The sequence below is a fragment of the Juglans microcarpa x Juglans regia genome, chromosome 6S, assembly GCF_004785595.1.
Source record: "Juglans microcarpa x Juglans regia isolate MS1-56 chromosome 6S, Jm3101_v1.0, whole genome shotgun sequence".
Lineage (NCBI taxonomy): Eukaryota > Viridiplantae > Streptophyta > Magnoliopsida > Fagales > Juglandaceae > Juglans > Juglans microcarpa x Juglans regia.
In genome coordinates, this window is record NC_054605.1 from 986574 (window position 1) to 1130752 (window position 144179).

The following is a 144179-nucleotide window of genomic DNA, read 5'->3' on the forward strand; positions in this document are numbered from 1 at the left end:
ATGGCATGTGATGGGCACATGGTTCATTAAATGTTGTAGGTTATGTGTTTAGTCTTACATACTCAGTGTAGATTACAAGAATGACATCATCTTTGTAACGAGAATAACGACTCTCACTTTAGTATAAATATTGAAGTTTCTTTTGTAAAATTCATTCAGAAAAGTTAATAAAGAATGTTTCTTGGAGGATCTGATCCCTAGAAGATCAGAAATTGTGCAATTTACTTGTTTCTTGTTACAAAATCTTTCTAGGAAGCTGAGGGATATTAGACAACTGATCAAGGTTTCGAGAAAAAGGTGAGAGATTTTACCAACGAGTTTGAGATGAGAGAGAGAGCGACTGAGGGGGAGAAAGGGAGAGCTTTGGGGAGTCAAGCTTGAGGGAAGAGAGAGAGAGAAGAGAAGAGAGAATTTTGTATGAGAGGTTTATTTCCTCAAATCAGTTATACGGTAAATAAATAGACAGTTTACACGTCTGATAACTATTGGAGGGTATAAATTCTCAGGGAATCCTATTTGAAGGTTTCCCCAAAACTCCATGAAACCAACCTCTATTGATTTCATCCCAAAGTTTAGATAATAAAAATAAACTAACGTTTAAACGTAGCTTTAGGGCTCATTAGGATACTAAGGCCTGGTTTGAATAGTTAGATGAGATGAGAGATGATTTATGAATATTAGTGAAATGGTTTGTGAAGTGAAATGAGTTGAGTTTAGATGTTTTATGGGGCTTTGAAAAAAAGAGAGAAAAAGTTGAATAAAAATATTATAAAATTAAAATATTATTAGAATATGATTTTTTAATATTTTCTTTTTTGGATTTGAAAAAGTTAAATTATTTTTTGTGTTATGTTTGGAAGTTTGGGAAAGTTATAATGATTAGGTAATGATTAGATAAAAAAATTAAAAATTTGAAATTGAAAAGTGTTTATACTTATAGTGTTTGGATATTGAGATAAGATTAAATGAGATGAGAGACTCTTGTTATCCAAACCAGGCCAAAAAATATCTCATAATATTTGTGAAATAGTTTGTATATAGTAGTAAAATAGTTTAAGTTAAGATATTTTATTGGGTTTTTGGAAAGAATAGAGAAAATGTTGAAAAATTTATTATAAAGTTAAAAAATTGTTTGAATATAATTTTTTAATATTTTTTTTATTTTTTATTTATTTATTTTATTTTAGTTTTTTGTATTTTGTTTGGAAGTTTAGAAAAATTGTAATGACTAGATAATAATTAGATGAAAAAAATTGAAAATTTGAAATTGAAAAGAATTTTATGTTTGAGTAATATTTGGAAATGAAATATTTAAGAATATCTAAAAATATTTGAGAATACATGAGAGAGAAAATATTTACATCAGCCTATTGTTGGCTACAGCCGCATCACACTTAACGTTTTGGGTTAAAAAAAAGAGAGAGAGAGAGATGCCACGTAAGGTGTGTAGAGAGTGCAAGCTGATGTATAGTCGGTCTCATAAAATAGTTGTGTTTCCAAACGAGCCCACTAGATCGTACACCAACACCCACACAGACACACATACAATATGTGTGTGTGTGTGTGTGTATATATATATATATAGGAAAATGCTTATCAAACTGATGTGGAATTGTGTTTTTTTTAATATTAAAAACTGAAGGAAAAAAAGAATGCACATTAGGGCTAGCATCGGTCGAGTAGCAGCGTATATTATAGAACTCTCTGGTCCCGATGGTCCAAAGAGTTAGCTCTTATCACTGAATATCCTTTCCAATAGCACCATTCTAAAATCCAAAAGACTCCATAAAATATTAATTTATTTACTCAACCCAAATATCCAAGTTCCTTCATAAGGACAACAAAGAAATTCTTAATAACATAAATTGAAAACTCACCAAAAACTCGAAAATATTGTTAACTCATCAAATCAAAATAACAAAAAATAAATCAATTTACTAACTACGACTCTCAAATAAGCACTTGTACATTCGGGCACTTATTCCACTATGATCATTACTCCTTGTTAAAACTTCATACTATTGTTTTCCAGCTGAACCATCAAAATTATCTAAAAAATACTTGGAGATAAGGAGTGAGTTATCAACAACTCAATAAGCAGAGAATATATACTACTGTGTAAACTTGAGCATTTACAGAGTTCAGAATGCAGAACAAAATACTTTCTTTCAGAATGCAGAATCAGAATATTTGTTTTCATAATGCAGAGTCAGAACATGTTATAAAAAATATCAGAGCGAAAGTTCAAAAATATTCTTAATCAAAATCCCTTTGGCATAGCATAAACTGAAATATCACATCTTATCTTATCATATCATAATAGATACCATGTTTAACCCCCGTGGTAGGGTTTGCAAATTCCAGCGGCCAATCGAGCAGAAATAGAATGTGAATCTTCTTCTTATTATTCTCTAAGTCTCGAGTGTGCACATAGGAAAAATTACGCAAAAAAAAGCACTTTGCTTCCAAAGTAGGTGCACCGAAAACAAAAAAGTTGATACCAACCCAAACAGAAGCCACAATTTTACACCCGTGATAAGGTCAGAATGGAACAAAAACAGAAACAGAATGTTATGCCAGACGTTTTTAAAAATCACATCATATCATATCAGAGTACAGAACATTTTCAAAACAAAATAGAATCAGATCACAAAACATAATTTATGCACAAAATTTCATATTCGTTCTCTTTTGCACAATTTAGAAATAAAATGCCAAAATAGCTCATGTCTACACCAATCATGCCAGAAAAATATTTTATTCTTCTACAGAGTTTCATGAGTAATGCAGAACAAATAACTGAGGTCGTTTCAAATTTCTTTTCATAACAAAACATGCATACTTTTCAAAAATCAACATTAGCCCATTTTATTTTTATGTAAAGTCTAGTATAGGAACTGCACTTACTTGGACTTCTTAACCTTTCAAAATTTCTCCACAGCAGTACTGAATGAAAATCAATCGTCCCCTATAAAATTTCATGTAACTCTCATAAATTTCAATTCGATTCTTAAACTTAAAATACTGAAATAACCTATTTTTCCTAAATGTCTAAAATTCTCTTAATCCCAAAAAATACCATCATTTCCAAATTTTATCAATAATCACTTAATAAATATTTCGCTAAATTCATCAGTTTCCTAAAATACTAAAACAATATAACCCACAAGCATCTAAGTCCAATGAAAAACCTGCAGCCCATGTGAAACCAGTTTCTTTAAAAAATGTGTTTTGGGAAATAAACAAAATACGACAATTTGATAGACTGAAATCAAAACTTAATGCATGTTTTAAAACAAAACACATATTGATTTAGAACTAAAGATACGTGCGGTGTGGCTTACCCAATGAGCACAAAGGACCCGTGATAGAGAGCACGGCGTGGCAGAACTGGGTGGTAAGCGAAGACACCGTTGAGTTGAGCGGCTGAACACGAGAGAGAGAGAGAGAGAGAGAGAGAGAGAGAGAGAGAGAGTGTGCGCGCGCGCGCGCGTGTGTGATGAGAGAGAATGGAGAGTGAGAAAGCGAGGGAGAGAGAGAGATGGAAAGAAACTCGAGCCTACCGAGAGAGAATCAAGCGGTGGATCTGAGTTGGTGGGAGGCTTCTGGCGTCACTTCCTGTTGTTGATTTCGGCAGGGTGGTGCAACTGGGTGGCTCATGGTTGAGGCAAGGAGGAGAAAGGGTGGCTTGGTGGCTCACGATGGGCAAAATAATCACTTTGTTTCGGTGTATGAAAACAAAGCCCTTCACGTCCCAAAGCTTATCGGTGTCTGGTCATGGGGGTGCAGGGAGGTGATGGGGTGGCGCAGCAGTGCACGGTGGGGGGCTTCGTGCATGCATGGGTTGCGTCGATTTTGTATGGAGGAGGCGGCATGAGTTTTGGACGGTGCAACTGGCTGGAAAAACAGAGGGGCACGGGAGGTTTGAAACACTGGGCACTGTCTTACGATGGTGCATGGTGGCAGAGGGAGTTGACGGTAGCAATGGGGTGGCTGAATAGGGCAACAGCGGCAGTGAACGTCACAAATGCAGTTTCTCAATGCATGGGCTAATATATGTGATATGAAAACCCTAGATAAGAGAAGGAAAAAACTGAAACCTTGCATGAATATGCTGGTATATATAGATGCCTTATCGTGAACCCTAGTATATATAGATGCCTTATCGTGAACCCTAGTGGGATAGAAGAGTGTGTGGCATGGAAAACATGCGTGGTGAGGAAGTTTCTAAAAAGTTTTGGATCATGGGTCTCTCAGTTTTAGAGAAAACGGGTCTCTTACTTAATAAATAATAATTAAAAAAAAGCCTCAACTCGACTGTAAAAGATATATATATATATAATCCAATCCGTCCAGTAAATTTTTGGGACAAAAAAAAAATTCACTTGATCTATTAAAAGATTTTAATCAGAGTTTAAAGTTCAATAAAAATTCATATACAATCAAAATTAAATTTTTGGGCTTGTAGCCTCCTAAAAATACTCATTAAAAAAATAAAAAGTAAAAATCTCCAATGGACTCTCTGTACATCTTAACCTTTGATGACGATGATAATAAAAAAATAAAAAATAAATAGAACGCGTCTTGGCTTAGACTTGATGCTGGTTCGGGTGTTACATTTGATACCATTCTGGTTGCATTGATTGTTACTGTAAATTATACTCTCCATTTTGCCGTCCGAACTCACATTCTTCTGCATTCAGATTAAGTTATTATGCTCATACGTACATACATTCCTCATCAATTAATTTAACTTTTTAATCCAATAATCGTACTCTTACCTTTATTTGTTTTGTTAAAGTCTGTTTGGATAGAGATGCTTCCATCTTATTTCATCGTATTGCATCTCATTTCGTCTCAACATCTAAATACTATAAATATAAATATTTTTTAATTTCAAATATTTAACTTATTCATCTAATCATTACATAATTATTAGAATTTTCTCAGATATTTAAACAAAATATAAAAAATAATTCAATTTTTTAAAATTTTAAAATAAAAATAATATTAAAAAATTATACTTTAACAATATTTTAATTTTATAATATTTTTAAAATCCCATAAAACATTTTAACTTAAACTATTTCTAACTCATTTCATCTCATTTCAATACAAATATCTCATTAATATTCATAAATCATCTCAACTAATTATTCAAACCAACTCTTATTCTATATCTAGCATTTAATAAATGTGTCATTTGGATAGTGAAATGAGATGAGATGAGATTGTTTTAAATGAAAATAGAATAAAATATTATTATAATATTATTTTTTTAATATTATTAATATTTTGAGATTTTAAAATGTTGAATTATTTCTTATATTTTGTTTGAAAATTTGAAAAATTGATAATGATGAGATGAAATGAAACATTTTTAGTATCCAAATAATAGAATTAAAAAAAAAAAAATGGATGATCGAAATGTTATTGCCTAGCTTATATGATATTGTGAAAGATCAGAAAGTCAATTGATGGAACCCTCGCGTGCATATGTAGCAAGATGTGGATTTTCCTAAAAAAAAATAAAATAAAATAAAATAGTGACAAATAATTGCGACCATATAATGACTAATTGTGAAATCCATTGACCTTCAAAAAATAAAAATAAAAAAAATTAGAGGAAATATTCAACTCCACCCCCACCTATCTTTCATACCTAATTAACGCTCGGATTCTTGTGCTTTAACCACTTGATACTTACGTGCATGCCAACTGCTACACATCGTGTGCTTTACGTACGTCCTTTGAAGGTACCTATTGCCTCAAATTCCAAAAAACTAACAAAAATAAATAAACTGATAGATAAAGACAAACATAGTTTTTCCTCTCAATAACTCATATATATTATTATATTAAAGGCAAAGCCGCAAAATGATGATAAACTAGACAGAACACATGGCCTGCGCAGAATATGGTTTGGCGTAATGTTAACTCATGTAATAAGTCCAACCACTACATTTTTAATTTTTAATTCATGCTATTTGGTCACATACAAAGAAATCAGGCTGAATTAAGCAAACGTTCATGATGCTCTTTGGTTGTGCAAAAAAAAAAAAGCTTAAAGCAAATGGAAATGAGATTATATTTGAATGTAAAATTCATCTCAATCTATCTCAGACTTACTATTAATGAAATTTACTATCTTTTTAACTTCTCATAATAAATTAAAAAGTTAAAGCCCTATGCACTCCTTTGAAAAAATAGGATTTATTGTTAAAAATAATTTTTTTCGTGTAGATTCTATATTTACTCATTTTTTTCAAAAAGAAAATGTCGCACTTATACATTTTATGACTGCAAATTTTATGATATTTGCAGTACTAGGATGTGCAAATCTTGCGCACTCATTTAAAAAAAATAATTAAATCTAGAATCTACATAAAAAAATCATTTTTAACAATGGATTCCATTTTTTCAAAGGAATGCACAAAGCTTGCATACTTGAGGACTATATCTATCATTACTTTTTTTAAAAACATTATTTCTAAGAAAAATTATATTTACAGTTTTAGAATATACAAACGCCCCGCGTACTTATTTTGAAAAAAATAAGTAAATATAGGACTCATAAAAAAATCATTTTTTTAAAGGTGGATACCACTTTTTTTTTAAAAAAAAAAAATGAGTACGTAGAGCTTGTGCATTCTAAGACTGTATCTAGCATTACTTTTCTAATAAAACACATGTCATGTTAAGAGAGCCATTTGAACGATAAGTTTCATATGCTCAAATAACATTATTCTTTAATTTTGATCTTATTTGCATTTGTGGGGCACGCCCTATCCTAAAAATAAAAACGTTAGATATAGTTTGGAGATATACAAGTCACTTCCTAAAATAAGTAATGAAAATCTAGAGCCCACAAGAAAAAATCAATTTTTCATAATAGATTCCACTTTTGTAAAGACAATATGAGAAACTTGCACAATATAAGACAATGCATAAGATTTGCATATCCTAAAATTATTCTAATATTACTTTTTTCCTTTACAGGGAATTTGTGGGACTTGAAATTTTAAGATTATACAAGTCAGGTTTTTTTTTTTTTTTTTTTTAACTTTGACGAGAACATTTAGGATTCGTTTGGATACTAAAATTTTAATTCAATAAATATTAGTAAAATTTTTTGAGTTAAAATGTTTATTGAATTTTAGAAAATGAGAAAGAAAAAATTAAATAAAAATATTATAAAGTTAAAAAATTATTTAAATATAATTTTTGTTTTGAAGTTTAAAAAAGTTGTATTGATTTTTGTGTTTTAATTTGAAATTTGTAAAAGTTGTAATTTAAAATTAAAAAATGTTTTATGATCAAGTGATACTTGGAAATGGATTTATGAGAAGTTTTAATAATTTTTCATTACCCAAACGTACCATTAAATTCTACTTAAATAGTAGTATTTTCTTATGTTTTTCTCTTTTTAAAGAATAATAGTATATTACATAAAAAAAAAAAAAGAATAATACTATATAAAATCATAAATTAAGTGGCGTATACTTTTTTTTAAAAAAATGACATCCAGTTAAAAAACTTATATATTTTTTTTATGTGCTCTCATTAGTTTTTTTTAAGAGAAACTAACATCATCCATTCATAAAAAAAGCTTACATACATGACCGGATACATTATGGGATATTCTCATATCAAACATAACATCATAAATCAAAATAATACATTTGGAACTCTAATAGTACACTATTTTCTTTTGTGACTAGTCTAGCCTTTACTATTATTAATACTCTCGATAGACAAACATTCAAGAGACAACAATCTCTACCTAAACAGAGACTCAACTTCACCCATCATAAAAAGAGAAGACCCAACCTCTACAGACAAACGTCCAAGAGACAATTTCTTTTTTTATTTTAATTAACAATAAAGAAATAAAAAAGGAAAGAATTAAAATAGATGCAGAAAATAACGGATTACAATTTGGACTAACTCCGATAGGCTCTGGAACCTGTGACAGTCATGAAGGCAATACACTTGTCTTTCTTCAACCACAAAAGTCGTATATGAAATGTCTGATGTTGGCGACTCCGGTGATCTATGGCGTGTGTTGAGAAAAATTGCTAGAAAAGGTGGCGTATGAAAACCACGCGTAGATGTGAGCAGCATGTGAAAACCACATGCAATGATTTTCTCAAAATCATCACTTTCTCCTAAACGATTTTTGACTTATAAATCTGTTTGTGCCGCGCGTTTTTCTCAAGATTTGTCAGAAAGTTATAGATCTGTCTTTTCTGCCTTAAAGTAAGTAAAATAAAAAGTTAACAAAAGAAATTTTGATAGACAAAATAGATGAATGGAGGAAGGAGGGAAAGAGAGGGGGAAGAGGAGGAGGAGGAAGTTGAGGCCTACTTCCCTTCCAGCAAAAATCAAACATAGAGACATGAACCTTTAATTTTTTACAAGAGAAAATGAGGCACCTAGGAGGTTTTTTTTCATAGAGTAATATTCCCTACCGTAAATGGGAAAACTCTAGAGGGGACTTCTACTCTCTTCCTATGATAAAGTTTTAAGTCGACACCCTTGTAAAACAGGTATATTTGGCAAGTGAGAGTATCTCAAGTACTCTCACTACTATTCTTTACTTTATAATTATTACTTTTTATTTACTTTTCTATTATTAATTACTTTTCATCTACTTTTTACTACTCTTCAATATTTTATTATTATTTTTTTTATTATTTTTTTACTACTATTCACAAACATTCTTAACACTTTTTAGGTATTCTCACTACCCAAACCGATAGTGATTTATGTATTTTCATATTCATCTTCATATTTGTATAATATTTCTTCAAATTGGTCTGCATTAGATTATAAATTTTTATAATTTTGCATAGCTATGAACATTGTTTCTTTAAATTAGTATTTTTCAAATTTGAAAAAATATTATTCACTCTTCAAATATTATTTTATTATTTTTTTCTCTCGTACCATTTCTCTCTCTCAAATAGCAACACAAACAATGAAATCAAAAAGGATAGAACGGGATCAATAATTTCTTATTTGAAGCATATTAAGAAAAAATAATTTTTGAAAGAAAATAAAGAAATATTTGGTTCAAAGATATAAAAATCTAATGTAAATTTTTTTTTTAATATGCAAAATCAATCTTTAAAAGATATAATTTTACATATATATATAGAAAAAAGAAAAATATGATTGTAAGCGAATTTGTGTACCAATATATGCACCAATGCCAAGATGGAAATATAAACTTTAATAAAATGGTATAGATTTTTAAATGAATATTTGACAAAACAGTTCAGGTAAATATTGATCACGGAAAACACTACTTTATCTCTTACTTTGACCGTTCAAAGTGACTGTTTGACTTTTTTTTTTATTTAGTGATTAAGGAATTGATTTTAAATATACTGGTATATTTTTTTATTTTTTAAAAATATTAAAATATATTAAAAAATGAATAAAAAAAACTAAACAAAAATAAAAAAAATACTATCGGTCACTTTGAGCGCACTAGAGTAACCCGACTTATCGATCATATATTAGTCCGCAAATCTGCTTGCACCTTTAAAAAAAAAAACTTAAAAATAATACTAATTCTCCAAAAGATACCGGTTTTACGCAAGCGACGTCCACTATCTTTAAAAAATTAAAGACCCCACAATCAAACATTTATTTAAAAAATAAATAAAAAATCATTCGTATGAAAAAATAACGGTTAAAATTGTTTTTTGTGTGTGGGGCACTGGGGGCATTGAATTTGTGATTTATGAAGAGGGCAAAAGTAATTATCTCCCGCCTGCAGTTTTGTTTATTTATCTAATTGAGTACTCCCGCCAAGTCATTATCAAATATCAAATCAGAGATACGAAACAACCGTCACGGCCCAATGGTGTCTAATGATCATGATAACAAAAGAGATGCTGTGAGGAACCGCAGCGTGACTTTAGGATGCAGCTCGAAAATAGAGGGCGGACCGACCGGGAAGCTTTCGCTGTCCAAGTTGTCAAAAACTCGTAAAGGTGACCCTATTTATTGAAAAGGGCAGAGTGGGTCCCACACTGAAAGCAGTTAGCAGTGCACTCAGATATTTGACTTTTCGGCTCAATTTCCGATTTGCTAATAAAACAGTACTCTCCATCCGCCCAGTTCTAACTTCTCACTCCTTTGATTTTGATTTCTCGTGTTAGTTTGTTATTCATACAACTCAAATTATCTTTGACCCGATCTCTCTCTCTCTCCTTTTTTTCAGTCTATTATTTTAACAGTCGTGCTATTCATAAATTTTACATAATTGTACACTTATAAATATCTCATTTTATCTTTTTATTTTATTTTACTTATAAATATATCTAGAATCATTATTATTACATAGATAAAAAAATAAAATGATATATTTTTAAATAGGTATGCTGGGTGTGAGGACAATGTCTATAATTTTTTTTATTTTAAAAAGTTGTCAAAATGCTTCCTCACATTATAATTGAAACGATTTAATGCGACGTTATTTTTATAATAAAAATGATTTGATGATATAATATATTATATTAAAATATAATTCTATTTTAAGTTTCTTATAAGAATAATTATATTTAAATATTTTACATTATACATCATCTAAGTGTCATAATTTAATATAAAAAATAAATTTTACAATAAATTTTAAAGCCTTAAAGGATAATTAACGGATGATGATAAAGGAAAATAGTTTTCTTACTTTTTTAACAAATCGGTTAGAGACTTTAAAGCATTGGGATGACTGATACGAACAGTTAAGAATTTGCAACCCAATCTCGTATCAATTTTTTTTTGACAAGGGGTGGGAATTAAGTTCAATCTCGGATTTTTCATTTGAAGAAGCGAACTTATATGCTATTAGACCTTCACACTTTAGAGAGTAACTTGCACGGAAAATAACAATTTTTATTGAAGTTCGAGTTATAAATTATATTGGTCATTAACTTATTCAAATGACTCGCACATAAGTAATATTTATTGAGTCGTTTTGTTCACAAGTTGGTGCGAAGAATAATCAATATAATTGATATGAGATTATTTAATTTATAATATTTAAATTTATAAATTCTTCTTACAAATTAAAACTTGTCAAATTAGTAGTAGTCAGTTTGTACTCTGCAGTTTACATTATGGGTAACAATATGTGATACGACTCGTGAATTTAACATGAACACAATACGAAATTAGCAGGTTTAGATTTGATATAAATGTGTTTGAATTAAAACGGGTTGAACCGTAAAGACACGATTAAAAAGCAGCTCAATAACGAGTAATTTGCTTAACCCGCAATAACTTGTTTAAAATTTATTTCAAAACTAAAGTTTTATTACTGTTTGATTATAATATTCGTATTTCTCAATATCCTTATATTTTTATTTTTAAGATTGCAATTATGGACTTATACTCATATTTTTTATTGTTGAATTTATAATATTTGTTTTATTATAGGTTAAAATCTAATAAATATTGATATTTCTTTTTAGTAAGTAGTTTTTATTTTTTATTTTTTTAGATATTATGTCTATTAATAAATATAAATTTTAACTTTTATTTAAAATTATGTTAATCATGTCAAATTGGTTAAGCAGGTTAGTTCAATATAAAACAGGTTAAAATAAGTCGTTTTGTGTTGATCAATTTTTAATTAATTATTAAACATGTGACATGACATGATTCGTTATTTAAGTAGATTGTGTTAAAATTTGAATACCCAACCCATCTAGTTTAAAGGATCGGGTTCAGATTGAACTATATAGTTAAATATTTATGACTTAACACAATATGCGAATACGAATTGCAACCCCTAATCTACGTTGGTTTGTGAATGGAATTTTTCATATTTTTATAATTTGAATTTTCTAATAATAATAATTCCATAACAGCTTATTTTTGTCAATCTAGTTATAAATTACACAATCGATCATATTCCTTTTTTATTTTGGAAACACAATCGATCATATTCTTCTCTACTTTTTATTATCTTGGATTATTTTTATTTCTTAATAAAAATTAAATATCAATAATCAACACCAACTCATTTTAATAAGATAAAACTTCGAATTTTATTAAAAGATGATGTTGTTAGATTATTTATATAAATAATAGTGCAGACTACATAATTACTTAATAATTACTTAGATAGTCTGACCGTCCCCACGCTCCAAAGTCGCGTCTCCATTGTCTGTCGCTGCTGAAGTGCCACTCTTTCTTCCTCCATCTCGTTTCCTGCTCCTCTCCCTCGCCCCTTTCCCTACACTCCATCCATCCCCCTCACCTTTTATCTCTCCCCTGTCTCTCAAAACCCTAACAAAACTCTCTCTCTCTCTCTCTCTCTCTCTCTCTGTTCGCTGAAAAAGCAAGCAAGCTCGCAACCTCGCTCGCGACGTTAGCCATGAAAGCACCAGAAAACGACCCAATAACCCTCTCCAACCACCTCATCTGTTCCCTCCTAGACTGTATCCCACACGCTGAGACCTTCAGAGGAAAATGGTCTCTAGTCAGAGCCAAGCTTACTGACCTCCAAATTCACCTCTCCGATTTTACCGACTTCCCCAACTCTTCCTCATCCATCCCTCTCTCTCTCGACCTCCTCCACTCCATTTCCCACACATTGACCGACGCCGTCTCCCTCTGCCACAAGTGTCAGACCCCTAATTTCTCAGATGGTAAGCTCAAGACCCAGAGCGACATCGATTCCGTCCTAGCCAAGCTCGATCGCCACGTCAAGGACGCCGATATTCTGATCAAGAGCGGGGTTCTCCGAGACGGCGTCGCCCCGAGCACCTCTTCTTCCTCTAAGAGAGAGGTCGCTCGGGCTGAGTCGAGGGGCTTGATTACCCGCTTGCAGATTGGGAGCGTCGAGTCCAAGAACTCGGCCATGGACTCCTTGCTCAGGCTTCTCGAAGCAGACGACAAGAACGTGATGATCGCCGTGGCGCAGGGAATGGTTCCCGTGCTCGTTCGCCTACTCGATAGCTCCTCCTCCTGGGAGATGAAGGAGAAGGCCCTCGCCGCGATCTCTAGGATCTCTACCGTGGATAGTAGCAAACATGTGCTGATCGCCGAGGGTTTGTTGGTTTTGAACCATTTGCTCCGTGTTTTAGATTTGGGAAGTGGATTCGCCAAGGAGAAAGCTTGTGTGATCCTCCAAGCGCTGACCTTTTCGAAGGAGAACGCAAGGGCGATTGGGTCTCGAGGTGGGGTTTCGTCGCTGCTGGAGATTTGCCAGGCCGGCACGCCGGGTTCTCAAGCTTTCGCGGCTGGGGTTCTGAGAAATCTCGCTGTGTTCAGTGAAATCAGAGAGAATTTTGTCGAGGAAAATGGGGTCGCCGTTCTTTTGGGGCTTGCAAGTTCGGGGACTGTATTGGCGCAAGAAAATGCAATTGGGTGTTTGTGCAATTTGATCTCCGAGGATGAAAGTTTGAAGCTTCAACTTTTCAAGGAAGGTGGGATTGAGTGTTTGAAGAATTTCTGGGACTCGGCTCCTACGGTTCAGAGTCTCGAAGTGGCGGTGGACTTGTTGAGGCACTTAGCCTCGTGCCCCATAATCGCCGACGTTGTTGTTTCAGATGGGTTTGTAGCCCGGCTTATGGGGGTCTTGAATTGTGGCGTTTTAGGGGTGAGAGTTGCGGCGGCTCGTGCTGTGTACGAGCTGGGATTCAGTACAAGAACTCGGAAAGAGATTGGTGAATGTGGTTGCATTGGTCCTTTAATCAAGATGTTGGATGGTAAGGCTGTGGAAGAGAAAGAAGCGGCCGCCAAGGCCTTGTCGATTTTGATGTTATATGCAGGGAATCGGAAGGTTTTCAGGAAGGATGAGAGGGGAATGGTGAATGCAGTCCAGGTTTTGGATCCTTCGGTTCAGAATTTTGATAAGCAATACCCTGTTTCCATATTAGCCTCACTTGCGCATTCAAAAAAGTGTAGGAAACAAATGGTTGCTGCCGGTGCTTGTGTTTACTTGCAGAAGCTTGTTGAGATGGATATTGAGGGGTCCAAGAAGCTATTGGATAGCCTTAGTCGTAGTAAGATTTTGGGCGTTTTCTCCAGACCTTAGCAATGGATGTTGATGTTGAATTTGGCGCAAAAACATGGTTATAGGAACACGAGGATCATTTCCTATTGATCTGTATGTAAAATGGTTGTGTTTGTTCTTTTTTCAGTTATTTTTTTTTTTTTAATTTTTGGGTTTGTTTTTATCTTGTTTTAATGTTCATAAGCGCTGTTTATTTGCGGTAGAAAAGCCGATGTTGCTAGCTTAATTCTTGATGAATACTTCTTCTGCGTAGAGACATGATCTAGGTTTGGTGACCTAACTGGATTCGAGTTATCTTATTGTTTTTCCCCACCTCCCCTCAAAAACTTAATAAATTTTATTGCTTTCTAATATATTTGCTCCGACTTTTGTTCTTGTACTCTTTCTTCTATTTACAGAGCAAGGCTTCTCTCTGTCTTTCTTGCTCATTCACTTTCATTTTTTTCTGCACGAAGCACTCATTCTGTATTCCTTGGAGTTCTTTTAGGCCATTTGAGAAGCATTTCATTATCATATGCGGTAAGGAAGGTTGTTTTGTGGCTCTGAAACTAGGTTGGCAGGCATTGCAAGGCAACTCCCGTTTCTTATTTGGCAAAATATTCTGGGAATTATTTTGACGAATTAGTTGGTTTCCACACAATTTAATAATTTAGATGTTCACATTAATTTAGTAAACCCGTTTGCAATTTTGGCAGGTCTCTCCTGTTTGATGTCCACCTAATTGTGGGTCTAATACATGTGCATTTGTTCTTGACCACATGCATTTGTTCTACGCGTTGCCTGAAATTGCACTCTTTTGTGTTGGCAGTTACCTAAACAAGTAGGGATCTGCAATTAAAAAGCCTTTTGTTTTGGTGCAGCTTGCAATATCGATACCCCCCGGTTGGACATGAAATGAGACAGCTCAGTCCGGTGAACCTTACTTATTCCAGTGGTTTGCCTTTCCAATTTATTAATATCGTCAACTTAAAGAACCGAAAAAATCTATTTCAGACTCCAATGAAAAATCATCAATATGGTCCAACTGATATTTTCGCTAAGACGATTGTACCACATACGGCCGGATTGCTTTAAACCATATAATGATTTTTGTAACTTGATAAAATAAATACTTCTGAATTTTGAATTATATGTTTCGGGTAGTTTATATCTTTCAGGAATTTTCATGGAGGATACATGATATTAAATGAGTACATAAACTTAGAGAATGAAAATACTTGATATTTGGCCAAACCATTCTAAGTATTTACATGAGCAACTGAATGTTCAATATGAATTTCTATTGACATGTAATAATCATCAAAGGCTTGAGATGTAAATTTTGTTGCATTATCCAATCTTATAGACTTGATTGCATCATCAGGAAATTGAGCTCGTAATCTAATAATTTGTGTAAAAAGTTTAACAAATACAACATTAGGAATAAAATATAGACAAACATGAGATCGTTACCAAAATCTATTTTTTCTAATTTACATACTGATTTTTACATTATACCATATATCAACTTATCTATTTTTTCTTTATATCATTTAAATATTATATTTTTTAATATATTTTATTCATTTTAAGTAAAATAAAAAGTCGAAAGTAGATAAAGAAATTAATGAAGAGTAAAAGGTAATGAGAGAAATGAATTAAATATTTATAGAAGTGTGAATAGTATTTCATAGATGTAGAGATAGATACTATAGCAAATTGAATATTAGTTATAAAATACATAATCCATTAGATGGATTATATTGAGCTATTTCTTTCAAATTTTACAAAAACATAAATTTTACATAATCCATTGGAAATGTTCATACCACTAATGTTCAACCTCCGTTATTGATATTTTGTTTTGTTTTGTTTTTTTGTTTTTTACCATTATAATGCATCTTACTCATAAGTTTACATAAGAATGGTAAAAGAAAAGCCACAGAAATTTCATAGAAAGTAAATTTACAAAATCATATAATTTCATATGATACGTTAGATTTATTTTATAATAAATACAACTTTACAATTTATTATATCACATCAAATTACATCAATTTATAAATTTATTTTTATAAAATTTTTTTGTAGTCAGAGTATTTCTCATGATAAAAACTAAAGAGCACAACTCTCACATAGGTTGAGACTCTTATTAAGCATTTCCAATTTATGAAATGTGTTTCCTTAAAAAAAAAAAAAAAAAAAGAGAAAAAAGGAAAAAGAAGTCTTATAGGTCTACCTTTTAAGGAAGTCTAGATTTATTATCTTGTTTAAGAAAAACTAGATTCATTAATGTTCTTCAAATAAAGAGAACCTTAATTCTATTTATGGTAAAGATACCTACCCACCGCTCATTGATATCAGAATATTTGGTCACACCCACTTTTTCAAACAAATGGTGAATGTGTTTGAATAGGTGACTTTTCAAAATTGTTGGGTATATGGGCTGTCAAGGTCAATTAGGCCCCTGGTCCAATCTAAAGTGGTCCAAGATGGCGGACTAGCCACCACACAGAGCTTGTTAGCAGGAATTTCACCGCCCAAGAAGGGATGGAAAATGGGCCACCGGCCCACCACTCACAAGAAGCCCAAGGTAGAAACACAACCACATTCAGAACGAGATGGTGAGACCGTGGACAAGTCGATAGATCACAACCAAATCCTTGAAAGATGGCCAAGTAAAGCTAATTGCTCCTCTTTTGGGGAAATATCTCTTGACACGAAAAACTGAATACGGCTTGAGGCAGAGGTCAACCCATTAAATAAACAAGCCATAAACGAGAGATAATTGTCTCATTTGAGAATTCATCTCATCTCATTTCATATTAAAATTTTTAATAATTTTCTTTCTAAATATAAATACTATTCAATTTCAAATTTTTAACTTTTTCATCTAATCATTACTTTATCATTATAGCTTTTTTAAACTTTCAACTAAAATATAAAAAATAATTCAATATTTTTAAATACCAAAGTAAAAATAATATTAAAAAAATTGTATTATAATAATATTTTTATTTAATATTTTGTCTCTCATTTTGTAAAATCTAATAAAATATTTTAACTAAAATTATTTTACTATTATTTATAAATTATTTTACTACTATTCACAAATTTTTTATTTCATCTCATTCTAGGCCTTAAAGTTGAAGAGATAGGCTCTCATTGCTTTAAAGAAAATAATACTTAATAAAGCACGCAATAAGACTCTACATTATAAGGGGGCATTTAATGCAGCCAGGTTTGGGGCATGGGATGATATTTTTCCATATCATTTTATCTCATTTTATTTTATTTCCATACATAATTTAAATATAAAATTTTTAATTTAATCATTACAATTTTTTCAAACTAATCATTACAAATTTTCAATTAAAAAATAAAAAAAATTCCAAAATTTTCAAATCTCAAACAAAAATAATATTATAAAACAGTATTATTACAATATTTTAATTTTATAATATTTTTTATTCAACTTTTTCTCTCTCATTTCCTAAAACCCAAAAAATACTCAACTCAAATTATCACACTACAATTCACAAACTATCTTACTACTATTTACAAAATTCTTATCTCATCTCACTCCCTAAACCAGCCGCTATACAGGATGTCCATGGCACAATAGTTTAAAAGCTCTATTATAAATGAGAAATTTTATATAAAAGTCTTCCATTTAATTAACATGTGATTTATTATTTTTATTCTTTTATTTAAACACACACATATTTAAGTATTAAAATAAAAAGATAAAAATAACAAATCACATATTGATTAGATGAGGATGTGTGGTATAAGACTTCTTTGTAAAATTTATCATTATAAATAGCTCAAGTTACAAGGTAAAAAAGGTTCATTCCTTGCATACTTTTATGCTTATTAGTACATCCTTAGTGTGAGGGGGCCCCTCTAGAGAGTGGCCTAGGCCCAAAAAGATCAAGTCGCGGAGGCTCCAAGCGGAAACTCGAAGCAGGCCAGGAGCCTAGGAAGCCGTGTGCCGAGCCCACGAGTTTGGCTGCAGTGGTACTGCTCGGGCTATGAAACACGATATCACCAGTTGTACCGTCTGTGAGATCTTTTCCATAAAAGTGTGTACTTCACATGCCGACAGCAATATGCTCCCATACTACACGAAGAGAAAACCAGAATGGAGCAATGGATACAAGACTCTCGAGAATGGAAGAAACAATAAGGAAACCGACAGAGGAAACTGGGACGCTCTACTAGGAAAATGCAGCGCTCAGCCGGACCAACAAGCAACAAGGAGCTGGTAGGAGGAGGAGAACCTAGCAGCAATGAGCATGTGGACTATCGGTGAGTCCTTGCAAACGCCACAACAGAGTTGGAAAGGCGCAAGATGCACCGAGCTTGGGGACAAATATGTAGAAATGGCTAAGCGGTCGGGCACACCGTCCTTGTAGACCAGCTACTTGTTAGCACTGACCTCCCGTACATTGCGGGAGTTATGGCAGTACCTCTCTTGCCCAAGTTTAAGGTTCCCCGAATGGAAGTGTATGACGGGTCCAAGGATACACTGGAGCACCTGGAAAAGTTCAAGGCCCACATGACCTTGCTCGGTTTCCCTGGAGAGATCGCCTGTCGTGCCTTCCCACTGACACTAAAAGGAGTTGCCTGGGCCTGGTTCGGGTCTCTATCGCCCAGGACCATAGATAGCTTCGACTATTTGGTTCGCCTCTCCATGACGTAGGTCATAGCAAGCCGGAAGAGGAGGCGCCCAGCTGCTTACCTCCTCATGGTTAAACAGCGGGACGACAAAAGCTTGAATTCATATCTCTCCCGGTTCAATCGGGAATGCATTACCACTGACGACGAAGATGAGAAGATCACCCTGGCAGCCCTCCTGGGGGGAATTTGGCCTAGGAATCCGTTTATGGTTGAAATAGCGCGGAAGACCCCCACCATGCTGAGGAGTTTATGGACCGGGCGGACAGATTCATCAATGTAAAAGACACCCTTGAGGCCCTAATGGCTCCGCGAAGGTCTGAGATGGAGCAAGAAGACTGAAAAGGGGCTGGACAAAAGGAGGTCATGGCCGTGAAGGGGAAAAAGAGGAGCGCCACATACAAAAGAAAGGGAGAAGCACTGACCCAGTCGCGTGGGGTGCCCCGCTCACACGAGTTTGGCGGTAGAAGGAGATTGTCAACCGAGCCCGTGAAGAGAACCGGCCTGAGACTGAGAGGGCCACCAATCCGACGGGGTGTGAGCCCTGGAAGGCAGAGAACGAGGGCAGAAGCTCGAAGGAGCCCCCCAACAGGAAGACAGACAAATCGGGGAAATCTGCACGATTACCGGAGCAGGAGGGGACTCACTTCGTCGGCTCGGAAGGCACATGCTCAGAGGACACGCAATGAGGAGGTGTTCACTACTAGGAGAACTTCCGTCAAGGTGCCTTGGTACCCTGGAATTGCCACGATAACCTTTGGCGAGAAGGACAAAGAGGGCATCCTCCATCCGCACGATGACATGTTGGTAGTGACGATGCAGATTGCAAACTTTATGACCCGAAGGATCCTGGTTGACAATGGTAGCTCGGCATACATCCTGTTCTAGGAAGCCTTCGTCAGGATAGGGATCAGCCCAGACCGACCTCGCCTAGCTCCTATGCCACTCAAGGGTTTCACAGGTGATGTTGTTCAACCGATGGGGGCCATCACCCTATCTGTCTTAGCTAGGAAGGCCCCCAGAACCACTGCGACCATGGCTAATTTCTTAGTGGTCAAAGCCTCCTCCTCATACAATGCAATACCGGGACGTCCCACATTGAACCACTTGAGGGCGGTGACTTCGACCTACCACTTCAAGATGAAATGCCCTATCGACTTGGGAGTGGGGGAGGTACGTGTCAAGCAGGTCCTAGCTCGGGAGTGCTACGCTCGAGAACTGAAGCATGAAGTCAAGGTAGTCGCGACAGTTGAAAAAGTCAGAGATGCACCCGGTCTGGCTTTGCTACCCGCCCTGGCCGAATGGGATGAAGAGATCAGCGATCAGCAAGCCGAACCCAACAAACCCTTGCAACTAGTTTCAGTCGACCAACAGAGACCGGAGTGGACGGTACTGGTTGGGACCAAGTTAGACCTAGAGTTGAGGCAAGCTTTGAAATATCTTCTCATCGAGCACCAAGATGTTTTTGCCTAGAGCCACAAGGAGATGCCTGGGATAGACAACTCCATTATCGAGCATCGGATCTGTGTCGACTTGAAGGCTCACGAAGCTTTAGTGCCAAGAAGTATGTGGCGATAGCCGAGGGAGGACCGTCTCTTGACAGAAAGGTTCATCCGAGAAGTTCATTACCTGGAATGGCTCTCTAATGTGGTCTTGGTGAAGAAGGCCAACAAGAAGTGGCAGGTGTGTATCGACTTCACCGACTTAAACAAAGCTTGCCCAAAGGACAGCTTCCCATTGTCACGTATCATCCTAATTGTGGATTCGACAGCAGGACATCCTCTCCTCAGCTTCAAGGATGCCTATTCAGGGTACAACCATATTAGGATAAGTCCAGATGACGAAGAAAAGATAGCGTTTGTTACGGACCGAGGGCTCTACTACTACAATTTGCCATGTCGTTTAGCCTCAAGAATGCTGGTGCCACTTACCAGCGGTTGGTCAACCGGATGTTCAAGTAGCAAATCGGCCGAAACATGGAAGTGTACATGGATGACCTGCTAGTAAAGAGCAAGGAGCCCAGGCAACATCTAGCAAATCTTAGAGAAGCCTTCTCCGTCTTTCGGTGATACCAGATGAAGCTCAACCTAGCGAAGTGCGCGATCGGGGTGGAGTCAGGAAAGTTCCTTGGGTTCATGGTCTCCGAGAGAAGGATTGAGACGAACCCTGAAAAGGTGGAAGTAATAGTGGGGATGCCTTCCCCTCGCAACCTCCATGAACTCCAGAGGCTAGGCAGGCAGGTGGCAGCCCTGAACTGCTTCATCGCCTGGTTAATTGACTGGTGTCTCCTCTTCTTCAAAGTCCTAAGGAAGGCCCATGAATGGAATGCTGCCTGTGAAGAAGCTTTCGTTGACCTAAAGAAGTACCTGGGGCACCCCCCGCTGCCAAGCCAAACAAAACCATGAGAGGACCTGATTGTGTACCTAGTTGTGTCCCTGCACGTTATGTTAGCAGTGCTGGTCAGGGAAATAGATGAAGGGCAGCGGCACGTCTACTACACAAGCTGGGCCTTCCGCGGAACCAAAGCTAGGTACTCGTGAACTAAAATTCTGGTGTTCACCTTGGTCTTGCAGAAGCCACAAGAAGATTAAGGCCATACTTCCAGGCCCACCCAATGAAAGTGCTCACCGACCTTCCTCTCAAGAAAGTCTTGCAAGACACCTTAGGACGGCTCGCCAAGTGGGAGATCGAGCTCAGTGAATTCAATATGGAGTATTTGCCCCACGCCACGATTAAAGGACATGTATTAGTAGACTTCGTTGTAGAATTCATTAGTTTCCCAGAGGAATCCCTTATCGCACCCCAAGGAAAGCCCTGACAGGTCTACATAGATGGTTTGTCCTACTGGGTTGGTGGGAGTGTGAGGGTGCACATAGTCACCGAACAAGGAAAGGAGCACAACTACATGGTCAAGCTGGTTTTCAAATCGACCAACAATGAAGTCGAGTATGCGGCGCTCTTGATTGGGATGTCAGTCGCTCGGTTGCTAGGAGCTAAAGCAATGGAAGTGAAGGCCGACTCCCAAGTGGTCGTTAGCCAGGTGTTGGGGCAGTTCGCCATGAAAGGAGAAAGGCTAAAAAGGTACCTCTAGCTCGTCTGTAACAAGCACGACCGCTTCTGTATTTTCACATCTAATAAGTCCCGAGAGAAAGTATTAGAAGGCAGACTAGTTAGCAAAGGCCGCATCAGGACAGAAAGAACTTCCTCTCCTGGAACACACTGTGTTCAAAATAGTCGACGCCCCGTCCATCGGGGGTGAGGTATTTGTCGCTAGCCCAGCATCCCTGAGTGGGTGGCGGACATCAAGTTCCTACAGGAGGGCAAACAACTGGACGACTCGAAAGAAGCATGAAAGGTCAGAAATAGGGCGACTCGATTCACCTTGCTGGAAGGGGTCCTGTACAAGAAAGGCTTTTCTAAGCCACTCGTCAAATGCCTCTCGTCGGATGAGGCGCAGTACATGTTGGCGAAAATCCATGAAGGAGTCTATGGGAGCCACTTGGGAGCAAGGGTGCTAGCCGCAAGGGTAACCCGCGCTGGATACTACTGGCCCTGTTCCCTCAGGGATGTGGAAGATTTTGCGAAAAAATGCCCAAAGTGTTAGAAGCACGGGCTGGTGCTACACTGCCCACCGGAGGGCCTAACATCGATCACGGCCTCGTGGCCTTTTGCCCAGTGGGGCCTAGATCTAATAGGCCCATTCCCAAAGGCTAGAGGGGGCCAAGTTGGTGGTCATGACGGTCGATTACTTCACAAAGTGAGTTAAAGCGGAGGCCCTCGCGAACATCACCTCCCGAACCATCATGAAGTTTTTGTGGAAGTTAGTAGTCTACTAATTCGACATACCCCAAAGCTTCATATTAGACAACAAAAGACAGTTCGATTGCACACATTACCGGGAGTGGTGCGCAGAGCTCAAAATCAAGGTAAAGTACTCCTCGGCAGGACACCCCTAGGCCAATGGTCAAGCCGAGGCAACTAATAAAACCCTCCTTTCCACCCTCTAGAAGACGCTTGGGACACATAAAGTAGCATGGGTTGAAAAACTTCAGAGTGTACTATGGGCATACCAAACGATTGTTCGGACCCCCACCGGGGAGACACACTTTGCCCTTACTTATGAGAGCGAAGCAGTAATCCCTGTGGAAGTCGGAATGCCCATGTTCCGCATTCAGCACTTTGACCTGGACACCAACAACGAGAGATTAGCTGAGGGGCTGGATCTTCTGGAAGAGAGAAAGGAAGAGGTAGCGATATCGACAACAAGTAACAAGTGAAAGACAAAACAATACTTTAACAAATGGGTCAGGCCATGCTCCTTCAAGGTGGGTGACTTGGTGCTGAGACAAACCGGAGTAACCACCCAGGAAAAAGGAAAGCTGAGACCACGATGGGAAGGATGTAGTAACAGCAAACAACCGACCTGGCTCCTATTGCCTCAAGGACAGCCAAGCACTTGAGCTCCCTCACCCTTGGAATGCTGAACATCTGAAGAAGTACTACGTGTAGGGACATGGAGCAATAATTTGTATGAAAATTGTAAACTTATTTGATGAATGAGAATGCCCGCATGTTTGCCTCAAATTCTTTGTCGTCTAAACTTGGAACCAACAAAACTGAGTCCCTAGACTCACTGCGGGGTAAGGCTAAGTCTCTAGACTCACCGACCCTCCATTCAACAAAGCCAGGTTCCTAGAATCGCCGTGAGTCCCTAGAATCGCTACAGGGTAAGGCCAAGTTCCTAGACTTGCCGACCCTCCTTTCAACAAAGTTGGGTCCCTAGACTCGTCGTGGGGTCGAGGCTGGGCATCAGATCTCAAGCCCTCTTCAAGGTCTCACGACCAAATAAGTCGAGTCCCTAGACTCGCTGCAGGGTAAGGTCAAGTCCCTAGACTCACCGACCTTCCGTTCAACAAAGCCGGGTCACTAGACTCGCCGTGAGGTTGAGGTTGAGCATCAAATTCTGAGCCCTCGTCAAGGCCTCACGACTAAAGAACTCGAGTCTCTAGACTAGTTGCAAGGTAAGGCCAAGTCCCTAGACTCGCCGACCCTCCATTCAATAAAGTCGGATCCCTAGACGCGTCGTGGGGTCTAGGCCGGGCATAAGTTCCCGAGCCCTCTTCAAGGCCTCACAACCAAAGAAGTTGAGTCCCTAGACTCGCCAACCCTCCTTTCAACAAAGCTGGGTCCCTAGACTTGCTGTACGGTCGAAGCAGGACATCAGATCCCAAGCCCTTGTCAAGGCCTCACGACTAAAGAAGTCGAGTACCTAGACTCGCTACGGGGTAAGGCCAAGTCCTGGACTTGTCGACCCTCTGTTAAACAAAGAAGTCTCCCTAGACTTGCCGTGGGGTCAAGGCCGAGCATCAGATCCCGAGCCCTCGTCAAGGCCTCATGAACAAAAAAGTCGAGTCCCTAGACTCGCTGCAGGGCAAGGCCAAGTCCCTAGACTATTTGATCCCCCGTTTGACAAAGCCGGGTCCCTAGACTCGCCATGGGGTCGAGGTCGGGCATCAGATCCTGAGCCCTCGTCAAGGCCTCATGACCAAAGAAGTCAGGTCCTTAGACTTGCTACTAGGTAAGGCCAAGTTTCTAGACTCGCCGACCATCTGTTCAACAAAGCTGGGTCCCTAGACTTGTTGCGGGGTCGGGTCCCGAGATTCTCCATGAAGTCAAAGAGCAATAGGTAAAGCACAAGCAGTCGAAAGAAAGACACTTTCATTACTTTTATGCACAATGTGCATTATTTACAAGTACAAAAAAAAAAAAAAAAAACGTTTACAAAGGTTCTACAAAGGCTAAAGGATTTGCCACTAAAGAGGAGGAGGAGCGCCTAGGGGAAACGGGGAATATCCTGGCTTCCTGAAGTTCTTGACATAGGCTTGTGCTTGGGAGTTTGGGGGAAGGGAAGTCAGGGCCAGGGTATGTAGATCCAATCCAAGGTGTTGCAGTAGGTGTTCATGCATTCGTTTAAGGTCCTATCTGTAGCCATAACCCCAAGTCGTTTCTCGGATAGCATTAGTATTCTTGACCCAGAACCTAATCTCTGTAGAATGCTAGGTGGCGTCATCCAACCGGGACCTCATACCCGAGATTTCCATATTGGGGGCCATGAGGTCAAGATTCTTTTTAACCACCTTCTGCGAGAGTTTGCAAAAGCATTCATTGGCTTGCCGCAGTTGTTCCCTTTGGTGTTAGGCCTCCCTGGTGAGTTTGAAGTGCCTAGACAACATCCTCGAACGTTGCCTGGTGATCGAAGTGCAATCTCGTTGAAACTCCTGCAGCTCCCTCCGAGCAGACAACGTTTGCTCGTAGATGCCCATTGGCCGAGGTTTTCCTCAGCCTCGCGCAATAGCTTTTTCAGAACCTTCTTCTTCTGCTTACGCCTTGCGGCATCCTTCTCCAAGCATTGGTTCTACTCCTTCATGTACTCCACCTTATTGACTAGCCCTCTGCGCTCAGTCTTGAGGTCCTTAATCTTCTAGGCCACTTGCTTCAACTTATAGTACTCAAAGTGGCCTTGCATCCCGAGCTCTTGATTCGTTTCCTCCGGCTCCCCCTGCTCCTCGCCAATCATTGCAGCCAATTGATTTATGGCCTGCAATGAAAAGAAAAATTAGAAATGCTGAGGCAAGGGATAGAAAAGGCCAAACGTAATAAGCAGAGTGTGGGGGAAAACCTACCTGGGTAAAGAAGGGTCGCAGCTTCTGAGCCACCCACTAGATGGCCACGGCCCAGGCCTTGTCCAGGTTCGAGGCAGAGGCCTGGCTCCCCCCGGCCCCGATGGAAGAGGAAAGGCCGGCGACCTCCAGCTACCAAGAGAAATCTGGTATCCCCCCTTTAGCCTCCCTCATGAGTTCAAAAGGAATCTCACTGGCCGAACCAGGACCGACCGATGACAGAGACTGAGAGTCGTCATCGTTGCTTAGCTCCAAAACGGAGTGGGAATCTTGGGGACCTCCCTCAGGGTCGGGGCCCGAGCCACTTGGCTGGATGAAGGAAGATGAGGAGGGAATAGTCCTTACATTGGAAGAGGCAGACCTGGTGACCTCCTCTTGGTTCCCGATAGTGAGGGAAGAGGCCTCGGGGGAGGTTCTCCCTCATCCTTCTTGTCTTTCTCCTCCTCCTCCTCCTCATTCTTCTTCTTCTTCTTCTTCTTCTTCTTGTCTTTCTTCTTCTTCTTGAGCTTCTTCTTCTTATTCCTGGCGCTCAGTCTTCGAGGTCATTTGTGAAGCCTCACGGGTGGCGTCCTCCTTTAGAGTATCTTCAAAAGACATGAACGGCTCGACCACACTAGGCCCGTGAGGGTCGGGATGCAGAAGGAGTTGAAGAAAGTGGCGGCAAGATCGCACTCACCTTCCTCATCTATGAAAGAAAACAGTGGGTCAATGGAAGGACTGGCAGGGGCGGGCCAAGGGCCTCCCGAGGAAGATGAAGGCCCAGCAGTGGAGCGTGAACTGCTCAGGAACAATGTTGAGCTCCCCCAAGTTGAAGGGACCGGGACCTCTGAGCACAAGAACTCCTGCTGTCCCTGTTCATGGGCCTCCTGGCCCCGAGGCACCTTAGCACAAGTCCCCGACTCCCTAGCACAACCCCAAGAAAAGGAGGTACCATTGCCGGACCCCTCAGCCTCACTACCTGGAGTCCCGGGGCAGGTCGTGATGCACCTTTGGCCGTTTCCCCTTGCCACCAGAGGAACTTGAAGAGTGCTTTCGGCCTCGGGGTGATGGGATCTCACCTGCATATAAGCGAGTAGGCATGGACAAGTAGTCCCGAATGTAGTTTCAGCCCTGAGCCTAGAAACTACATATGCTCCTTGACTAATGGTTGATGCGATACACTGATAGGAACTCCCAAGCTGTGAGGTTGGGATACTCCTCGACAGTTCCACTGAGGGCCATCTGGAAGATAATGCAGCTAGACACCAAGAGTCGCCAAGCATTAGGATGGAGCTGCATCAGGGCCAGCCCTAGATAGTTGAGAACCTCGTGAATGGGGAGACAGAACGGGAGGCGCAAGTCATTTGCGAACATTAAGGGGAAGAGGGCCACCCGGGATGCCGTTCGATCAGGGTTCAACGCGTGTTCCCCCCCTCTGGGGATCTCTAGGACGATGGAGGTGGGAATGTTGTATTTGGCCCGAAACGCCCTGAGGTCAATACCGGTGACGAACAAAACCCAGCTTCCCTACAAAGTATGGGGTGACAAACTCGGACGGAGCTTTGGGGCCATAGTAACGACAGGAAGTGATGGTAAGGAGACGACGGGCATAGTTTGGGAAGTGGAGGGGAAGATGGTGGCAGAGGGGAATCTAAAGGGTAGAGGAGGAGTAATAAGCTTGGGAAGGGGAGGAACGCACGACAGTAGGAGAAGAAGTTGAGAGAAAATGCCTAGAGAGAGATAGAGAGATGGAAATGGAGGTGAAGGGGGCCTTATATAGTCAAGGGAGGCAGGAAGGCGTGCGAGAGACGAAGCAACGTTGACAGTGATGATGCCAGCAAAATGCCATGCAGACCCCCAATGTTATGATCGACACAAGTGGCAGCCGTCATGTCAGGTGTGTGGGAAGCACGGTCCAATGAGGCGTGGGGAGAGGAGTAGCCGGTCTATCCAATCAACCGTCAAGAAATGGACGGGCCGCAAGAACTGAGGAGACGCACTTATTGGATGGACAGGTGGCCTCGGGAACTCGATCGACCAGAACCGAACTGATGACCTCGGGAACTCAACCGACGGGCGGCACCATTAATGAGAGGAGTAATCGGCCTATCCAATCAACTTTTGGGAGATGGAAGGGCCATAGGAACCGAGGAGACACACTTATTGGATGGACAGGTGTCCTTGGGAACTCGATCGACGGGAGCTGAACTAATGACCTTAGGAACTCAACTGACGGGTTGCACCATTAATGAGAGGAACTTCTGAGTTCCCACCACAATTATGTGATAGGAATTTGCGGGGTATTGTGAGGGGGGCCCCTCAGAAGAGTGGCTTAGGCCCAAAAAGATCAAGCCACGGAGGCCTCAGGCAGAATGGAAACCCGAAGTAGGCCAGGAGCCCAAGAAGCCATGTGCCGAGCCCATGACTCGCCTGCCCATACGGATAGGCCTTGGCACAGGACTCGGCCTTGTCAAGGAGCCCACCATAAGGCAACAATTGCTTGGGACCTCGGTGGGTTGCTAAGCCCTACAATAGGGTACGTAATGGATAGTTACAGTAGAGCACAGGCCGCTGGGCATGTTCGATTGTGGGTGCTCCAGGCCAGAGACACACCGCATTCAATGCGTGTCAGGGAGCCCAACACCCAACGACGTGCTGCATAAGGTGCAGTAGGATGGCACAACCATGGCCTGACATACTGCCATGGCAGGAGGGTGGTGACAGGTCTGACCCTAGCACGACCTAACACCCCACGATCTCCCTTGGTAGTTGAGTCCAAGCCATGTATAAATACAGTCATCCATCCCAGGGGAAGGCTCTCTAAACTCTTCTACTACACAACTCACTTAGCTTTCTTCATCACTCAAATATTCTCTACTGACTTTGGCATCGGAGTGACCCCGGACGTCACCAGAGCCCATTCTTCCTCTTAGCTACAGGTTCTAAGAGTTTGGCTACTGTGGTACTGCTCGGGCTGTGAAACACGACATCAACACTATCTTTATATTTTCTTGTAGGTACCTTGGACACATTCCTTTCATTATCTTTATTGTAAGTTTTTTTTTTTTTTTTTAAACATGTATTCCATTTCTATGTCCATGAAGAAAACTATTTCTTCTGAAGCTCATAGTTATATTCAGTAACAAACTTGGTAACTGTTCATCAATCTCCATCTTTCTTTGCACTTGTCAAGCTTGCACATCCAGTTATTGTTTTTTCAGGCTCAAGATTTATTCTCTCTTTCAATGCAATGACGATGAAACCTTTCGGTCCTTTCCCATAAACGATCATATAAAGTTTATACCACCTATTGAGTTGTCTTCCTTTGAAAGTCGAATAGTATTATAAGCTCTAAAACTCATATGTCTTGCATATGCGTCGACCACTATGTGAAGAAGACAAGAAAGTTAAAATTCTTTTAGGCAAGTTCATGTCTTATTAATGCTGTTCTATCATTTCAACTTCAGTATCAAAAACGTAGTGGCTCTACCAACTGGCCGGGGAGCATGCACGAAGGAGATACCTTTCACTTTTCTTTTGCGAAAAGTATATTAATATAATTCCTAATATATACACTTTTTAGGAGACAATAACCTTAAATATATTAAAAAACTAAGCAACAATGTATTATAGCCATAAGCCCAAAAATAAAAGAAAAAAGTATTCCCAACTATCACCGTTTCCACAATTTTCTCTGAAAACAACTAAAACTGTCAAATTATACCTTAAACTATCAGTTTTGGTAAATTCTACAGTACTTGGTTTAGATTGATGAGATGAGATTAGATGAGTAATCGTTAAGTCCAATGAATATGTAAACAATCTTGAAGATCAAATAATGATAGAAGATGTGAATCTTCAAAAACGTAGTTTTGGGTGCAAATTAAAAAAGGAGAAAAGGTAATAGTTTGGTAGAAAACACAAAAGAAAGAAGTTCCATTTTAAGAGGGTTTTTTACAGATCCAAGTCCATAATTACATCCCATCATCATGTCCCCATGTCGTTCTTCTTCTTCTTCTTCTATGGATAGCATATACTCCAAATGAGGAGTTCTAAAGCTGAATCTGTGTAGACTTAGTAGCATGGAGGATAGTAAGCATGAGTAAGAAAACGAGAGCCAGGTAAGAGAGCATCACTGCACTTGTAATTTTGTTACAGAATTTACCAAACTGATCACAAATTCGAGGCCATCCCGCATGGTTGTTCCAATACCGTCCAATGTACCCTTCGGCTGTCGCAGCCGCACATCCAGCAAGAACCAACGACATCATTAACTGTCACAATCGCAACCAAATAAATTATGTCAATAAAAACATCCTTTTCTAGGTGATATATGCCCAATTTTCATGAGAACTAAAGATATTTGGATGAAATATAAAAATAATAACAAAAGTAAGCATACCAAATCATGTAAGAACAAGTAGTAGTAGAAGTTGGCAGAGTTTGTGCCTGGACGACATAAAATGAAAACAAAGAACAGGCACAACATAGAAAAGGCACATGCAATAGCGTGTGCAAAAGCAAAAAACCTGCAAATGGAAGATTGAATTGTATATAAACATGGCGTCCGAAGTTATTTGTGGTTTTTCTTCTTTCGTGTATTTTCATTTTTTTCACAAAGCTTTGTCTTACTTGAAAGTAGAGGAGTAGCTATATCGAGCATCAAAGGTGATGCCAATAATCTCTGTCGATTGCTTGCTAGTGAAAATAATGAAAGTTGCAGCCATTGTTGTCACAATTGCAAAAATTCTGGAGCAAATCTGGACTCCAAGGACAATCTTTTGGGTTTTTGGAGGTGGGTTCTGTGAAAACTTGGCTTCGACGCTATCCATTATGAGATCTCAGCGAAAAACCAAGAAGAGTTGGTAGAAGGCAGAGTTAAAGAGAGCAGGAAATAGGAATAGGGGAGAGAAGCATTACATAGTCTTGAGCTCTGATGATTTTCTCCAAAATATACTTAATGCAGGCATTAATTAATAGTCTTGATTTTGTATGGTTTTCTCTGAAATATGCTTTAAATTCAGGTAGAGGGCACTCAATTATTGTATTTTCCCTAGAATGGAAAGGGAAATCGACCAATTAAGAGAGAAGATAGTGAAAATAAATGTGTTTAGGGTGGGGGCTGATCTGAGTACAAAGTAACGGATCATTTAAATACGACAAACTTGCTTTATGAACTGTAGCAAAGTTTGCAGTGATTTATAAGTTTCCTTGTAAATTTAAATGGGTTGAAAACAATATGATTTAATCAATCTTTGACATATATAGTTGCCAATTCTTGTCAAACAGTTTGAGGGAAGAAAGGCTAAAAATTTCTCACAAACGTCTCTACTTAGATTATGCACAGATTTCTCACAAACAGTTTAGGAAAGAAAGGCTAGAGCCCCGTTTGGAACTTGGGCTGAACTGAGATCAACTCAGTTTAGTTTAATTTCAAACTGAATCTAATATCCAAACACATAACTCTCAAATTACTAAACTCATCTCAACTCAAAACCTTTTTACACATGGGACCCACAACCTTCAATTTTCAACTCAATACCTCTTTACATTCGGGACTTACAAACTTTTTTCAACTTCTCATAAATACATTAACACTCATTTTAACATCCAAACTCATCTTAGGTGGGTTCTAAAAAACTCACTCAACTATCTCAACTCGCTATTATTCATAAAGAACTCAACTCATCTCAACTCAGGTCAACATCCAAACAGGGCACGTAATAAGTAATTTTATGCTCTAAATCAAGAACCTTTTCTTTATCACGAAAATTTATAATTTGTTCACTTTCTATAACTAAATTTACTTCTACACTTATTGTTTTGTACTATTGTTATTATTTTCCCTTTCACACGAATGGTATGAATTTATGCGCTAGCTAGTACTTATATCTACAACAATCCAATTACTCTAAGAAAAATCCAACATCTTAGGCTTATTGAAACAAAAACAATACGTCCCCAATCCAACAAGTATTTGTGAAGCCAAAGGCTACCAAATATGGCTATCAATTAGACATCCTTGATGACTGCAATATCTAAACCAAGTCCTATGTCCTACCTCCCTTTCCTTACTCGAAGACGTACAGTTTTTTCAACATTTCTAGGAGCGTTGGGGATTCTAACACCCTGTTTACCGAAGAGTTATGGTGGTTATGATATGGGAACATATATATACAGACAACATTTAAAGAAAGGCCTTTGCTTCCAAATTCTGATAGCCAAACGTTGGGAAGTGATGCTTTTTTCAATGAGTAATGCTACAAACGACACTCTCATCCCAATATGTACAATGTGACATTTTTATCTCTATTAGATAATCTTTTTATTTTAAAAGAAGAAACTCAAAAATTGATGAATAATGCCACCTCATTATAGTAGGCCGATGAAAGTAAGATGTGAGAGTACTTTATAAAATTTTCTCAGTTTTAACAGTTCAAGCAAGAATGCTTTCGAAGTGACTATACTATCTTGGATAGTAGATGATCAATTTAGTACCATATATACCTGATGATATTGCTGCAAGTTGGATAGTGCAATGCATCAAATGGCAATTCTATTCCTTAGATAGAATAGGCATATATATATATATATGTGATATAGGACAAAGAAATTAAACTACATGTGATTTTAATATGAATAAATATGGAAATGATCCTACTAGAGTAGATGATATACTTTAGATTGAATAATATTATAGTTTATATATTAATGTTAAATATATACTTCAAATACTCTTTATTTACTTGTTGAGGCACTCGTTGTTTATATATCTGCTCATTTAGTTACACTACTGCATGCGTCTTCTTATTTAATAAGTTGCCATAGAAATCATCTTTTTAAATGTATCACTTTCTTCCTTTTGTATAGATGTCAACGATCATTGAAGTCACAGTTGCTATTATTGTTGATGGTCAGCTTATGATCAGGTTATAAAACAGATAAATATATGTAGGATTTTGGGTGGATACGCGTACGAGGATAGAGAATGGGTGATACCAAGTCGTTTGGGGAAACCGATAGTTTCACTTTAATACGCCCATAGTTAACAGGGAAGCATTGCCAGAACTGGAGGAGACATCGCAGAAGAGTGGTGAGAATGTACCCAGCAAGGGGTGCCTCCGAGTGGCGGGGTGAACACGGTATGCCCTATGGTAGAAGACTGCACCTTACCACTGCTGCCTGTCTGTGCCCCAGTAGAAGGTGAAATTCGAGACGAGCAGAGCCTCAGAAAGGTGGAACCAAATGAGCCATTGGAATTCATTCCCTTAAACTCGAATCGACCAGAAGTCACTGCAAGGATTAGTAGCGAGATGACGCTTGAGCTCCTCACCGAACACCAGAACGTATTCACATGGAGCCCCAAGGACATGCCTAGAAAGCGGACAACCTGGCACACGCGACATCTGAGCAAGAAGACTCCTCCCTGCTAGAGCAGACGGTGATCTGAACCATCAAAGTACCCGCCCTAGGGATCGAGGTGATGGAGATACAGCCTGGAGCCCTAGATTGGGCGAGGGACATCCTCAAGTACTTGGATGCCAATGAGGTGCCCGATGATAGGCAATAAATCAGAAAGATTAGGAACTGAGTGGCATGCTACGCTCTAATCAAGGGAATTCTTTACTGAAGGGGCCACTCGATGCCTTTCTTGAGGTGCATCTCCCCTGAAGAAGTCCAGTATGTGTTGGCAGAAATACACAAAGAGATATGCGGCAGTCACTCAGGAGGAAAGGTGCTAGCTGGAAAAGTGATGAGGGCGGGGTATTACTGGCCTTGTGCCTTGCAAGATGTCGAGGAGTAAGCGCGAAAATGCTGGAAGTGCCAAGAGCGTGCCAAGGTGCCCCACTATTCACCGAAAGAATTGACATTGATCACCTCACCTTGGCCCTTCTCCTAGTGGGGAATTGACCTGGTCGGCCCACTCCCTCCTGGCATGGGAGGAGTAAAATTCGTGGTAGTAGCTATGGATTACTTCACCAAGTGGGTTGAGGCTGAGGCCCTAGCACACATCACGGCGAACAACATCATGCGATTCCTGTGGAAGACGGTTGTTTGCAAATTTAGCATCCCGCGCACTATCATGTTGGATAATGGGAGACAATTTTATTCCGATCACTACCGTAACTGGTGTCAGGAGTTAAGGATTGAGTTCCACTACTAGTCTTCGGGCCTTCCCCAGTCTAATAGGTAGGTGGAGGTGACCAACAAAACATTGATGGGAATGCTCAAGAAATGACTTGACAACAGCGCGTGCCATAGGAATTTCCTAGTGTCCTGGGGGCCTACTGAGTCACAGCAAAGACACCAACAAGGGAAACTCCTTTCACCCTGACTTACGGCCACGAGGTGATGCCGCCAGTGAAAATCGGGATCCCCACCTACAAAGTTCAGCACTTTGAGCAAGGCTTCAATGACAAGCGGCTAGAAGAACAGCTTGATTTGCTGGAAGAAGTCAGATTAGAGGTAGAGGTAAGAACCGCCGCCAACAAAAGGAGGGTCGAACGATGCTTCAACAAACGAGTGCGTTTGAGAGCATTCAAAGTTGGAGACCTCGTACTCAAAGAAACATGAACAACAATTCGAGATGAGGGAAAGCTGGCCCCCCGATGGGAAGGCCCCTATGTGGTCACCGCCACCAATCGCTCCGGCTCCTACAAACTCTAAGACTCCCAAGGAAAAGAGTTGTTGCACCCATGGAATGTTGAATACCTACGAAAATTTTATTGCTAAAGCTAGCTTAATTATTGTAAATTTATGTTTTCATGAATACACTACAAATTCTAATGGAAGAGGTGTTGTGTTTCAATGTTGAGTTTCAGGAATGTAACAGAATCTCCATCAACGTGATCTTCATCAACAGAATCTCCCTTAACAAAGTCTTCATCGACTATTTACCTCCCCATAAGACACCAAAGGGATGAGTCACGCCAGAGGCTGCTCTGTCCCTTTTGCGGAGGAGTGTGGGTTGGCCCTCGGCCACTCGAAGACAAAAACTTACTTTCCTCGTAAGCATCAACAAGTGGGAGTGGGTCTAGTTATAGACTGGCCGAACAACGTACCTCCCGTGGGGCCTAAAAGGCAAGTTGAGCCAAAGGCCACCTTGTCCCTCCCACGGTGGAGAGCAGGTCTAGCACCTAGGGTACCTAAAAAACATACTCCAACCTCCACCAAGAAAAGTGTAGGATCTACGTCAGCCTGACTCAAACTTACCCTTCCTGTGATGTCAACGGGTGGGAGCAGGTCAAGTCCCAAATTGCCCGAATAGCCTACCTCCCCACGAAGGATGATAGGTGAGCAAGGGGTTCAACCTCCTCGTCCGGGAGAGTGGGACCAGCCCCCTTGGCGGTTCAAAGAACTTACCCTAACCCTCATCATGGTGAAGGAGTAGACCAGCCACATTGCTGTCTAAATTACCGCCCCCGCAGGATACCAGAGGGAAAGGTAGGCCAAAATGATGCTTTATCCCTCATGCAGCAGAGTCCAGGTTAGTCCTCAACTACCTAAAGGTGAAGACTTACCTTCCTTGTAACCATCAACAGACAGGAGCGGGTCTAGTAGCAGACTGCTTGAACAACCTACCTCCCCTTGGATCAAGGAGACGGGTCGAGCCAGAGGCCGCCTTGTCTGCCTGCGGCGGAGAGCGGGACCAGCCCCGTGGTTACCTGAATAACTTACCCTGACCTCCTCTACCACAAAGAGTGGGTTCAGTACCAGCCTGACACAAAACTTACCTTTCCTTGTGATGTCAACGGGCGAGAGAGGGTCTAGAAGTAGACTACCTGAACAACCAAACTCCTGCTGGGAACAAAGGGACTGGTTGAGCCAAAGGCCACCTTGTCCCTCCCGTGACAGAGAGGAGGTCCAGCTCTGAGGCTGCCCGAAAACTTACCCCGAGCCCCATCGCGGTGAAGGAGCAGACTAGTCACATCGCTGTCCAAATTACCTCATCGGGGTGCAAAGGGGCGGTTTGGCTTGAGGCATTTTGACCCCTCCCAGACGGAGTGCGAGTAGTCCTCAGCTACTAGAAGATGAGGACTTGCCTTCCTCATAAGCGTCAACATGAGGGAGTGGGTCCAGTTACTGGGTGCTATTTCTCCATTATCAATCCAATCAAGGCATCAATAATATGAAAATAAAGAGTTCACATTCATGTTTCTGCACCAATACTTTGCAATTCCTCACTAAACCACCAACCAAAATCGTATTAGCATCTGAAAGAAACCTTGATAAATTAAAGGTTCTGTTGTGCCTTATGTCTACAATAAAACAAGAGCAAGAGAATCCTTCAACTTACAAAATCAAAATCTGATTTGCAGTAAAATAAAGATGAAAATTAAAGCAATAGAAATTTACCCACAACCAAATCAAATTGAGACTCTTCCTGCAACCCAAGTTTCAAAGTCAGCCTAGCATCATCCTCTAAAGGATGAATACCAAGCACATGGAAATTCCAAAGTTTTCTAGAAAAGTTTTCAGAGAAGTGAAAAAAATAATTTGCTCAAGAACTTGCCAAAGAAAAACAAAATGCTCCATCTCGAGCTCCCCCTCTTTCTCTCTCCTTGTAACTACTTCCTCCTCTCATCCACGTCCCTATTCCCGTAACCGATTGCCTCTTCTTCTTCTCTTTCCTTTTTCTTTTCCCTCTCTTGTCTTTGTCTAGAAGCTTCTCATATTCTCCTCTTCCCTTTGGGTCAGCCAACATGGGTTGTGTCCTACAATACCCAAAAGTCAGGCATTGATTCAAAGCCTGCTTAAGCCCAGCTATTACAAGTCACTAGCATAGCTATTACACACTGTTTGTTTAATACCCTGCTCAATCAAGTAATTTAATAGTATCTAAAACAACATAATTTCCCATTAATCACATCTCCCAACAAACGTTTTCCTAGTCTCTAGCAAATAAAGTGATCGAAGGAACAGATGGGGTTGGTTTCCATCCAAGAACCACTAAATTCGAAAATCCATGCCATAAATTAAACTTGTTGAGTTTAAGAACACTGGAACTAATGTGATCAGATGCTTAGTCTAAAAAAAAAAGGCCTATACATTGATTAGTCAATCAACCAAGATAAGTAAGTGTAAAAGTGTTTTGCTTACCTCGAAGTGCATGAATGTGTGGTTAGATTCCCAGAATTGCCTACCAGAAGACATTAAAATTTCATTCACAACAGCTAATCAAGGAAGACCAAATGATCTTACTCTAATTCAAAATCATTGTAATGGTGGCTTTCATGCTATTACACTTTAAAATGCCCTTTATTCTTATTTGCTGAGAAGCCCCAGTAATAAGCAACTTTTTCCACTACGCAAAAAATGAAATTTATCATTTCATATTATATATATATATATATATATATATATATTAAAGATCCCTAGCTTGTCCATTTCTCATTTGATTTTACTATTACTTTGTCTAGCGAATGGCCACAGAAGAGAAACAGGAAGCAAAAATGATAATTTTATTAACAACATGAAGCCGCAAGCTTATAATGGACACGTTACAACATGAAGCCGCAAGCTTACAATGGACAAGTTAAAACGTGACGTGATAAGTTGCATCATGAATCTGCAAGCTTATAATGGACAAGTTATAACATGAAGCTGAAACCTTACAATGGACAAGTTACAATGTGAAGCGACAAGTTACAACATGAAGCTAGCGAACACCTCTGGAACGGTGTCGCCTTGCCCCTCTACAGCACGGACAAAGTCGGAAGATCTAGCTAGCCCGGAAGGGCGCAAAGATTTCTTGAGGGCCATTAGCAACTAGGGAGGAAAGGAAGAGGAATCAGAAAGAACAATGTAAGGAGAAGCGCTTGAAAGAGAAAGGGGAACACAAGATATTTAGAAGAAGAGAGAATAGACAAAGTACCCATTGCTGAGAAAGAGAGGACCTTATATAGGCAAGCTCGACGGTTGACATCCTGAGGCAGTAGGAACCCATGCACCCCACGGAGTACCAAAGTTCCACAATCGCCGCGATTCCAGTAGCGTGTATCCAGTGATGCGTGGGAAAGAAGTAATCACCTGACGCAAATAGTGACGAAGGGACTGAAGAGGCACCATTTAATGCGGTCTCTCATTTTTTACAAACTTCCAAAATGCTCTACTGACTTTAGCATCAAAGACTCCCCAGCCCCAAGGCTGCCTTTTCCCAACTTCTTTCTTCTTCATTTTCGTAGGCCCAGCTTTAAAAACCTAAGTTGCTGGAACCTGGCCTAAAGGTATATGAAACACGACGTTAACAATGCTACTCTCCTTAACTGTTTCTCTTAATAAGTACTAGTTACAAAAGACTCCACTTCATAAAAATATAACTTAATTTATAAAATGAAATAGAGTGTGCAGAAGTATTTATTAAAAATTTCTCAAACCTCTTTCTATCAAAAGCGTAAAATAACACCTCAATTCATGATCTAGGCTTTTGCCTCTTCTCCTTGAGCCAAGTCTCATATAACAGCCTTAAACCCTCACTTTAACCCCACTTCATGAAAGTCTAGGCGAGGATCTATGGTGCCAAAGATGCTAGACAATCAGTCAACACCCATGAGGGCATGGATAAGTATGTAATTTTTTAGAGGGAAGTACATATGTAAGATATTTAGCTTGTAAAATCGTAGTGAAATTTAAGCAGAACATGTTGCGGTAACAACGTTTACAGTTAAGTACCAGAATACTAAACTTTATGAAAAAGAGGCTTATTTCCCTTCATTAAATCCTCAAAATATTACATTATCCAAAGTACAGAAGATTAGTCACCACGAAATGACGGACTGATTACAAAGAGTCACTAGACTCATTACTAGACATCCTAGTGGGAGGTGTAAGGTAGCTATGTTAGGTACTGATGCTAAGGCGGGATCTCATCTCCATAATTAGGATTCAAGTGGGATTGACTCTTCTTCCTCGGGCATCATACCATGGTCAGAACCTGCATCAAAGTCTATGGTCATGAGAATGAAACCATAGACAAGTTAGGCAGTTATGACAAGACTGCTAATGAGGGATAATGCTACCGAAGATGCTATGAAAGCTTTTCATGTAAATGCTAGACGGATAGGTATATGTGAGGAGAGGAATCACCCTTACTCTTATAGCTACGTGCATCTTCAAAACCTATCGAGAAATCACCTTCTTAGTTAAAACGTGTATATATATATGTATATTTATATATATATAGGCACGACGGGGAATCACCCTCTCGGGATGTTGCATTTTCTATATGCAAAATTGATAAAAACACATTAGTATTATCATGGCGAGGATTAATCCATCCTCTTGTTGTATAAAACCAGTAAAAACCAATATTCGGCCTATTTCAGCCCAGTAAAAATCTCCCACCACATAAATTTTAACCATACAAACAAACATTTGCCTCACATGTATTCATTCGCCACACGGGCCTCTCACACAGAGAAACTTGTTGCACTAGGGATGCTGCTCTTCCAGGCCAACCAACTCGAGGACACCACCACTTGATACGCCGGGGGATCCCTCATCCCAACTATTAGGTATGGCCAAGTACGACACCGTTACATACCATGAGTATAGATTTACACTACTGACTTCTCACACATAGACAAACACATAGCCGAATACTTAGTAAGAACTATTTCATACAATAAACATATAAGATTAGTCATGCAATAACAATCACAGTTACATTCAATTACAATCAATAGCATTAATACAAGAATGGGCATCACTAGTTGCACCATCAATAATACATATTGATGTAAAATAACATGAACATGAACGTAAAATACATGAACTTGCAATCTTTTTCAACAATTAATTATGATTAATAAAAATGACCATATGGGTACTACACGGTTTCCCTTGAGATGTGTGTCCCTACTGATTACGTCATCACAACACAGGTATCTGCACCAGTTGTGAGTAGGGTTGTGCAAATCCTCTGGCCCTTAGACGGAGTCAAAGTAGATGAAATTCAGAACTTCTCCGAAATTGTACGTCAGAGTTGGAGTCCAGAGCCCAATAAGCTCTAAAATCTGATTTTTTTTAAAAAGAAAAATCAAGTGGAACTACGTCGTTTTCTTCACACGGGGTCCAAAACGCAAGACCCCCCCTTCTCCCCCCTCACTCTTTCATGACTTCTCTGTTCTCTCTATATTTCTCTCCTCCCTTACGTCGTTCCGCGCCGTTTGTCATTTGCCATCGCTGTGAGCACAACCCCACCGTAAGTATATTACCACCTTCATTTGTTTGATTCTTAATTGGTATGGAAGATTAATTTGTGATGAATTCAAAATTTTGGGTTCCTAAATTTTGGGAATTTTGTTGCCATAAATTCACTGTAAACCTAATTTAATGATACATGTGATTTTGTTGTTTAAGGTCATACAGTTGCATCAGGCCAACTTACACTTTCTGTCCATTAAATTTCAATAACTGAAAATTTATACACTCTGTTACAATTCCATATTTATGATTGTTGCTAGATGGATGTAGCGCATTATATCGACATTCAAGTATGGATAAGGCTAGAATCTGTGTATTCTCAATGCAAGACTTTTGTATTCAACAATAAAAGAACAAAGCACCAGCAGTAGTATTCATGAAGTCAACCCAAACTTCCAAAACTCATTCTAGAAAATTACAAAATAAGAGTAATATTCATGGCTTCTTCAAGGGAAAGTATATAATCAATTTGGATTTGGAAAATCTTACACTTGATAGTTCGCATGCCAAATAACTATAGCATGAACACTAGATAGCAGATAGATTCATAGCAGAAGATGATCAGCTAGTCTAAAAGAAACGACATTGGCTTTTACAGTTAAGACAGAAATACAACGGACCAATTGTACCAGTGCCAAAAATAATAACGTTGCACTCACCTTGTTCAGGTAATTTAACTGTGTAACGACACATATCATCGCAACAGTGAGAAAAAACCAAGTATGAGGATAAGCCATTTAACTTACGCCCACCAGTGTAAGCTTAATTGCAATTCCAATGGCCTTTATGCTCACAACCTAAATCGCAGCAAAGGAAGGTTTGAGGATAAGCACCTAGATTGTGTTAGTATTACACTGAAATCAAAAAGCTATAGCCTTGATGACATGGTGCCCATGTGTAGATAATAAATTTTAGAAAATGTAAATTACCGTAAGTGTGCCCATTAAAGAACAAATTCCCAAGAAGATCAGTATATTTTCCTGCCCATAGCGAGGTTCAAAATGCAAAATCAAGGCCAACACTATTGAGAGGGTAGCAGCAACATATATAAGGAAAATTAAGGCTTTTGATAGAGGAAGGAAAGTTTAGTAACTTTGAGAGAGGAAAAACTTAATCACAAATAACTTCAGATGTAGAAAAAAGGACTCCAAACCCCAAACACACATTCCCATATACCTGGTTGCATAGCCAGTGTCCAGATTTCTTGTATAGAAGTGGGAGTATGCTCCTGAGGTGCATGGATTACAATTACAACCGATCCCACAACATAGGATACACATCCAACAATACCCATTTTCTACAAACGTTCTCTCAACATGAAATGAGCCAAAACCGCACTGCACAAAAAATATTTTAGTTATAAGGCGGATTTTATAATAGGTTTTCATAAGGAACTACCCATATACAAGAAAAGCTCAAAGTAATTGCATTTACCTGATAATTATACATAGGGCACCAAGTGGGGTCACTAGAACTGTTGGAGAATAGACATAAGCCACAAAGTTTGCAACCTCTCCAACAATCACTACATCTTCCAGAAAATACTAGTTTTGACCACTTGGTTTTAGGGTGCATATATGGAAAGAAAATATTTTAGTTCTGAAAAGTGTGCATCTAGTTCAAGTAAATTTATACAATATATATATATATATATATATATATATATATATCTATAGGTGGATTTTATAGCGGTTGAGGATTAAGGTGCACTGATCAACAATAAAATTTAATGTGACAATTCATTTTGTGCTATGTAATTGCATTGCTCTTTTGTATATTTAATGTAATGGTTGGCATATTAAGATATTTAAATTGTAACATGTGAGATTAATTTAAAATAAATAGTATTGCACTTTTGTATCTATCTATGTATGTTTGTTGCAATATATTATATATCTAGCAGAGAAGTAAAACATACATAATCGTGGATATGGGAACATTTCACCAAAATTTCTGGTGATCGTGAGAACCCGTAGGCAAGATGCCACTATTGTGGACAACTTTGTGGTTGTCATTTAAAGAAGCAAGGCACTTTTGTATTTATAGAACCTCTTAATGGTTGTCAGCGGTATAAGATACACAAGGGGTTATTGGCCATTGATTAGACCAAGTTCAGTAATGAAACTTCTACAGCCACTGATGGTACATAGATTAAGAAATTGTCAATTCCTCAATACAGTGAGAAGATGTTGAGGAAATTTCTTGTGGAGATGATCATCTGTGATGAGATGCTTTTTACCACAGTTGACAAAAAAAGCTTCTGTAAATTTCTAAACACTCTTGAGCCACAATTTCTCATACATTCACGATATATGGTGATGTGAGATTTTTTGAAGAGGCATGCTAAGGAGAAGGCAGATATGAAGGAGATGTTTATTACCACTGGTCAGAGAGTATCATTTACGACTGATACATGGACGTTCATACAGAATGTCAGCTACATGTGTATCATAGTCCACTTTATTGACAGTGAGTGGACGTTGCACAAGCGGATTACTGGCTTCAAAGAAATTGCTAATCACAAGGGTTCATCCATTGAGGCAGAGATGGATGATTATATAAAGGATTAGCAAAGTTGAAAAGTGATTTATATCATAGTTGACAATGCTAGTGCCAATGACACTACAATTGATTGGTTCAAGCGGAATACGACGGTAAAAGAAGATATCATTTGTGAGCACGAGTTTATCCATGTTCGATGCTATGCTCATATCATCAACCTCATAGTTGCTGAAAGGTTGAAGGAAAGTTGATGATTCCATTACCAAAGTCCGCAACCTTGTGAGATATGTGAGGGCTTCTCCCTAAAATCTTGGCAAGTTTAAGGAAATAGCTGAACAAAGAGCGTTCGAGCAGATGTGTGCAGAACAAAGAGTGTTCGAGCAGATGGAGGTCAAGGATGGGGGCCTGAGGTATGCTTTGCTGGAGTTAATAGGGGGAGAAAGGGGCTCGGTGCACAAGACATAGTTGATTGGGCCAATGTGAGGTATTTTGTTCAATTTTGAAGTTATTTTATGACATAACTTTGCAGATATCTCGTTCCAAATATACTACTGCAAACTTATACTTCAACGAGCTCTCGGAGTTTTATGACCACTTGCAACAAAGTTGTGTTGACACTGTGAGATTGTTGAATGCTATGACTATGAGGATGAAATCTAAATATGATAGATATTGGGGGAATATTGAGAAGATAATAGATTATTATTTGTGGTTGTGGTCCTTGACCCCTATATAAGTTGGTTATTATAGAATTTTAGATTAGGGACATCCTTGGGGATGAGAAGGCTGATGAGTTTATTAGAAAGCTAAAAAGTGATATTGATGACTTATATAACTACTACGACAATAGTGATCAGTCTTCAACTGAAGGTGGTAGCTCCTCACGCTCGACTAGCTCTACATCATCCTTAGATGACACACATGAACAGAGTTCATCTATTTTGGTGCGACGGTATCATCAAAGATGTACATCGAGGAATATTATCTAGTGTAGGTCTGAGGTTGAGCGTTATTTTATGGAAGATCTCGAGGCACCTAGTGATGCATTTCATTTATTAACTTGGTAGCAGGTTAATTCTACCAAGTTTCCAGTCCTTTCCCAAATAGCCCGAGATGTGCTAGCCATTTCTATCATTGCGGTTGCCTCTGAGTCGGCGTTTAGCACCAGAGGTTATGTGTTGGATACTTATTGGAGTTCGTTGGCACAGACCACTGTGGAAACCCTCGTTTGCACACAGAATTGGCTAAGTGAAATGCATTGGACTAGATACTGTTGATGTCGAGAGCTATAGGCATGAATCGGGTAACTTGATACTTTTAAATGATTATTTAAATATTTTTAATGCTTTAATTATTTAACTTAAAATTTTTATGATTTTGTAGATCTTACAATAAACCCATTTTCTTCCAATTACTAACACAGATTCTCTAAGAAAGTTGAATTGACTATACATTAAGGAAATAGTCAGACTACATGGAATGCCTAAGACTATAGTGTCAGATCAAGATCCAAGGTTTACTTCCCATTTTTGGAAGAGTTTGCAAGCGTTGATGGATATCAAATTGAAGTTCAGTAGTGCATATCACTTACAGGCAGATGGTTAATTGGAGCAGGCCATCTAGATAGTCGAAGACCTATTGAGGGCGTATACTTCGAAATTCAATGGCACTTGGGAGAATCACATACCCCTCATTGAATTTGCATACAACAACATCTATCAGGGGATGATTCAAATCACACCTCATCAAGCTCTATGTGGAAGGAAGTATAGATTGCCTTTATGCCAGGATGAGATTGGAGAGGGCAAGCTCATTGGGTCAGAGCTAATCCAAGAGATGAAAGGTCAAGTCAAGGTTATACAAGAAAAGATGGAGACAACACAAAGTTATGCTGACACGAGGAGAAGAGACTTGACCTTCAAGGAAGGCGATTGGGTGTATATTAAGGTGTCACTCATGAACGACGTAAAAAGATTTGGGAAGAATGGAAATTGAGCCCAAGGTAAGTTGGGCCTCCTTACTAGTGATGGAGAAGTTGGGCCTAGAGGCACATAGAGAGGTCCATGACGTATTGCACGTCTCCTCTTTAAATAAAACTTTTGTGAATTAGGAACTCCAAATATGTAGCCCAAGTAAGATTCAATTACAACTGAATCCTAGTTATGAAAAAATTCCAGTACAAATTATTGACTGAAGGAACAAAGGTGACAGTTCAAAAGAATACCCATGGTAAAGGTGTTGTGGGGAAGCCCAAAAGCCCAAGAGTTCATGTGGGAAAGTGAAAAGGTCACGAGGGAACAATTTCCCTATTTATTCGAGCCATAATAAGTGGGGCAATCATGAACTTTAATGAGGGCATTTATGCCATTTGACTGGCGATACGCGGCTATAAATAACCCCCAAACCCATTCGACTTAGTTGTGCTACTCTTAGAGACTCTGTAAGATATTGCTATTGTTAGGGCAAAGAGGACTACACGAAAGGAAATTCCACCAACAAAAGTGATCAAGTAGAGGATAGGCATGAAGCATCGAGGTTGTTAGAAGAACAACGACAAGTTGAGGAAGGACATCAATGAGCAATGGACCTAATTGCACGACATCGCAACGAAGTCTTGGACTATCATGAAGGTATTGTTCACCGGACCGATGAGACCACACAAAATAGACGATTGGCTCAGGAACGAGAGTTCTAGGGAGAATGCAAAGGAGGGGTTACAATGGAAATTGACATTGCAGAATCTAGCAAAGAAGCTAGGGTACAACGACACAGAAGAAGCCGAAGACTAGCATAAGGGGAGGAAACCTTTCATGGTACCCACGTCGTTGACCAATAAACTCATTAACAATGAAGGAGAAGACGACTAGGTTCTACACCAAAAGCGCCCCTACGTTTATGTGACATAGGATAGTTGTCCCCATATTTGGCATGGCACAGTTCACAGACCAAATATGTATTTTATTGCAAAATAATCATCCGAACCATTTTTCCCTCTTGAATGGCAACAACAGTATTCTGGCTTTCTCTCTTTTTTCTCCTTTCTCTTCTTTTCTCTCATTTTCTCTTCCTTTCTCTCGTAGTGCTTGGCTTGACACTACCTTTCTCTCTCTCTCTCCCTTTTTTTTGTTTCATTGCTTGTTTTCTTCTCCATTTTGCGATTTCAACTCTCTCGACATGGATCAAGAACCAAATGACAGCTAGGACAATCAGTTGCATCAAGAATCGACATTGAAGGTGTCCCTACGAGCCTGAGAGAGGATCTTCAATTTTTCTCTAGAGTGCCTTTCTGAGGCTCTCTATCTAAAATTTCTTCATTTCTCTTTTATCTTACTTCATTGTGTGCTGATTTTTGCTCATGTTGGTTGTGATTTTGCTGATTTTAGTGGCTGTCCAGCGATTGTGCCATACATTTATTGTATGAATTTTAGATTTTAGGTTTTGTTAAAGTGATGGTCTAGTGATTGTGTTGTACTTTTCTCATCCATAAGATCTGTTGTTACCCCATATGCGAGTATCTTAATTGCTACAGTTATCTTCTGAAGGGAAGACAATCCGAGCCTTCCACTGGCGTCTCTTTTTTTGAAAAAGTAATCATTATGAGCTTCAACTGCAGAATAGATGCATACAAATAGATCATGATCCATTCGGAACCTTCTCCTAAAAACATTGGGCGGATATATTGGCTCAACAAAGTAATCATTCCAAAGACGTGAAGCAGACTATAACACTAAACGGCCCAAGGAATACACTTCTGGCCCATCTACGAACACATGCTAAAATACTAAACGACTACATAACATGAGCCCCTTAGCTTGCCCATCATGGAAGTACTTCTCCAGTTCCACCAGTTGACTTAGGTCAAACCTAAGTTAGCGGGGTTTATTACATATTCTTGTCTCTTGCAGAGCGTGGCATTCGTCTATTTCCAGGGACATAACTACAGTTTTATACAAAAACTGCTTAATTTGTTGTCATTATATATGAAGGTTTAATTAAATTGTAAATGTTGCATTAACTTCTTTGGTCGAGTCAATTGATGATCAATATTGCCTGTCATGGCTTTGCTCTCTCTCTCTCTCTCCCTTTCTTCTCTCTCTAGATCTATCTCTCTACATATAGATACTAAGATACATACATACAAATAATTGGGGTCAAGAATGACTGGTTCGAGTGGATCAGGTTTGCCCGTACGTAGCTAGCTAGCTCACAATTAAGGTGGATTTTCGCATATCCACCTTAAAACTCGATATAAACGATCGAGCAAGCTCTTTCTTCAATGGCTAACATATATATATATATATATATATATATATATATATATAATTAATTAATTAAGCATCCCACAGAAAAATTGAATAATAGATCTGCATGGCTTAGCGTACTGATAACGGATCGTTTGGATCTATATATGTGTATATATAATCGTTTTTTATAATTATAGATAATTATTATGTACGTAGAAAATTCGACATTAAATCCAACCTAGAAAATTCATAAGAATATGGTCCGGAAGGGAAATTAAAGAAAAAGAAATTAAGTACGTACCATACGGACCTACGCATTAATATATACTCCAAATGTGGAAATACAAAGTACTGATCAATTAAGCATCTTCCATTTTATTGACTGCAAGCAATTAGTCTCAAATGTACGCAATAAATACAAGAAAATATTATTATATATATAGTGCATGCATCATTTAAACAAGCTGCATGGAGTACTGCAATATTTATATATATATATATATATATATAGAAATTAGGAGCAATATTGGTAGAGAGTGACTCTCCTTGGAGGAGGAGGCTGACAGATGAGAAAGAAAGCCATCGCCAAGAAGAAAGCCAAGACCAGTCCTACCAGCACTTCATCATCCTCAGAGTGTGAGCAGCATTTTCCCATCATTCCCACCTTAAATTTTTTCGATTGATTTCCCTTAGCTATCTATCACAACTTCACAAAACCACCTCGCAAATTAATGAAAAAGGACATGACTTGGACTAGTGTTGAGTTGAGTGGTGTGCTATCCACACAAGTAACAACCACTCTCCATCTGACACTTCACTTCCAAATGTGGTTCTTAAAAACACTTGTTTCGTTTTTGGTTTTTCTGCTCCATGCTTGTGGCTACCACAGTTTGTCGGCAAAGCGCTTTTTTAGTTTTTATTTTTATTTATTTTTGCATAGTTAGCTATTTTGCCCAACCCACTAATTTATAAATCCTACAAAAAAAATTGACATATATTAGTATAATATGTCAAATCTATTTCACAATAAAAAAAAATTATAATTTGACGCACCATATAATTAGATCACATCAATTTATAAACTTCATTTTATAAAATTTCTTTATTGACTAAACACCTTCTACAAGTACTAGAGCCGAAACTTTCAAAGTTGTTGCTTTTACAATAAGTCTTGCTGGCGAGATGGCATATGGGCGGCTCTCAATGACCCAACAAGGTACAACATTACACTATTTACTTGGCTACAATGAAATCAATGCTTCGGTCAAACGTTGTGTTGACACCTTAACTAATTTAATGCTTACTCCATAAAAGAATCGGATTTCTTCAAATTAAAGAATATATATATATATATATATTAAAAGATTAGATATAGAGATATTTTGTATGTGTTGTATTGAATCATAATGACATTCTGCTGTTGAATCATTAATACGATCAATACAACACTTATAGTAAAAGAAAGAGTCTCCTCTCCAAGCCCCTCGAGAGAGAATAGGCGTGGCGTCTTCAGTCTCTATGTCATAGTAGAGGTGGTTGGTTTCTTATGATGAATTTACAGGAACTAGTGGGGAACCTCATATTGAGTGAGAATGAAGATGTCGCCATTGAGATTGAGGGTGCAGCAATTCCCGAGGATCAACAAAAAGGAGATGGGAGTTTGATAGGCAAGATTTGGTCTAAACGTCAGGTTAAGAAGAATATAGTGGAGGCAACGATGGCAAAGGTTTGTCGTTTAAGCAAGCAAACCAATTTCAAGGAAGCAGGGAAAAGCGTGTTTATCATTATGTTTGCAAACCATGCTGATAAACATAGAGTGGAGAATGGCAGACCTTGATTTTTTGATGGACATATGTTTGTGATAAATCATTTTGATGGTTTTACTTCTCTAAATGACATGAAGTTTGACACAACGGCTCTATGGGTGCAATTCCACAATTTGCCATTGATAGAGCTGAGTCGGGAATGTGGAGAAATGTTGGGAAGCACATTAAGGATTGTGGAAGATGTGGAAGTTGATGAAGATGATATAAGGTGGGGCGACTTTCTGAGGGTTAAAGTTTTGTTGGATTTGAAGAAGCTGCTCACGAGAGGAAGGATGATTATTTTGCATGGCATGAAGACATTGGTCATTGCAATATGAAAAGCTATCGAGGTTCTGTTTTCTGTGTGGTAAAATCATACATGATGGTATGAATTATCAACAATCGTCTCAGTCTAATGAAGCTCAAAAGCAATTTGGAACTTGGCTCCATGTAGAACCAGGAGGTAGAAGAAATCGTGACTACCAAAAGGGGAGTTTCAATATGATGGCTAAGGGTAGATAGTTGGAGATAGACCAGAATGTGGAGGTGACATGTGGTGCTGAGGTCATTGAGACTCTTGTGAGTAACATACATCTGACTTCAATTCACAATGATGATGGACACGAGAGTTTAGACTAATGCTCAGGGGGTGATAAAGAGGATGATATGCATCATAAAGGAAATACAACAATGGAAGTCTCTGGAGAATGAATCTGCATACAAGGAAAGAATCAATTAGTAACGGCTATAAGGGAGGATTTTATTGATCCTGATTTTCCTAATATAGACCATGGGATACAGAAGGAAACTGTGGCTCACATGGAAAGTAAAGGGGGTACTGAGGGCCAATAAAGTTTTGGGTATTCTATGGGCAATCTAGTCCATGAAAAACAGGCCCATCAACTTTCCAAACTCAGGCAAGGGAGATAGACACGCAGTACACGGAAAAAATAAGCTAGAGCACCAAGTAATAGTTCTGTTTCCCAACTAGAATGTTCAAGTAACAAACATGCTATGGAGGAAGATAATTGTTTCACCTTGAAACAATCTGGTACTAAAAAGGGTAGAACTCTCTTAGAGTATCCTATGGCTGTTAGTGGTGATAATGTCGAGGAGACTGAGAGGGAGGGTAATAAGCTTTTGGGATTGTCAGAGGTTGTTTAGCAGCCCTTCCAGAATTAATGATTTTCTTAAGCTGGAATTCCCATGGGCTTGGGAACCCACAGGGAATTCGTGTACTTTGTGACTTAGTCACAAAGGAGGTTCCCAAGGTCATGTTCCTGCAAGAAACAAGAATGTTAAAGTTATGGAGAAGTTGAAGTTTAGAATGGGTTTTGAAAATCGTTTGATAGTGAGTAGTGAGGGAAGAAGTGGTGGCATTGCTCTTTTCTGGAAGAAGAACATTCAAGTTGATATAATGAATTTTTCTAAGTCTCATATACATGCTCAAGTTAAAGAGGAAGTTGGAGATGTGGAACCTTAGTTTCTTACTGGTCTGTATGGTTAGCCTAATGCCAATAGGTGACATGAATCATGGGCTCTTATTAGATCTCTTAAAGTGCCAAGTGATCAAGGTTGGTTTCTAATGAGGGACTTAATGAAATTCTGAGTAATAATGAAAAATGTGGAGGGAGGGCCAAATCAGATAGACAAATGCAGGATTTCAGAGATGTTGTGGAGAAGTGTGAACTGAATGATTTGGGATTTAGTGGTAATCCATTCACTTGGTGTAATAATAGGGAGCCAAATCAATTGAATAGTGAGAGATTGGACAGATTTTTAAAAAAATTGAAATGGCATTCTCTCTATTCTATGGCAAGTGTACTTCATGGAGTAGTTGCTCATTCTGATCATGTGCCTATTATATTGAAGATACAAGATGACATGAAACAAAAGACATGGAGAAGACTATTTAAATTTGAGGCAATGTGGGTGGATGCAACATATTGTAAAAGAGTTATTGAATAGGCTTGGAAGGGTGTTATGGGTACCAAAGAGATGAGCATTGTGATGAGGAAAATTCAGAGATGTGGAGAGAAGCTGTAAGTGTGGAATAAGATTAATTTTGGTCATGTGCAGAAGAATTTAAATAAGGCTAAATTGCAGCTCCCGTTACTCCATAATTCAGATCCATTGTGTCACAATAGGAAGGATATTTGAAAAGTTAGAGCAAAGGTGCATAAGTGGTTAGAAAGAGGAGAAATTATGTGGAGACAAGGATCAAAGGCACTGTGGTTGGCAGAAGAGGACAAAAATACCAGGTTCTTTCACAACAAAGCAACACAAAGAAAGAAAAAGAACTTGATTAAAGGTGTTAGAAATTCAGAAGGGAGGTGGCAAGTGGAGGAAGGGAGGGATGCTGTAATTCTTGATTATTTCAAAACTCTCTTCAAGGTTTCTGATGAGACTAGTAATATGGAGTTCTTAGAAGGGCTTGTTGGAAGAACTACTACAGATATGCAAGAAAGATTTGACCAGGTGTTTACAGCAGAAGAGGTTGAAGTGGCTCTGAAAGCGATGAATCCTACAAAGGCCCAGGGCCTGATGGTATGGCCCCTTTATTCTATAAAAAATATTGGTCTGTAGTAGGAAAAGATGTTTCAGATGCAGTTTTACAAGCTCTTAACAGTAGTCAGATTCCTACTAAATTAAATCACACTTATATTACTCTGATTTCCGAAAAGAAAGAGCCTGAATTTGTTTATGATTATAGGCTAATAAGCCTTTGTAATGTTATTTACAAGTTGGTTTTCAAGATACTTGCAAATAGACTCAAATGTATCTTACCAAGCTTGATTTTTCTTTCACAAAGTGCTTTTGTGCCTGGAAGAATGATTACTGATAATGTTCTGGTTGCCTATGAGTCGGTCTATTTTCTGAGGAGAAAAAGAGATGGGAACAAAGGCTTCATGTCATTAAAGCTAGACATGAGTAAGGCATATGACAGAATAGAGTGGGGCTTTCTTGAGACAATGATGATTAAGATGGGGTTTGAAAAGAAATGGTTGAGGTTGGTGATGCAGTGTGTAAAGTCAATGTCCTTTTAAATATTGGTGAATGGTGAGCCTAATGGACTTTTTATCCAACTCGAGAGTTGAGACAAGGGGATCCTATCTCCCCATACCTCTTTCTCTTATGCATTGAGGGTTTGATCTCACTCCTTAATCAAGCTAAGAGGCACAACCAGATTGATGGGATTCATGTTTGTAAGGGAGCACTAAAGCTAAACCACTTATTATTTGTAGATAACAGTGTGCTATTTTGTAGGGCCAATTTGTAGACCAACTTGAATATTCTTCTTCAAGTGGAGATTTATGAAAACTCCTTTGGACAGAAAGTAAATCGAGATAAGACCTCCATGGTGTTTAGCAAGAATGTTCATACCAATAAACAAGCGAAGATAATGCAATTTTGGAGAGTCCAGCACTACCAACAATATAATAAGTACTTGGGACTTCCACCTATGATTGGTAGAGGGAAATACCAAGCATTTTCTGAACTGAAGAATAAAGTATGGAATAAACTCCAAGGTTGGAAGGAGAAGTTGTTATCTTGAGAGGTAAGGAAATTCTTATTAAGGCAGTGACACTTTCTATCCCAACTTACACAATGAGCTATTTTAAACTTCCTGCTTCAATATGTTCTAAGTTGGAAAGCATGATGGCTAAATTTTGGTAGGGTCAAAAGAAGGAAGAGAATAAGATAAGGTGGGTGAGTTGGAAAAGTGGGATTTACTATTCATCAACCACTATTCACTCTCACACCCCAAACTTATAGCTTTTTCATAGGGTGTGGGTGTGTTTTTCATATGATATTGAGGTATTTTTCATAAAGTGTGGGGTGTGGGGTATGGGGTAGTGAATAGTAGCTGATGAGAAGCATTTTCTGGAAAAACATGTGTGAATCTAAATCAAATGGAGGGATGGGTTTTAAAAACTTACAGATTTTCAACTTGGCTCTCTTAGCAAAGCAGGGATGAACGATTTTAAAAGATGAGACTACACTGCTACACAAAATTTTTAAGGTTAGGTATTTCGCAAATACTAGCTTCATTGATCCTACATTAGGTGTAGCACCTTCCCATGCTTGAAGAGGCATATGGGAGGCTAAGAACAGTCTGTTGCAAGGATGCAGATAAAGAGTGGGGGAAGGGAAATCAATTAATATTTGGATAGATTTTTGGCTGCCAAATCATAGACTGATGGCAGCTCCAGCTATTGTAACTATAACATAGATGAATTCAACAGTGGCAAGTCTGATTGATGAAAATATAAAATGGTGAGAGAATTAGAAGAATCTTACCACCTAGAGAGGCAATTGAGGTTCCCAATATGATGCTAACTTCATAGAGTAGACCAGATAGTCTTGTATGGGAGCATAAAAAGAGTGGGGCTTTTAGTGTAAAGAGTGCATATCGTTTTTTTCAATCCTTTGGCCATGTTAGGCAGACTGGTGAGGCTTCAAGTGCTGAAGAGTAGAGGAAGGTATGGAAGAAAATATGGAAGATGAATGTACCAAATAGAGTGAAAGTGTTTGCTTGGAGGGTGTGCAAAAATGGACTCCTAACACTTCAGAATTTAAGGAACAGAAAGGTACTCGAGGAGGCAAAGTGTCATTGGTGTAATGAGGAGGAGGATATGAGCCATGCATTTGTTTATTGTCCCTTTATCAAGGATTTCTGGTATCACCATTTCAGTTTCTTAAAAGAAATTGATGTCAGGATGGATTTTGTTCAAATTGCATTAACTATGCTGAGTAGCGGAAATATTGGAGAGATAAAGAAGTTGTTTCTTATGGCTTGGGGTATGTGGTATAGGAGAAACTAGAAACTTTATGAAGATAATGTTCTTTCACCTGAGCAGGTTGTTGATCATGCATTATCATTACATCATAAGCATAAAATTGCTGCAAAAGAATAGAAAAAATGGATGAAAGCTCATTGTTGTTGGCTGCCACCACCTTCAAGGGTTCTGAAATTGAATATAGATGGAGCTCTTTTCCATGATCAGTGCTGATCAGGTGTGGGGATGGTTTTAAGAGATGAACATGGGAAGGTTATTTTCTCTACTAGCAAACTAGTACATGAAGTGCAGGATCCTATGGAAATTGAACTTATTGCTATTTTGCGAGGTTTACAAATGTGCATTCCCTTGGGTATAGCTGAGTTGCAAGTAGAGAGATGCTCACTTCTTGTGGTGTAGGAATTGACTAGAGATGGCACCTCAATGTCTCTATGGGGAAATAAGGCTTATGAGATCAAAAACATGATGCAAATGCTTCCGAAGTGTATTGTCCAACACAGAGGGCGTATGGCTAATGAAGTAGTCCATAATTTGGCAGGATTTGCATGGAATCTACATGATTTGATAATTTGGTGGGATTCTTTTCCTGATTGTATCTCACAAATTATTGGGTCTGATTCTATGATGTAATTGCTTTGATGATCAATAAAACAGTTTCCTTGTTATCAAAAGAAAAAAAAAAAAAATACAGCACATATAAAAGATTGAAAGACATTATGCCGTTAAGTTTGCTCTTGATTGCTCAGAAGACTGTATACTTAATAAGGATTACCCTCCATGTATTCAGCATTTGCTCTATTGAATGAAGTCAGTTATTTTCAATAATAAAAAAAAAAAAGGCATTATGCCGTTGATGGTATGCATGACATTCTGCTTTCAATGGCACGGTTTTCTGCTCTTCAATCTTACCTACAAGAGCATCATTTAATCACCAACCTTTTTAACTCAAGGCAAGTGCCACCATTCAATTTCAATCCAAGTTCTCAACAAGCCTTTAATTGATTAAAACAAGGTTATGAATGCAAAGAGTTCTTCAAATTTGAACTATTCAGCTACATCGACTGTTTTGGCCTTTTGGCAACTCCAAACTTCACCCTCATGACAGAAATTGCTTGACAATAAAATCATGGTCCAGTTACATCTTAAGAAGTGATATGTAGCCTCCCAAAGGGGGAGGTTCACGAGAAACTAATCAAAGAAAAAAAAAAAAGTATGTATTCCATATTAGAGAACGGTCTTGTAAAATTCCCAGCATCTGATGGTGGATGGTCCATAAGATTCTGAGTGGTAAAGTTAACAGCTGGTACAAACCCTAGCCGGAGCAAAGCTTTTCAAGAGCCAAGTTTTCATCACCACCAGTAGCTTCCAGTGCACTTCTCACAAGAGCATCAGTGAAGCCCATCTCCACAAGCTTTTGCACCTGCACCATTCCCACAGTGGTTTACCAAATTGCTAATATGTACTATGGGTTACGAATGCCAAATTCAAGAAACATATAGCATAGAGTAAGGTACTAACATGCCCAATACAAAAAGTAGAACTCAGATATTCAAGATGATATTTTTCATTTCATAAAGATAACGAAAGACTTAACTCAAAAATCTATCTGCCTTTCCAATGGAGAGAGAGAGAGAGAGAGAGAGAGCACTATACCTTTTCTTCCACTCCAAGAGATGATGCCTTGGCAAAAGTTTCCGTCCAGTAACGAGCAGTGGCGACAAAAGTTTGATACTCTCTAAGATACTGCAGTGTCCACATGTAGACACTAATATTGAATAAGATGAGTCTAACAGAACCACGAAGAATACAAGCAAGACTAACAGCAAAAGGCGAGTCCCTTATTCTCTCTAAGATACTATCATAATCACATCTAAGCACTGAACTAAATAAAGACCTGTTTTGCCACAACAGCATCCTGAGGGTCGTCAGGTTCTGGTGCTGAGAGTAGTGCTTGTACAGACAAAAGGGCTGTCTTCAAAGTTAATGCTGGGCTCCATTGGTCCTTCAAGATGTCCAGGCAAATTGCTCCACTTTGACTGCTGATATTAGGGTGCCTTAAATAGGTAAATATACACACAAAAAGCACTCAAGTGTCAATAATCTTTAACACTGGCCTCATGCTCTCATTTTATCATGGATAGAGCATCACATAATTGTCTACCATTGAATCATCGCTAAAACTACAAAACGGGTAGAGCAACTCAGAATACTTTATTTAAATTATTCCATTGTGATCCAAATCCATACAATCATTCAACTTCATAGTTATCATAAGATTTAAAAATCCACTAGGTGACCAGTTGCACCAAGAAAAATGTCTGTCAGTTTATACAGTTCAATACTTTAATGTCAAGCCCATCTGAAACCAACTAGCAGCATCATATCTAACTGAAACGATGGAAAAGGAAATAGAAAAGTTGCAGAAGATAACATCACCTTGCATCATGTCTTCGACTCCAAAACCCACCTAACTAGAAATTTGACCACAAAACTACAATGTCTAGTCAATTGATTACAAAGCATTTACATCTGTCTTGTTTATTATCAAAATGTAATGGTAAAAGCTTATTTCATACTTGAAGAGAAATTTCTCAGCCACTAACAGAACTTGAAAAAAAAAAAAAAAAAAACAGACTAAGTCTTGTTTATACATTTAACTGTTGATTCCTGCAATTTATGTTGAAAACACACAGGAGAACGTTCTTTTGCAGATATTATTACCAGTATTAAGGCCTCGTACCCATGCTAAATCAAATATTTGACAAATGGCTTTAACCTACAGGCTCTATGTAGGATAAAACATAAAATTCTGTAATTAAAATCTGATATCCCAATTTGACTTCTTACTATATGTCTTGAACTCATTTAAATTTCTATGTATTGATGTTAAACAGTGAAGTCCAAAAGAAAGCTTCAAACATCGAAAGCTTTGCTTTCCTACTTTTCGTAGCCATTGTGTTTCATAGTGGATACAGTGAGCAAAACTAAATAGGGATGTACCGTTACCCAAAAGCATGGTTCATTTCACCTAATCACATACCCATAACTCATCTTTGTAACATGAGAAATACTACTTATCATCCCCACACCATACCATGATGTGATTTATCATGTTTGTCCTTCTATTTAAAGACACATATTTAGACATCAATATGTGTGTTGAAGGGTAAAAATGACGAATTTTTCTTGTACATTAGTAGCAAACTACCATGTCTGAGAAAATTTGCATATAATGCCTTCTGTCGCCTAGGAATAAGAAGAAACTAATACGAATCGACATTAATATTTTCCTACCACTTATCAAGAAAAAAACAAATCCTACCAAACTTTGGTTGCAAACCGCATCTTGGGAGGCGCAAAAGGGTACCCATCTGCAAAAAGAAAGCCATGATAGATACAACGTAAATTTTCACGATACGATTTTCTTCCCTAAACTTTACTTACTAAAACAACCACAAATAAACACGTTGAAACAACGAATATCCAGCAAGCATTCGACAAATTTGCACATTAGAGACTTCGACACACATCCAAACACCCACATATTGAAGGAACAAATACAAGAAATACATTTGATAAATTTACACCTGAAATACTTTCATACCACACAGTCACACACTAACTACACAATTCAATCACTTTAACCCCCAAATCCTCAAAGCTAACTCAACCAGAAAATCTTGCTTGCACGACAAATTAAACTCCAAACCTCAACAAAGAAAACCCAAGAGGAAATACAGTAAATGTACAATTGGAGAGAAAAGAAAAAACAAAGAGAGAGAAAGGCAAGAAGGAGGAATATGGAAACCTGGGAGTGAGATATCGATTTGGAAGGTGCCGCCTTCGTAGGGCGTACCGATGGGCCCAGGGATGGATCCGATGAGACGGGCGAGATTGTCGGCTTTGGGGCTGACTGTGATGCCAGATGCCTCTATGTCTCTGCTGCATTCTTGAAGCTCTTTTTGCACGCGAGCGAAGTCTACCATCTTCTTTTTTTCGGGGAGCCGAGAGAGAGGGAGAGTGTGCGCATGCGGGGCGAGAGCGTGAGGGAATTTGAAGATGTGCGGGTGGGAGAGAGTGACCTCAGACCAGTAAGTACGAATTTGTTTAAAGATTTTTACTTGTCATCATTTTCAGACACCAGATAGTTTAATTATTTTTAATTTTATTTAATTTTATTCTACTCATGTACCACAAATTTAAAAAGTAAAAAAATTAAAAAATTATATCTGATATGTAATGTAAAAATAATAAATAAAATTTTTCTTATCAAAATAAATAAATTAGAGAGAGACTATATACCAACATGCTTTTATCATCTTTCATATTAAATAATTAAAGATTTATTTATTATTTATTACTTAATTATTAGATATCACATAAAAAATAAGTAATAATAATTAAAAAGATTGTAGAGGAAATTTTTTTCATCTTGCAAAACCATCCCACATCCGGCTAGGCAATAATAAAAGCCTAAATTTATTTCTTGGACACGTTATTAGTTGAGAATAAATCTCAAAATCCATACAAAATAGAAGCAAGGGTTGATTGGGCGTGGCCTAAGTATAATTAGTTTCATTGCCATTAATTTTTTACTAATACATTTTACTATTCCGCTGCCATTTTGTCTTGTATATTAATAGTCCAATAGTTGATCTGACACGTTTCACCCAATCGACACGGGGAACCTCTCAATCCGATACCACAAGTATTTTGAAATCACGTTATCAAAATAATCAATAATCGTAATGAAATAACGTATACTTTCATGAGAGAAAGAGACTGAGAAGTAGGAGATGAATATTGTGAACATACCCATAGACATTTATCTCACATTACTAGCGTAGTCATAGGAGTGAACCTACTTGACTAGTAAATTAATACTATAGGTTATGCTGAAGTTGTTGACTCCTTCGTTGATGAAGACTCTGAGCTTTAGCCTTCTCCCCCCACAGAAAAGAGAGTATAAGAGAGCGTATTGAAATACTTAGCGATCTCAAAAGTAAGATGGAGATTGTTTGTTGAAATGTCTTATATACGTGCAGTGCAGTCAGTCACGTTTATGATAGTTCTTGCCTCTGATTGGCTTAAGGAAAAAAAAATTGTGAATCTTGCATGTATGCTGATTGAAGAATGGTAAAGATTGAGTAGATTGATGAGACAAGACACACAAGTCCAAGCAGTTTGCCTCGAAAATAATATCTCCTTATGAATATTGCCCATATGGCATTAGGCCTTACTTCCATGGTCGGACGCATGGCATGTGGCTGTATATTCCCTTTTTCCCATGCGTACTTCTATTGAGACGTCATTGTTGGAGTACGAACCTCGGCATGTCACCTGCTACCATCTGAGCACTCATGTGCTATTTTTGGGTGTGTCAGTCCTTGTTTTGTGTAATTTGTTGCCCGACTGAACTACTCCTGCATTACACGTTGCTCACCCGAAGGTGTCGGTTCCCTTCTAGCTTTACTTTCCTTACGCATTGTTAGTACACATTTTGCTCGCCTAGTATATAACGCGTATTCCTTTGGTTTTCTTGATCATTGCTCTCCCAAGGTGATGTTCGAATTGCTTGCTCGCACTTTACATCTCGTGCCTTTGCTTGCCACAATATGTTGCTCGCCCTACAATATTTTCAACTACATGTTTTCCACCTAATTGCCTTCTTTCCAGGTGTGGTTACCGGTGTGTAGGGAGTTCCTTCCATCAAATCGTGGTCCTCACATCCTCCCATCATTAACAAAAAATATCATCCTCAAAATTGATTTATTATAGCTCATAGTTTCACATGGACGGCTTTAGTTAATCCAATATTTTTGGTAAAAATTGCTATAGGATCTTCAAGATGAGAAAGACCAAACCGTATCAATAAACTCGTAAGGTGGAACTTGATGGAGATCAAATAATAGTTGAGCCTTCAGTAACCATCCAATGTGGATCAAGCTTGCACATTGCCTTCAAAGGGTGGGCTCTCAACATGCTGCAGGTCTAGCGAGCTACCAACCCAATCATTAATTACATACTCAGACATGACCTACAAGACATGAAACTAAACATGTCGACCCAACTAAACAGTTATCAAGGAGCTCTTCCTAGTTTCCGGAGCGGGCTTTCTTGCAATCGAAAATTCTCTTTATTCAATCAAGTGGAATATAGTTAAGATGAGAGTTTTTTTTTTTTCCTCAATATTCTTTGTCATGAAAAGGGTCAATCAACACAAAATTAGAATATCTATACTACAACGGAACTTCATTGACTATTTGAGAAGCCACTCTACCAAATACATAAAGTCACAATTTTCTTCTACAAATTCTTCACCTCTCTAAAGGATTAAATACCCATATAGGAAACCTCTGATAACTAACCATAACTGACATTAACTCTTGGCTTAGTCAATCCACTTAAAGAATATTGGGAAAAATATGGATAATAAAATATATGTGCATACGCTTTATAAACTAGAGAATAAGTAAAATAACAAGAACAAATTAGAAAGAGAGAATATAGTGTTGAGGCAGGTTGTGATGGATGTTTTCCTTAGAGTAGATTTTGTCGCCTCTAAATCTTAACATGTACTAGACTTCTTGACAGTCTACTTTCAAGATATAACAACGCCGATTCCCGTTAATCTCAATTTCACTGCATACAAAATGAGATCTTCAAACCCAATATAAAATAGCTAAAGCCCAAAGAAAGAAAGACAAAATGAAGGTTGGAGTGTTTATCTAATTTTCTAGATAATTTGGAGTTTGTATATTTGTGAGTGAGATTCCTTATTTATAGAACATGAAATGACACTTGTGAAAAGTCATAACTAAAATGAAATGATGCTTGTGAGACGTCACAACTTTTTAAATTATAGAGAATATATTGAAAATGGTTTCTAATTCACTAAACGGTACAACCTCTCGTTTGTTGGCCAAGCGGTTAATGTTCCTATCCCCAAGATGCATGATTGGTTCAAGTCACTATGACACATTTTCATTTAAATCTTGACAATCGAACCGACACATTGAACAATGATTAAATATTTTAATCATTCTAAATTTAAAACCAATAATCTCCCATCTGATTAAAATATTTTAAAAGATAGAATAGAAGAAATTTATTTGGGCTAAGTATATGCATAAAAAGAGGTAGCTTCGGCTTTGTACGTAGTCTTAGCATGTTTCCATCTAAAAGATTTGTGGTGAACCAAATCTTAAATCAAAATCTTTTAACTCATGTTTCTTCACACCACACAAGGTTCCTATCAAGGTGGTGCATAAAGGTCGTGCATTGTATCTTGTATTCGTGAGCGCTCTAGGGAATAACCCAATTACCATAGACTGCTGCCCTACAGTCACACTCACATAGGTGAGTCCTCTAATGGTACATGCAATTCAATACCTTGCCTTAGTCTTAGACTCATTCAATGCATTTAGCTTTTCATTTGCCATTGTATTTTTATCACTCACACCTAGTGATGGACCAATAATATAATTTTAATAGTGCTATCTAGTCACTCAAGTAGTTTTTTCTTCCCTTTGGACCTCTTCTTGGGATCTTCAGACCGAAAGGTTGGGTTACCGCTACCGGTGATCTAATTAATGAGCTTCAGTCCAATCTCCCCTAATGTACGTATAACCTTCAACTTTGCTAGTCCTTTCATCGAAGGATCTACTAAGCGATCTTTTGACTTTATATATTTCAAAGTCAGGCATCCATTCTTTACTAGGTATCTTATTGTGGAATGTCTGATGCTTAAATGTCTCCTCTTATGATTAAAGTATTTATTATTACAAACACTTATTACAACCTGTTTGTTACAAAGAACATGAATAGTTCACATTGGCCTTTTAACTAGTGGGATTTCTAATAATAAATTCTTAAGCCACTCTACCTTATGTCTAGTAATATCTAAGGCTATTAATTTAGCCTCCATAGTCACTACAAGAAAATGTAGCATTTACGGCTACTTTTGTTTCCAGCGACATAAATATTGTGGCAAAAAAGCTGTTTTACTATTTGGGTTTAATTTTTGTGTCAATCAAAAAAATCACTGGAATAATTGACTTTTTTCGATGATTTTTATGCGTCAGAAATGTTATAGTCTAAAATAAGCCTTTTTCGTAATTCTGGTATTGTCCTAATAAAATATTCGTCGTTACAATTTTTATTTACGGCAATTATTCATTGCCGAAGTTGAGTTCGCCTTAAAATATATATTTTTTTGAATTTGAATTATTACGACGACTTAGATGTCGCTGTAATAAGGCGTCTACAGTAAAATCCCCTAAATTTAACCCCTACATCATAAATATACTTATTTCTGTAGTGAGTAGATTGTGAAATTACAGTTTGTTTAGAAGATCTCAAGCCATACCTGCTCCACCAAGGGTGAAAATATATCCACTTGTTCCTTACAGTTTATTGTATTAGTTATCCAACTAGCATCACTGTATACTTCTAATACAGTGGGATACCCAAAATAATGGATAATATAAGTCATGGTTCCTTTCAAATACCTAATAATTATATCCAATGCCTCCCAATGAGAATCAATAGGCCTACTAGTAAATATGCTAAGTCTACTTACAACATATGAAATATCAAGTCTAATAGAATTAACAATGCACAATAGCATACCAATAATCTGAAAATATCTCAATTGTGATACAAAATCTCCAAGATTCTTACTTAAATGCAAACAATGATCAATAGGAGTACTAACAGGTTTGTATATGAGTCTCTCAGACTTCTTAAGGCCTCGTTTGTTTCACAGATGAGTTGAGATTAAAGTTAAAAGTTGAATAAAATATTGTTAGAATATATTTTTTTAATATTATTGTTGTTTTGAAATTTGAAAAAGTTGAATTGTTTATTTTATTTTGTGTGAGAATTTGAAAAAGTTATAATGATTAGATGAAATGAGATGAGTTGAAATGAGTTGTAAAAACAAACGTAAGAATCTTTTCAATATAATGAGATTGAATTATGCTAATACCATCACGAGACCTTATTAACTTAGTACCAAGAATGACATGTGTCTCTCACATGTATTTCATGTCAAAGTTCTTATATCAAAAGTTTTTAACATTAAGAACAATATATGTATTGATACCAAAGATGAGAATATCATCAATGTACAGATGTAGCATTACACACACACCATAAATTATTTTTAGTATATAAACACTTATCATATTCGTTTATCTTAAAATTATAAGATAAAATTATTTTATCAAATTTTTGGTGTCATTGTTTAGGGGCTTGCTTTAAACCATAGAGAGATTTAATAAGATTATAATTTTTTGGTGCATGTGGGTTAGGCAATCTTGGTCGTTCTTTACTTTTGTTTTTCTTCTTCTTATAGCCACAATTTTTGGCCAAGTGACCTGGTTTTTAGAATTAAACAAATGGGTCTCTTATCATCCTTATTGATATAGGACTTTGGTTTCAAGTTGTGCCCATAATTAGTTTTACCGTTATTAAATTTGGACTTATGGTGTAATGAGTTTCTATGTGTTCTCTGGCCTTCTACAATATTTACTTTAGACTAGAAATCAGAAAACAATAGTGAGATAGGATCATTTTTCAAGTTTGTTCTTGGATCCTAATGGTGGAGATCAAGGTTTCCATCGTCATATCTTCAGTTCTATATTTAAGAGATAGACCAAGATTTTTCCATGAAGGATGCAACTTGTCTATTGTATAAGCAACTTGGAGACAATAAGTAATACCCATTTCCTGTTGGCCAATTCATGGTAAAGGATCCTTAACTCATAGGCTTGCTCTACCAAAGAAATTGAATCTTCCATCTTAAAACCAAGAAATTGGAAGTTTATAATGTCTCATGGATGACTATTGGCAATGCCCATTGGGGGTGTTCTTGGCTTGGCTTGTGGGTTGTGTTCTTTTGCATTATTTTGGGGGGGCTTTCTTGGCATTACCTATGGGACAATTCTTTGGTGTTGCCTACTAGAGGCATTCTTCTTTAGCATTGTCCGTTGGGGAGTCCTTTGGAATTGCCTGTGGCATGCATTCTTTAGTGTTGCCCTTTGGGAGCATTATTTGGTATGGTTTGTGAGGGAGCCTCTCGAGGCAAGTTTGACGTTGACAGGTAAAGTGAATCAAACCTTTGAATGTAAATTTGTCAGCAAAATTAATTCCAAATTACATATGCGAGAGACACAAACCTAAGCCCAATGGTTTGTTCTTCAAGCTTTCATTCGACCAAGATGTGGTGCTATTGATTGAGACCAGTTAGTGAAATGCACTAACTGTTGGTCTCCCCATTCTTATTTATCCATTTGGTGTTTTGCCTTGCCTTTGTCATCAACTGAACTTAACATTCTATCAGTAACGTTGCATAAATGTGTTGCTGATGGTGTGTAGTAAATATCCAATTTGAGCAAGCTCTTCATTTAGATGCCACTTGCACAAGTAGATGGTAGAATGCCTTATTGGTATAGGTTTGCTGGGTAGGTGTGAGGGCCTCGAGTAATGCAAAAGGGGATAGACCATTCTTGAGGTTGAATGAGAAGCAAAGATGAGGAACACTCTAATGGTCTAAGGAATCAATAGTGGGATACATAGAGTGTAGTTTGTCCAACATCTGGGCAAGTAAACACCTTATGAGAGGTCGGCTGATATGTCCCAGAGCGAGGTGGAGATAAGTGTCTCAACCATGGGAGGCGGGCTAGAAAAGCCACCTACTGTGAGGATGAGAACAGACTTGAAGAGACTGGTGAGCTTGGGCGAGATACGAGTTATTTGTCTAATGAGAGATAGGATTACTTATCCAGGAGGAGTAATGGTCAAGAACTGAACCAAACCAAACATGGGATTATTTCAAGATAACACAGAAGGGCTCGAAAAAGTAACATTGTCATACATAGAAGCCCACACTCCATCTAAAATGTCATATCCAGAGTAGCTTTGCAACAAAAGGTGAAGTCACGACAGGTTATGGCATCTGGACTCAGAAGTATGGCCCAACGCCACGTGGAGAACTCTCATTCAAGGAAAGACTAAGGAGTTGACAGATCTTAGGAGTGTGGGACCATAACTTGGTCACTTGTCTCTGGCATACCTGAAGTTAGAGATACGTCAAAATGGAAATCTGACAATCTCACTCTATTTAAAGAACCTAGATGTAGGACAATATCTCACTTTTGAGACTTTATTCGCTAAGGAGCTCGAGAAGACGATTGCTAAGAAAAGTAAGGAATAGAAAGGCAACGAGATAACTTCCGAAGTAGGAAGGTAAGTTGGCTTCTAAGACAGCGATGGATAATGTGGGGTGAATGTTGTCTATAAGAGGCATTGCATTATTTCTGTAACTTTTTCTCATTCTGCAAGCATGTATAAATATATCAAGCATTATGTTTTTAGCTATATTTACTCACTGGTTTCTAATGTTTTCAATGTTTTCGATACTTTAATTATTTTCGATACTTAACGCCGAGACCCTTGTGTGGGAACCCTGGATATTGGGGGGGGGGGGGTGTGTGTGTGTGTGTGTGTGAGTACTTGGTAGCGTAAGTCTCTATTCATGGTATGGGATAGAGAATTCCCCAAGAACATTTGGCAAAGGTTTACCACGTATATCATACGAGAAGGAGAATATCTCGTGGGGAGTGGGGTGGAAGGACGTTGTATTTGGCCTCACCTGATAGTCGGGATATGGGATCCCCCAACGTATCACGTGCTGGTGTCTTTTGGTCGGTTGGTCGAGTAGAGCAGCATCTCCAGTGCAACAAGTATATGTGTGCGTATGCCAGTGTGTCGAATGAATGCCTATGAGCAAATATCTATGTTATGAGCACTTGTGTGGTGGAAGTATGTCACTTGGCCAAAATAGGTTGGATACTGATTTTTACAAGTTTTCTACTTATATGGAGATGGATCATTCATCACCATAGTATTACTAATGTGTGTTTACCTATTTTGCATAAAAAGAGGATAACTTCCTAAGATGATGATTCCTCGCCATGCCTTATATATATATATATATATATATATATATGTTTTAATTGAGAGGGTGGTTTCTCACCAGATTTTAAGGATACACGTACCTATATGAGTGAGGGTGGTTCCTCTCTACGCATATACATGTTCTTCTATTATTTACATGAAAAGTTTTCATAGTATCTTTGGTAGCATTTTCTCTAATTAGCAGTCATGTCATAGCTGCCTAACCTACTTATAATTTCATTCTCGGGATAATAGACTTTGATGCAACTACAGACCCTGGCATGACACCTGATGAAGAAGAGTCAATCTAGCCCAAGTCTTGATCACGAAGTCTAGGACCCGCTTTAGCACTAGTAGGTTTCCCCACTCATTGGTTTGTGTACTAATAGAGCTAGCTATATATTTGGAAGTTAGGGGGATGAGCTATATGTTTGCCCATAAGCTCGAAAGTTAAGTGCTAGCCAGTTAACTGGACAAGCTGTTTGCTAGCCCTTTAGGTGGGTGAGTAGGTTAGCTTGCCTATACAGATGAGTAAGCTAGCCATCCAGCTTATAGAGCATAGGGTTAGATCATGGTAGGATGGATGGCGCATAGGTTTGTGATGGGATACGCAAAGCACAAGCTAGTGGTAGTGAACAATGAGGGCCTTAATGCGCCAAGGTGGCCAAGTGATCGTCATTGAGCACCTCCCGAGCAGGGTTTCCCCAGGATGGTGGCAATGAAGCTCGCCCATCATGTTATTCTAGCAAGTGAGCATGCCTCTTTATATTCACGAGGCTGGGATTTTGTGTCCACCTAGCTAGATGAGTAATTGGTATGCTTCATTGTTGACAACACTTGCATTTGCAAGAGTGAGATGGGCTTATTGCTTGGCAACATGCAAGCAAGCTAGCCTTCAAGTTGATTGGGAAGGTACACTATGCATACTTGATCGGTATCATCACTACAAGACGAGCATTTATGACGAGTTATTTGTGACAAAATGACTATTTGTGAGGAAAATAGACTCATTTTGGCAGAAAATAATCATTTTGACAGAGAATAAGTAACAACAAATAAATTGTTTTTTTGTAGTGCATGTGCTTGGCATGTATGTTGGGATGGTGCGCTGGGCATGGCTTCTCGGTTCACTTGGTTGGGAGGTTTCGTTGGGCGCATCATGCAAGCTGACTTTAGATCATGTACTAGGCATATTTTCTTGGCATGATATGCTTGTATTAATTTGCTAGACACCATTACTCGGCACGTAATTGGTTTAGGACCACTTGCTCAATACCTTTATTTAGCATGAGATAGTTGAGTTCATTTGCTCAACAGTTGCTCGATTTGGTGCTTTTTAGTAGGCCCGATGGTGTTTATAAGCGACAATCCATTTTTCTTGCCAAGTTGAAGATAAAACCAAGCACATTAATGTGAAGTTATTAGTAATTAAATTTAATGTCCAAAGATTTCGTAGAAAATGTTTATGATTCCTCATGTGCCTTAAAAAAAAAATGGTTCAGCTTATAAGGCTAGATGATGCTCGAGTCATGAGTATCATGTGTACGTTGATTGCTTTGTATTCAACTTGTAAGAGGCATCCATGGTAAGGAGTATGTTGTGGGCAAATTAAGGCCTCGTTTGGTTCCTTAAATGCACTCAGATCATCTCAGTTGGGCTCGGATTTAGGCCTACTCGAGTATCTAAACATGTAAAGGTGCATCAACTAAACATAGCTCTGTCTTGGTTTATACTGTTCCATGATGAAACAACTAGCTGACACAAAAATGAATTTGTTAGTCTCCCTCTCTCACTCTCGATTCCACACAGTATTTCCTTCTTCCCCAAACCTTTGTAACGACATGTGTGTGAGTTTTTTTATTTTATTTTTCTCCCGCACAAAAATTTTTGTACTACTTATTAAATAATATATACACAAATAATGTAATAACATGTAGACATCACTACAAGAAAAAAGCCATTTTCCAGCGCCAGAAGTAGTCACAAAAGGTAACCATAATTGTCGCAATTACATATTCCTGTCGGTTTTTGCATTGACGCACATTGGATGCTGAAGTTTATTTAGGACTGCTTTTTACCAACGATTCAAGATTATTGTTGCAAATGGATATTATTTCCGGCGCCCATGCATTGTGGTCTATATGCATGCATTTGACCTACAAGATATAGTCTTCTACAAAATAAAAATAAAAATAAAAAACTTTATACTTAAATAAAATAAATGCTATAAAATAAAAATCTAGAATAAAGTCATAAAAATGACAAAAGTTAGTATGTAAAAAACTTTTACATTCTTTTGCGCACCAGCATTTAGCTTTTGAAAATGCTCTAAATGATGTGGAGCATGTAATAAAAATGACCTTGAGTAGATCTCCAATATTTTCTTGAACCAATTTTGAAAAAGAAAATAAGCTCCAAAAATATACAAGTACCTCAGGAGCTTCTTGATCATAATAAAGTATAATAAAATCTTATTTACTGATAAAAAAAATATTACAGAAGGAAGTTGTGATCAGAATCAAGGAGACACAACATCAAGAAGACAACTATTTTCTTTCAAAGCAAAATAGCTGAATCTTTGAAGGTGTGGTATATAACTAACACAAAAAGATACAAATTTCTAAGGACTCACATTGATGTTTCTCATCTCAAGGATGATGCGTCTTAAGGATGCATAAGACAATAGCATGTGCAAGCCTTCAAACCAGATGCTGAGTTGAATAGAATTATACAGTTCTTATTTCAAACTCTCTGTTAAAATTATTACTTATGCAAGTTAACATCAAACCAAAACATAAGGTTGCGCACAATCAAAACAGAACATATGTTTTCAAGCCACCAAGTTTGCTGGAGGGGTGATATTGCAAAATCTAAATGAAAGAAAGAGGAAATCTAAATCAATTCAAGAACTCCATAGTCAATATTTACATCCAAGGTTTTATGTTATACTGCTCATATATATATATTAATTCCTTTTACTAAAAAAATCCCAACTACTTCCAACTACTTCTAACATGACATCCATGTACACGATATATCTATGTGCAGAGCAATGACTTGGTAGGCAAGGTTGGTAAAAGTTTCATGTCTAATGCTTAATATTAATGTTTAAAGTTAAATCTTCTACTCACAAAATAAATAGTCAAATCTAAAATGGCTACTCGAGCTATTTTTATGATAACAATCGTAAAATCCTAATCATTGTTTTCAATTAAATAGTTTATGTTCTACAGCCTCAACATACAAATAAGTTAGAAAAAGTTTAGGATCCTTCAGGTCGTTCATACTGAAATGACAACATCTAAACCATTAATTTATTTAAAGATAATCGCTCCACCAAGCAGTTCCCTAAAAATTCAACATGATTCTAATCTAGAGAGGCGTCTCCATAAATATTTACAGCTATACGCAATAATGGTATGTAACAATCAAACACCAGTTTATTAGCACAATTTTAGTCTAACATAGCCTATTGACTTCTCCTCCATTATAATTATAAACAATATTAGAGAAAAAGCCCATGTCATTTGCAGAGACAACTAAAATTCAATAGGAGCACCTAAAAATCCCTTTGTTGAGCTAGAAGTTTCATCTCAATCAACTTGTACTGTTGTAGTCTGCAAGAGATTAGAGCATGATATACATTAAAAAAGATACAAATTTACAAAAAATGAAACAAAAAAAATGTTACAGGTTCTAAGGCATCATATATCTTCAAATCCAACACTACTTGTAACACCCCGCTCCTTCTTTCTGAAGTAATCAAATTTGACTGTGAGTCTTGTTATGCGTGCCGAATCTCGATGGCTTGTTTTTAAAGATATTATGTGATTTCTAAAATAAGCCCAGTGTTTTAAAGCCCTCGAATATTTTAAATACCCTGGAAATATTTATATGGGATATTTCCAATGTTATTGAACCAAGCCTATTTTAAATAAGACAATTATAATATTTTTGAAGAGTTCCAAAAATATTATAATAGTAGGAAATCATTTTATTAAAATGATTTCAGTTATTTAAAATATTATGAGATTTAAATTATGTTGAAAACTCTAATTAATTAAATGGTTTTATTCCCTTAAAGATATTAAATAAGACTTCATCATTTTATTAATGATGAACGAATATTATTTTATAAACTAAAGTTTAGTTTAAATAATATTCTATCTTAATTTCTCTCAGTGCTTTTAGTTAAGTTAATGTTTACGCATTTTAAATTAGACTTTTAATTCCTCACCGTTAGATCGTTTTGAAGTTCCCAAGGTAAAGGGTTAGGATTAAATCCCAGGCCCCTCTCTCTTTCTCCCTCACTTTTCCTTTCCCTCTCTCTCTCTCTCCTCTCCATTCAGCTTACGTTGCACGTCTCCTCTCCGTCACTCGATCCGTCCCTTCAGCTTAGCCTGGCGCCGTCGTGCGCCCAACCTCACCGCCGCCACCGGCGACTCCCACTCACGTCGGCGAGCTCCCACATCCGAACCCAACCTCCATCTCGCAGCCACCCTCTCCCACGCACGCACATAGCTCCTCATGCCGCTGTCGTCAACCAGGTCAACCACCGAGCACCACTACGAGCATCCCCTGACCCCCTTCCTCCTCTCCTTGACCTAAAGCCGGTAGCCCCTCCCTCACATGCATGCAGCTCCTCCAACGCACGGGTTCTCTATACCCACGGCCACCACACCCCACCAGAGGCTCCTCCTCCCACTGAAGACCTCCCCTAGCCACCCCCATGCCCAGCCAAGCCTTCCTCCCACACGCAAGGCTTAGATTTGCCACCGCACCACCTTATCGATGCCACCACAAGCTCCATCGCACCTCCCTTAGCTCCTCCAGGCCTGGTTATAGTCCCTAACCGCCCCTAGCCTTCACATGGACTCCCCACCATGTCGACCACCCTCGCATAGCCCAGATCCACCCATTAGAATCCTAGATCCAGTCCCCGAAATAGTCTCGTTGTAAGGTCATAGTAGTGACTGCTACTGCCTAAGCTAGTGGCTTCCGATGCCACTGGCCATGCCGGACAGCGAGCAACGCACATGTTATCCTGTCGATGGTATGACTCTCTTTCCCTTACCTTTGTTATTATGATAGTTGGTTGGTTAAGTTGTGGACTGTATTGTTAGTAATTGTGGAGTTCGTTGTGTAGTGAAGTGTTGGGCGTATCTGTGTAGTGTGCTGTGAAGTATTGTGGACTATGTTGTGGAGTGTGGGTGTGAAGTGTGTGTTGTAGTAGTGATGTGGCGTAGTGTATGAAGGGAGTACACATGGAGTGTACTCCATGTGGTGGAGTGATGCACCATATGGCGTGTATGTCGTAGTGGTGATGTGGCATAGTCTGTGTGAAGGGAGTACACGTGGAGTGTACTCCATGAGGTGAAGTGATACACCGTGTGGCGTGTCGCGAAGATAAGGATGTTTGCGTAGTTGATGAGCATAGAGCGGGATGAGTAGTGTTAGGAACTGTGAAACAGTGTCCCAAAGTAGCTGTGATGTGGCCTGTAATCTAAGGTGACAGGTGTCATCGTGTAGTTGACTTATGGCTGGGAGTATGTGTGAAGTGACAGAACAAGTGTAAAAGTGCGCAGCGGAAGCATGAAGGGCAATGTCACAAAGTGACATGGCTAAATAAGAAGTCATGCTTGTGATGAGTGACGAGTTAGTATAAGAGCGATGTAGCGGAAGTGTGACAAGATGTCACGATGTGACAGGAGTATGTGACAGACCGTACTTATGATGAGTTAGGAGTTAGGGTAGAAATGACATAGCAGAATGTCAGGTGACGTGACAAGGTCACGATGTAGGTTGAGAGTAGTCTCGAGCTATATGACGTGACGTGAGGTGTAGTTATGAGTGGAGTCTTGTCGTGTCAAGTGTTTGGATGAACTGTCAAGAGGGACGAGTAGCATGAAGCGTCATGCTAGCCGTGTTAAGAGAAGGTTGGTATCAGAGTATAGGCTTGTTTACACAAGCAAGTGATCAACGAATTATATGTTGATCTTAGGTGATAAAGGGGTAAGGTACGTGTGTAATCTGGTTAGACACATATGCCGGATGGATTTACCATATGTAATGGGTAATCTGTTTTAAGCATGGTTACACGGTGCTTAAGCCTCATAGTAGACTTAAAGCTGTGTGGCGTGTATGGATGAGAATGGAGATTTAGTGTGAGCTAAGATGCATGAAGGTAGTGACGGGTGTATTGTCTAAGATTGGGATGCGTGATTTCGTCGACGGGAATCATGCATCAGAATGTAGTCAATAGGAAGAGTAAGATGAAGGTCTTAGTGTCTTAATCCTAAGGTGAATTCGTGGAGGTTTACTTTAGTGGATGAGCACTCGAGGTGAAACCTTGAGTTTGGAAGAGGTAGTGACCGTAAGTAGATCTTGAAAGTTTTAGTATAGTAAGGGACACGTAAGAGCAAGGGATAAAAAGAGAGTGTTTCAAGTGAAGTGTAGTTCTACTTTTAGTTTAGTTACTTATGCATTAGATAAAGAATGACACTAAGGTTATATGTATGCATGTAGGTTGCCATCTGACACGCATATGAATGAACTGCATGATATGAATGTAGCATGGAGTCCAAGTAAGTATTATGTTCATACTCTTCCAAAGTTTTCTAAACGATATGAAAGTGAAGAAATAAATGTTTCTCTTTACGATGCCTTACAAAACGAAATGAAACAATGTTTTATGAAAAACATGTTAAGTGTTCAAATGTATACGTATGTATGGCCCTTCTTGACAGCCCATTTTTATGCAACCAAAGTATTAATTGTATACATGTGAATGAATGACTATACGTAGTATCTATTGTATATATTTTCTACGAAAAGAAATGTTGAGGCCTACGGCTCGTGCTTTAAGCGATGCTTAAAATGACGCGAAGAAAATGTTTTAAAATTTTCCTATGAACTGATGTTAAAATGTCCCTATGAGCTTATGCTTTATGAATGCCATGAAAGATGATGTTTAAGCACATGCTATTAAATGAAGTTTTTCCATGAATGGACTGTTAAATGAAAAGGACTGAATGAAAGGAAATGATTGAAAGGACTGAACTGAAAGAAAGGACTGAATATTTAATGTATGAAAATACATAACGGCCATATGAATGAATGAAAAGGGTACCAAAGGACTGGGCAGATTGCAATGTCAGGTAAGTAGAACTGGTAGTGCACCCAATGCTGCCCCCTAACTGAAAAGGAATTCCTAACCCGTGGCCATAGATAGAGTCCAGGTCCAAAGGAAGACCGCTAACCCCAACACAAGGTACGTAACAGTGTTTACCGGCCAAAAAAAGTGATAAGAAAGAATGTATGAATGCATGGAACTCTTTAAGAAATGAAGGCACTGGTGGGAGATACGTTTTAAGGAAAGAAAATCATTTTTAAAGAAAAACCCCACCTAGTGATGTTTTCAAAACCAATGCATGTCTCATGTATGTATAGTATGTATGGAATGATGAATGCATGAATGAAAACCTATGTTAGTATATTTTAACTGTATGAAGTAATACTTACTGAGTATTCAACTCATTTAAGTTTTTATGTGTGCCCCTCCCCCCACAGGAACGAAATGAGCAGTATGCGTCAGGACGGATACGGCCCAATGAGAAGAGCACAGAAGACCTGTTATGGAACATCTATTATTTGTATAGCGAGGCCTATAGATAATATTATCATTTGTTTCTTTAGGACTGTACATAGAGGTACCTGTCTCAAAAACATTCAAATGTGATAACTTTCCCTTCCATGTAACGATTGCTTATACGTTAGGGACCTCAGTCAAGTTCCTAAACACTATGATCTCCATGCCTAGGTTCTCCTTGTGATGACCGAATGCCGGTTCCTCTTTTGCTTGGTTCACGTGCAACAATGACAATGGTGGCAATTTTAGTGAAGTGAGGTTAGGTGTTTAGGGTTGGTTTAGTGTATGGAATGATGGAATAGTAGGAAAAGTGAAAGGACTCCAATGGGTGGTAGGGGCGCACGACAATAGTAGGAATTAGGGTTGGCGCCACTTAGGGTTTAGGATTAGGGTTTGGATGATGGTAGCTAGGGTTTGGAATTAGGGTTAGGATGGTGGCCGGCTAGGGTTGGATGGTTGAGAAGGGATAAGGCTTGATTGAGTAATTGAGTGACTTTAGGAAGATTTTCTAAAATCTTGGATCTCAATATGGAAAGGGATATGACCTGCTATATGGATTGATATGGAGGAAATTAGGATTCCTAAAGTTTAGGAACACTAACATGGAAAGTGTGAGTGGCGGGAAGGGCAAAACCAAATAAGGAAAATGGTAGCCAAAATGTAACGCCCCGATCCTAGAAATCTGGAGAGTTAGCTCTTAATACCTAATATCAACTTCAATAACACAACTATAAAATCCAGAAAACTCCATAAAATATTAATTCATTTACTCAACCCAAAACTCTATGTTCCTTCATAGGGACAACAAAGAAATTCTTAATAACATAAATTAAAAACTCTCCAAAGACTCGAAAAAATCCTTAATTCATGAAATCAAAATAATCGAAAATAAATCAACTTACTAACTACGACTCTCAAATAAGCACTTGTACCCTCAGGCACTTATTCTACTACGATCATCACACTTTGCTAAAACTTCCTACTCTTCTTCTCCAGCTGAACTATCAAAATTATCTGAAAAATATTTTGAGATAAGGGGTAAGTTATCAACAACCCAGTAAGCAAAAAACATATACTAGTGTGTAAACATGAGCATTGATCAGAATTCAGAATGGTAAACAAAATATTTTCTTTCAGAATGCAGAATGCAGAATATTTGTTTTCATAATGCAAAATCATAACATATTACCAAAAATATAAGAGCGAAACTTCCAGAAAATATTCTTATGTAAAATTTCGTTTGACAGAGCATAACTGAACATATTCAACTTATCTTATCATATCAGAATAGAGACCATGTTCAACCTCCGTGGTAAGGTTGTGCAAATCCCGGTAGCTAACCGAGCATAAACAGAATGTGAATCTTTCCCTTATTCATTCTCGGAGCCTCGAGTGTGCACATAAGAAAGACCACGCAGAAGATCACTTTGTTTCTAAAGTGGATGCACCAGAAACAGAAAAGTTAGTGTCAACCCGAATAGAACAGAATCATATCACAAAAACATAATTTATGCAAAAATTACATATTTGCTGTCCCTTTGCACAGTTTAGAAAACAGAATGTTAAAAATAAGTTCATGTCTACACCAGTCATGCTAGAAAAATACTTTATTCTTAAACAGAATATCATGAGTAATGCAAAACAAATAACTAAGGTAGTTCAAATTTCTTTTCATAATGAAATATGCATACTTCAAAAATCAACCCCAGCCCATTTTACTTTTATGCATAGTCTAGTATAGGAACCCCGCTTAACTGGACTTCTTAGCTTTTCAGAATTTTCCTCAAACAGTCAAGTCAACTATAAATCATCACCTATAAAATAATCATGTAATTCCGTGAATTTCCAATCAATCACAAATTTAAACCATTTAAACCTAAGCTTCTAAAATATCTATTTTAATTCTTCAATACCTAAAAATTCCCATAACCTTAAAATATCCCTTAAATCTAAAATATCTTCATTCTCTAAATTTCCTTGATATCAATCAACACTTAAGATAAGTACTAGTAAAAATTTCATTAAATAATAAAAAAAATAACTTTAATCATATTTGAAATGTTCAAAATAAAATTACACACTTACTATAAAAATAATTTGCTACTAATAGAACAATTAAAAAAAATCCTATTTATTCTCTGTACAATTTCTTATACTTGCCACAAAGACCATGTAAAAACATATTTAATATAAACATAATTCCAACTGAAACCATCCAATAATAAGGGTAATATTGTAATTTCATATCAAAATAATATGTAAACCTAAATTAACGTAGCCTCTTAAGAACACGTTTTCATGCATTTACGTGGTGCAACAGTCGGTGAGACAGGGGCGTGAGATACTCACTGAGAAGGGAGGAGCTGCGTGCTGTGCGATGAAGAATGCGGTTGTCTCGGCGGCAGAGCATTGCGAGAGAGATGAGTGAGAGAAAAAGAGAGAACCCGAGAGATAGGGAGAGAAAAAGACAACGGCTTACGGTGAGCAGTCGGGGTAATGGATGGCAGCTTCCATCGCTAGAGAAGTTGGACTTTGTTTTAAGGAGCACGAATGGGGACCTGAGCGGTTGAGATGTGGAGGAAGCGGGGCTGAAGGCGTTGATGTGGGCTGCTATGCTTTTGGTATAGAAAAACAGATGATTTTGACTTGGTAAAAGCTATGGGTTGCCATTTCTAGTGGTTGTGGAACGCGGTTCTGGTGGTTCGTCTGGTCAGATGTTTAAGAGGGGGTGCGGTGTAGCGGTAGTACGGACGACAGAGGGCTAGGCAGCTGGAACTTCACTTGGGGTAGCTGCAGCATCGGTTTTAAATAAGTGGAAGGAGGGTGATGTGGCCTAGAGTGGTGTCTTCGTGCTTGACGGAACTCGGCAGCATGACCAACACTCTGTGCTTCGGTGGTTGGCTCTCCGTGGTGGTGAGGATGGGCTGGAGGGTGGTGTGCTGTTTGCAGGGAGGAGTTGCTGGCTACGATTTCATGTGGCAGGGCAACAGCGTGAGGTTTATTCGTACAGGAAGCATGTGTGTATATATAGGTGATTGAAACAAAACAAAAGCAAAACCCTAAAGCTGAGGAGAATAGAGGCATACGTGCATGGGAGTGCAATCGTGCGTGGCGGCGAAAAAAATCATAAACTCAGTTGGTTTTAATGGTTTAAAAGACAAGGGTGTGGGCTTGGTCTTGGTCTTTTTCTTCAGTCATTGATCACGACTCAATTTCTAAAAATAATTCAACCAGTCCAAAAATATATAAAAAAATCAGGCTTGACTGGGTTCGGGTGTTACACGAAATATGTAAAAAGCCAAATTAAGGAAAGTGGACTTCAGCTAGGGCAACTTGGATAGAGGGATCAATTTATGGACGGTTGACAAAATTATGGAAAGGATGAGAAACAATATAGTGGTCGAGTATATGGGGTATGGACGGATTGAGGAAGCAAATGGATTGATGAACACCAAGAACAAATGATGAATACTCAAGAACAAAGTAAGAAGTCTTAAGAACTTGAATGAACAAAGATAACAATTCAACTAATGATTCACGGATTGCACAATAGTTGAAATAAACCTCATATATTGATAACTTGATAAAATAGAGATAGTAACAACTTGGATTCATGAATTGCACCAAGTTGCAAGAACAAGATAAATGAATTACACATATTCAATGAATTGCAAGGTGTGATCCTCTCTTTGGGATTCACTAATTTCACCCAAAAATTCCAAGTGCAATGGCATTGTTTGTGATCTCCTAACAAACAATCCTCCCTCTAGGGTAATTGCCAAAAGATCCTAAAGCAAATGAATAAGGTCCTATTTATAAGCAATACAAATTAGAAACCCCTAATAGATCCATTGAAAATAATAAAATAAAATAAACATAAAGGAAATAATAAAATGTCTTAAGAAAGTAATGGATGGGCCAATGTGGCCCGTGGCATGCATGAGCCCATGGGTGGGCTAGGATGGTGCATGGTGGTCTTTAGATTGGTCTAGGGCTAAGTGGCACGGCATGGCTTGCTTATGGGCATGGCATGGTGCCATGCAAGGCCTGCTGATAGTGAGCCATGTGTGCGCGCTGCATGGCCCAGGTAGGTGGCCTGGGCGTTGGCTTTGCATGGACCAGGCTGGTGGCCTGGGCATTGAAGTTGCAAGGCATGGGCTGGAGCCATGCGCTTGATGGCATGCCACTGGCCTTGCTTGCAAGGCATGGGCTGGAGCCATGTGCTGGATGGCATGCCACTGGCCTTGCTTGTAAGGCACGGGTTGGAGCCATGTGCTAGATGGCATGCCTGTGAGGGCATGACATTAACCTCGCTAGTGTGCGGCAGGTGGACTAGGGCATGACTGTTGTGCGATGCATGGGCGCGCGCATGGGCTTGCAGCACATGGATGTGCATAGGGCCATACGGATAAAAGGAATGCACTGGGCACAAATGAATGCGCATGGGCGTGCAACGCAATGCTGTGCTTCTAGGCGTGCCCATGCCTGGCCGTGCGCTGGGCTGCACGCGGCCACTAACCTAGCTGGCCCACATGCTGGGCGCCCCATGCATGTCAACGCGCGGGCCAAGGCATGAATCAAGCTGGGCGCCCCGTGCATGTCACGACACGGGCCAAGGCATGCTTGTGGGCTGGTCAAGGGGCATGTCCCCGTCATGACTAAGGCATGTGCGGCATGGCTGGAGGCAACTTTATGTGGGGGTCTAACAATCCCCCTCTCTTCAAGTATATCCGTGTCGTCAAGGATAAATTCTGGAAATCTTTATTTCATATCATCATAATCTTTCCAAGTAACCTCTTCTCTCGGCACTCCACCCCATTTAATCAAAACTTGCCATACCTTATGCCTCTTCCTTCCCCTTGAAATAACCCTATTGTCAAGAGCTTCCTTTGGTTGTAAGAGCATATGCTCTTCTTCATCAAATTTTTGTAACTCTTCCACAATGAGCCTACAGTCACCAATTCTATTCTTAAGCACGGTTACATGAAACACCGGGTGTAGTTTGGATGTTGGAGGAAGCTCCAACCTATATGCTACTTCTCTCAATCTCTCAAGCACTTTAAAGGGCCCATAATACTTCTTGGATAACTTCAAATTAAGCTTCTTTCTCAGTGTCATTTGGCCAAATGGTTGTAGCTTGAGGTACACATAATCACCAACTTCAAAAGCAACTACATGCCTTTCCTCAACATAGTACTTTTTAATTCTTTGTTGAGCTCTAGTAAGCTCATTTTTCACATTCACTAGGATCTCATCCCTAGTAAGCAACTCTTGCTCTACTTCATCATTATTTGACGTGCCTCTCTCATAGTTCACTAAGATTGGTGGTGGTCTTCCATAAATAACTTGAAAAGGACTTCGTTGTATGGAAGCATGGAAGGTAGTATTATACCAACACTCGGCCCAAGTCAAGTAGTCACTCCACCTTCTTTGATCTTCATGGCAAAAACACCTCAAATATTGCTCAAGTGTTCTATTGACAACTTCGGTCTGCCCATAGCTTTGAGGGTGATATGATGAACTTGCCTTCAATTTACTACCTTGGAGCTCAAATAATTCCTTCTAAAAGGTGCTCATAAACGCCCTATCTCTACCTGTCACAATGCTCTTAGGGAACTCATTAAGCTTCACAACATTATCCACAAATGCTTTGGCCACACTCTTGGTCGTGTAAGGATGAGTAAGTGGAATGAAATGACCATACTTGCTAAGTCGATCCACCACAACCAATATCACCGCAAAACCACTACTAATAGGAAGCCCCTCAACAAAGTCCATGCTTAAATCTTCCCAAATCAAATTAGGAATAGGAAGTGGTTGTAGAAGTCCGGATGGAGGCCATCTCATACTTGGATTTTTGGTAAACATCACACTCGGCAACAAACTTCTTCATGGCCTTCTTTATGCCTTCCCAATAGAAAAAATCCCAATAGAAAAAAATGTTTCACCCTTATGTAAGTTCTCAACCACCCTGATTGTCCACCTCCTTTGTTATGATGGAAGTGATCAAGAATTTCCTTTCTCAAATTCGGCACATTGGGAACATAAACATACTCTTTGTAGCGAATAAGGCCATCTCTTACCTTGAACCCAATGACTCCATCTCCTTGAGCTTCTAAAAGCTCCACAATCTCAATAACTCTTGCATCTAACTTTGTAGCTTCTCGGATCTTATCCCATATCCTCCACTCTGCCCCACTCAAGGCCAACAAGCTAGCTTCATCTTCACCATGTACTTCCCACAATAGAGAGCTCCCTTCACGTCTACTTAAAGCATCCACCACTTTGTTCTCTTTTCCCGGTTGATAAACAATATCATATTCAAAGCCAAGAAGCTTCACAAGAAAGTTTTGTTGTTTCGGGGTCACAATTTTTTGTTGCAAAAGATGCCTCAATGCTTGTTGGTTGGTCACAATCACAAACTTGCGGCCCAAAAGATAAGGTCTCCACACTTTAACCACATGCACAACCGCCAACATCTCTCTAGCATAGGTGCTCCATGCTTTCTTCATTGGCCCTAAAGCTTTGGAAATAAAGGCCAAAGGTCTCTTTTCTTGCACCAAAACAACACTGATTCCATCCCCACTTGCATCCGTGTAAACCACAAAAGGCTTCTCAAAATTAGGCAAAGCAAGAACAGGAGTAGTAGACATTGCCCTCTTCAAATTATCAAAGGCTTCTCTAGCCTCTTGTGTCCATTCAAAATTATCTTTTTTTTTTAGCAAGGAAGTGAGTGGCTTAGCAATAAACCCATAGTGCTTGACAAATCTTCTATAATAACCGGTTAAGCCCAAAAAACCCCCTCAAGGCCGAAACATCCATGGGCAATGGCCAATCCACCATAGCTTCTATCTTTCTTTGATCAATCTTCATTCACTCTCTTGAAATAAAATGCCCCAAATATTCAAGTTCTTTTTCCATAAAGGTACATTTAGAAGCCTTAATGAAAAAGTGGTACTCTTCTAGGATCTTCATCACAATCTTCAAATGTAGCTTGTGTTCTTCCAAGGACTTGAGTAGACCAAAATATCATCAAAAAACACTAATACAAACTTCCTCAACAATGGCTTAAAGATTGTATTCATGGCGGCTTGGAATGTTGAAGGAGCATTGCACAATCCAAACGGCATGACAAAATACTCAAAGTGGCCATTATGAGTCCTAAAAGCCGTCTTATGAACATCATCCTCCCTCATGCGGATTTGGGGATAACCGACCCTCAAATCAAGCTTTGAAAAGATACTAGCCCCATGTAGTTTATCCAACATTTCATCCACGGTAGGAATAGGGAACCTATCCTTGATTATAGCTTCATTCAATGCTCTATAATCCGTGCAAAATTGCCAAGTGCCATCCTTCCTTCTCACCAACACCACCGGTAAAGAAAAAGGACTAGTACTAGGCCTTATCAATCCCCCTCTCAACATCTCCTCTACTTGCCTTTCAATTTCTTCTTTTTGAAAATGAGCATACCGGTATGGAGGAACATTAATTGGTTTACTCTCATCAACCAAGGCAATGCGATGATCGAAGGGCCTAGTAGATGGCAAGGTAGTAGGCACATCTAGGACCTCCCAATGGTCCTTCAAGACCTCTTGGACCTCCATGGGCAGCCAAGACAAATCATCATTCTTGCTCCCATATTCAATCTTTTCAACCTCAAAAACCGCTTCCTGTTTAGCTAAAATAATGGCAAAGCAACAAGCTCCACCCTTACATAATCTTTCAAACATAAGTGCTTCACAAGACTTTACTTCCTTAGATGTCAAAGTTGTCCACAATTTCTTTTTGGACCCGATTCTAAATTCCATGGTCATCTTGTCATAATCATTCACAACTTTTCCAATGCCCCGAAGCCAAGCATTGCCCAACACAACATCAAGTCCCACAAGAGATAGGATATGCAAATCCACAACAATTCTTACCCCTTGGACATTCATCTTGACCTCTCTCACAAGCCCTTCATACCTAAGCTTGTCTCCATTGGCAACCTTAACTTCAAATGGTTCAATAGTGCTCAACTTCAATCCAACTTTGGTGACAATGTTGGAATTGATAAAATTATGGGTTGAGCCACTATCCACTAATAAAGTAACTTCAAATTTGCCTATCCACGCCATAACCCTCATAGAAGTGGGCTTTTGAACACCGGACATGGCATTAAGTGACAACTCGGCATCTTCCTCTTCATCATTAGGTTCGGCCTCTTCATTTTCAGATTCATGGCTTGAGGATTCCTCATTTTCATCCTCCTCTATCATAACAAAGGCTTTACCCAACTTGCGTGTGTGCTCCTTGATTGGTGCAAAACTGCAAGTACACAATATCGTAGTTTTATAGTAAAACGATGAGAAGAGTATCGTCTTCAGAGATTGGTAACTTACTTTTGAAAAATACCGAGATCTCGACTTTATTTAGAAAAGTCACTAAGATTTTTGTAATTGAAATTTAAAATAAAATTAATTCAAAGAAAATACTCAAAGCAAAAGAAAACTGTTGTTCAAAGATCAAATTAATGGGAAAGAAAACTTCTAGGAAATCGATATCACCTAATCCCTCACTATGCTTTACTCATCTAACTAATTGAATTTAATTATCTCTATTTGTTAGCAAATCTCCACAAACATCCAAAAGCCTCTTTCGATAGTCAATTGGAAATTATTCTTATTCATAATTTTACACAAGAGTGTGCAAATTAATAAAGCAAGAAAGCAATAAGATCAATGATTTTAATACTACATAGGTTCATACAAGTCTTTCGATCTCTATATTTACCTATGCTGAAATATCCAAGATCTATCCTATAATTCCCTCTTTTGACAGCAAATCACAAGATTAAAATCATCTAATTAATGGTCAGTTAATTAGAAGTAATAAGTTCAGAATAAATCAGACAAACATAGAAGAGAATTACTTCAAATTAACATAGAAAAGTAAGCATAGTTCGAAACTAGATTACATTACTTTCCTAGAATAAAGAAAATTTAGTTCATGCTAAAAATTAAATTCAACATAATTTTTTTGAAAGAATAATAAAAGAAAATGAACACTAAAAATGCTCCTCTCAATCCCAACCTCCCAAGTCGCAGGTCACAGGGTCCAAACGTGCCAAAACCCAAAAAACTTCCTGTGTTATGTCGCCCCTGCTTCTTTTTCTTTTTTTAATTTTTTTTTCTCCGTTTTACGTTGCTCTCTTTTTTCGGAAAAGTCAAATTCAAAAAGCCCTCATCCAAAGACCAGCTCACTCCTCTTTGAATTCAATTCCGTGTGTGCAAAAGTCAAAGACCAAGGCTAGCCCACTCAAGCCATGAAGACCAAGTCAAAGCCAAAAGAATTACTAGCATGTGTCTTGCACGTCTAAGAGTTCAACTTGCGCACAATAAAGCAAATCTTCCTGAGGACCAGGTCAAACCAAAAGACTCCAATTGCAGGGTCAGTCCGTGTGAAAGTCAATAGAAGAATAAAATCTCATTTGTACCTAGCCGTTCGTGCATGTATTTTTTTTTCTCTTTTATTTGGTAGCTCCTATATTTAAATAACATCTTCATTTAAATGAGAGAGTTCTTAGACGATAGGCTTGTAAAATTTGGTCTTCATTTTCTTCAAATCTAAAATAAATTTAAATAATGACAATGAAGTCTAAAATCAACAAAAATAAATAAAATTAGACTAAAGTTTAAAGTTAAGAAGTGATAAAATATAAGAAATTATGCAAGTCATCACTCCTTACTCCACTTGTCTCCACATTTGAAGCACAAACCTTTCTTAATTCTTTCTTGAACCTCCTCTCTAGAAAGTTTCTCAACCTCATAAGGCTTAGGCTTAGAAACCTCCCCATCAACTTTACTCTTCCAAGGAGATTTGGTTTGCAAAGGTTTTGAAACTTTACTCCCCACATCCTTAGAATATTTTCTCTCCATGATATCGCTTTCCTCAAGGATCTCGGCCATCCTCATGACTTCTTGAATTCTTGATGGTTGCTTCAACTTGATCACCTTGGCTAACCAAGGCTTTAACCCATCAATGAACGTACCCACTGGTGCTTCTTTGGACCATCCTCTCACTAGAGTTTGTAATTGCCGAAACTCCTTAATGTAATGGTGGACTTTGCCTTCTTGCTTCAATTTAGCAAACTGCCCATGATGATTAATGGTGGGCGACGGGCTAAATTGTAACAAGAACTCTTTTTCAAATGCGGTCCACCCCAAACGCTTCTCATCTTTCTCATATTGACCTCTAATCCACCTCCACCACTTGCTAACTTTTCCTTCCAAATAAAAACATGTTGTAGATACCCTCTCTCTTCTCGGCACCTCATAAGTGTGAAAGTAGTGATCAATCTTGTCTAGCCATTCATATGGATCTCCCCCATTAAATTTGGGAAGTCCACCTTAGGCCTCTTGGGTCCCCGATCATAAGCTCGGTTTCCCCTTCTATCTTCATGGAAATCATCATCATATCTTCTTCCATGATTGCCTCGATTTTTCTCATAATGATTGTGTCTTCTTTCACCACGGTTATCATGGCCCCAAGGCCTTTCTTCCTCATAATCATAATCGGCCTCATGGTCTTCTTCATGTCTTGGAATTTCGTAACTCACATCTTGATATCTTTCTCTAATGCTTGGGCTTCTATGGTGACTTCCACCTTGAATCCATCTTTCAACCGCAACATTATCATGCTCAACACGTCCATCTCATCTCAATTCAACTCTTGGTGGCTCTTGCATAGACTCGGATACACTTGTCTCTACACCATCAACAAAAGCATCGTGCCTTTGTCCATTAGTCTCTTGCCGTGAGGCTTGGCCTTCAACGATTCTTCTCTCAATTCTTTCTATGCTCTCATGTGTTTCTCTTCTCATGGTCTCCATGGCTCTTCTATGCTTCTCACTATCTCGAGTATTAGCATTCAAGGTCATTCTTAGTTTAGCCATGGTAGTGTTGACCTCACTAAGAATGTCCATGACTTTGGCATTGTGCTCTTCAAGCACCTCAATACGCTCCCGATTGGAACTCTTGTTCAACTCGGATTCTAGATTGCTCCCGAACATGATGCTTGCAAACAAACCACTTGAACAACTTGCAAACTGGATTTTTCTGGTTGGTGAACCTTGGACGGCAACTTGCACTCTCTTGGAAGGTAGAATGGGCCTCAAAAGTCCAACCTTGAGTTGTCCACCTTCGTGGATGGGCAACCCCTCTTGCACAAGCAAATGTCCAACCACGAGTCCTCCACCTTCAAGGGTGGCCGACCCCTTCAAGTAACACTACTCCGTCCTCCACCTCAACCCCCAAACTTCGTATTTCACAATCAACAATAAAAATAATGGGATCCAACAAGGTTCTCCCCCAACCAATTCACAAAGTTTTTAGGTTAACGCATCGTTTACCTCTTGGAGAAATGAGAACTTCTCAAGAACACCGAGGCAATAATCACCTCAATGTAAGCACCAATTAATTTTAGGGACCTCAGTCAAGTCCTTAAACACTATGATCTCCATGCCTAGGTTCTCCTTGTGATGACTGAATGCTCGTTCCTCTCTTGCTTGGTTCACGTGCAATAATGACAATGGTGGCAATTTTGGTTAAGTGAGGTTAGGTATTTAGGGTTGGTTTAGTGTATGGAATGATGGAATAGTAGGAAAAATGAAGGACTCCAATGGGTGACAGGGGCGCATGGCAATAGTGGGAATTAGGGTTGGCGCCACTTAGGGTTTAGGATTAGGGTTTGGATGATGGTAGCTAGGGTTTGGAATTAGGGTTAGGATGGTGGGAGGCTAGGGTTGGACGGTTGAGAAGGGATAAGGCTTTATTGGGTAATTGAGTGATTTTAGGAAGATTTCCTAAAATCTTGGATCTCAATATGGAAAAAGATATGGCCTGCTATATGGATTGATATGGAGGAAATTAGGATTCCTAAAATTTAGGAACACTAATATGGAAAGTGTGAGTGGCGGCTAGGGCAAAACCAAATAAGGAAAGTGGTAGCCGAAATATGTAGGAAGCCAATTAAGGAAAGTGGACTTCGGCTAGGGCAACTTGGATGGAGGGATCAATTTATAGAAAATTGACAAACTTATGGAAAGGATGACAAACAATATAGTGGTCGAGTATATGGGGTATGGACGGATTGAGGAAGCCAATGGATTGATGAACACCAAGAACAAATAATGAACACTCAAGAACAAAGTAAGAATTCTTAAGAACTTGAATGAACAAAGATAACAATTAAACTAATGATTCACGAATTGCATAATAGTTGAAATAAATCTCATATATTGATAACTTGATAAAACAAAGATAGTATCAACTTGGATTCACGAGTTGCACCAAGTTGTAAGAACAAGATAAATGAATCACACCTATTCAATGAATCTCCACGAATTTGATTTATTTGCTTTATTTATAGAATTTTGCTCCTGCAAATAAATGAATTTCGTGGAGGAGCTTGGCAGGGAGATTTGATTTATTTGCTTTATTTATAGAATTTTGCTCCTGCAAATAATTAGTAAATAGTAGCAAGAGAAAATTATAAAATATGACATGTAAAATAAGTCATTTACCTTATACGTTAGATCTTCAAACATGTTACAAATTTTTTCCCACTCACAATGTCGGACATCCTAAAAAGGATGTTGGTATGCCTCGTCCTTGTTATTGAACTTATTGCAATACTCATGAAATCTCGCCTTATATTTGCAAAATGCATTACACATGAGCTCATCAACAATCTTATTCAAAATTTAGTTTGAAGTCATTATTCAAAAAATTATTATACGAACAAATCATTTACATATTCTATATTTTGCCTACTACACATTAAATAATTTAAGAAATAAATTAAACATTACCAAAACAACGTTTTTTTATATGGTCTTTAAAATCTTGGGGGACTTTATGCCATGAACATGTAACCAAAGGTGCATAAGTTTGTGCAAGAGCACCCATATGCGAAACAAGCCAAACCTCTGGTTCTCCTTAATCTTACCCACTTTATGATAGTTTTTCAATATGACACCTCTAGTAGTGTTTAGCTTTAAAGAAAATCATATTTATAGTAGAAACGAAAGAAATGATAAAGGAGAATATATTTAATATATATGATTTACCTTAATTGAGACATAATTTTATCAATATTTTACTTTGTTCTGGAGAGTTAATCTCACTGGTGAGTCAATCGGAGAGTTAGGAATTGGTGGAGATGGGATGCGAATGATAATTATGTTGTTAGTTATTTTATATTTTTTTAAAAATCTAATTGGGTGTTTCTAAGTTTTAAATTTCTTTTTTTCCCTTTTAATATAAATGACCCCATTTTTTAAGGTATTACTTCTTCCTAATTAATTATGTTATTAATTGGGTTAAATCTAATTGGGCGTTAGTAAGTTATAAATTTCTTCTTTTTCCTTTTAATATAAATTTCCTTATTTTTTAAAGTATATTTTTTCGTATGAGGTAATGATCTTACGATGTTAACATTTCTGTCTGGACTAGATCTGTAATGCTGGTTAATGTTCGAACATGTATACCATTCATTCGAACGGTCTTTCTCTCACGTTTGAATGGTTCCTGATATCGTTCAAATGGTTTCTACCTAGTGAATCACAAGCACACCCTCCTTTATCAAAACAGAGTGAATCACAAGCACACCCTCTTTTATCATGGACAACATAGACAAACACGCAAATATTCGACTATAATAAATAAAATAAGTTTGTAGGAAGTAGAATATTTACCTTCAATGCAACTTCAAACAACCCAATAAAACTCAAAATACCTACATCACATTTATTAAACAAAAATAACAAAAATTAAGAACATGAATAAAGACATAGAAATTTAACAAATATCATACCTTGAAAATCAGTAGGCAACCCACTCTCTCTCATGCTTCTCTCACTCACTCTTTCTCTCTCTACAAAATTACCAGTCGGCCTCTCACTCAAAATAAATTGGCAGATGCAAATGAGAAGAGAAAGAGCGAAACTCGGTTTAATTAAGCATGGGTGTGTGTGTATTTTTTCAAGATTTCGGACTTATTAAGGCGACAATCGTCGTTGTAATAGGTTGCCAGACACGAAACAACATTGTTCAACTAAAACAAATCTTGTTAAGGTGGCAAAACTCGTCACCTACGCTTCCTATTTCAAGTTTTCAGGTTCGAACGGATTTCAACTTAGTTCAAATGCGAGAATTTTAGTTAGCACTTTTTCCCATTGATAGAATTTCAGTATTAGTACATTTGAATGGATCTAAATAATCATTCGAACGTTTACACATTCTTTGATGGCTTGGAGGGAAACAATCCCGCCACTAGTTCAGAAGGTGCCAACAGCAAAATTTTCTTTCGAACAGTCAATTTCCCATGACTAATACGTTCAAACACTGAAATCAATGTTCGTAGGTGTAATTATAACGTTCAAATGTGTAATCTTAAGTTATAACTGCATATATAGCACATATGTTAGACAAATATGATACTACATATTACTATATGGATCACTATATATAACTAACAATATATAAATCCACTATATTAGTATATAAGTGATACCACTTCAAATATATCATTATAGTAATAGTATATTGGTATATCACTATAGCGTTAGTATATTAGTATATTGATATATGATAGTACTCTATATATATCACTAGTCCGTTACGTATTTATCTATTACATGCCATGAATGCCATGTCATCTATCCCTGTTACACGATTATCTGTTACATGTTTACCTTTTACATGCCATGTCGTCATGTCTATTATATGCCTATTTGTTACATGTCATGAATGTCACGTCATCATGTATGTTAAAAGTTTATCTGTTACATGTCACGAATGTCACGTCATTATGTTTGTTATATGTTTATCTGTTACATGCCACTAATGCCACATCATCATTACTATTACATGGTATTTTGTTACATGCCATGAGTGTCATGTCATCAGCATTGAGTATGTCATGAAATATTTTTTGAGTTAACATGTATAGGGTACTCATGGCAAAAGTATTATGCTTGTTAGAGTATCTCTAATAACAACTTGAATAATGTACTTTTGGCAAAGACATTCTGCTTGTTAAGATTACCTCTAATAAAATACTCATGGTGAAAGCATTCTGCTTGTCTGAGTATCTCTGATGGAATACTTGGTGAAGGCAGTCTGCTTTGTTTAAATATTCCTAATGAAATATCAAGGCATATGGATTTTGCTTTATCACTGAATAAACCAGTAATTGACCATGTATTTGGAACACGTCTCATGTTCAAGCAAGCATGTCATGTTCAAGTTAAGTTCATGTCAAGTTATGTTATTTCCAAGTCAAGTTCTTGCCACATTATTTTCAAGTCATGTCACACATGTTCAAGTCCATGTCATGAAACATACATATCATTTACTGTCATGCATGCCTATTCATATTGTTGGTAGCTTAGTAGATTCATTTGCTTAGATTTTGAAAATCTCAATTGGCAGTCCCAACTACCATTTTCCCGGAATGGTAAGAGCTATGCCAGTACCCAATGGAGCACCGTGTCCCAGATTGGATGACATCGAGTAGATCGGAGACGAGCCTCAAAGAATTAATGGGGATGATAATTCAATTTCTTAATATGATTTTTTCACTGATAACCGAGCTACGTGAGCGGCTTGGCATATAGACTAGATTTTTTTTAGTTTGTAACTAAGGAGTTCCAACTCCAGTACAATGTCTATTTTAGTTTGAAGACTGGTTGGACTAATGATATTACTTTTGAGTATGCTTGTATGAATGAAACGTAAGGATGTTTTGGATTAGCATTTTGGTACATTGTTTATTGCTCAACCAAAAAAATTATCCTTTATGAATAGTGTATATGTTAGATGCGTGTTAGGTGTACTGCATCCTTAACTGTCATGAACGGTGGTATGTGACCTTGAGTTGTATGTTCCAGTGCTTCAAGCTCTGTCAAATCCTAAGCGGAGTTTGGGGAGTGTCACACATTTTCCATCCCTAAATTACCAGTTTGAACCTAATTTGATTGTTCGAATGGTAAATGACTACCATTAGTATTTAGGGGCAAAATTTTAATTTTGTCCCTAAAATTCATTTTTTGCAATGATTCTGATTTCTTTGAAAAAAGATCATCCCAAAAGAAATTTTTTGTAGTAGTGTATGTTCAAAAGGCGAGGAAGGATCTGTAGGCGACTAAATCCAAACGATAGATTTTTTAGTAATATCAAGACCATAACCTCATGCTAACTTAAGCATTAGAGGTATCCGATACTGGATACTCAAGTTCTTCTTTTTGGCTGCAGGTTGTTAGGACGAATCACAGACATACTGAAAACTGCATCAACAATACTTTTTCAATACTAAACAATTAAAAAACAGAAAGCTTAAAAAAGATAAAGACAGAAATAATAGTTTCTTTAAGTATACTTTTATAAATAAAATTTATCTTCAAATATTCAACAATTAAATTTTAAAAGATAAATATTAGGGCACACCGCAGACATACTGAAAATTGCATCAACAATATTTTTTAAAACTAAATCATTAAAAAATATAAAACTTAAAAACAATAAAGATAGAAATAATAGTTTCTTTAAGTATACTTTTAGAAATAAACTTTATCTTCAAATATTCAACAATTAAATTTTAAAAGATAAATATTAGGGCACACCACAGACAAACTGAAAATTGCATCAACAATACTTTTTTAAAACTAAACCATTAAAAAACATAAAACTTAAAAAAGATAAAGATAGATATAATAGTTTCTCAAATCACTTATAAATTATTGAAGTTTCAAGAAGAGTAAGGCCACGATTAAAGTGGTAGATATAATTAGTTTAGTCTAATTTTTTAAACTGAGTTTAACATCTAAATACCCAATTCTCAAATTACTAAACATATCTCAACTCAAAACCTCTTCAAACGTGAGACCCACAATATTTTTCAATTTAACACCTCTTTACACGTGGGACTTATAACATTTTTCAACTTCCCATAAATATATATAAACTCATCTTAACATCAAAATATATATAAACTCATTTTAGGTGGGGTTCATAAAATTCACTTCACCTTCTCAACTCTCTACTATTTATAAAGAACTCAACTCAACATCTAAACAGGCCCTAAATGTATTCTCACCAATTGTTAGGTCCCGGCATTTATTTTTCTATTTTTTTTTTTTACTTAGTGATTAATAAATTATTTTTTAATGATGTTATGAATTTATGTTTTAAAAAAAATTTAAAAATATAAAAAAAAAAAGTAATAAAAAAATTTATTCTTATTGAGACCTATCTCATGCTACGCCCTCAATAGGTGTAGCTAAGGGTGTAACCGGTCCGGTTCGGTCTGGTTTTGGATAAAATCTAAGACTGAACCGGTATGTACCAGTTTTGTATTTTTTAAAACCGATTACGTACCGGTTATCCTTCTAAACTGGTACTTCCAGTTTTACCGGTTTCCAGTCTGGTTTTTCGATTTTTTTAAAATATAAGTTTTACAATTTGTCATTAAAAATTTGTTTATAAAAAAAAAAAAAAACTGATTTAAAAAAATATGTTTTATACTTTTATTAATATATTAGACTATATAATAATATTAATATTAGACTATTGGTATAGTTATAAGTTATATATTAGTATTAGTTACTATATATTTAATATTAGTATTAGTTAAACTTTTAGTGATTTAGTATTAACATTTTATGTAATAATTTATAAATTATAATAAGAAATTTTTTCATACATGAATATATATAATTATATATATTATATATAAAAATTTCACATAAAAATTTATAATTACACATAATATATAAAACTTATATATATTAATATATATAATATTTTATATAAAACTTATATATAAATAAAACAAATATTATTTTTTATATATATTTTTTATCAACCGGCCTGATTTGAAAAATTTTAAAACTGAAACCGACTAATTTTCATATTTTAAGAACCGGTCTTAGATCAGACTGATTCAAAATTGATAAAATGAGTCCAATACGAATCGATTTTCTGATTTAAATTTACAATCCTAAGCGTAGCATTACTCTTTGAAGAAACCGTAAAACTAATTAAAAGTAATCTCCCTCAAACACCATTTACGAGGTTTACATCCCATGAAATAGCCAACCTACTACCATCAAATTAATAAAATCAATAAAATATGCTCGCAAACACCATTTTACGAGGTGTATACTCTCTGCACGAGGTACGCATTGTTTGTTAAATAGTTTTTTTTTTCTAAACTGTTTGTTAAGTAGCTAATGGAATTATTATCATCCTATCATTTTTTAACTATTAAGTAATAGTCACTCTTTAATTATTAAATAAAAAAATAATAAATAAATGGTAAAAAATAATAAACCTTTCATTATTCATAATTAACCACACCAATAAAAGGCAATATGGATTCTCAGAACTCCAGTTGGGCCATCACCACCGTTGCTCATCTAATGCCTCGAGATATAAAATCTCGTTACTTTCATTTTCTTTGCAAAAGTTATAGAGATATAATACATATATTCAATTGTTTATGTATTTATTATATGCATGTAGGATGAGGCTTGAATCGGGATATTTGGTAGACTTGACTATGGACGACACTGCCACTGACGGTAAAGAAGCCTCAGAGTTGCCACCCCCTTGCCAAAACGTGAAGCGAATGAGATGGTCAAAGACTAAGACGAAGAGGAGTGCGACATGGAGGTTTGGGAGACGCTGAGCCAGAGCTTTTTCTCGAGATCAACGACAACATGTCCAAGATCAACGACAAATGTGCCTCTCACATTGCCCCACTACTAGTGTGTATATATACATACATATATATATATGCGCCCATAATTTGAAACCAAATGCATGCAATTGCAAGCCCCATAGATAAAGATATTTTTCGTCTAGACAAAATGGCAAGAATTAATGTATATAAACTAAGGATCGATGTACGTAGTATCTCATTTGGAAAAAAGCGGCACCATGAAATTAATAAGTTATTTGACCTAAACTCGAACCCATGCATGATCGATCCATCCGTATTTGTTCTCCACATGATCTCTCCATCTCTGCTAATTAATGATCTGCTCAAACTCAATCACCCAAATAGACAATATATCCTCTATAAATGGCGTACCTAGCTAGAAATATTTCATTATCTCTGTAAATTAAGAAGTTAATTACTATTCTTTCACTTCTTTATTTTTTTAATTTAACTTATTGATCTTTTTCGTTTGGTATAATTATTTTTGAATTTTTGTTTGTTAACTCTTTTAAGTTTTATTTTGATTCAAGTTTTTCAAAGTTATATGAATTATTTTGTTTCTAGAGTTCTTTTGATGTTTGATTTAAGTTATAACTTAGAAAAACAAAACGACCTTAGGTCTTCCACCGGTGGATTCCTCCTAGCCTATTCTTGGAAAGCGAAAAGGCGCGACCAAAGGTATCTAGTGGTCGTCGAATTGCGTTCCAAAGTTCCGCAAAAGCAGTTTTCGTACGTACAATCCCAACACCTTTTCTGCTCTCTTCGTCAATAAAGAAAAAGAAAAAGTAAAAATACTTCTTTTTACTCTTTTTCTCTCTCTTCTTTTTATTTATTTTTTTATTATTTATTTATTTTTTTTTTGGGAAGTAAACCTTCTTCGTTAAGGTTCTTCCTCGGCGCGCATATAAATACGTGCTTCACACTATCTCTGACTACTTTCAGTAATACTCTCCGGCTATAATCTAAGATCTGGTGGTAATTGTGTGATTGTGCGTGTGTTTTGGGAAGGTATGGAAATGACGGCGAGAGAACACATAAAAGAGATACGTAGAAAAAAGTTTTCAATCGGAGGAGAACTGAACCCATTGACGGAGGATCTTCACCAGGCCGTCAGGAACCTCTCTGCTGAACTTTACGCCAAGGATGTCCACTTTCTCATGGAACTCATTCAGGTTCCTCACTCATTCTCTTTCATATATATGCATGGTTTCCTTTGTGTGTCATGTGTTTGATCTTCGTGATGATCATGATCATGATTGATGTACGTATATGCTAGTACTTGACTTAAAAGTCACCTTAATTTGTTGACTTCCGAGAAAAATGAGATTTTGAGATTTCATTTTCAGAGATTCAAATCATGTTTAATAATTAACACCTTCATTTCACCAGTCCAATAAATGCATGCTTTCTGCATGCAGCATCGTCAATAAACTCTAGTTTTCATTTTTTAAAAGGTTGTTGGATAATGATCAAACGGAACACCATGGATGCATGATATATAGGCCAGATAATAAGACCGCTGGGCATGCTGGCTACCACAAATTTGTATTTGTATTTTTATTTTCTTTTTATTTTCATATTTTTTTAACATATTTAAATATTTTTAAAAAATAAAAAAAATACGTCAATAGATCATTTTCTTAATCATTAATTAAAAAAAAATTTAAACACATAAACGGTCAAAGTGATGAGACAACCTCAGAAGACATATTAACATTTTCCTAATAATATATTGAAAGTTGTCTTTCCAGCTTACAAAGTAATCAATATTGTGTATGTATGTGTGTCAGAATGCGGAAGATAACGAATACATGGAGGGGGTTGGTCCATCTCTTGAGTTCCTGATAACCTCGGAGGACATTACGGGCACGGGAGCTCCATCTACATTACTTATTTTCAACAACGAGAAAGGTTTCTCTTCTAAAAACATAGACTCCATTTGCAGTGTTGGTCGGTCCACCAAGAAAGGCAACAGGAAACGAGGTTATATTGGAGAGAAAGGTACCTGCAGCCTAGCTATATACTACTTTTTCACTCCAATTAATAATACTACGTACTCTTGTACTTTATACCATCGATATTGCAATATTCTCACATATCTTAAAAATAATGCTAGCATCTGATGTATGTACATGATCGTGTGTCTGTAATCATTTTTGGAAAGATTAATTCAGAACGAGCATGCATATGCATAAACAAGTAAACAACAATGGGGGAAATTGCTACGAAAAGTTTTTTTGGGGTGATGAGTCGTCAAGATCCATAAGTTGTCATGCGTTTGAGAATGTAGTATTTACTTTGATGGGGTTTTGTTTTTTTGTTTTTGATAAATAAAAACATAGCTGACAAGTTATCTCAATCTTGCCCTGCCTCTGACACTGATTTTGCTATAATGCATGCACTTGTTAGATTTCTATTGATATCTCTAAGCCTTTAATTTGATACACAAAAGCAACAACTTTTACATATTGTTTTGTAACCGATGAATGCTTACATGAAAGTTAATATCTTTGGGAACTACTAAGTAACATCTCCTTGAAACTCATATGAAAGATGATTACATTAAGTGTAACTTCTAGAAATTACAAGCTTATTCCCTCTCTCTCTCTCTCTCTCTCTCTCTCTCTCTCTCTCTCTCTCTCACAATGCTCAAGATATTACTTGATCTGTGCAATCATAAGATATAAACCTCGGTTACTATAAATTAATTATGAGCTATATTCTTCATTGTAATGAAAAAACTGAAAGAGAAGATAAACTTTAATTAATCTGAAAATTGAACAACACTAAATGAAGCTGTTGGAAGTATGGATCCCAACTTTAATTCGAGAGTTGCCATCACTCATGTATTTTTATTTTATTTTCTCTTTTGGCTCTGTGAGAATGGGAAGGATACGTATGTTCTTTTATTTCTAATTAAATTACCATATGGTTAAAAATGCAGGAATTGGGTTCAAGAGTGTATTTCTCATTACTGCTCAGCCCTACATATTCAGCAATGGTTATCAGATACGATTCAACGAAGAGCCTTGCCCACATTGCAACCTTGGGTACATAGTTCCAGAATGGGTGGAGGAGAACCCAACTCTTTCTGATATACAACAGATATATGGTTCCAAAACATCCCTCCCTACAACAACAATTGTCTTACCTTTGAAGCCTGATAAGGTCGAACCTGTGAAGCAGCAACTCTCAAGTGTTCATCCTGAAGTTCTTTTATTCCTAACAAAGTTGAAGCGGCTCTCAGTCAGGGAACATAATAAGGATCCTAAGCTCAATACCGTTAGTGCAATTTCTATTACAAGCGAGACTAACTATGTGATGAGGAAGAACATTGATGCTGAGTCCTGCACATTCCATCTCTCCGCTGAGAGAAAGAATAATGGATCTAACGCAGAATGCAGCTACTATATGTGGAAGCAAAAGTTCCCTGTAAGGCATGAAAACATAGTGGAAAGAAGAATGGAAGTAGAAGAGTTAGTGATCACGTTGGCTTTTCCTATTGGAGAGCGTCTTAACAAAGGGACCAGTTCACCTGGGATCTATGCATTTCTTCCCACAGAGATGGTTACTAACTTTCCTTTTATAATTCAGGCAGATTTTCTTCTTGCATCTTCGCGAGAAACAATTCTCTTGGACAGCAAGTGGAACCAAGGGATTCTTGACTGTGTTTCCTCTGCTTTTATTGATTTTTTTGTCTCCCTAGTTCGAACTTCTGAGAATGTTCCTCCATCAAGTTTGGCTTCCATGTTCAATTTCATTCCTGTCAACAGCTCTTCTTATCAAGAATTGAACAAAGTGAGGAAATCAATCAAGGAAAAGCTTATTAAAGAAAATATTGTCCCAAGTCAGTCGTACATGCAACAGAAGTTCTTTCATAAACCATGCGAAGTCGGTAGGCTTATGCCTGATTTTTGGAACATTTTGGAAAAGGCAAGGAAGCAGGGGTGAGCTTGCTTAATCTCTCATCCCATGGAAAGTATATACTGAGTTCTTCACTTGATATAGGGGAGTATGATCACATATTGAGTTTCTTAGGAGTGGAACCAGTCAACAATGAATGGTACGCCAAGTGCATCCAGAGTTCTAACCTTGTTGCAGGAGTCGCTGAGGACGTGTATTTAGAGATTTTACTATTTGTTGCCGAGAATTGGAAGTCAAAATTTGACAGCACCAAGATGAAAAGCATACCAATCATAAAATATTTGGGCGTTGATGGGGATGTATCTTTGTGCAGCATAGATGAATGCAGAAACTCTTATAAGGTCGTGTCCTCATCCAAGCATTCTTGTCATTCTCAGTGGCTAATTAATTGGAACTCGAAATTCCATTGTCTTGCCAGTCGTTTTTTTATGCCACAAAACACACAAGAAGCTATTCGATTATTTCCTAAGAAGATGACTTTACAACAATGGCTTCAAGAACATGTCAAGGTTGGAGCTGTGGATGTAAATGACTATGCAGTTCACATTAATAACTGTATCAATAATGACCGAAAGCTCGCCATTGCCTTTGTTCACTTCTTATATCACTCTTTCGCAAAGAGTTATCTGTCAAAAGGTGAAGTAGATCAGTTATGTGGTATTATGCCCCTCGTAGATAACTATGGGAATTTAATCAGGCAGAGGAAAGGGGTTCTGGTCCCTGCCAACCGAAGCAAATGGGCGGGATTGATTGGTTCAAATCCATGGAGAGGTGAAGGCTATGTTGAGTTAGGAGAAGAATACTTGCGTCCGGATTATTTTGCAGGTGAATCATGTTCTGGAGAACAGCTCTTGGAGTTCCTTAAAACTCATGTTGCTGCTTCTGATATCCCTCATATAGCTCCTCCCAATGTCGCAATTCCTGCTGTTTCTGCACCTCTCACCAAACAAAACGCGTTCTTGCTTTTGGATTGGATTCAAAACCTGAAATGTAGGATAACTCACATTCCAGAGAGATTCTTAGCTAGCATAAAGGAAGGTAGCTGGCTGAAGATTACTACCAATGGCTGCTTGGGTTACAGGCCACCATCTCGTTCATTCATGCTTACTTCTTCACTGGGAAACATTTTGCAGAATGGGTTAGTGCTTGCTGATATTCCATTGATTAATGAAAGTTTCTATGGTGATCAAATAAATAAATATAAGGAGGAGCTGAAGACAATTGGTGTCATGTTTGAGTATGGAGAAGCATGTGAATTTATTGGGAAGCATCTCATGGCTCTTGCTGATTCCTCCACTTTAACTAGAAGCCAGGTGCTCTCTGTTTTGAATTTTGTCAGGTTTTTGAGGAAAAATTATCTTGCACCGGAAAAATTCATCAATACTATCAAAGAGAGAAGATGGCTGAGGACATCCAGTGGTAACATGTCTCCAGTTGGATCTGTTTTGTTTAATCATGAATGGAAAGTTGCATCTCAAATCAGTTACCTCCCCTTCATCGATACAGGTTACTTTGGGGATGAAATCCTTTCTTATAAAGAGGAACTTAGGTCCCTTGGCGTGTTAATTGGCTTCAGTGGAAGTTACAAGCTTGTTGTAGACAATTTAAAATCACCTTCATCCTTCTCTTCTCTGACAGCTGAGGCTGTTATATTGATACTGGAATGTATGCATCGTCATTCAGGACAATCCGACAAACTCATCAGGACATTGAATGGTGTGAAATGCTTCAAGACAAATATTGGTTACAAGTCTCCAGGAGAATGTTTCTTGTTTAACTCTCAGTGGGCTTGCATCCTACATGTTTTCAGTGGTTTCCCACTCATTGATCATGATTTTTATGGAGACATCATCTTCTTGTACAAAAACGAGTTGCAGCAAATAGGCGTAAAGGTGGTTTTTGAGGAGGCAGTCAAAGTATTTGCCCAGAGTTTCAAGCAGCAAGCGGCTTGCATGACGAAAGAAAATGTTTTGTCCTTTTTGTCATGTTACAGACTGCTAAAGGATACTCCACATAAGTTTCCTTCAGATCTTAAGAAACTTGTCCGTGAAGTGAAGTGGCTGCGAACTAGGCTTGGTGATCACAGATCTCCAAGCAATTGCATTCTGTATGGTCCAGATTGGCAATCAATTGCCCCAATTACTCTGGTCCCTTTCGTAGATGATAGTGACAATTATTATGGCAAGGACATTCACAAATACAAGAAAGAGCTGAAAAGTATAGGGGTTGTCACAGAATTCAAAGATGGTGTAAAGTTAATTGCTGATGGTCTTGTTTTCCCACGGGACCCTTCCATCATAACTCCTGCAAATGTGGTTGCCATGCTGGAATGCATTCGCATTTTATTGCGTAATCATGAGAGTTACAAATTTCCATACACTTTCTGCAATAGAATCTCTCAAAAATGGTTGAAGACGAATTATGGTTATAGGTCTCCAAATCAGTGCTTGTTGTTAGATTCTACATGGGGCTCTCATTTGAAGCATACAGATGGACCTTTTCTTGATGAAGGTTTTTATGGTTCTAACATTAGATCATACAAAAATGAGCTTAATCATATTCATGTTATCGTGGATGTAAGGGAAGGATGCCCATTGATTGCCAGTCACCTTGATTTCCATCATGAATTTTCCACTATAGTTCGAATTTATAACTATTTGAGTGAATTTAATTGGGAGCCGGACACTGAAGCAGCCAAAAGGATTTGGATCCCAAATGGAACTGAGAATGGAAAGTGGGTCAGCCCCGAAGAGTGTGTTTTGCATGACAATGATGATCTCTTCAGCTCACGCCTACAAGTTCTGAAAAAATACTATGACCAGAAGCTACTCTTTTTTTTCTCAAGGGCTTTCAATGTTAAAAACAATCCCTCTGTTGATGATTACTGCCAGCTTTGGAAGGTTTGGGAAAGTTCAAGACCCCAAGTGTCACATGAAGACTGTTTCAAGTTTTGGGTCTATGTTTCTAAGCACTGGAGTGGAAAGACTGAGAAAACTCTCACTGCTATGTTGGAGAAATTACCGGTTGCTTCAGATTCAGATGGAATTTTGATGTCAGACAAGCATGATGTTTTCGTTGCCGATGATCTTCTACTGAAGGATCTTTTTGAACAGGTTTCTCCTCGACCCATATTTGTCTGGTATCCTGAGCGAAGCTCGCCTTCATTACCTCGGACAAAGTTGCTTGAAATGTACAGGAAAATAGGGGTCCGAACCATATCTGAATCGGTAAAGAAGGAAGAAGCATCAATGGTGGATGTTGCTCAACTCAATCAGGTGAATCCAAAGGATATTTTGATTAAGAAAGGGTTGGTTAGGCTCATCCTCGGTTTTCTAGCAGATCCTGTGTTGAAGATGGAAGCAGAGAAGCGACATGAAGCTGTTAAAGGGCTTCTGAATATGACTTTCCTGGAGACAGTCGAACCCATCACTGTAAAGTATACTTTATCACTTTCTTCAGGGGAAATCGTGGAATTAAAAGCGAGCCGGATGATACGTTGGGAGAGGGAGGCCTCAAAGTTGTTTGCACAAAAGTTGGACAGATCCAGTGGATATAAGAAGATGATTGAGTATGCTACATATTTCTCTGAAGCAATATCAGAGGGTTTGTTGTGGGAAAACAGCGATCATATTGGTGCACTATTTGAGCTGATAAAGTTGTGTTTCGTCCTTGAGTTTAATGAGGAAGCAGTGGGGTTTGTAATGAAGTCCAAGAACATGCAGATTTTCAAGGAGGACGAGGAGTTCCTTGCATCTATCTTCCCTTCAAACTAGGTAATTAAATAGTTACTGTCTGTGTTTAAATTAAATTAGGTGTGTTTGGCATAAATATCAAGCATGAATCAGTTGCTGATTCTATTTATATACTGCTCTTGCCATCATGATGTGTAAACCAGCTTGTTTTGTTTTGTTGGGATTTTCTTTGTTTTTACTTTTTATGTTGGGAGTCATGCTTTTGCTTGTAATTTCGAATTTGGAATGGATAAATTCTCCAAATGTTGTTTATATATAGATATATATATATATATATATATATCGTAATATAAAAAAAATATTGATATTAAAAGATAATATAAAAATATTCACATACTTGAATTGAAAAAAAAAAATCAAAGAAAGAAGAGAGCTAACAAGTGTTAAAATAGTGAGATATAAGAAATGAAAAGAAAAAGACAGATATTTAAATTTACAAAAGTTTAAGATTATAGAAATACCGTCAAATTAAAAATTTATAAAAATGAGTAATGACACTTGAAATTGTCATTAGGAACATAATGTAAAATTTCAACGAGAATGATAGAAATAGGCCAGAGTGGACCAGATTTTAGAGCAAAACAGAATGAGAAAATATAATGTACCTATTATTACACAGCAATGGAAGGTTCCGGCCAAAATAGCCGAAACGAAACAAAATTAAAAACTATGATATTAACATTACGTGCCAACTTTTAATTGTTTAAGGCATGGCATCAATACCCCACAATCACATGGTATAAATATATCTATAGAAACTAATTGGAGTTTGAGGAAGGTATGTAATAAAGAGTGCTTTTGGCTGGCTCTTGATAAGTTTGTAATTAACACAATTATTGCCTAACCTTTGAAAACGTTCAAGAAGTTTCGCAAAAAATGCCAAAAATTGCCGCAAATAAGTTTTCCCACCGATTTCCCATTCGACGCACGTTGGATCCCAAAGAAGGGTTACAACTGTATTTTAGCAACAATTTACAATAATCGCTGGAAATAAATTTATTTCCAGCAAGTTGAAATCGTCGCAAATAGTAAATACAAACACCACGAAAAATCCCTATGAGTGGTGATATCATCGTTGGGAAAGATTATTTGTGGCTAATCTGTTTCGCCGAAAAATATATACAAATTCGCCGCAAAAAGAATTTTGCCTATTTACGACGATTTGAAAAATGGTTGGAGCTGCTCATTTCCCGTGACTAAAATTCGCTTGAAATAGTCTTTTACAAAATAATAAAAAAAATGCTAGTGAAACTGCATGGCTGTCATAGCCTTAAAACACACAACATCCTTACCATACACTGCACAAAAGTCTAATATTATACCAAACAGTTAGGTCAAATGTACACAACTTTGACAATTTCCAAAGGCAATATATATATATAGGTACAAATTAAGCCATACATATAGCAGATATATAGCCATTACAAATTAAGAAACTACCTAAGTACTTGTGAAAATGAAGAGTACTAGTATTTAATTTAATTCAGCCACATACCAAACAATTGAGAGAAGTTCTTGAAGCCCTTGAACAATATATTAAAACCAGTCGTTATATATATATATTCAGCTTTCGATTGACCGGGAACCTGAATGAGTTCTTCAGGCTTTCGCCTGACAAGCTTTCCAAATCACTAGCAACTAAACACAAACGAAAAAGAAAAAATATTCTGTAAGTGTGATTGTATAATGATGGTGCATGCGATTGTTGGTGGCTGAAAAAGGAAAAAGAACAACATGGTGATTGGTAAAACAGATAAATTTATCTAAAATAACCATCTGTACATGCAGTTGTGATTACATGAAATATACACATAGATTCAGCGAAGTGAGCCATTCCTGAAATACTCATAAACTCTAGTCATCTGACATGCATATAGTCATTTTTGAACACTCCTATATCTCACATGAACTTAATTAACAAGTCAGCTACTTCATAAATAGCAAGAGAAAATGAATACGACTTATTATACCATGCCTAGGGAAATAGCTATACTTTACAAAAATTAGATATCAGTAAGTAATATCGTTAATTAAAGGACTTACCTGAAACCAATCCATGCAATTAGCTTTAGCATTTTATGGAAAGAACTGCAAGCATATTATCAATATTAGAGTAATACAAGAAGGGTGTTGGTACTGACCACTTGATACATTTCAAGCAATATAAAAGTATAGGATTCGCCCCACTTGATACATTGTATAGCAAACCATGCTACAAGAGAAAATATGAGGGACAACCATGGTGATGTAATATGAGGTCACAAAGTCCAGCCACATCACGAAAATATGCAAATAACAGTGGATTCAGAGATATACTTGAAAAACAGAGCAGGTTTATGATCAATAGCTATTGAAAAAAAAAAAAAAAAAAAAACATGATACAGCAGCTGATAGTACCTTTGTTATGGAAATTTCTTCCAAACTTAAAACGCCTGCTCATCGAAGAAAGGAGGCAGCAGCTAATGCTGAAAAAAAAAGAACTAAAAAACTCATGTTATTCCAACTTATCTACTCTTCAAAGAGAGTTTCTTTTTTCAAGGTATAAACTAGTTAACTCTATCCATCTTCAAGCCTTTTTGCACATTTGAACAGACTAACTGCGGTAGGGAGAGGCTGGGTAGTGGATTATGGTCACAGTCCGTGTCAAACCAAACACGACAAAGAGGCCAAGTAAAACAATATAACAACTAATATTTGAAGCAAAATGGAAGAATATTTGCTTTCTGACCATATTATGGATTGAGAACCAGCTCCAGTCTACACAGCAGTATCTATGAAATCCAATGTATTCTGGACCATTTTCAACTAAGACAACTAGGTACTATAATTAACCATAAGAGAATAAGTATTATATGCAGTAATAATACTGGGAATGAGAGGTTCATTGCTCACTGCTACTTATAGAATGTTAATCATCCTCAACTAAAATGAAATTTCTTTTCTTGGTTTGTAAGCTTAAAAAGATGATTTCTCAGGAGGGTCAGTCAACATTAAAAAGCAATAAGATGCTATTAAGGTGATTTTTGGCCACCCTGTCACAATCAATTGGTCACTTAGTGATAAAAGGAAACAAAAGAACTCAGCTTTCCCATTAAAATGCAGACAATGTAAAAGAACACAATGTTTGAAAACGAAAAATAGAAAGGTTGACAACAAGGTTATGTGATAATATGAACATCGTTAAATTGTAAAAGCTACCAAAAGGCAAACCTCATATCGCCATCACCAAAAGGAAAACAGAGTAATAAATCCTCCATCATGACATTATGCATTGCCATCCCTCAAGCCAACATCATCAGCATCAGTTTCCAGCTTTGTTGTATCAACAAGAGCATGCAGGTGAAGGTTTGAATTAACTATGTGCCACCATATATTCTCCATTATATTTCATGATTCTAAATGAACATGCTTTTCTTTTTCACATGGCAGATAACAAGGTAGGGAATTAGGAGGTGAAGATTGCACTCAAGCTCCATTGGAGACTTGAACCTCTGTTTAGACAAATGCCACTACACTCACCCTACCTTACCAGGTCAAAAACAGTTACAGAAGGGCAAGCCTTTTCACTAATTATTATCAGTGAGCATATCCTAAGCTGAGCAGTCTAAGAGCATCATGTACGATATACTAATAACCCACTACCACTAATGAAAGTTGTAAATTACACAATAATGCTCTGCCTATACATGTTGCAGATATTAACAAGGGGGCTACTGATGTGATTTTTCCTCTTACTTGTTTTGAAGTTTTAATATAGGAAAGCACCATAAGTTTCACCCATTTACCTTCTACATTGCAAACTCGTTAAAACCAGATAAAATGCCAAGTACTCTGAGTGGTAAAATCCCAAATCCAACAACCCTAACCCTAGCACCTCATAAAACCAAGCCACCAAATCAGATAAAACCAAGACAGATGCAAAAATGGACTACAACCATGACCCCCTCTCCATCGATCCTTACCTTCAATCAATGTTAACCGAGGAGAAAAAGAGACGAAGGAGAGAGAAATTCACACAAAAAGATTGAAAGAAGGGGAGAGATGAAGGAGAGAGACTCACCAGCTAGGCGAGGTGGTGACGGGCGCGGCAGCAAGCGCATGACGATGGCATGTGTGATGTGTTAAATAAGGTTAAATCGAATTATCGAAATTCTCATAATGTCGGATTTTTGTTTGTCTTATAGCCTACCTCATTTTGATGTTTACACTTCTACGTTATTTAAGAGGTTGCTAATCTATTAAAAAATTCCGCACTTTAAAATCAAAAGATTTAGATAATTTCTTTAGAAAAATAAAGAGAGAGATGAGAGTTTTTATCTTTTTTTTTTTTGGACTCTTTTTCACACATAATTAATGTAATTACTCTTATTTTAAAGAGTTTTCATACCTAGAAATTAATTAACTTCTCTAAATATGTAGAAGTTAAATAACCTCTCTAAAATTATAATAGTGGTGTGAAGTTAAACAAATAATTTTTTCACCCATGTGGACACACTTGGTCATGGGATTTACCCATTACCAACAGCATGAGCGACTGGAAACTCAAAGAAGAGAAAAAAGATTATTGAGCTGGGGAGAGAGAGAGAGAGAGAGAGAGAGAGAGAGAGAGAGAGCGCATTGGGGTTAGGGGGAAAATGAGAAAAAGCAAGGGGGAAAAGGTTTGAGGATAAAATTTAAACCGGCCTTTTTCTTATGGTTTTATATCGCCGTAAAAAGACTAAATTCAAGTTCTCGTTTTTTGTCTTTTGCAGCGATTTAATGTCTTTTGCAGCGGTTTTGAATTGCCGCCAAAACTAAAATAAGGAAAATGAGATATGTTTTGTTTGCAGTGATCATAAAACCGCCAAAAAATACGTAGTTATTTTCCATCTCTTACAAGCATGTGCTTTTGCGGCGAAAAAAAAATTCGCCGCAAAAACTCATATTTACGGCATTTTCCCTTTATCGCCGCAAAGAAAACTCATCTATAGTCAAGTTTCACTTTTTGCAACTAAATTTCAATCGCTGGAAATGATTTTAGTTGTAAATACACTTGAATCGTCACAGAAGAACAAAAAATTGCTGCAACAAGTGTGGGAACTGTTCACCTCGAAATAAAACCAAAATCGCTATGGCGACTTTGCTTTTGCTACAATAAAGGAGTATTAGCAACTATATCTTTTGCAGCGAATATAAAATCACTAGAAAATGGCGATTTTCTTGTAGTTAATTGGTAACTTATCATCGTCCTGCTCATTTCCAGGTAACCTAACTTCAAATGCAAATTCAATGGATAGATAGATGTTATCTCAGGCTCGTCAAGGTAAATATGGGCATAAGCGTTTAATAAATGTATTAAATTTATTAAATGTTTTAATTTTTTTTTTAACTTTTTAAACGTTTTATACTTTTAAAAGTTTTAGACTTATTAAACGTTTTACATTTATTAAATATTTTAAACTTATTAAATGTTTTAGACATATTAAACGTACTGGACTTATTAAACACATGATGAGACAATGCGCGCACGTTCCAACTTTTGTTGGGTCCACACTTGCAGTCCTTCCCCTAATTAGGATTTAATAAGTAATTCAGTCTCTACCATTCTTCAACTCTAGAGGGCAAATGGACAGTTGATATCAAAGATCTCTCATTCAATCATATTTGGAGTCAGATGGACATCAGGTCTATGACTGACAGTCCCGCAGTATAAAGACATTAGACAAAAGTCAAAATCTTACTTGTGAGGTTCGTAAAGTGTTTACTCCTTCTTCTCTCAAGAGTCTTCAAGAAGGCAAGTGACTTCAAAGCTTCACGATAGAACAGTTGACACTATTATCCTACCACTTTCTTACATTAAAAGTGCATATTTTCTCCATTATATTTATCAGATCTTACATTATGTCCTTCCTCTATCACATTTTTGTTACCGGGGCATATAACGTTATCCAATGTATCATAAACCTGAGAAGAAACTAGTTATCAACTGCCATTATCGATGGCATGATATAAACAAACATAATAGACACTATGCTCCCTTAGAAGGAAGTGTAATTGGAGACATACATCCTTTCCATCAGGAAAACAACGCCAAAAGAAGTCTGGCCTAGGTCGACCAACATCATTTTTTTATAACATCTGTAATAACTACAGTGACTAGAACAGAGACTGCACATAACAAATAATATCCAAGTAGAGCTCTTGAATTCAAGCAAGATATATATATATATATATATATGTTCTTCCTTTAAAGTAATGGTATGATCCACATGAACCTTCATATCTATAATTATAATAGGGTTTTTCCAATTTATAAAAAAGAATTACAAAGGTTTTTTGCAGACAATTTTCCTATCTCCATAGCAAAATTTAAGGTCTACACCGTGAACTATAAAAAAGCATTGAGTATTGATGGTGTCTAATTTTACAACTTATTAAACTTGTTAGACTTTAATAAGACTAAAACGTTTAATAAGTTTAAAACGAATGAAGCTTCTCTCGAGTTTTGGACTTATCAGAGAATGAAGCTTCAAGTATCTGCCAGACATCAAAAGCAACGGTTAAGCCTAAGACTTCAATCATGGCTTCTTCCATAAGAGATGAAAAAATCAAGCTAAGGATAAGTTGATCAGTTTGATGCCAAAGAAGATACTGAGGGTTTGGGATGGATTTATCATTGCCATCAAGAATAGTGGATGGCGGAGCAGGGAGAGAACCATCAACAAACCCCAGTAGAAATTGACAAGTGAGCTTGATGGTTAACATATGAACTATCGTGTTAAAGGGAAAGAGAGTGGAGGAAGGGTGGGAGTCAATGAGGAGAGAGACAAAAAGGACACAAGTCCTAGGTATTCTCTGATATCATGACAATGTTTGCAAACCTTGGTGTGTACAGAAAAGTAATAACACAAGAGATGAAATTCTCCCCAGCGTGCTTTGGCTGTAGGGTCGAAGCACTATTTATATTATTGATTGTATAGATTACAATCAAGAGGTTTTATGACAAAATATTCTAAAGTAAACATAAGACAAAATATTCTAAAGTAAACAGAAAGGCATATACAAAGATATTGATTTAATATTGGTTTCCTTCTTCATTAGCCTTGCCGCATTAAATTGAGGATTCTTTACGTGATTTGCTGTATGTGTCCATATCAGATGAACTATCCTTAACAATTATCATGCTCTTTTGAGCGTTGCCCCCAAGCATCTCTAGCTGAAATACATTGCTATCAGGCATGCTCAACGTTTTTAGGTTCATGTAAACAAAAAGGGTAGTTTGGATTGTTAACTACCTTCTTCTTGAACAGATTTAACTTGGTGGAAAGTGTATTAAGGCAAGCTCTCCATAAAAAAGTTTTACCTATATTTGGAACTATCAAATTCCATTATTTTGTGTCTGTGTCAAAAATAGTTACTATTAGGAAAAAGAGGAATATGTTCCTGCAGGTGATACATCTGAACAAAGAAGTAAGGTCTAGTGGCATGTGGGCAATATTCATAAGGAGGCAAACTGCATGCCTAGCTCTAGGGCAAGCTATCGAGCCATGCATGTCTTGTCCCATCAATCCACTTAGTCTCTATCATTCTTCAGTCCAACGTACACGTGGACAACCGAGATTCAAGATCACTCTTTCAGCCAACTAAAGGTCATAACTGTCATAATCATGACTGATAATCCTGCCGTATAAAATACATTTGGACACTAGTCTTCATCTCACTTCGAGATCGTTGAGTATTTAATACACTTTTTTCCTTCTTCTTTTGTTCGAGATTCTGAGGAGGTTAAGAGCTCAGAGTCTTCGTCAACAAAGAGACCAACAACTTCAGAGTAACCCTTAGTATTTAGTCGCTTCATATAGGTTCACTCCTACGAGTACACTAGTAATGTTGGATAAATATATATCGGTATGTTCAGGATTTCATATTCTACATCGCACCCATTTTCTCACTCATGAAAGTGCATGTTTTCTCATTAGGGTTATTGACTACTTTAATGAGGTGATCTCAAACTGATGTGATCTCAAAGTGAATAGTACTCATGGAATCGGGTTGAATGATTCCCCATACCATTCCTAGAGGCATGTTGCCACGTGTTTCACTCGGGTAGGGTGATTCCATGTGCTGATGGGAAGTGGTATTTTCATACTATTCCACATAATAGCGTAGGTAGAGAGAGTCCCTGTGTTGATCAAGTAGAGCGTTTCCTTACTATTATGGTGGAAGTATTTCACGTGTTGACCGAATAGAGAGATTCCTAGTGTCGAATTGGTAGAGTGATTCCCCATATCGTTTGATGGAAGTATTTCACCTGCTGGCCAGGTAGAGAGATTTCACATGCCAACTATGTGGAGCAATTCCCTATATTGTTTTGGTGGAGGTGTTCCACGTGATAATCAGGTAAAGAGATTCCTCGTGTCAAATTGGTGGAGTGATTCCTCGTATTTGATGATATGTATGATGATTAACGATTGTACTATTTTGCTCAAAAGGTGATTCATCACCATACTTATGATCTATGTGTTTCATTCAGAGGGTGATTTCTCACCTTACCTATGATATGTGGCTTCACTCTTATTTACATGAAACTTGTGCATATTCATATTCATTGACATTGTCTCTTATGGTTAGTGGTTTCAACTTATTGAGGTCTCATTGAAATCTTACCGTAGTAGTCCCACCACTCCATGGAACCATAGACTTTGCTGCGGATGTAGCTCAAGAGGGTTATCTTGAGGAAGAAGGACTAGTCCATCAAGGGGAATAGACACAGGGGCTTCTCCCCATTGAGTTTAATATCTTTATAATTTTGAAGATGTTTATTATACTTAGGCAACGAACAATTTATGGTGTTTCATATTTTGATGTGGGTGATGAACTAATGTTGGTATGTAATTATACTTGGGATAAATGAAATCATAGATATAGGTTAAATAGCTATGATAAAATCGCTAATGAGAGACAATGCCTATGAAGATGTAATGTACAGTTTAATTTAAAAGAATCGATGAACGCATTTGTGCATGGCAAGGAATCACCTGCAAAAGTAAAACACGTGCATTCATAGTCATGGCGAGGAGTCACCCTCTGAGTAAAACACAAATATATCAGTATGGCGAGAAATCACCCAATAATGAATTAACCTCTTTGCAAATCTTAAATATATATACAGATCACCGAGGCAAGGAATCAATTTCTTCTCAAGAAGGTAGAACTTATCATATGTCATCATATAGAATCTCATCACTAAATCTCAATTCATAAAAAGCCAAACAGGGGAAATCACTTCACCGTCCGACTCAGGGAATCACTCCCACCCAACCAACGTGCAAGCTGATTTGCTTGTTTCAAATCAATCAATACACGCTGAAGTATACATGTTATATCAAGGAATGTCTACCTGGCCAACCAACTCAAAGACACCACATAGGATATGCTCAGGAAATCTCTCAACCTGTCTGTCAATTGAGGCCAATATGAAAGCATTCCACCCAACCATCTCGGGGAATCACTCCCACCCGTATGAAACTCATGGCAACATATCATAGGAATGGCCTGGAGAATCCTTAGTGATGGGTAAAAATTCATGTTGTTATGTGGCTGCATTGGATGATCTTTGATAAATTAGCACGATCCACTAAATTAAAAATATAGTCTACCTTCCTTTATGCATTCTCCAAGGTGCACTCGGTTGCATATCTTGAAGATGCCATTTCTATTGATTGCCCTTATTGGTCCTATCTCTTTACACTTGCCTTTGGCCTAAGTGACTTCCTTTGTTCCTCTTCTTCCATGGTCTTTGATCCTTGTCAACGTGAAACCCCTATCGGACATACTTTTTTCTTTAGGCTCTACTCAAACAGAGTGTCCTTGCCAACCAACTTTGATACGTTCTAAATCTAAAAACCCACCATTGGCTCCTAAATCATGTGGTTTAGGCCTTCCTCAAAACTTTCAGGCCTTCTTTTCCTTGTTTGAAATTACATACTTGACGAAGTATGATAGTTCAAAAAGTCTTGCTACATATTGATGCACAATCATATTTCTCTAGACCAGGTTAGCAAAGTTCCTTGGTTTCGGTATGTCTTATTGACTTCAGGAAGAAACACTCAAAGAATATTTGCTTGAAATGCACCCAAGAGCAACTTCTCTTCCATCTTCTTCCACGATGATCCTCTCAGTAGCCCACCAACCAATAATTTTGTCGGCCAACTTGAAGGTAGATTACAACACCTTTTGTTCATCTGTGCCTTTGAGGACCTAAAGAATCTTCTCCACATCCTAAATCCAATCTTCAAGTTGGGTCTCCTCTTCCATCAAAGGAGGGAGGATGCAGTCAATTAAACTTTTGGATAATGCCACTCTCCACATTGGTGTTACTATGGCGACCGATGGTTGTAATTAATCTCTTCCACAACAAGCTATGCCATTGCTCAAATAACTATTCAAGCATTGGGATTGGATTTCCTGTCATTGTATAGTATATTTAGATTTGCAATTTTACGAATGCGAATGAGGAGGCATCCTTAAAGGTTAGTCTTGATTACAAATTTCAACATAGTACTTATACAACTAAACACAAATATCAATACATATTTGAATATAACTAAAAATAATCTGAAGTGGTATTGGACCCCATCCTAGTCGTATCTCACTTATTTTTAAAGTTTGCAGAGTTTGAACCTTGGCTCGTATACCAATTATCATGCTAAGACTCAAGGGTTAGGTGTGAGTCCCTATCACAAAAATCAATCATCAAATATCAATGTAAACACCAAACAAAATAAAACCTCAATAATATATCTTTATTGTCTAAAAAAGATGTTATTCCAAGGAAAACATACATATGCTCCTATAAGTAAAATGAAACTTCAGTAGAATAAATTTCAATAAATGTTCCACTTTCTCAAAAATAACATTTAACAACATTATTGCATCGCTAATGAAAAGTCCTCTAATAATTCCACAATATTGTTTGGCATTTATTATAGTTTGCTAAATCACTAGTGTTCTTTGGCCCTTGTTGTGAGGACCACGATAGTACATGGGGATAGACCACCAGCCGATAGCCTGGGGAAACAAAGAAGAACGCCTTCCATCTATTTGGTGAAGAATGAGGTAGCAGGAATCTACAAAGTGCAGCTAGTCCAACCTGAGGGCAAGCAAAGCTATGTAGAAAGCAGGTCTGACACGTCCAGTTTTGGGTGTAACAAATGATTTACACCTGAAACTGATCAAGCTAGAAAAGGCGCTAGCTGTACAAAGGCAAGAAAGGCACGTACTGAAATGAGAGTTACCCGCCTAAGGGGAGAAACGGTCAAGGACAAGATCGATATGGACGTATGAGCTTTTGGGATAACATGAAAATGCTCAAAAGGCGGCATTATCATATGCAGAACCTGACACTCCATCTATAAGGTCACATCGAGAGTGAGTCTGTGAAATAATATTACGGCTCTGCAAATCATATTGTTTGAAACCAGAGGTATGCTCTAGCTCCACGTGATAGACCTTCTCTCGAGGAGAGACTGCAGATTGGACTCAAGGCAGGTAGCAGGAATGTGCATGCCTTGCCCTGCCATTCTGTCTCTATCATCTTGATGTGGGACTACTGAGACTAAATGGCTCCTATTCAAACAAATAAAGAGTTAAAAGTACGTCAGAACGACATCTGACATCCCGCCCTATAAAAAGGATTGGACAAGGGATGAAATCTTACATTTGAGATTGGAATACTAGAGTGTCTTTGGAGTCAGGGCCTTTGAGGAAAGTATGTGACTTCAAAAGAAACAAAGAGAGGAGCAGCACAACGCTACCGTAGTATTGCTAAAACTATTGAGGTAAGTTAGCTTCTAAGACAATGTTGGGAATGTAAGGTAAATTTTTTGGGTATGTCATGTAATGTTTCATTGCATATTCTATAACCTTCCCTTTCTATTCATAAAATAATAAATATTTTCACTCATTATGTTTACAATTATCTTTACTTTGTGATTCTTGAGATCTTGATGTGTGAATGGTTTGGATTGGTGATATGGTGAATTCATGTGTGCGAGTCTTATAGTGCGTAAATCAATGAAGGACGGGTTGAGGATTCCTCAGACCATTCCAACGACATGTTGGCACGAGTTTCTTACGGTGTGAGTGATTTCCCATGATGATCGGGATGAAACGGTTTCATATTGGCCTTATTAGATAGATGGGTGAAGAGATTCCCTGAGCGTATCATGTGTGGTGTCTTTGAGTTGGTTGGCATGGTAGAATGAGTTCCCAGTGCAACATGTTTATTTTGGTGTGGGTTGAATGATTTGAAACAAGAGAGTCAGCTTGCACGTTGGTCGGGTAAGAGTGATTCCCCGATTTCAAATGGTGAAGTGACTTTCCCTGCTTGGCATTTTATGCAATGAGACTTTATGTGATGAGAATTTATATGATGAGATATAAAGAGTTTTACATGCTTGAAAAAATGGTGATTCCTTACACACACACACACACACACACACACACATATTTATATATATATATTTGAGCTTTGCACAGAGGGTAATTTCTTATAGGGTGATTTCTTATAGGGTGATTCCTCAGGTATGCCAACTACGAATTAAATCAAACAGAAGAAGGTTGAAAATCACCATCTAGCGATTTTTCATGTTTTGGGATACAATAACCCTGCAACATGTTTTATATATGATGACTGCTTCGATAACTAAACCTATATTCGAAGCCTTGCTGTTTTCTTTTATAGGCATATCTATGGTTTAAGGGCAATTGTTTAGGGGGAAAGAATATAGAGTGGCTTACTGAATTGGTTGACTCATTCTCCATCTCGAGGGTCAAATATATTAATGGAATCTGGTGGGAATTAATATTTAAGGTGCAAAACTTACTGTCTTACTAGTTTTTCCACTTGAAGTACTGCAAGTAGCATGTGTTTTGTAATTCTATCCTTCTCATGAGTTTTGTAAATGCATAATTAATTGGAAAAAGGCCACTAGCCTATACAGAGCAGAATTGTCCATCTTGGAAATCGACGAAGAACGTGAAAAAAGAAAAAGAGATCACACTTTCCAGCCAGTTGCCTCCGAACTAAATATGTAGGAGGCTAAGCTAAAGAATTAGCAATTCCTACTTTTCCGGTGTTTCACCTACCTAAACAGAGGCATATACGGTGGCCAACAAGAGCAATTCATTCCTGATCAAAGGCCTTTAAAGTGGAAGTGTATAGAAATCCCATGTAATCTTTTGATGATAGTGCATATAAATTTGTTCCACTTCCCTTGTACAAAACATACTTATAACAAGAGTTGACAATAATTAGAGGCCTATGGGCATGCATTTGCTGCCTATTCATGGGATTTGACATTTGGGAAAAAAATAAGATATAAGCATGACTTAACTTGCACTCTTTTATGTAATAACAAGAGCAACTATATGGCCTAGTAGGAAGTGTTGGTGGGTCAAATTGGGGTTACGTTATGGAAATAATTTACCCAAAACCATGGAGATACATAAGAACAAAATGAATTCGGTCATGTGCAACAAATAAAATATAGTTGATTACGTATGTAAGTTAACACAATAGCCTATCAAGAGAGAGAACTCATGCCTTAAATCTGTATGCAGTTTCAAAATCTCCATGGAAGTTATAAATAGTTAGAGTAAGCCAACACACAATATAATGATATATTGGATCAGCCATCATTTCCATGCAAGAAATGAGTCTGAAGCAAACTATTACTGGGCTTAGGTTTAATTTCTTTCCAGGATTGGCCCTGTATGTTATGGTTCTGACCTTTGAAATTGCATTTCCAAAATATACGAATACATGTAGAAAATACATCACGAAACTATATGCACAAAAAAATGGCAAATCGATTGCTTCACTAGTTCAAGTAAGGGAAGTGCAACACCTTTAAGATTAACGAACCCAATGGTTGTCGTTCAGGATTGCGATGGAAATCGATGGCAAGATTCTGTGGATACCAACACGCTGGTTCATACAGATACCCAAACAACAGCCCTTCCTCCAAGCCTGTCCCAAATCAGATAACTTCAAATAAATGGCTTCACGACTAGATGTAGGGTACCATAAATAAATCCTCAAGATATTTGAAACTTAATTGCAAAAACCCTAACACGTGAAACTTAAAGGTTGCAAATTACCTCAAAATTTGTCGTGGTTTCCACGAGAGAGATGATGGTGGTGGCCTTGGGAGGGAATGGTGAGGCTGGAGATGCCCAAAGAAGAACACGAAAATGCAGCAATATACGCAGTGTTCCTTTCAGGAATGGAAAATGGAGACGGGAACATCAATGAGAATCCACTGTGACCTTGAATGGTGGGGATTATGAAGGGGTAAAGCGTGAGGCATGAAAGGAAATATCATGATCTTTTACGACAATTTGTTTTAAAATCACCGCAACAAAAGCTATTACCGACGTTATTCGATCGATGCATTGTTGGGCTTCTTTTGCAATGCACAAATTCGTCGCAAAAAGCGCTGCAATAGAATGAAACACTATTCATTGGTGCCCATATTTCAAAATTGCGCGTTAATTTAGCGGCGACATGAATGTCGTCGTAATTGCTTGCTTTTGCAGTCGATTTTAATTGTGGCGATAGAAAAAAATGCCGATAAAAGCCAAATTCCTTGTAGTGAGTTGACCAATGATAAAATAGTAAAAATAAATAAAAGACTTCTAGAAGACAAGAAGGAAGAACAGAAGCAGTAATATTAGCAAATCATATATAAAACCAGACATTATCCATGCTTCTTTTATTGCAATCATAGGAAAAGGAAAACCCACACGACCCATTACCTATCAAGCAGAACGGCTATATGAATTCCAAATACACCACAGTACAAGATAAACAGTCCAGAACACTACTTGGATGCCTTCATACAGATTTAAACATCAGGACTCCTACAGCTTTGAAGCTGCACCCTTGTCCAAAAACCAAGTCAACTCCCCTTCGGGTGAAACCTCTTGGACAGGAAGCTTATCGAAATTTTGACCCTCTCCCAATGCTGTTTGCACTGCTCCAGCTTTACCAACACCCGCCACCACAAGGGCAATATAGGCAGACGAGTTGATCACAGGGAAGGTAAAAGTAATTCTCTCTGGCGGTGGTTTTGGTGAGTCCTTAATAAAGGTGACCCACTTTTCATTTTCTTCGAGGAGAGGATGCCCTGGGAATAAAGAAGCGACGTGTCCATTTGGACCCATGCCCAGCAGCATGAGATCAAACTTTGGAAATCCACTAGCTGCTGATAGATCTATCACACTTATATTGACCAAATGTTTGAGACAGGTCTCATAATCATCAGCTGCACCCTCGGTTGACAGCGCATCATTGATTGCATAGAAATTACCAGGGAGAATTGGTATCTGTCAAGAAAAAGTTTAACAGGCTTAATCCCATCACAAGTGGAATAGCCATGGACAGAAGAATGAAAATTCATGATAAGTGAATTAAAGAACGTAAGACTGCCTCTTAAGTACATATGACCCAAACTAAGCTTTTCACATTGATAAAAAAAAAAAAAAAAACGATCTTGAATTAGAAATGTATAAATTCATCAAAAAGGTGTAAAACATCACTTGCCATTCAAAAACACCCAGTTTGTTTTTCATCACCTAAATTAATCATGATTAAACTCATTAGTGTAATATCCCAGATTGATAATAAGATGGTGAATCGGATCCCATATTGATTGAAAAAGAGAAGTTATTGCCCTTTATAAAAAATTTCAAGGGGCTTTAATTATAATATTGACTTTGTTCTCGATCACCCGTTGCCAATAAAAAAAAATATTGACTAGTCCTTTTGGGGCATGAGCCAAGATCTTTCTTGAGTCGTTACAAATGGCTCTATCATACATGGCACAGCTAGACGAAGATGACTAGGATTTGTAGTAAATTGTGATACTCTGGATACTATATAGGAAATGAAGGTAGTGAATGATCCCACATTACTTAGGAGAGAGAAGTCCAAGCCCTTTGTAATGCCAGGGGTGCTCCAATTGTAGCCCTGATTAGCCATTTTGGAGTGTAGGCCCCGATATGACTTAAACTATATTACTAATGGTATCCCAGATTGTGGGACTTAAACTATGCCACTAATGATGGATTTAGCCTAAAAAGGACGTTAGGAATTTAAGAGGGAAGATTGTGATATCCCAGATTGTATATAGAAAGGTAATGAATGAGACCTATATTACTTGGAAGGAAGAAGTTCAAGCCCTTTATAACAATTCTTTTATATATATATATATACATATAAGTATCCCTTTATAACAATTCCGAGGGGCTCCAATTATAACCTTGCCTAATTTTTGTAAAATGGGACGAAATGTGACTAGGGCCTTCATGGGTCATTGCAAGAGTCATAACAAAAACTATGTTCTCATAATTTTGTTTGCAAGATAATATGTCTTCTCTAACCATTTGGACCTCACGTTCTCTTTTGACCTTACAATTGTCCTTGCAATTCTTTCAAAAAGTGGTGCACCCATTAGGATAGATAGATCACACTTCTATATAAGCTCCAAATCAGTGAGATAATTCTCAAATACACTTGAGTAACATTCAAAGAGCATTAAGGTGTAACAAATAACAGTAGAACCAGTATATGCAATTCCTACGGCAAGTTTTAGCAAAAATGAAAACAATAAATATTCAATAATCATACCTTAGAAAGAAACCCATCGGAAGCAAGCTTATAGTTGCTGTCTTCATAATCCTTTGGCACTACTCTGTTCATCTACCCAAAAGACATGCCATTTCGACCATTCAATCCTATCAATATATGGAGGTTCCAGTAATTTCCTGAAATCCGAATGTCAAGTAATTACCATAGCTATCTTTCATATCATCAAGAAGCCGTACGACTGATCGTTAACCCTGCATTGGGAAAGGAGATATCCTTTTGATTGTAAATTGAACACTTCAATACAATCGAACATCAGAAACTCACCTTAACCAAGTAATATGGAAACTCTTGCATCAGTTTCATTTGTTTCATAATAATAAATAAACCCATAATTAAGTTTTCTATATTCTCTTCCTTTCCCTTCTCTCTTAGCCAGCAAACAGATTATTTAAAGTGTAAGCAAAATTAAAAGCAGATTGTCCACCCGAGAATTCAAGCACAAATAGAAATAGATCATTTTAGTTATAAATCTAAATTTCCATGTTCTTTTCATTTCCTTAAACAGTTTCACATCAACCAAAGAGGTCGTCGGGGTATTACAGAAAAAATGGCACGATGAAAATAAAGTCAAGCAGTACAAAAAACAAAACCTTTATTTAGTTACCTGAGGAACTTGATGAGAGACCCGCCAGACAAGAAGACGGAAAAAGCCCCTCTTTCTTTAGAGAACTTATCAGAGAGATTGGTCATGTACTTGGCCAAAGACACAACAAGATCCTCCTCCGTATCAAACACTTCGACCTTATCCTTATTCTCTGTTGTCGTCGCCGCCGCCATTGAGGCTTTCGCTCTACAACCACCCAAATTCTTCTTCTTGCCAACCAAAGACAGCTCTTTCGGTCTGAAAGCACTGTGGTGGACAAGTAAGACAGGCTTGTGTGCAGATACTCGGGGCAAATGTAGAGGGGAAGAGTGCGTGTTGAACAGCTTTACAGATGAGGAGAGAGTGCACACAGATGTTGGAAGGAAGGCCATGCGCATGCCGGTTTCTTATAAGTGTAAAACATTTAATAAGTGTAAAACGTTTAATAAAACGTTTAAATTCAACTGAATGAATTTAATCTCAATGAATGATTAAATGCAACTGAATGAATATTTGCATTTATTATTGTTTTCATGCACCACATGATTGTTTTTTTAATTAGGATATTACTCTGTGAAGTTTTGATTAATTACAGAAAATGGCCAGGGATGGAAGTGTCACAAGAGAAACCTGTAACTCAGGGCCATTTAGGATTAGACTTCCAACTTGTCACAAGAAAAACCTCTAATTTTTCTGATTATTTGATATTTTATCATTTATTTGATTCTTCAATGTGCAGGATGATGCAGGTAAAGCAATGAATATTTAATTAGATAATGATTTAGAACTCTCAATCCAAACAGCCAATCAAATGTGCAGATTTTCATGTGCAGATTTTCTGTTTCAAAGCAAGGCTACAGATGGGAAACTGAAAACTGGTTCTTTAGATTGATTTTTTAGAGGCAGGCGGGTTGGTTTCTCTGTCGTCGCCGGGGAGCTCTTGGTGAGGAGACCTTAGGGTAAGTTGCTAAAACAAACAGGAGGGGGGATCGACCCGTTCAGTATAATTCCGAAGAAAGACTGTTGGCAGCAGGTGGAGACATTTCTTTGGCCCCCTTCCAAAGGAAATGCGGGCAGGGTTAAGCTCGGCAGAGGGTTCGAGAATAGGGTAGGGTCCTGTCCTTAAGATTCAGATAAGAAAAGAGTTCCAAACCTTTATGCGTGCACCTCTGTACAAGTGCAGCGTACAAGTTCCGGCCAAGATAATTGGGAAAGATCAAACCAATTTGAAGGAAAACTGAAAACAGAAAACTAATACCAAAACCAAGGATGGAGGATTTGAAAATTGATAGCCCAGTAATGGAATATCCAGGAGACTGAAAACTGATAGCCCAGTAGTGGAATATCCAGGAGATTGAAAATTGATAGACCATTACCCAAATACCAAAACCAAACCGCACAAGACACTCCTCTCCCCCTCTCTTCTTTACATCTCTCACTCTCAAGTGTGTGATAGAGGGTGTTTTAATTTAAGTTTTTCTCTTCCTGGGTCTGTTTTGCTTTCCTGAATTTTTGAAGTAATGGCTGGGACTAAAGTGTTTGCAGAGATTCGTAACAGATACTAGGTGCTTAAAAGTTGGTGATATAAATTAGTTTTGGTTTTAAAATTGAAAAATGCAATAAGCTTGAGCATCTTCTGTGAGTCCAGACTAAAATATACCCATTGCAATTATACTCCCTGTGGTTAATCATAAGATGGTGGAAAGAAAAGGGTGAGTTAATTTGGTTCTTCAAAACCAGTAACGAGTAATTGATGCAGCGAAGATGATTGAAAGTAGTACCAACCAAATAAAATTGATTCCACAGTTTTATAAATCCCATAATAAAATCAACATAGCAGAAACTAGCACCAACGAAGTAGCACCAACCATTATAAATCCCATTATAAAATTGAAAGTAGCACCAACTGAAATTTTATAAAGTAGCACCAACCATAGGAGAAAATGAAATTTTATAGATCCCATAGCATTAGTAGAAACAATAAATCTCAAGTAGCACCAACCATAGCAGAAGCAAAAACTATTTTATTTTGATTCCACAGTGAAGCAACACCAACCAAATCAAGGCAAGAAAAATTTCTGATCACACCAAATCAAATCAAAGCAACACCAGAGATCGAGTGCTACGGTTTGGTATGTTACCCTGTTGCTGTGATCAGATCTGGAGAGAAGCTCTGAAGCAGGAGCTGCTGCCAAGGAGAGAACCTCTGAAGCAGGAAAGAGCCGTGCGGGAGAGAGAGAAATTACTGTTGATGGGATCGCCTGGAAGTGGTTCAGCGCCGATTGAAGAGCTCTGTGTGAAGAAGAGGAGAGAAATGAACCCAAGATTCAATAAAGCTGAACGAATGTATGAAAATGGCAAAAAAAAAGATGTAGAAAATGGCGAGGACCTGCAGCTCAGAGAAAGAGAAATCTAGAGAAGAACAGAGATGAGTATTGGGGAGGGAAGAAATTGTAAGAAGAGAAGTATAGTGAAGATGTTACCGTTGGGCTAATAACGAAAAACTTCTTTGCTTGATCTCCTCGAATTTGTGACGGTGGAAAAGTGAAGGAAAGCGAAAATGCGTGGGAAAGACCGGAAAGAAAGAAAGAAAAAGTATTTACGGTTGGGATTATTAAATAAGAGGCTTGAAAAAGTATTTACGGTTGGGATTAAATAAAAGGCTTGCTATACATCAGTTTACAGCTCGCGACACACCTCATATTATTTATTTATTTATTTTTTTTTTTACCGCAACATATAAGATGTACTACAACTGTAGGCTGATACATACATATTTCCTTAAATAATAATGGAGTAATTCGCCAATTCCGCAACAACCACCTAATCGTTTTAAGTAAGTCTTTTTATTAAAAAATTAATTTTTTTTTTGTTTATATATAAATCTCATATTTATTAATTTTTTAAAATTTATTTTAGGTATTCATTGGTCCGCCGGAGCTAGCCAAGCTAACAACTAGTTTACATTATAAATAGACGAATAATCAAGCATTCTTAAAGTAATTCTTTTTGTTGTTCTCTTCTCTGTATTCCATCTCAATATTACAGTTACATGTCGATTAATAGCTAAAAAAAAAAAAAAGACCTGTTCAGACCATAGCTCTCTCTCTTTTCTATCTACACAGTCACCCCTTCAAAAAATTCAGATAAAAGGAGGGGGATTGGAGCTTTGGCTCCTCCCACCCTCCTCTCTTCCTTCTTCATCCCTCCTCCCTCTTCTGTCTAGTTTTTCGAAGCCAGCGATCATCACGCGTCTCACCACAAGATTGTCAAGGTGCCGATCTTTCAGAAGGACGAAGAATCTCGTCGAACGGAGTGACATGTGAGCCACACGCGCGGTCCAAACTGCGTGCATGACATCCACGCGCACTGCAATGGGAGCTCTATCACCGCCACACGCGGCTTTTCTGGGACCAGGGTCATCGGTTTCTTCAAACCTGACGTTCCGCCGTACTTCCAGAGTGGCCCTCACGCGTCACCACAGTCTCAGTGTTCGTATTTTTTATTTTCTCTAAGGTTAAAAATGCAAATTTACAACTTTTCAAGTTGTAATTCGATATTTTCTTATGCATCTTTTATATTTTTTGTTATTTCCTTTAGTTTAGGTTAAAAAAAACACATAGTCTCTTAGATTTTTGTCCATAGATTATGTCATCTACTCCGTCTTACACAGAACGTGAGGTTGTTTAATTCTGTTTTAGGACAGAATGTGGGGTTTGTTAAATCTGTCTTTGGATAGAGTGATGTCTGTCAGACGGTTTGTCTGTAGAGAGTTACAGTAATGAACTAGACCATGTCAATCACAAAAAAATTTGAGTATTAGGGAGCCTTAAAAGAAGTACTTGTCTTGTATTCTGTATGTCTCATGTCAAAGTTATAATGTCTCATTATGAATGAATGGAGTTTGTTCTACCTTCAAAAAAAAAAAATAGAAGTTTAATAGCTCTTCTTGTCCTTTTTTCCTCCAAAGAGACCATAGACAAGACGTGCATGTTCTTGCAATTTTTGTTTGCAGTCCTTCCCCTAATTAGGGTTAAATAGGTCACTTAGTCTCTACCATTTTTCAAGTCTAGAAGGCAAATGGACGATTGACATCGAATGTCTCTCATTCAAGCATACTTTGAGTCAGATGGACATCAAAACTATGATTGACAGTCCTGCCGTATAAAAAACATTGGACAAAAGTCAAAATCTTGCTTGTGATTTTGAATCTATTGGTGCAAAAGTCATATCAATTGGTGCAAACCCAAATTGATATGGGGTATCTAGGTTCAAATTCTACGTTGATTGTGTTGAAATACTACTTTAATAAGATGAATCTGTACAAATATAGAAGGAAAATCTTAATATCTTTCTTGAACTACGGAATATTAGTTATTTTCCATCAAATCATATTGTAACACCTCCTTCCCTAGGGCTAGAGATGTCATGTGTTTTCATAAAATATAACACGGCAAGATATCTCATATTTTATAAAATAAACATTTATTTCATAAAATAATTTTTTAATAAAAATATGTCTCCAAATAATATTACATAAAATAAACTGAATAAAATTTATGTCATAAAAAAAATAATTTATTCTAAGAAGTCTGGAATTTATCAACTGCTCCATCTAATTCTGGCCCGTCTGCTCCTATTCATCATCCTCACTTGGGTGGTTAAAAACTTGAAATAAAAATAAAATGAGTCGAAAACTCAGTAAGAAGCACATTACAACGTAAACATAATAAACGTAGGATTTCTCAAAAAACATTTTATACTGAGAATTTAAAATCATAATTATTCATACATATGCTCATGTTATGCATGACTTATCTTTAAATTATCTGACTTATCATACTTATCTTATTGGCCAACACACTTAACTCTGTGTGCGAAATTGTGCATCAGTCCCATATCCTGTGGCCACAAAGTGAACCGCTAATAGTATTCTAGCATACTATTGTGGACCATGCTTAGGTCCGTGACTTGCACATCCACCCATAAAATCGCATTGGTGCTATGCATCTAAATGGTCATCTTATAAAATTTATCTTAGTTTACACTTGATCATAAGAAAGCTTACCTAACTTGATCATAAAAAACTTACATGTCTTATGCACTGTGAGGTGCATTACATAATACATACATAATTATAAAATGTTGAATTAAACATAATGTGGAATTTAACATGTTCATGGATTATGATGAACGATATGCTTGCATAAATCGTGACATACATGGTACGTGAAAAAGACTATCAAGATATTTCTTTAGTAATAATAATCTAACTATGTGTTAATCCTAATTTATAATCAAGCTACTTACCTCGTTTTCCTGGATTTCAATTCGTAACTTGACACCTATATGAAGTACGAATTGTCACTAACGCTTCTAGAAAAACGTATCGAATATTCTACTTAATTAAATACATAGTATAGAATTTAATCTAATAAAATATTCAATTATATATTAAAATTAATAACTACTAATATCATATAATTATTTAAACAATAATATCATATCTAGTCTTTCAAATATAATATTTTTTTATTTAAATCTATAAAATAACTATGGAAATATTTAGTTCATAAAATAGACTTAATAATACTTAATATTAAAATTCTTGTAAACTATCATTATAGTTTAATCATAATTTAATACTTAGTAATATATTTTAAATCCCATAACTATTTTCTGTAACAATGAGATTTCTGGCTAACATAAATATTCAATTAAGATCAAGCCTACTTGTGAAAAGGAAAATTAAGTTTGACAACAGTTTTGTGATTGACTGCAAGGGGCTTAGTGGTGGATTAGCTTTTCTTTGGAACAATAATGTGAAGACTGAAGTTCACTCTTACTCTCAAAACCATATTTCTCTCATGGTTAAGGGAGCAATGGAAAGGGAGGACTGGCTTTTGACAGATTTCTATGGATCACCAGTGACTGCTAGGAGACAATCTAGTTGGAACTTACTTTATGCTATTAACCCTGTGAATTCTATGGGGTGGCTCTATGTTGGGGATTTTAATGAGATTCTTTTTTTGGGTGATAAATGTGATGGTGCATCGAGAGCTTTTAACCAGATTGAATATTTTAGAGACACTGTGGAGTTATGTGGTCTCAGTGACCTTCGCTTTGTTGGCAACAAGTTTACCTGGTCTAATGGCAAACATGGTACATCATTTACTAAGGAAAGGCTTGATCATGCCTTTAGTAATAACTCTTGGATGGACTTGTTTCCCAACCACAAAGTCTATACTCTTCTAGCTCTGAGCTCATATCATTGCCCCATCTTTGTGACTATGGAGAAACAGGTTATGGATTCACTCAAATGTGACAAGCCTTTCAGATTTGAGACGAGCTGGTCTCTCAATGAGGAGTGCCATAACATCTTGGAGGAGGAATGGAATAAGCCAAGAATGGCTAGTAATAAACTCAATTTTGCTGGGTTTGAGGCATTGCAAGGATAAGTTGCATATTTAGAGCAGAAACAGAAGAGGGAATTCTAAAAGAGAGATTAAAGCCAAGATGTCTTAGCAAAAAAGAGAGATTAAAGCTAAGACGTCTCAGCAAACTGATTTGCAAATCAGTAACACAGGTCACTTGACTGAGAGTATTAAGCAGGTTCAAAGAGAGTTGGATGGACTTCTGGAAGCAGAGAATCTGAAATGAAAACAAAGAGCAAAACAAAGATGGTTGCGAGAGGGGGACAAGAACACAAAATTTTTTCATCAATGTGTAACTCAGAGAAAGAAAACAAACACCATCAAACGTCTCTTGGATGACCAGAATCAGGAGGTTGTATCGAGGGAAGGCATTAGTTCTCTCTTCCAATCTTTTTTCCAGAGGCTATTTACTTCTTCTCAACCAACAAATCTTTATCTCTGTTTGGAGAATTTGGTCCCTCAAGTAATTGGTGACATGAACTCTATGCTGACCAAACCTTATTCTCACAAGGAGGTGGAGGAAGCACTTTTCTAGATGAATGGTTTAAACTATCCAGGCCCTGATGGATTCCCTGCTGCATTCTATCAACAACACTGGTCAACAGTTGGACCTCAGGTTTCTGAAGTTGCTTTGTTTGTGCTCAATTCTAAAGGGAGTATTACTGAGATTAATAGCACTTTTACTACTTTTATCCCTAAATAGAAATCCCCTTTAAAAGTTTCTGAATTTAGGCCTATTTCTCTGTGTAATTTGTTGTATAAGGTCATTTCAAAAGCTATAGCAAATAGGCTTAAGAAGATCCTGCCACTCATTATTTCTCATCATCAGTCAACTTTTATTCCTGAAAGATTAATCACTGACAATGTAATTGTAGTTTTTGAAGCATTGCATACCATGAAATGTAAACTGTCAGGCAAAGAGGGCTACATGGCTTTGAAACTTGAGATGAGCAAGGCTTATGATAGAATCGAATGGGGCTTCCTTCGAGCTGTTTTATGCAAACTGGGGTTCAATTCTCAATGGATTGACTTGGTGATGGGCTATGTTGAAACTGTATCCTATGCTATTCTAGTAAATGGTTTTCCTCAAGAGGCTTTCCATCCATCTAGAGGCATAAGGCAAGGAGACCCTCTTTCACTCTATTTATTCATTTTATGTGCTGAGGCATTGAGAAATTTAATAGGAAAAGCATAAGTGAGGGGCTGATTCAAGGGGTGCCAGTGGACAGAGGTCAGATGAGGGTATCACACCTTTTCTTCAGATGATAGTCTCCTATGTAAGGCAAATGCTATTGAATGGGGCAAGCTCTTTGGTTTGCTTAAAGTGTATGAAGATGCTTCTGGACAAAGACTCAACATTGAGAAAACCTTTATTATCTTCAATAAGAATACTCCGAGGTTGACTCAATCATATATTTTTATATTGCTGGCATGAAGTCAGCTATGCCATATGAAAACTATCTTAGATTACCTTCAGTTGTTGGCAGAGCAAAACACAAGTCTTTCAAGGGAATTTTAGACAAAGTTTGACTGAGATTGAGCAGTCATGCAGTGAAGTTCTTATTCCAATCAGGAAGAGAGATCTTTATCAAAGCCGTGGTCCAAGCACTTCCTACTTATACCATGAGTGTTTTTAAGCTTCATAATTCACTTTTGAAAGATATTAATAGTATTCTTCAGAACTTTTGGTGGGGACAACAACAAAAGGAGAACAAACTTCACTGGGTTTCTTGGAGCAGATTGGGAAAGGCTAAAGATGCAGGTGGCATGGGTTTTAGGGATCTTGAATGTTTCAACAAAGCTATGCTTGCTAAGCAATGTTGGAGATTAATTCAAAACCCACTCTTTGGCAGCCAAGGTTTTGAAAGCAAAATATTTCAAGCATTTTGACTTCTAATCAGCAAAGTTGGGTGCTAGCCCTTCTTTTATTTGGAGGAGCTTCATTGCAGCAAGACCAGTCATCTTTCAAGGGTCAGTTTGGAGAGTAGGTATAGGTGAAAACATCCACATTTGGCAAGATAAATGGTTAAGTGCTTCCCATCATAACATGGTTCTAAGTGATGTCAAAGTATTGGATAGAAGGGCCACAGTAGCAGAACTAATTGACTTAAACTCTGAAACCTGGAAGAGAGATATTGTGCAGCAGACTTTTGATAGTGGTGAGGCAGAAGCTATCCTTCGAATCCCAATCAGCTTTTTGAATAGCAAGGACAGATTAATCTAGAAGGGCACTCATAATGGCTACTTTTCTGTGAGGAATGCTTATCATATGGTGAAAGAGAGCGAATTTGCAGATCAAGGCCAGTCCTCATCTAGTGGCCAATTTAAGAGAGTTTGGCAGCAGATTTGGCATTCAAATGTGTCCCCAGGTGAAAAGGTCTTTCTGTGGAGAGCTTGTCTTGATGCACTCCCCACTCAGTCCAGTTTATTCAAGAGGAAAATTGTAGAACATCCTTGATGCCCCATTTGCAATTTGGAAGAGGAAACTGTTGTACATGTTCTTTTGGGATGTGAAGCTGCAAGAGATGTTTGGAGTCAATGTTCAAAAAAGCTCCAAAAGTGTTATCTGCCTCAAATTTCAATGCTGCAGCTCATTGAAGCCATTATACTCTCTATCGATCCTGGTGTTTTACAAGAGTTTATGATTGTAGCTAAAAGAATAGGAACAATTTTATCTTTAACAAAGAATTTTCTCATCCTAATTCTTTGGTTAGAGAGGCCAACCATATCTTATATATGCTCAAAGAAGAAGAGCATAGAGCTGCTTGTAGAATCAAACCAGGGTGTCCATCAGCAGAGGTCCGGTCTCCTCCTTCTTCCAATTGGTATAAAATCAACTGGGATGGGACTATTGATAAGCTTAAAGGGTTGATAGGAATTGGCATATGTGTTAGGGACTGTGAGGGATAGCTTGTTGCTACCTTGAGGATTAATAAACAAATGTATCCTAATCCATTGCTAGCTGAGTCCTATGGTGCATTGCAGGCTTTTAAGTTTGGCATTGATTTAGGTCTTGGACAAGTCATCATCGAAGGAGATTCATTGCAGGTTATTAATGATCTCAAGGCCACTGCAGAGGCTTGGTCCAGTGCAAGCATGTTTGTGAGTGAGGCTAGAATGTTATCTAGTTGTTTTGCTAGGTGTGAAATTTCTCCTGTCAAGAGAAATGGTAATAACATAGTACACTTGTTAGTAAAAAATGTTCTTTTCATTTCAGATTTTATTGTAACTATGGAGGAGGCTCCTCCATGTATTTCTTTTCTGATTTAATGATATGTGAGAGATGATTTCCTTTCAAAAAAAGATCAAGCCTACGTAAAGCACAGTATAATGGTTTTCTGAAAATATAATCGGCTTAATTAACGTAATGTATGCCTAACTTAATAACCCTTAACGTACTCATAGCACAAGTTTAATTTAAAACTAAATGGCCAATCTTAAAATACTATTAAGAGATTTTTGAAATACAGTAAGAGCCCAGTCCATGTAAAATAATATTTATAATGGTTTTTTAAAAGATATATATAACCAGGCCCAACCCGATTTAGAACACAAGTCCACTTTAAAAACTAAGCCCATCTTAACATATTATAGTAATTTTCTGAATTATATAAAACCGAACAGCCAAGCATAAGATACAGGTGTAAATTAGTACTATTCATTCACCATAAACTTAACTCAAACACAAGTCAAATAAAATCAAACCCAACCCAAGTCCAAAATAAGTGTAGTCCAACTACAAGGTCCACGTGAACTCTAAGTTAAACAATCTGCCAAGCTTTACACTAACTCGTTTGTCTTTACGATTCTTTTCGATTTATTTCATCTAATTATTATAATTTTTTTAAATTTTTATATAAAATAAAATAAATAATTTATTTTTTTAAAATATATATTTTAATAATATTTTATTTAATTTTTAATTTTAATTTCAACTCATCTCATCTCAATTATAGAACTAAGGACACAAACATAATTATACTTAAAGTTAAAACAATTCTTCAAGATGCTTCACGATCAAACACTACACGGAAACGTAATATTAATAAGTCTGTAGGTAGAAAAACAAAAGCCAAGGAAATACTTTCTCACGAAATAACAAGGCCACCGGAGAAAGGCAAAGTCGCGCGACAGGGGATATTCGTTTCTTTCGATTGCTGCCGTAAAATATGCTTTATAATTAACATTTACCAAATTAACAAAATAGTTTAAAAAAAAGTGAAGCCAATTAAAGCCTTATATCGTATGGCTAGAGGCCGGCACAATCTATCGATTGGAGGGACAAATGACTGATGGGAAGAGAGCTTCAAGGCTTCAGAAAAAGTTTAAGAAAAGACAAGTGTGTAATCAGGAGAGAGAGAAATGGTCAAAAATGCGTAATCGTTTATGTTAGAACTCATTTTTGTAACGTTTTAATAGAAGACTTAAATTATATAGTTTATATTTTAAAAGAATTAGTGAATGATATAATTGAAATTCTATTGAAATATTATAAAAAGTAAAAACTTTTCATTTTTAAATAATATGGGATCTCATACACCACTTATCCTTATCCGAAACCATTTTAATAAGTGAGGAGGAAAATGAAGCAAATATTGATAAGAAATCGGAAACGATTTTGATGATATGATGGTAATGAAGCTAGCATGCAAGCAAGCTATTACTAAAAAATAAATAAAGCATAAATATCAAAACACAAAGAATAAATATAATAATAATGTTACATTCCTATCACTATAAATATAACAAATTAAAATCGATTCAGAAAAGACAACGAATTAGCCAGTAAAAGAAGCATGAAGAAATCGGAAAGGCTACATGAATATTGAATTTGTTATTTCTAGGATAATCAAGCTTCTGATTTTTCTTCAAGAAGACGAGCTCTGTCCCCACCAGTGCAACCTGGGTGGTAACACGATGCCGATATGATCAAATTCTTTACTGCTGGTCCGCCCTTACGGATGGCTCTCTTCAATCTTCTTGCTCTGTTTCCTTTCTTCTTTGTCTTTTTTTCTTGTCCCTGAACCACCTCATGATTATCACATTATTATAATATGATTGCAACCTCCTAAAAGTACAAAAATTTTGGAGACAGAAAGAGAACACTACTTTAATTATACACATGCACGTCGTACCTCATCAGAACAACTTTCAGCAGTACTATCACCACTGGTTGAATTTTTGTGCGTGCTGCCCTTCTTACCTGCATGCATTGTAAAATAGGTTTATATTGCCTGCCAAATTATATATATATATATTTGTGTTGTGTGTGTGAATGTATACGCAAGATGCAACTATATATACTCACTCTCTTCCTCGTTATCTTCTGCTGCCTGGACGCAATATACCCTGAAACTTGGCGATCCAAGGCAAACATAGTCACCCTTTTCTTCATCTTCATCTTCTTCTTCTTCATCTTCTTCCTCTTCCATTGTTTCGTGATCCTCCACAACTGCAACCACTTTCTCTACAACCACCGTACTCTGTTTCTTTTCTTCATCTTCTTCTTCTTCTTTACTATCTTCTTTATCATCCTGTTTTCCGGATAACCCTTCATTTTTATGCTCCTCGGGCAATTTTGTTTCTTCAGATTCCAAAGGCCCAGATGCCACAATGGACTTATCTTCTACGATCGGTGCTGGAATTGAAGATGCTATACTTTCATAGGATGAAGATGAGCTCCTTCTCTCCATTTCATGTAAGGAATGAGGCCTGGAACTTTCATCCTCTTCCGCAGCATCTTTAAGGAGTTCTTTCTTGGACATGTTTTCATTTTTACGTCTCCGTACATCCTCAAACCAACGGTGTATAGCGGGGCGAATTTTAGCCGGCACTGCATCTGCTTCTGGGGTGAGCTTCGAACTCCCAGACCCCATCAATGGAGAACAAAAGTAGAAGAGATTGATTGTTTAAAAAATATAGGTTAGAGTTTTAGTAGTTTAAAATAGGATTCAGAGGCGGGTTTGCAATAAATAGCAATTTTAGAAAAAATCAAATATAGATCCATATGGTTCAGTCTGTTTATTACCGGTACTGTTGGAAGTTATATATTAATAGCAAAATTAGTTAGTAGGGTTTCAATTCAGCCTTTAATCACTCATGATGACTAGAAATCTTCTACATGCCTGGATTCAGTTGTGAATGGAAAGATTGAATATTTGCTTAATTATTCATCCCGATTAACCCTTCAAAGATAGTAATGCCACCGCTATATATATAAATGCAGCTGTACATGTTGATCAGGATATGCATGCTAGCTCATCTTTAACAAATTAATTGGTTAGAAGCCTTGACTTATCCGGTTGATCATATAGATAATATAGAATCCTGCATGTTCGCTAAGGCTTGTCATTGTGATACCCGGCTCATATAATAAGGATAAGGATAAGTGGTACACCTCGGCCAAAAATAATGGTTTATATTTGATAAAAGTATTATTAATAGCTTCTTTATGAATAATTTTACATATAATCATAAAGTACGTAAACGTCGAATAATCATTTTAAAAAAGAGCGAGATTTATCATTATAAAAGTATTCTTATACTTATATACCATTCTTATAAGGTACTGTCCGAACACAAGACCCAACTTGGAGGAACTTTCCTCCTGCAGGCGCTGGAACCAAAAAATAAAAGGATTAACTGTTTCTATATATATCACTATGAGTGGGGTTACTCGCCGCCCACTCAGCTGGCGTATCCAGTGTTAATTTTTTTTTTATATATTTTTTTAATATATTTAAATATTTTTAAAAAATAAAAAATATATATCAATATATTTAAAATAATTTTCTTAATTATTAAATTAAAAAAAAATTTACTAAGCAATCAAATGAAATGATATAAATGGAAGGATAAAGTAATGTTTCTCGTATCACTATATATGTTTCACTTTCTTCGAGGAATTATGAGGCAACGTCGAATCGATCCAAGACCAAATATTTTAACGTGCGTGGTGGGATTTTTGTGATGGAAAAACTGACAAAAAGTCAACAAACCATTACAAAAAGTTTTACGTGACGGAAGAACTCGTCTTGATCCGACTCACAGTAAACTCACGAGTACGTACCAGTCTTGGTTTACTAAGGAATCATTACAAAATTATATTTTGGTGACAGTTGACTTTCGTCGACACAAAGTATGTGTTTGAGTGTCATGATACTAATTCGAACGTATGAGCCTCATGATATATTTGAATGTAAACTATATATGATGCTTTTATAAGTAACATTCCAATGTAAAAACTGAACATTCGAATACGAAGACTGGATATGAATATTCGAGCGTGAAGGGTAATTTCTGCAGTTAATTAAGCTACTATGCCAGGCGGCATAGTAGGCTATCAAGCAGTTTTCTTGTAGTGGCAAACAGCTGATGGTGAAAAGAGAGAGGAGAGAATGAAAAATAAAATAGAAATATTTTAGTTACAAAGAGATTACACAAAAGTAATCCTACAAAATGAAATGGTTAAATGTGACTCGTTAGAATATAAAGTTATTTTTATTATGAAGTAAATTTAACGGATCATATGAAATCACGTCAGTTTATGAGATTACTTTTATATAATCTCTTTGTAACTCTAATAATCACTACAACAAATTTGAGATTTTGGGACGAAATTTTTTTCATCCCTAAAAGTTATTTTTTGAGACGAAATTTAAATTTCGTCCCAAAAAATCGATGAATTTAGAAAATCGTTCGAACGTCAAAATAACCGTTCGAACAGTATTTTCTGTGAAGAATTAAATCGTCTCAAAAAAATTTTTCCGTTCGAAAGTGAAAAAATACGTTCGAACAGTAAAATTTGGCGGATAATTACTTTATTATGGCGGGGAAAGTTCAAAAACGTTCGAACGAGAATTTGTTGTGTTCGAACGGAAAATATTTGGTGGTAAATCCTGGCGGGAAGGTTTCTAAACCGTTCGAACGGAATATATTTAGTTAGAACATATTCAAGCACCACATTTATACATTCGAAGGTATAATATTAATCTCGGTACGAAACTCAAAATATAAAAAATATATATCATATATACAAATTCATTAATTAATTTTATGTAATTAATTTTAAAATATTTTAATAATTTCTTTTACGTTAAATAAGATTTTTAGTTAAATAAATATTATCAACCACATATATATTAATCAACCAAATAAAGCAAATTATCAAAATGCCATATATATTGTTCATAATTACAACAAAAGAAAATATAAATAAAAGATAAAAACTATTGTGATGCGAGGTCTCTACACACATCCTTGACTGCAGCTAATTGTGTCTCTACCTGTGTCAGTCGAGTACTAACTGTGACCTGAGTTGCATTATTGGCATTAATCACTGTACGTAACTCATTAACCTCTGTACGTAACCCAGAGACGGTAGCCATAATCTCTGTACGCAACTCAGACATGGCAGTATGCACTGCATCAATCACTGCTGATGTGTGTACGCTGATCTCAGCACGCAATATGTCAGCCATCTCCTCCCGAATATATGTGCGTGATGTCTCAGCCTGTGTAGATGTCTCACCAGCCGATACTCCAGTATCTCCCGGCTGCGCATCTCTCTGAATCTCAGCCCTGTTAGGAACGGCCCCACGAAAACGAAATCTAGAGTGTCTCGTGCTCCTTGATAGGGTGGTGCTGTTGATCGTTGCCATCGGAAATCGAGAACTCTCGGCAGGTTCGGACACAACCCCGACATGTAGCAAAAATCGAGTGATGAGGATCCCAAACGGAAGTATATCTGTCGTAATGAACCGTGCCTCTGATCGGATTCTCTCAAATATATAACCAACGAGGTCGATCGGGATGCCACGAGCGACCCGTATCATAAATCTCACTCGATCCATGCCGACCTCCGTCTTGTGCTGCCGTGGGTCAATATTATTGGCAATGATCAAATTCATAATCTTGAAGAATGAAGATAAATCTGCCTGCCTAATACTCTTGGAGCCATCGTACACTGGAGCATCTGGACCAACAATCAAGTCTCTGATCTCGTGATCAGCAAGTGTATCGATCTCATCTGTGTAATCTAGTCCCTCGTCCTGAGACATAGCTGCATCACCTGAAGGACCAGACTCTCTAGGCGGCAGGTTTGGATAGGCATCAAGAAGCCTAGGAATACCCAGATATACAGCGAGTCTGTCTGCTGAAAATATAACAGGAGCTCCTCGGACACAGATCCTATATGCCCCTCCATCGTCTGGGCTAGCAGCACCGAGCTCTTTATAGAACTCAGTAACGATCTCAATGAAGGAAACGAGCTCCATTCCTTCTTCTCGCTGATCTAAGATTGGTGCCCAACCACGATCATTGAATACTGATGGGAGGGAATGACCCTCCCATATAAGAGCGACAAAATCAGACAGTTTTACCTGTCGCTCAAGTAAAACGGTCCGCTCTTGAATTGTTTGGATGGAAGGTTCTCCTGATCTACCACGTTTACGGCCCCGATAAGACATTATTATGATCCTGAAATTTTAAAAATAAAATATACATTCAAGATTAGTGATAAAATCTAATTACGACTAAAAGATTTACAAAATTATATACTAATAGCAATTTAATAAATTAATTGATAGAACATATAATCAATTAAACGATGAAAACAATTTAATAAGCTAATAAAATGTTAATGGAATGAATTTAATAATTAGCATTCGAACGTCTAAATATATGGTCGAACGAACAATTAATAACGTTCGAACGTGTCGATCAAGTTCGAACGTACAGGTTTACCGTTCGAACGGACTGATTAATACCGTTCGAACGTAAAACAGATCTAACTCGGCCATGGCTGAGTCAACTCAGTGGCCATGAAAATACTCAAAAATTAATCGATTCCGTGGTTTCTTCGACTAAAAACAAAGTACTCTTCATTTCTAAACATCCTACGATAGATTTATGATGTTCTACGGTAATTATTGATGAAAAAATACAATTTAAAAAAAACAAATAAAACCATAAAATTATAAAATAAACGGTAAAATGAGTTTGAAAATACATACATTTACTTGGGAGGAAAAGTGATTGACGTATGTGCTGATCACGACGGCAGACGGCGGTGAATGTAGTGCGTTCAAACGTTTTCTCGCTTTTTCAAACGGTGGGGACGGCGGCGTGAGAGAAGGAGCTGCCTGCGATAACTTATACGTGCATAACCGTTCGAACGTTAATAGTTAAAGTTCGAACGTTAATATAAAACCGTTCGACCGTTACTATTTCACGTTCGAACAGAAGTTTTGTAAATTTATTAAAAAATATATTAAATGTATACTATATTTATATTCCTATAAATTGTTATAATATATATACTATTAAAGTAGATTATATATACTGTAATATATATGTAATATTATAATATATATTATGATAGTAGAATACTTTAAATGAAAGCATAATAACTTATAAAATATTTTTTTATAGTATAATAGTAATATATCATAATACTTTACTATCAAAGTGTTATATATGAGATATTAATATGTATATAGTACCACATAATAGCATGTAGTGATATAGGGTATGAGTTTATACTTAACTAATATATGTTATATTATATATTCCATTATACTTTACCTACTAAAGTTATATATGACATTATACAACATATATATATATAGAGTATAGCTTACTAATATACTATCATCTTATAAATTTCTCTACACTTTATTATGTGACCTTAGTATATTTGAGGCTATATATATGTGAGTATATATTACTAATACATATGATCTTAATAATATATATGATAGTATAGGTCACTACATATATGATAATATATATTACTATATATATATACTATATATTTAGTATAGATTACTATATATATGATAGTATATATTACATTATATATGATAGTATATATAACTAATACATATGATGTTATAGTACTTTACATTTAATGATGAAAAAAGTTATATTTAAACATAAAGGATATGTGTTCGAACGGTACTCGTAAACCGTTCAAACACATATATTAACGTTTGAACGTAAAAAAACATTCGAACGGACAAGGCAAATGGCGGGAAAACATCCCGCCAAAAACAAGACAGCTGGATTACCCTTCGAACGTAATTTGTTATAGTTCGAACGGATTATTGCAGTGGTGGGAAAATATCCCGCCAATTAAACTATAATATCATCTAATATGTCTATATATATTAATGTTGTTCTTTTATTCAAAAGGTGTAATGAAAAAAAAATATAAATAAACATTTACAATACCGTTTGAACAGTTAGAAATTAAAGTTCGAACTGTTAATTTTCGAGTGGTAATAAATCAATAACGTTCGAACACATATGTTAACGTTCGAACGTGAAAATTAGGAGGGAATTTTCTCCCGCTTAATATTTTCATGTTCGAACGGTTAGTAAATAACCGTTCGAACATGAAATGTTCTTCAAAAACACGACAGAACCTCACAATTCTGTTTCTCTCCTCCTGCTGTCACTCCGTGTGGTCGCCCGAAGATTACCCCTTCGCATATCAGAGGTATTCTTTCTCAAACTAGCCCTTAAGCTCAAAAAAATTGTTCATCTCACTCCATTATTCTCGGATTATTACTTGTAGGATAGTTTGTGATTATTCTCGGATTATTCTCGGATTATTTCCTTTTCATCTTCAAAAATTCAGGTATTTCTTTTAAAATAGAAATGTATGGTTAGAACTTTATATTTTGCAATGTTAGAAAGTTGTATGCTTTGAGATTGTTGTTTGTGTTTGTTAGAGTTTGGGATTAATGGAGTTTTCGGCGTTGTTGAAGGCGACTGGAATCTGGAATGAATACGTTCGAACGGGTTCGGATTACCGTTCGAACGTATTCATTTTGTTCGAACATAGGTTCTCATAGTTCGAACGGATAATGACATTACATCAATAACGTATACAGAATATGTTAGGTTTGGTATGGTTATAAATTATATGTACTACTAAATCACAAATAATTAGGACCAACTACTATTTAATATTGTTAATTCTAAATAAATAAAATTAATATTCAAATTAAAATACTACTAAATCTTTAAATTAAAATAGAAATAGTTAAGATTTAATAATACTTAAATACTTAAAGATAAATTAATAAGTTTAATATTCAAATTAAAATACTACTAAATCTTTAAATTAAAATAGAAATAGTTAAGATTTAATAATACTTAAATACTTAAAGATAAATTAATAAAATTAATATTCAAATTAAAATACTACTAAATCTTTAAATTAAAATAGAAATAGTTAAGATTTAATAATACTTAAATACTTAAAGATAAATTAATAAAATTAATATTCAAATTAAAATACTACTAAATCTTTAAATTAAAATATAAATAGTTAAGATTTAATAATACTTAAATAATTAAATATAAATTAATAAAATTAATATTCAAATTAAAATACTACTAAATCTTTAAATTAAAATATAAATAGTTAAGATTTAATAATACCTACTAATTAAGTTTTTGTTGTATTGTTGTATAAATAATATGTTGTTATTGTTTGACATATATTAGCATATTTTGCATTGTTTGTTCATCAAAATAAACCTTAGACCCGTTCGAGAATTATCAATCTGGATGAATACTTGATTGATAACTCTTGAATTGTCCAGAGTGAATAGTTTGGGATTGTAAGATCATTCTCGCAAACTATAGAACTATATCTGTTGTCGTCCAACATTATGATTTTGGTAGATTCATCCATTATTCTCTGGATATGCAGTTTCGGTGATGGTGCAACGACGTGTTAATCGTCAGTGCACACAACCAAACAAGCATATTTGGAGAACTATGGGGAGATGCTGCCGAAATTTTGTTGGACGTGACAGATAATAGATCATAGGTTGGCGACTATGATCTTACAATACCGAACGGGATAGGACCAACTACTCGGTGAAAGGTGGCATACTCATTAATTGGTACATGATACATAGTTGTTTGCTGATGCATTACAATATTGTTTGTAATGAATATAGTTAGGCATGGATAAGAGTTGGATGAGAGTTAGTGATCGATTGGGTCAGAATTACAATGTATATGCTGAAGGTGTTAAAAAATTCTTGGAGTTTGCATTGGGTACATGTGATAGTGATGGGCGTATCAGATGCCCATGCAGAGAATGCAGGAATTTGCGTTCTCATAAAATAGACTTGGTGAGAGAGCATCTGTTTGTCAAAGGTATTGATAAGGGTTATACTGATTGGGTCTTACACGGTGAACCATATCCAACTTCATTTGAAGCTCCACATGAAGAAGAAGAGATCGATGAAGATGTACAACAAGAGATTGTTGGAGATGATTACGATGAGGATATGGAGGAAATGTTAGGTGACATCGGTGCGGGAATGTTTATGAATGAAGGTGACACGGACACATCAAGCTCAAATGATGGGGCCATAACACTTTTGCACGCTTGTGGAATGATTCACAGCCTGAGCTATATCCAGGATGCAGAAGACATAGTAAGTTGTCGTTTACCGTAAGATTACTTCACATAAAATCAATGTGTCGATTATCTATTAAGGCAGTCAATATGTTACTTGAGCTGTTTAAAGAGGCACTGCCGACAGACAATACCTTACCTCGTAACTTCTATGAAGCAAAAAAGTTGAAACGAGGACTCAGATTTGATTACAACGTAATACATGCATGTAAGAATGACTGCATATTATTTTGGCGAGAGAATGAGCAGTTGAACGAGTGTCCTATATGCCACGAGTCAAGATGGACATCGAACAAGGCGAATGTTCCGCAAAAGGTCATACGCCACTTTCCATTGATACCTAGATTACAATGATTATTTATGTCACGCGCAACGGCTGTAGATATGACATGGCACTCATCAGACAGAGTAAGGAACGATAATATTTTGTCACATCCTGCTGACTCCCAGGTGTGGAAGGAATTTGATCAAGAACACCCATGGTTTGCTGAAGAACCGCGTAACGTAAGACTTGGGTTGGCAACAGATGGATTTAATCCTTTTGGGAACATGAGTACTAGTCATAGTACTTGGACAGTTGTACTTATGCCGTATAATCTACCACCGTGGAAGTGTATGAAAGATCCATATTTCATGATGAGTTTGCTCATCCCAAGTCCGAGGTCACCGGGAAATGATATAGACATACACTTACAGCCATTGATTGCAGAATTGAAAGATTTGTGGGAGAATGGGGTTGTCACATTTGATTCGTCAACAGGCAAGTCCTTCAAGATGCATTCTGCGGTGTTGTGGACAATAAATGATTTTCCAGCTTATGGAAATTTGTCAGGTTGGAGTACTAAGGAGAAAATGGCATGTCCAACTTGTAACAAATATACCAAATCTGAATGGCTTACGTACGGGAGGAAATTATGTTTCATGGGTCATCGTCGATTTTTACCTGGTGTCCATAGATGGCGTGGAAATTCTAGAATGTTTGATGGAACTGTTGAATGGGGCCAACCTCCACCATATTTGTCTGGCGAAGATGTACTTGCACAATTTATAAATGTTGGTTGTAATGAATTTGGTAAAAAACAACGAAAGAGAAAATGAGTTACGAATGAGTAGAATTGGACAAAGAAGAGTATATTTTTCGAACTCCCGTACTGGTCGAAGTTAAAATTGCGACATAGCCTTGATGTTATGCATATTGAAAAAAATATTTGCGAATCCGTATTGGGAACATTGATGTCAATTGAAGGAAAAACAAAGGATACAATAAACTCAAGGAAGGATTTGAAGCGGTTGGGAATAAGACGGGAAATGCAGTTGCAAGAAAATGGTTCGCCTGTCTACATGCCGATTGGGTGGTATACATTGTCAAGGAATGAAAGGGTTACATTTTGTGAGTGGCTAATGAAGATCAAATTACCGGATGGTTATGCCTCGAATCTAACAAGGTGTGTGAGAACAAATGATTGGAAAATAACTGGATTAAAAAGTCATGATTGTCCTGTTTTCTTACAGTATATCTTGCCTATTGGTATCCGTGGGTACTTGATCAGAGATGTGCGTGTGGCTTTGACTGAGTTGGGTGCATTTTTTAAAGACTTATGTGCTAGGACGTTGAATGTAGAAGCTTTGGATCGAATGGAACGAGAAATTGTCATAATATTGTGTAAGCTAGAAAATATTTATCCACCGTCATTCTTCGATGTCATGGTTCACCTAGCCGTTCATTTGCCACGTGAGGCTCGACTTGCAGGACCAGTTCAATATAGATGGATGAATCCTATTGAACGATTTCTTGGAAAGTTGAAACGTACAGTGGGTAACAAGGCCCGTCCAGAAGGATCAATTGCAGAAGCATATATTGACGATGAGTGGCATACCTTCTGTTCCAAATATTTCCATGGAGTTGACACTCGGTTTGATTGGCCAAAAAGAAACTTTGACGTTGACCGAGCAAGACAATAGAATATATTTTCTGTGTTTTCCCAACAAGTTCGTCCAATTGGTGCAGTGCGTGGTTATGACTTGTGTGGAAGAGAGTTCGAGAAAGCTCAGTGGTACGTGCTGAACAATTGCCCTGAGATAGAGAACTACTTGAAGTAAGTTATAACTTTTTCTTAATTTAAATTGCCTCATTAATTTTAAAAAAATATAAAATATAAAATATTTGTGGTAATCATCAATTTCAGTGATCATATTAACGTGCTCAAGGAACTAGGAGTAAATGATATAAACCAAAAACATGAAGAGGAGTTCCCAAGATGGTTTGAAGAACGGGTAATGAAATTACATATGCGTTACTCAATAACAAATGAAAAATTATTAATTTCAACTTTGATATAGTATACGCTTTACTCAATATGTAGGTTGTACAATTGCATGCGAATAATCCCAATGATATATCTGATGAACTGTATGCATTGGCGCGTGGCCCATCGAGACACGCTGCTCGATTTTCTGCATGTATTTCTCGGGGAAGTAGGTATCACACACTGGATCGAGATTGTTATAGGAAAACCCAAAATAATGGTGTCCTAGTCGAAGGAAGTCATGATGGAGAAAATATTGATTTCTATGGGGTTATTGTCGATATAATTGGAATGAAATATTTGGGAGAGCTTGCGGTGTATCTGTTTAAGTGTGATTGGTGGGATTTAAGCAATCCTCGTACTGGAGTCCGTGATGATGAATATTTTTTGAGTGTTAATACATCAAAAAAATGGTATGAAGATGATCCTTTTATTTTAGCTTCTCAAGCATCTCAAGTATTCTACTTAGATGACCCGAAGTTAGGAAATCAATGGCGAGTAGTTCAAAAATATTCTCCAAGAAATATATATGATGTTATCCCTCAGGCGGAAGGACAAGATGAAAAAGAAGATGACTCTTCTACTCAAGAAGCATACCAAGAGAGTCAACCCGCCTTAAATTTGTTTGTGGATTTGAGCCAGTATGAGATGATTCCATTAAATAGAGAAGATATTGGGGCTGAAATTGTTGATGAGACAGTTGAGGAAAATGTTGAATCATCTAAAGTATCTACAGATGATGAGAGCGAATTGTCAAATGAAACTGATACAGATTCTGATTGACCAATTATGTGTTAACATTACACTTGATGACAAATATTTTACTTATTGAATGTATCATTAGTTTGAAATTATGCCGCCAAAGAGGAAGGAAGTTCGCAACCCATCTCCACCTGTTCCTAGCTCTCCTTCATTGTCACCATTAGAGATTGATTTTACAGAACAAGGTAAAAATCTAATACTCATAAAAGTTATTAATTAAGGTCCTATAATAGAGATATAAATGAAATTGATTATAATGTTATATTTTATAGAATCTACAGTACAATCTCGTCAAGGTCGAGGCACCACTAGAGGGGTGACGTTGGAAAAATATCAGAAGGTGGGTAAGATCAAGGTTAACATTCCTGACGAACATACTGGGGGAGAAGGACAACCAGCAGCTTGGCTTGCATCACATGTAGGTGCTCTTACACGAACTTACGCACCTTTGGCAACGACTTCATGGAAGAAAGTCCCCCAAGATGTTAAAGAGCTTATCAAGAAGCGTTGTTTGGTAATGTTTAAAACATTGATATAGTAGAATAAATTTCTATATTTTACTTAAATTTAGAATATTATAAATGATAATGTGTTTGTGACTATTTTTTTAAGGATGATTTCGAATTAAATTTTGGTCGGAGAGAGGAGCGTAAGACTGTGGAAGAGCTTATGGGTAATGCATTCCGTAAATATAAGGCGAGGTGTCATGAGTATTATAATAAGTTTGAGAAGAAGGAAGATGCACGCCAACATCCTTTCCAGGATGTCCGACCTTCTGAGTGGGAAAAACTTTGTGATATGTTGAAGGATCCATCATATCAGGTATAATGAAATTTAATTATTTTACTTGTCCTATCTGGCATTTCGCTTCATCATATTTTCAATTTCTTTGCAGGAGCAAAGTTCTATAAACAAAACAAATAGATCAAAATTGAAGATTAATCATCATGCAGGCTCAAGATCTTTCCATCGCCTTTCTAAGAAGTTGGTATTGCTATTTTTTTTATTGGATATAGTTAATTATTTGGATGAATCATAATGACTTTATATCTTAACACATTTATTGTAGCAAGATTCAGATACTAATTATGATCTGACAAAATTATATGCTGCATCGCACACTGATCGTAATGGAGAGTGGACTCATCCTGATGCCCATGAAAATTATGTAAGTTTTATAACCTGTTTTAATTAAATATATTAGAATATTTATGACGATATTAATTCTTTATCTTATATATGGCTAGGATAAAATGATTGCCCTACGTGCTGAATCTGCGTCAGATCAAAATTCCTCAACAAGTGATATTGAGATTTTTACACAAGTCCTGGGTCAATGTTCAGGATATTTGAGGGGTTTGGGTCATTGTGTAAAGCCTGGTCCCTCTTCCTCTTCTTCTGGGAATGCATCTATGACTTCTATAGCGCTAGAGAATGCGAATTCCAGAATCGAAGAATTGACTGCAAGACAGCATGAGTTAGAGGCTCAATTGGCAAAACAAGCAGATATGGAGATGCGCCTCAAACAACATGAAGAACAACAAGAAGAGTTCAGAAGACAGATGCAACTCCAAATGCAGCAGCTTATGCAACAGTACATGCCTCTAAGCAACTGATGGATTTTGGGATTATCTATATATGTACGAACAATGCCCGTCTCGACTGTTATTTATTTAGTTTGCGCTTATTTTAACACTTTTGTGAGTGTTAAACAGTTTCTAATGTATTTTTTCAAATAGTATGAATGTCTATTTGGTTTTCTATTATTGATTTAAATTAAAGAGATATCGTTCGAACGAACGTAAAACGTTCGAACTCTATGTAACGACAATAGCGTTCGAACGTAAACGTAATGTTCGAACGAAATTTATGTTCGTAGAGTTCGAACGATCACACAACGTTCGAACGTAAATAATTTCAATCGTGTTCGAACATAGCCTATACCGTTCGAACCCATATACCGTTCGACCTGACCATTTAACGTTCGAACACAAAGACAATTCATAACGTTCGAACGAATTCATGTGTGTTTGAACATATTTTGAAATCGTTCAAACACGTCACTACTGTTCGAACTTAAAATTTTTTCCGTTCGAACCATTTTCTAGGACGAATTTAAACCGTGACAAAAAAAATTTTCGTTCGAACGTGTTCGAACGGTTTCCTTCAATTTCGTCCCAAAAGAAATTTTTTGGGACGAAATGGTGATTTTCGTCCCAAAATACCTTTTGGCACAGTGATATTGGAACGACTTTGGGACGAATTTTTTTCGTCTCAAAAATTTTTTTGGGATGAAATTGGGGTCTTTTGGGAGGAAAATTTTCGTCCCAAAAGACCCTTCCTGTTGTAGTGAATATTTCTCAATGAAAAAGGATAGAAGAAGAAAGTGGCTGAGGAGAGAGAAAGGTAAGAGACCAGAATAAGACCAATAGAAAGTGTCACGAGTCGTGTAAAAATGTGCGAAAAAAAAATTGAAGAAATTATAGGGAAAATGAACGAAGAAGAAATACAAAAGGAAAATGAAAAGCATCGTGTCTTACCGGTATAAGTGGAAAGAGTGCCAATCCTATGAACATTTTTGTAGATCATTTAACTATTTACTTATTGATTTTTGTTTTAAATTCATAACTAATTGTTTAAATAATACTTTTTTCTTTTTATGTTTCATTAATTATTACGTGTCAAGTCATCTATCTGATATTCATTCAAATAACTGAAAATAATTAAAATTGACAAACTTGTGTCATGTTTCATCACTCATTAAGTTGTACATGATTATTGTTTTAAACACGTCCTTGTAATGAGCTAATGGAATTATGGAGATAGAGTTGGTCAATTTTTATGATTAAAAAACTCAACTAAAAATGTTCTTATCCTGACATTTGATTATGGGATAGTGCAATACATCTAATGAAGGATGTAGTCCTTCGGTGGACGCATACCCGTTGGCAGGAGACAACTACTTAGTCCTAGGAGACGACGACCGTGAATAATGAAAGGGAGTAATTAAAGGGTCATGCACAACCCACTTAGGGGGAAAACCATGCATGTTTGTTACGTGATACCGTGAACACTGAACGATGATAAACATGAAAAGTTGGGATAAGACAAGATAAAGATAAACAATCAAAACCCAGTTGATAATTTCTGCATTAATTCGTATTCTCTTTATGTCATCATGGCTTAATTATACATATTCAATTTTTTTATATGGCTAAGCTAATAATTGTTGTGCTTATGGTATTATACCTAGTTTATTTGGATCAAGGCTTATTTCTACATATTAAATGTCTATCTGCTCATTGTTGTATCTCCATCATTATTAGATAAATGTTATTTGTGCACTAATATTAGCTCATGAACGTAATCTGCTCATTTGTTCATATTAGTGACACTTTTCTTCTGGGGCACTAGTTATGAAGAATGACCGAAGGAATGATCCCGAAGCAGGATATGACCATGATAGAAGCCTCAATGAGATAGTGGGGTACGTAGTTGTACGTGGAAGAATGAGCTATAGTAATGCAGTGTTTACTGTTTATTGATTTCGCTGACTGGGGAGAAATAGAAGAGTAAAAAGTGGGGGATGATTTTTAAGAGTCAGATGATGTTGTATTATATTTTTTTCTCCGTCGTATTATTTTTGTCAATATTGCAAATAGATTTTCAAACCCTTCTTTGAAATTCTGCTGCTTTAAAATGATTTTAGTTGAATTAAGAAAAGAACCCTCTTTGGCTAGATTGACATGTTGTTATCTATGTGGTTGCCTGAGTTGGCAAGTACTGTTATTTTTCTGTGTGCTCGCTTAGGTCGGCGAGCACTACTATTTTTTGTGTGCTTGCCTAGATTTGCGAGCACTATTACTTTTTAGTGTGCTCGTCCGAGTTGTGAGCATTCCTTACTCGCCCTGATGCGAGCTAGTGTTGCACACTTTGGATGCCAACATTCTTTGCTCATCTCAAGTGTGATATTTTTATATCTCGTGGGTGAACACTTTCCGAGGGGCCGAGCTTCATACTTCTCTTGTGCTGCTCACTTTGAAGCGAGAACAATTACTAGGTACTCGCTTGGGTCGTGAGCACTCTTTCATTACGTAGGTACGGATACTTTTGTTCAACTAAATATGAACACTCTACACACAATAATTAATAAAAATATTTTAGATTTATTTTTAGGATTAAAAATATTATGATTATTCCTATATGATATTATCTGGAAAGAAACAAAAACATAACAATTATCTTCATCTTATTTTGTACACTAATTAGAAAAAATAGATTTTCACAATTTAACGTGAACATGAAGTCTAATCACCCTAGCAATTAGGGTCTATTTGGGGAGGGGCGGTGAAAGTTTCAAACCTAAGTGGGTAAATTAATCTATAGTTCTTGAGTATTGGATTCTAATGAAAAAATGTAGTTGTTTACTAAGAGAATTTTAGCCTCAATAGCTGAGCCAACTTTAGCTTGCCTACTGTAGTTAGTCAGGTTTTCATGCTTCTTTTTGTTTTGTCACAAATTGAAAAATAACATAATATAATATAAGATGGGAAGCTTATCAAATTGTAAGAAGAATAGGTTGACCTTTGTTATGGCCTTGTATTGATTTAAATAGAATCAAACTTAACCTTTACAACTGAGCTATCAGCTGTACAATTTGCTATACATGGAAATTAAACAACTGGACATTAGCTACAAAAATGAGCAAGAATCATGCACTACTAAGATCACGGAAGAAGTTGCTGCCAAGATCATGTAAACTTGTCTACTAATTCCCCCTCAAGCTTAAAGCGGGATAGGACCAACACAGAACTTTCTACGGCTGGGAGAAGATTTCGGATGACTAGAGATTTTGTGAATATATCTACAACTTGCTCAGTGCCAGGAAAAATGAGCTAAAGAGATAAAACCTAGTGCAACTTTTTCACGAAGAAAATGAACATCAATTTCAATGTGCTTCATTCAATGCATGTGGAAAACAAGACTTTTACCCATA

At 37.2% G+C, this 144179-nt stretch overlaps 5 protein-coding genes, 1 long non-coding RNA gene and 2 pseudogenes across 8 annotated transcripts; 2 read left to right on the forward strand and 6 right to left on the reverse strand.

The window, feature by feature from the left end:
- The first annotated feature begins 12141 nt into the window (after window positions 1-12141).
- Window positions 12142-15090, forward strand: LOC121237499. 2 transcript variants are annotated; one of them, XR_005934929.1, is made up of 2 exons: window positions 12142-14128; window positions 14896-15090. XR_005934929.1 is itself a non-coding variant. In XM_041134244.1 (1 exon), exon 1 carries the CDS (start codon window positions 12392-12394, stop codon window positions 14054-14056), a length of 1665 nt encoding a protein of 554 aa, XP_040990178.1. In that variant the 5' UTR covers window positions 12142-12391; the 3' UTR covers window positions 14057-14386. The 2 variants fall into 2 exon arrangements, 1 of the variants encoding a protein (XP_040990178.1); XM_041134244.1 differs by lacking the exon at window positions 14896-15090 and having other exon boundaries at window positions 12142-14386.
- Window positions 15091-29405: 14315 nt separating this feature from the next.
- Window positions 29406-30185, reverse strand: LOC121236908 (CASP-like protein 1F1). The gene is made up of 3 exons (XM_041133418.1): window positions 29986-30185; window positions 29756-29882; window positions 29406-29627 (listed from the first exon to the last, which is right to left on the reverse strand). The coding sequence occupies exons 1-3, from the start codon at window positions 30183-30185 to the stop codon at window positions 29406-29408; spliced, it is 549 nt and encodes a 182-aa protein (XP_040989352.1).
- Window positions 30186-40103: 9918 nt separating this feature from the next.
- Window positions 40104-42320, reverse strand: LOC121237704 (annotated as a pseudogene).
- Window positions 42321-53927: 11607 nt separating this feature from the next.
- LOC121237803 (ubiquitin-conjugating enzyme E2 27-like) lies at window positions 53928-57019 on the reverse strand. Of its 2 annotated transcripts, none has more exons than XM_041134682.1 (5): window positions 56720-57019; window positions 56234-56282; window positions 54806-54947; window positions 54565-54654; window positions 53928-54331 (listed from the first exon to the last, which is right to left on the reverse strand). In XM_041134682.1, the coding sequence occupies exons 1-5, from the start codon at window positions 56895-56897 to the stop codon at window positions 54224-54226; spliced, it is 567 nt and encodes a 188-aa protein (XP_040990616.1). In that variant the 5' UTR covers window positions 56898-57019; the 3' UTR covers window positions 53928-54223. The 2 variants fall into 2 exon arrangements, with proteins under 2 accessions (XP_040990616.1, XP_040990615.1); XM_041134681.1 differs by having other exon boundaries at window positions 54806-54965.
- A 19531-nt stretch (window positions 57020-76550) lies between these two features.
- Window positions 76551-84203, reverse strand: LOC121237801. Its single transcript, XR_005934980.1, has 3 exons — window positions 84191-84203; window positions 82558-82562; window positions 76551-76894 (listed from the first exon to the last, which is right to left on the reverse strand). It is a non-coding gene; the product is annotated as an uncharacterized LOC121237801 (long non-coding RNA).
- Window positions 84204-92147: 7944 nt separating this feature from the next.
- LOC121237164 lies at window positions 92148-99100 on the forward strand. The gene is given in 4 exon segments (XM_041133773.1): window positions 92148-92457; window positions 93076-93286; window positions 94230-95231; window positions 95234-99100. Coding segments are annotated over 4 exon segments (5124 nt in total). The 5' UTR covers window positions 92148-92295; the 3' UTR covers window positions 98983-99100.
- A 14555-nt stretch (window positions 99101-113655) lies between these two features.
- On the reverse strand, window positions 113656-116446 carry LOC121237165 (annotated as a pseudogene).
- Window positions 116447-127965: 11519 nt separating this feature from the next.
- LOC121237707 (nucleolin-like) lies at window positions 127966-128547 on the reverse strand. Its single transcript, XM_041134560.1, has one exon. The coding sequence runs from the start codon at window positions 128545-128547 to the stop codon at window positions 127966-127968; it is 582 nt and encodes a 193-aa protein (XP_040990494.1).
- Window positions 128548-144179: the final 15632 nt, after the last annotated feature.

Excerpts from the sequence above, each read along its gene's own strand:
- LOC121237499 (XM_041134244.1), top strand. The coding sequence starts at position 12,392 with ATGAAAGCACCAGAAAACGACCCAATAACCCTCTCCAACCACCTCATC.
- LOC121236908 (XM_041133418.1), bottom strand. The coding sequence starts at position 30,185 with ATGGATAGCGTCGAAGCCAAGTTTTCACAGAACCCACCTCCAAAAACC. Across the intron at positions 29,883-29,985 it reads AGCTACTCCTCTACTTTCAA|GTTTTTTGCTTTTGCACACG; the intron begins GTAAGACAAAGC and ends TTCCATTTGCAG. Across the intron at positions 29,628-29,755 it reads ACTTGTTCTTACATGATTTG|TTAATGATGTCGTTGGTTCT; the intron begins GTATGCTTACTT and ends CGATTGTGACAG.
- LOC121237803 (XM_041134681.1), bottom strand. The coding sequence starts at position 56,897 with ATGGTAGACTTCGCTCGCGTGCAAAAAGAGCTTCAAGAATGCAGCAGA. Across the intron at positions 56,283-56,719 it reads AATCGATATCTCACTCCCAG|ATGGGTACCCTTTTGCGCCT; the intron begins GTTTCCATATTC and ends TTCTTTTTGCAG. Across the intron at positions 54,332-54,564 it reads CTCTTGGAGTGGAAGAAAAG|GTGCAAAAGCTTGTGGAGAT; the intron begins GTATAGTGCTCT and ends GGAATGGTGCAG.
- LOC121237707 (XM_041134560.1), bottom strand. The coding sequence starts at position 128,547 with ATGGGGTCTGGGAGTTCGAAGCTCACCCCAGAAGCAGATGCAGTGCCG.